The sequence below is a fragment of the Ovis aries genome, chromosome 4, assembly GCF_016772045.2.
Source record: "Ovis aries strain OAR_USU_Benz2616 breed Rambouillet chromosome 4, ARS-UI_Ramb_v3.0, whole genome shotgun sequence".
Taxonomy (NCBI): Eukaryota; Metazoa; Chordata; class Mammalia; order Artiodactyla; family Bovidae; genus Ovis; species Ovis aries.
Window position 1 is genome coordinate 72,986,058 of NC_056057.1, and position 144,179 is coordinate 73,130,236.

General features: G+C 41.9%; 1 long non-coding RNA gene across 1 annotated transcript; it reads right to left on the reverse strand.

Annotated features, from left to right (window-relative positions):
- Nucleotides 1-2,492: 2,492 nt before the first annotated feature.
- On the reverse strand, nt 2,493-46,449 carry LOC132659746 (uncharacterized). Its single transcript, XR_009600504.1, has 3 exons — nt 46,260-46,449; nt 25,436-25,570; nt 2,493-7,749 (listed from the first exon to the last, which is right to left on the reverse strand). It is a non-coding gene; the product is annotated as an uncharacterized LOC132659746 (long non-coding RNA).
- Nucleotides 46,450-144,179: the final 97,730 nt, after the last annotated feature.

The window sequence follows — 144,179 nt, forward strand, 5'->3', positions numbered from 1 at the left end:
GTCCCTTGGATAGCAAAGAAATCAAACCAATCAATCCTAAAGGAAATCAGTCCTGAATATTCATTGGAAGGACTGATGCTGAAGCTCCAATACTTTGGCCACCTGATGCGAAGATCTGACTCATTAGAAAAGGCCCTGATGCTGGGAAAGACTTGAGGGCAGAAACAGAAGAGGGTGTCAGAGAATGAGATGGTTGGATGGCATCACCGTGTCAATGGACATGACTTTGAGCAAACTCCGGGAGATAGTGAAGGACAGGGAAGCCTGGCGAGCTGCAGTCCGATGGGTCTCAATGAGTCAGACCTGACTTAATGACTGAACGATAGCATAAACTGAAAGCAAACTTTAACATTTACCCACTAGGGAATGTGTTATACAAACAGGCACTGGTGGACTATGCCCCTATCCAAAATTACACAAATTTATGCTTACTGACAATTATACTTATTAAAAGAAAACCAATGCAAGTTACTGACAAATGAGTATTATATGTTCTAATTTATGTAAATCTCTATACACATAGCCATCTGCTTGTACACGTAGACATAGACTAGAGAAATGTTTGGGAGAATGTTCACCCAAATGTTAATGGTGATTATCTCTGGAAGAGGAGATTCGGGGTAAGTTTTACTTTCTTCTTTGCATTTTAAGTATTGCTTAAATTTGTTACAATAATTATGTAATTAAAAAATTCTGCATGTGTGGGGACAGGAAGTATATAGGAAATCTCTGTAACTTCTGCTCAATTTCACTGTGAACCTAAAATTGCATTAAAAAGTAAAGTCTAATAAAAAAATTGTTAAAGCTGTTTTTACATGATAAAATGTTAATGAGGTTAAATACTGCAGAGAAATTGAGTAGTTAAGGACTGTGAAGTGGGAACAGAAGGTAGGTTAGAACAAGCTGAAGAGTGAATGGGGCTTGAAGATAATGAGTTTCCAAAGATCCTTCTAGAAACTTGAAAAAGATTCAAGAGAGACAGAATGATACATAGAGTTAACAATAATTCCCTTTTTTCTTCAACTTCCCCCTGCCCCTCATTTAATTCATTCTGAACACTGTTGCCAGGTAAAGTCCTCAAGTACCGCATTATCGTGTCGTTCCAATTCTGGACTCAATGGCTCCCACTCAATGAAGCTGAAGTGACCCAGTTGCCTTTCAGAGGCCTCCAGAACCTGAATTCAATCACCATTAGATTATATTAACTTATAACTTGCTTTTTCACTCAAACCAATTTTTAAAAATCCTAAATGTATACCTACTGAATATGTCTTATAGGCCAGGCACTCTTAATATCATTGAGTCTTCAAGGACAAATTCATTATGGTCCCTGCTATCATTGTAGTCATAAACCAAAGAGGATGTCAGACTTACACATCCTAATGGTATGTGTAATCCTAACGGTAGGACAGAGTCACAAGAGCTGTAGCTGATTTATGAAGCAAGTGTGTAGCCCTCATCCCCAGAAAGAGGCCATTAATGCCCATATTTGCATCTGTTCTTGCTTCTGTGTTTCATCTTACCACCTCTTTACTATGGATTTTTAAACACCAAATCCTCCTAAGCTTTCATATCATAGATCAAGTCCAATCTGGTCATCTTGCTCCTTGACTTGATTGGCATTTACTTTATAAAATTATTCCTTTATCTTTTTGATCAGACAGCACTTCCTATTCTTAGTCTACTGCTTGTATGCATGAACAACCTCTTCACAGTGACAATGATCTCTGAGAGCTATCACAGAATCTAGCACAGGGTTAAGCATGCAGCAAGTGTGCAAAAAAAGAAAATGCCTGCTGAATCTTATCACAGAACTTCCAACCCAAGCTATGTAATATTTAAAAATAAAAGAAAATTAACTTTGAATGTGGTATATTTGAAAGTATCCTAATTTGATCTGAAGGTAACACCACTTCTCAGGGTTGGAGGAGTAGGGGGGTGACAAGAGGGGGGTGGATGCTAAGACTTCAGAAGGATGGAATTTAAAATGATCAGAAAAAAATTAGAGAAAATATTGGATGATAGTCAAAACCCCATCAAGATAGCATATAAATAAATATACTCAAACTCAATTACTATGCAAGACATAAAATAAAAGCTCAATTATTATTCAAGGCTATAAAAGCACAAGTATGCTCTAAGTATGAGGTGGCATTATGAGTCTGTGGTTAAAGAGACAATTACAATCATGAATATGTAAACAGAGACCCGACCTTGCCAAGGCTGGGAAGTTATCTTTATACTGTGTGATACAAATGATGCCCTTACAAGGATATCACATCTAGCTTCATATTTAAAAAGGGATGTGCAAACATCACAGAGCCCTGTTTCCCAAATTTTATTCCCCTGAACATTAGGTCAGCAGGATGTTAATAGGTGTTCCATTTTTAACATGGTCTAATGAGACTGGGAACTATTGTTATGGAAGACCCTGAAATCTTTTGATTAAAATAATGTGAAGGTCCTATGAATAGAGTTTAAAAGAGATGGGATTTTTTTTTTTTTTAGAAGTAAAATAAAACTGAAGGGAGAAGCAGTAGCTGTAAGTAGTAAGAGAGTTATTATAAGCTGGGTACATTGCAGCTGCTTTATCTCCATAAAGTCAGAAATTGACATATTGCAGGGAGAGGGAGATGATTTGGAAATGGACTGCCTGGTGAGGGTGTGAGAGAAAATGTTCAGTTATTGTTGTGAGAGAGCTTATCATCTTCAACTTTGGACACATGATAGGAAAGACAGAAAACTTATGTGTCTTACTGACTATAACTACCAGGAAGGAAACCCTTTGAATTTCTTTCTCACTCTAGAATTTCATGGATCTAGGGTGATAGACCCTAGGATGAAAAGAATGACTGTCAAAAGATTTGGTTCCATATCCATTTCTGCAACCAACCTACTGAACCATTTATATAAAACGATGACCATGATTTCTCATACAATCCTACAGGAATTTCCCCAGCATTTACTACACAGTGCTCATCAGGCACTCTCAGCTGCACGAAGAAAGACACAAAATATTTATGGCAATAAGTGAAACTTGGTATTTGGCTTATAAAAATGGTAATTTCATCTGGTTTAACTGAATACAATTCATCATTCATCCAGCCTGTTGTGTGTCAGGCATGGGCTGGTTCTGGGAATTTGAAGATGATGAGGACATTATCCTTGCCCTCAGGTAGCTCTCAGCCCAGTGCAAGAAATGGACATTTGAATAAAACATTGCAATTCAGGTGGGCAAGTGTTAGAATGGAAGTATTACAAAGATGCTGTAGATAAAAAAGAAGAAGCCAGAGATTCGACTGTGTCAGGAGGGGGAGCCCAGAAAGAGGCAAGTGAAGAGTGGCTTTACAGAGGATGTGGCATGGATTTGGGCTGAATTTTAATGGTTGAGAAATTCACCCACTGGGAAGGACCACCCTACAAAGGTGGAAATAATTGTGCAAAAACACAATGGCATGAAAAAGCCTTTCTGGCGAAGAAAATGATGTAAATACTAAATAATATTAAGAGAAGGAGACATAAGTCAAACCCGAAGCCACATCCATAAGAATGTCCTCTTATTGACTGTTACTTAATATGTGTCCTATTTTGTTCAAGATCTTGAGGGTTTTTCAGAAACGCTGCAGCATAGGATGCCTTTCAGCAGGAAAAGAGATGACACTGGACAGGTTGCCTGGATCCCTGGGTACAGCATCCTGTGGGTTCTGGAGAGACACTAGAGAATTTGTAGTATGGTAGTGATATGATCAGCTTTGGGACAAGCTGTGGTGATTTCATGGAGGAGAGAGAAACAGCAGGTGTTAGCAGAAGTAGGGGCAGTGGTTGGGGACCAGGAAACAGGGGCAGATTCTAGCAAGCTTCTGGGAATCAGAAGAACCAATAAGAGTGAGCTAGTGAAGTCAGGGGAGGAAAGGGCTTCAAAGAAGTAAAATAAGTTCAGTGAGAAGAAAAAACCAAACACAATCCCTTAGATCTAGAAGTTGGTCATTGATGATTTCAGCAGGGCGGTTTCAGTGGACTGAAGTCATATGTCTGTGGGTCAAGGTTTGAATGGGAGGCAAGGATCTGGAAGCAAAGAACATATGATGGTTTTAAAGGCAATTGACTGGAAAGGGAAGAAGGGATATAGGGTAACTCAAGGGGCCTGCCAAATTGAAGAGAAGGTGGTGGTTGTTTGGAAAGAGTGGAGTCTTGAGTAGGTGTGAAGTTGAGAGCAAGAAGTCAAGGGAAATGGAGGAACAAATTCCTTCTCTCACACAGAGGGGAGGAGGTGGTGGTTCCAAAATCCAGGAAGGTTCCTTTTTTTTCTTCTAGACCAGGAGAGGTTGGTAAGGATGGGATCAGATGTATATGAACATGATGGTGAGACTGAGATGGTAAGATTTACCATCTTTTGACTTCTAGTTCTCTGTGGGCTGGGAGCAAGGTTGTCTGTGGATAATAGATGAGTTGGGTTGAGGATGAAATAGAGGAGCTTGACAAGAGTACTGGGGATGTGAGATGGTTGTTGAGAGGTGAGCAGGCAGGCAAACTTGCCAAGCCGCACTGAGAGTGCATCAGAAGTTGGAAACCATAACTGTGATGGTTGTGATTTACAGGTTTGTGTTATTTTTCCGCCGAGCAATGTTTGGCACCACAAATGCAGGAGATTAGAAAGATGAGCAGGGCTCATGAGGAAGGGTGGAAGGACAGTAAGAGGGGAGGGTCACTGAGAGGGAGAGGTCAACTGGGACAATGGGTGGATTCACAATACTATGCTGAAGTCCTGCTGCTGCTGCTGCTAAGTCGCTTCAGTTGTGTCCAACTCTGTGTGACCCCATAGACGGCAGCCCACCAGGATCCTCTGTCCCTGGGATTCTCCAGGCAAGAATACTGGAGTGGGTTGCCATTTCCTACTCCAATGCATGAAAGTGAAAAGTGAAAGTGAAGTCGCTCAGTCGTGTCTGACTTTTAGCGACCCCGTGGACTGCAGCCTACCAGGTTCCTCCATCCATGGGATTTTCCAGGCAAGAGTACTGGAATGGGGTGCCATTGCCTTCTCCAATGCTGAAGTCCTAGGAGGTGTCAAAAGGCAGTTCAGTAAGAGCAAAGAGAGAGAATGAATTACTTGCATAATGGGATGTGGCTGGGAAGTGATCAGAGTTCATGGTCTCATTGGTGGAATAGCTTAAAGTCATATCAAGATCCTGGTGTGGTTACAAGAGTGGGGGGCTCAGGAGGGACATAGATTAAGGTAGATGGAGTGAGTAGATTAAGAAACTTTCAGACAAGAATGAGAGATGGGTATTACTCAGCCATTTGAAGACTGAATTTAAGTCAGTCGTAGTGAGGTGGACGAATCTACAGCCTGTTATGCAGAGTAAAGTAAATCAGAAAGAGAAAAGCACATGTCGTATATTAATACACATAACAGCAGAGACATCACTTTGCCACCAAAGGTCTCTATAATCAAAACTATGGTTTTCCCAGTAGTCATGTACGGATGTGACTGTTGGACCATAAAGAAGGCTGAGCACTGAAGAACTGATGCTTTTGAACTGTGGTACTGGAGAAGACTCTTGAGAGAACCTTGGACACAAGGAGATTAAACCAGTCAACCTAAAGGAAATCAACCCTGAATATTCACTGGAAGGACTGATGCTGAAGCTGAAGCTCCAATACCCTGGCCACCTGATGTGACAAGCTGACTCATCGGAAAAGACCCTGATGCTGATTGAAAGCAGATTAAAGGCAGGAGGAAAAGGGGATGACAGAGGATGAGATGGTTGGATGGCATCACCAACTCAATAGACATGAGTCTGAGCAAATTTCAGGAGATGGTGAAGAACAGGAAAGCCTGGTATGGTGCAGTCCATGGGGTAGCAAAGAGTTGGACATGACTTAGAGGCTGAATAGCAACAACAACACTTACATACGGAATCTAGAGAAATGGTACTGATGAACCTATTTGCAGGGAAGGAATAGAAATGCAGACTTGGAGAACTGACTTGTAGACACAGTGAGGGAGAGGGTAGGACAAACTGCGAGAGTAGCATTGACATATATATTAATACACTACCATCTACAAAATAGCTAGCTAGTGGGAAGCTGCTGTATCACATAGGAAGCTCCGCTTGGTACTCTGTGATAGCTCAGGGAAGTAGGATGGGGTGTGGGCGGAAGAGAGGCTCAAGAGGGAGGGGATATATGTATATTCATAACTAATTCATATTGTTGTACAACAGAAACCAAAACAACATTGTAAAGCAATTATCCTCCAACTGAAAATAAATTAAAAAAAAAAAAGAGAGAGATGGACATTCCCCCACTCTTTTGTGCTCAGGAAAGCAGGAGAGTTAGAGAAGGTAGAAATTATGGATCAGGTTCCAAATGACCTTTGAAAAAAATACACTCAAGAAAGTTCCCTCTATCTTTGAGAATCCTCTTTAGCCAATTCATTTCATGTGCCATAGTCTCCTACAATAAAAATTATTTTGTTTTCTTTCCTTGTGATAGAATGATCCCTCTTCTTTGGTGAGACTATGGCTCACTCTTCTATATCCCAGCCTCCCTCTGGTTTCCCCATCATTTGCTGCTCTCTGAGGTTTGGTGAATGGTTCATCAACAATTACCTTTTGCTCTGGAGAATTATCATTTATCTGCCTGAGGAGCTGATGTCAACATTTTAGGGGCCATAGCTATTAGCTTTCACATAGGAGCAGATGCTTTCAGAGCCCAGATCTTGTTTCTCTTTGCCCAGCATCCTTCTTCACTCTAAGCTCTGAGGTTTCTAAATGGTTCTACCCCCACTCGTGAGGAAGCTGTCTGTCTGCCAACCCATTCTGCTCCTGCCAAAGCTGCCTGACAAGTTCAACACGAACAGTTTGAAATAGATTTTTCATCAATATAACATATTAAACTCTTAACCCACAGAGAAACAGTGCAGTTTCTCATACATTTCCTTTTCTTTTTTTAAGAAAGGGTAATATCCCAAACATCAAGCTTTAGGATTTTCTTGTGCACAAATATTGAATAACTCCACTTCAACTCTACTCCCTGTCACAGTCCTTCTTCCTGCAGCAGGAAACACAAAGCTGTATTAAATTAAAAGTTCTGGGGATTCTAGGCTAGGATCATGAAAACCCAGTTTAGCTTTTTGTGTTACTAAGGCAGAGCCTCTTTAGGAGTCTTTCTTGGTTTCACAATGACCTCTCTGATGTGAGTCAGCACTTCACTGTTTGTTTAACTTCTAAAGTTACTGAAGCACCAGGGGGATACAGTTTGTCCAAAGCCACGCTGCAGGATCATGACAGGCAAAAATCAGGCTGAGAGCTTATTTCCACTAGGCTGTACTCCTTGAACATTTGTCTGTCTACCAGACACAGCTATGTTGATACCAGCCCTGGACTTCTGTCTTTAAACAGATGCCCAGCAAACATGATTGTAAGTCCCTTTGTGATATTAGTTCAGGCCCTGTGTGAAGATCAGACGGGTTTGAAGGGATTCTGACAGTTTCAGCTAAATAGGATGCTTAGATCCAGGAGTGAGAAAAATGATGCCAGGTGGCAGGAATAGCAAGGCAGACAGAAAAAGGACAGTTCTGCTTTTCAATAGGCAGGCATACCACTTACTCTTTTCTTGCTCTGGGAAATTCTTCTACATCCAAATTCACTTGAAAAAATTAGATTGGATGTTCAGAATGCAAGCATATCCTTTGCACTATTCTTAATAATCTCCAGAAACTCTCGTACGGTGTGCAAGGGTGCAGGGCTGGGAAAGATGAGTGGTTTCAGATTAATAGCATTCTAAATTCATCACGCATTTTCTTAGAACATAATTTTGAAGAGACAGGAATCCAATATAGCGCATGTGGTTTCTTGTTGCTTATAGCTTGTTACTTTCCTTCACGTTAAAAAATGGTAGAGCTCTTTCACTAATAATTGATCATAAAATTATTGATAGCCATCATAAACATCAAACACACAGTGAAGGGCCTTAGTTAGCAAATTAGGATCTTAGAAGGGAAAGAGGCGTGGGAGGATCTGGACCTATCTTCAGCTCAGAGTGGGAATCTGCTCTCTATCATCCCTGATGAGAATCCAGCTCAATAGTTCTCAAACTTTGCTGCATATTATTAGAATCACCAGGGCAGGAAGTAGGGGAGGGACAGCTTTTAAAGACCACAATGTCAGGACTCTACTCTGAAATCAATTAAATTAAAATTTGGGGGGAATGGGGCCAAGGCATTAGTATTTTAAAAAACTTTCCTGGGGATTATCAACATACAACCAAGTTTTAACCAGTGATCTAGTTTCTGCTTAGCTGTGTCCTGTGATGAAGAGTCCCTATTTTGTGGGAGGTAGGGTGGGGGGAACATTCACTGATGGACAGCCTTTTCCATTAGAAATAACAAGAATTAACACCTCTGGAAACCACATGAAACCAGCCAACTCCCTCCTTCATTGGCTAGCTCTTCCAATACTTGAAGGCAGTAAACAATTTGCAACCTACAAAGGTATATTACCCATAACCTTTTCCTCTCTGTGTCCCAATACACCAATTTAAATCAAACTCTTAGAGGTACTATTTCATAATGGGGATTTTGATTTATCATTTGATTGTTATCCTGTCCCAGTTTCATTACTTTGACTTCTTGATGAAACAATTTGACAACTGTCGAGAACAAGGTCATACTTCTCTCAAAGTCAAAGTGAACAGATTTCTGAAGAGCCAGCGCAGGATGTGAAGTGTGTCTTCCTCCTGCCCATCAGCTGCCATGTGCCTGGCGGCCTGGTTCTCCTCTTGCGGGCCCTGGACTGCCTATCTCTCCTACCTGCCGACTCTTTGCAGGCCCCCTTGCTTTTGATCTCCCACAGTCAGTGTTTGAGCCCAGGTGATGGTCAAGCCTGCAGACGTGCAGAAGGAAGGAGGAGGAGAGAGAAGAGGCGGATGCCAGCGTCACATCACCATTTAGGAACTCGGCCTCATCTCCCTACGGTGTGTGAGTCGCCCAGCCATGTCCGACTCTTTGCGATCCCATGGACTGTAGCCCACCAGGCTTCTCTGTCCATGGGATTCTCCAGGCAAGAATCCTGGAGGGGGTTGCCATTCCCTTCTCCAGATCTTCCTGACCCAGGGATCAACCCTGGTCTCCTGCACTGCAGGCAGATTTTTTGCCATCTAAGCCACCAGGGAAGCCCTGGCTTCCCATGATGGGGCCAAATTCTGGAATCATATCTTTTGGAACTTGAGCCCTGGCTCCCCTGCTCACTGCAGGGGCAACCTTGGGGAAGATTCTTCATCTATGTGAGCCTCAGCTTCTTCAGATGTACACCAAGTGAAATAATAGTAACTAACTTCCCAGGTGGCTTCATTGTAAAAGAATCCATCTGACATTGCAGAAGACACAAGAGAAGTGGGTTTGGTTCCTGGGTTGGGAAGATCCCCTGCAGGAGGGCTTGGCAACACACTCCAGTATTCTTGCCTGGAGAATCCCATGGACAGAGGAGCCTGGCAGGCTATAGTGCATGAGGTCGCAATGAGTTGGAAATGACTAAGCGACTGAGCACACGGAGACACAACTTTCATCAAATAAAAGATAATCAGTGTAATGTTGGAGAAGGCAATGACACCCCACTCCAGTACTCTTGCATGGAGAATCCCAGGGAAAGAGGAGCCTGGTAGGAGGCTGTCTATGGGGTTGCACAGAGTTGGACACGACTGAAGCGACTTAGCAGCAGCAGCAGCAGCAGCAGCAGGGTAATGTACTTGGTACCAAGTGTATAGCTAGTACCCAGTAAGAATTAGCTCTTATTGTCTGATTACAGCCTCCATCCCCGTCATGCCTCCCATGCCTCCTCAAGCTAGTCTTGGTCCACAGGCTGGTCAATTTAAGTTTCAGTTTAGGCTCCCAAGGATATTGTCAACCTGAACTCCTACCAGCCTCCTCTCCAAGCACCCATCTAGTGCTTAGCTTGGACTTTCAAGCCCAGCCCCTTATCATTTGGCACCTTGCCTGGGCTCATAATGCCTCCCATAGGCACCAAAAAGTAGTCAACATTAGCTCTCGTTCCACTGGCTCATATAGGCTGCAGAGGAGAACCAGCAGCAATGGTCTTGCTCCTGATCTGAATTTTTCTTTTCTGCTTTCAGTTTTCTTTCTCAAGGGGCCATATGAAGCTGAACTTGGAACTAACTTTAAAGTTTGCTAGGAAAATCATGTTTTCAGCAGGCACTGTAGAGAGACTTTTATTTCCCTTTCCATTTAACAAACGTCATGTTTTGGATCAGGGTTTCTTGAGCCCCATATACTAGTAGTATGGCTTTAGTGGCTTCTTTGTTTGATCAGCTGTGTCGGTAAGACTCTGGGAATGCACTCTGTTAGGCCATGTCTTCATCAGTCAAAGTTTAAAGGGTGCAGTGGAATGACGGTGCTTCCAATAGGTGTTTTGTGAGCAATGAAATGCTACCTTGTGGGAGCCCCTGCTCTCTATGCTGGGTAAATAGATGACTTTCCAGGGATGCTGCATAAAAGAATGATTTTTTGAAAATGGCTGTAGGCAGCTGCAAGATGAAGTCTTCAGTCAGTGGACATTTCTTGCTGTTAAAAACAGGTCCTTTAACCATTCAACTACACCCCCTGAAGTCTGTATAAGTGCTCACTCATGGAGGGACAAGGAGGCAGTTTATTGGGTGGGTACACAGTTCTCAGGACCTCGTTCCCCAAAAATCAGACTAGTTTTACATGGATCATGTTTAAACCCTCCATTTGATTATTACTGTTGGTTTTTCCAGAGTAGTTTCAAAGCAAAATACAAAAAGAGAGCGAAAGACAGAAAAAAATATTCGACTCCAAGAACATGAAATCACTATAAATAACACAAACCCCAATACTCTTCTCACTTCAGTTTATTGTTCTCTTGACTTTTCCACTCTGATTTCTACTTGCTGGACTCAAAGTGGGTAAATCTTTCCTGATATCAAGGTGGGCTTGCACTTCTTTGTCCAATGACATGAATTTACTTTGCCTGGGCAGGCAGATAGATACATCTGCAAATACTCTTGCAGCTAATACTATATGAAGAGGTCCCCGAAGTTCACCCTGGCCTTAACTTATAAAGAGGATGTACACTCTATATGCACTCTCTAGAAGGTAGAGTACAACTTAAATTCACTCTCTAAGGTAGAGTATGTCTATTCTGAGTTGAGTTTTTACTGTTTCCTACCAGTCAGTCCTAAAGGAAATCACATCTGAATATTCACTGGAAGGACTGACACTGAAGCTGAAACTCCAATACTTTGGCCACCTGATGCAAAGAGCTGACTCATTGGAAAAGACCCCGATGCTGGGAAAGATTGAAGGCAGGAGGAGAAGGGGATGACAGAGCATGAGATGGTTGGATGGCATCACTGACTCAAGCAGAATGACTTTGAGCCAACTCTGGGAGACAGAGAAGGACAGGGAAGCCTAGAGTGCTGCATTCCATGGGGTGGCAAAGAGTTGGACATGACCGAGTGATTAAACAGCAACATAGTGGTTGCTCACTGCTGATCCATTGCTGGGTGGGCAATAGGTCAGTGTATGGTACTGAAGTAATAAGTAGTCTTCCAATAAGGACTTCATAACACCTTTATGAAATCAGCTATGTCAACCACCTTAAGATAAGTTAACACACACATACACTCACAAACATTTTAATGCTGGCCTGGGATAGAGATTATGTCATTTCTTTACACATGATCTGTTCATTTATTAATCAAAAAGTCTTCATTCATTCATTGTTGACGCAGACTTGAAAATATGAGCAGCATATTTACTGTTTATAAAATTCATATACTGAGTTCGCCTTTGTCCTTGAGTTGTATGGATACCAGGATAAAACAAAATCAATATTTATTCTATTCATCCTACATAAATATTTCCTAGACAAGTGGCTATTTACTGTATTGAGTCAACACACACTGCTGGAATATAAGAAGGTTTCCTGGAATGTTTTCTCCTCCCGTGGGTCTGGTAACATGACCGAGGAAGCTACCCAAAAGGAAGGGAAGGGAAGGGAAGAGACATTATGTGCCTATCATAGAGAGTCAACCTTCTAGGTATTTACATTTGTTATAGCATTTCATCCTCATAAATACCCTAGTCTTCTTCAACTCTTTTTACAGATGAAAAAAAAATGTACTCTGAAATGTTAAGTAATCTTCCTCTTAAAATATTCTGCCCTTACATTTCAATGACACAACATTTTTGTAATTTTCCCTTTCTTGCCTTTTTAAGCTTTTTGCTTTCTCTCCTCCGCTTCCTTCACAGGTCAATTTTGGATGTTCTCCATCTGTATTTCCTGGTGATCTCAGCCAGTACAATGGTTTTAAATACCATTCATGTACCCATGGCTCTTCAATGTATATATCTAGCCCCCAATCCTGCCATTACTACTAGAGCTGTATATTCAATTGTCTACTTGACATCTGCACTTGGCTGTCGTTTCTGTGTGAGCTCAGTCATGTCTGACTCTGCGACCCTATGGACTGTAGCCCGCCAGGCTCCTCTGTCCATCGAATTTTCCAAGTAAGAATACTGGAATGGGTTGCCATTTCCTACTCGAGGGGATCTTCCCTACTCAGGGATTGAACCCATGTCTCTTATGTCTCCTATATTGGCAAGTGGGTTCTTTACTGCTAGCGCCACCTGGGAAGCAGGATGATGGGCAAGCGTCTCCAAATGTGCTGTTCAAATTGGAGACCTTGAATTTTTTCTCTCCAGATCTCTTTCTCCCTGATTTTGAATCACTTCAGTAAATGGCTCCACCATTCACACAATTTCTCTTAAAAAATCATTCTGTTTTTCATCTCCCCAAACTATAACAAAATATATTGTTAGTCTTTTGCATTTTTCTGTCTCTAGCTTTGCCTAAACTTTGACCTAATAGCTGGTAACACCTCATCTGCCTTCTTTTTCTTCTTGCCTGGAATGTAGATTTGATGGCTGGAGCTGCTGCAACCACTTGTGAGTATAAGAGAAAAGGCACCAAAATCACAGAGGCATTAACTCTGATTCACTGGGTACAAAACCCACCCCTTCAGACATGATGTTTTGAGTGAAAAATAACTCATTTCTTTAGTCCAAAGCAGTTCAATTATTTTCTTACTTGAAGGTGAAAACATTCCTGACATACCTTCTCTCCCTACCCCATACCCCCATCAATCCTTATTCATGGAGAAGTCTCTTTTTTTAATACAACAAAATAATTTTAGTAACCAAGTGTTTACTAAGCACATATTATAATATATGACTGCTTCTAGGTACACACAGATGTAAGACACCAGTGAACAAAGCAAACAAATTTGGGACACATTAGTGAACAAAGACTTTCACCTTTGTGGAGGGAAGAAATATAATAAGCATAATAGTTAAGTAAATTAAAATTACATTGTATGTTAGAGGATGATGTACTTTATACGGAAGAAAAAGAAAGAAATAAAGCGGGTAAAATTGATTGGAAGTGAGGCTGCAGCTTTAAATTTTGTGGTGAGGCTTCAGTGAGAAAGTGACCTCTGAGGAAAGACACGAAGGACTTGGGTCAAAGTGGAGATAGAGCCTTCATCTTAGATGAAGAAGGCTGAATGCAGTGCAGATTTGTGATACAAGAGACATCATAGTTCAGGCATGCTAAATTTCAGATATCTATGAAATATTTGAGAGGAAATGATGTTGAAAAAGCAGTGGGGTATGTGAGTCAAGAATTCAGGTGGTAGCTCTGCACAGCAGGTACAAATCTGTGAGTCATGACCTGTAGATGGTATCTGAAGCCGTAAGATTATATGAGAAACTAAGAGGGTGAATACAGTTGGAGGGGAAAAAAAGGACCAAAGTCCTAGAACTGACATGTTACAGCTTTAATATGTCAGAGAGGAGAGGAACCAGGAGGGCACTGAGACGATGCAGGCAATGAGGCAGGAGGGAAACCAAGAGACTGGGGTGACCTAGGAGCCAATAGAAAATGTACTGAGAAGGAGAGAGTGATTGCTGTCATGTAAGGGGAGAATTCAGAACCAATCATTGAACTTGCAACAGTAAGACCTTCGCTTGGTGAATGGATAAGATGGTTTTCGTGAATAGCTGGGAAAGAGAGCCTGATCAACGTGGGGCTGAGAGTAGGAGGGGACTAATGGTGGCTCCTTTGAGGAGTTTTGTGTAGAGGTGTGACAGAATTACAGTGTATCTGAAGGGAATTATTTTCTTAAGGTGGGAAAATAACAATATGTTTCTGCAATAATGGTGATGATCAAATAGAGATGTAAACGTAGATGGTATAGGAGAAAGGGGGGCAGTTGCTGGAATGATGTCTTTGAGTGTAAATGGAGGGATTCACTTTATACAGTGTGACTTTTAAAACACACCCACAAATATTTTGACATATCTCCCTTCAAAAGCCGGAACTTAATTTTTCCTCCCTCTGAATACAGGCTGGATTTTGTGACTTGCTTTTAACAAAGAGAAAGACAGTTGTGTGACTTCCCAAACTGGGTCATAAAAGGCACCGTTGCTTCCTTCCCTCTTACTCTCTCTTGGATCATTCACTCTGGAAGTAACTAGCTGTCATGTGGTGAGGACTTTCAAGCAATGCACTGGAGAGGCCCATGTGATAAGGAACTGAGGTTGCCAACCAACAGCCATATGAATGAGCCCTCTTGGAAGAGGATCATCCAGAACCAGCCAAATCTCAAATGACTGCGGCTCAAGCTAACACATTAATTACAACTGCACAAAAGGCTCTGAATTAGAACTATCCAGCTAAGTGACTCAATTCCTCACGTACAGAAACGGTGAGATCATTCATGTTTATTGTTGTAAGCCACCAAATTTGGGGGGGGTTTAATTTGCTATGCATCAAGATATAATCACTATAGATGGACAGATCATTTAAGATGATAGGTAGGAAAACCGAGTACAAGAGTACAGAGGCTGTGGTAGGGGAGCAGATGCAGAGTAAGGAACTTGGGAAGCTTCTCCTCAAACGACTTCAATTTTCCCAGTGGCTGAATGACCACATGAGTGAGCAAGCTGTGCAGCTGAGAGTAAGATGGGAGCGTGGGTGTTGGAGGCTTGAGGGGAAAGGAAACGTTTTGAGATAGTTGTGTGTGGCATGTATTAATAGATGGCCTAGGGAAATGCAGTGGGATTCAAGCAGTAGTAAGGACACAGAGAAAGGAATACATGCAGTCATCAGGGAAAATAAGACCATTCAGCATGGTTGTATGTTTTCCTCTACACAGATTCCACTGCATTCATGCAGAAGCACAGGGTCAGCGGATAGTTGGATCAGATTGGCCACAAGTTTGCGATGAGAGGTGAGATGAACCAGTTTTGTCAAATTAGTGCTATGATGCAAAACAGGACAAGGTGTCTGCAAGGGAGAGATTACAAACATCAGGCTAGTTGCCTTAAAATCATTTGAGCTTTCGATGCTTCTGGGGAAGATGGAATAGACATACTTTACCACTCCCCTCCTGATGGGTTTTTTGGTGCCCTGAGTCTTAATGAATAAAGATGACCGAGTAGTCACTGCTGTTGAAAATAAACAGTTTCCTCAGAAACAAGAGGCCTGCTTTTGGTCAGAAGTAGGACTGAGAATAGATCACAGGCCAGCTACCTTTATTGGGGTTTCTGTGCAGAGGCAAGGCAGAGAAGAGCTAAAAGATTAGGACTGGCTAATCTGAATAACTTCAGAGGGCTTTTGGCCATGCGGCAGTCTCCAGTTGTCTGACCCCTGGCCCTGGAAAGATTAAGGTGGAGGAATGTTGCCTCTCACTGGCACAGGCCTCAGAGAGGAAAGAGGGTTCTGGATTGGTTAGTTTGCATTTCAAAGGCCTGCTCTTGGCTGATTACTTAGCTCTGTCTCTAAGAATGACCAGCTCAGGGAGGAGCAGGCTTTCCACAGGCAGTAAGTTATTTTAAGATGTGTAATTAGTCTCCAACTAAAATAAATTAATTAATTAAAAAAAATTCAACATTAAAAAAAAAAAGAATCTTGCATGGTCAGTTGTGTTTGACGCTTTGCGACCCCATGGACCAGGTTCCTCTGTCCATGGGATTTTCAAGGCAAGAATACTAGAGTGGGTTGCCATTTCCTCCTCCAGGGGACCTTCTCAATCCAGAGTCTGAATCCACGTCTACTGAGTCTCCTGCATTGCCAAGCAGATTCTTTACCACTGAGCTACTCGGGAATCCCCAAAACATCATATTTTAGAGAAAATAAACAACATGAGTAATCTAGAGCTTCCCAAATGGTGCTAGAACTGGCCTGCCAATGCAAGAGATGTAAAAGACACGGGCTTGATCCCAGTTGGGAATATCCCCTGGAGGAGGGCATGACAACCCACTCCAGTATTCTTGCCTGGAGAATCCCCATGGATAGAGGATCCTGGCGGCTACAGTCGGTAGGGGGGCAAAGAGCTGGACATGACTGAAGAAACTTAGCACATACACAAATACACATAAAATGCCTAGATACTACATATAAGACAAACACAGAAAGACTGAAAGATGGAAAGAAGAAAGCAGATTGGGAAAGGACTTTAGGACCCAAGAGATGACCTTGTGGTGAGTTTCCTGGGTTTTCCTATTGCCTCCTTTATCCCAGACTTGGAGTTGGCATCTGGGAATGCCAACAACAGGGTAGACAACAAAGTCCCAACAAAACTCTGATCTTTCTAGTAAAAGGAGTAGGAAAAGGGCAGTCTAGCAAGATAAAATCTTTCAGACAATAAGTACTTTATTCCAACCAGCCACCAGAGGAACTAAACGGTGACTCCACCCCAACCATGCTAGCCAAGGCCAAGTGGGAGCCTAGACTTCTACCCTTACTAAGCTGACTGCTCATCAGGGCTATCTGACTCCCCTACTGGTCTTTAGAGCATAAGCAGATAAGTTAGAGGAAGGAACCAGATATGGCTTTTTGACATAAGAGAAGCCATTTTAGGCCTAAGCCATTCTGTGATCTAAACCTGGCCACATTGCTTGCCCTTGAACACATCTCAGTAATGATGATCTTGTTATTAGACAAGAGAAACAATAATAGCAAAAATAATATGTCTGTTGTAAAGACCTCCAGTTCTACTTCAGTGGTAAAGATTAGCCTGAAGCATTTGACCACTTAAGAAGCTGGAACCTAAGGGATGATAACAATGACCTTTTCTGATCCTTGTGAGTTTAATCATCTAAAGCTTGGACTGTGTGAACATCTGCCCCAATTCTATGCTGAATTCTCTGTTCAAGCCCCTTCATGAATATGCATGTACCCTTGGCTTAAAACTTCCCCAATTTTACTCTTGGAAGAACGGAAAGAAATAGACAAATCAACTATTACTTCAATATGCCTCTCAACAACTGACAGAATAACTAGACAGAAAATCAGTAATGATATAGAACTCTAGTGACATGGCCAAGACATAGGATTGAAACATTTACAGAAGATCTTGCCCAACAATTGCAGTCTCCATGAAACATAAAAAAGAAAAACCATATCTTAGGCCATAAAGCAAATCTTAACAAATTTAAAGTAACTGAAATCATACTGAGTATGTTTTTGGTCACATTGGAATCAAAATAAAAATCAGTAAAAAAAAAAAAAAAAAAGATAAGGAAATCTCTAATTACTTGGAAACTAAGCAATACATTTCTAAATAATCCACGGGTCAAAGAAGAGGTCTCAAGGGAATTTTGAAAAATAAATTGAACTTAATGGAAGTGAAAATACAACATAAAAAAACTGGTGTGTATGTTAGTCACTCAGTCATGTCTGACTCTCTGCAACCCCATGGACCAGAGCCTGCAAGGTTCCTCTGTCCATGGAATTCTCCAGGCAAGAATACTGGAGTGCATTGACATTCCCTTCTCCAGGGGATCATCCTCAGCCAGGTGTCAAACCCAGGTCTCCTGCATTACAAGCAGATTCTTCTCTGTATAACCCACCAGGGAAGCCCAGTAAAAATTGGTGGGCCACAGCTAAAGCAGTACTGAGAAGGAAATTTATAAGACTAACTGTATGTATTTTAAAAAAATAAAAAAGGAAAATTCTCAAATCCATAATCTAAACTCCCAACTCAAGAACCTGGAAAAGCAACAAAACAAAACAAAACAGACAGACAAACAAAAAACCCCTCAAAGCAAGCAGGAGTAAAAAATAGTGAAAAAAAATCAGTGAAACATAACACTGACTCTTTGAAAGATCAGTAAAATTGACACACCTCTTACAAAAACTGACCAAAAATTTCACTGGATCAGGAAGGGAATGGGGAATATTGCTATAAACCATACACACACTGGAAGGATAATAAAGGAATACTATGAACAACTGCACACATAAATTTGACAACTTAGACAAAATAAATTCTTTGAAAACCGCAAACCAGCACAACTTTCTCAACAGAGGAAGATAATTTGAATAGACTTGTAAATATTAAGAAAACTGAATTGTAATTAAGTAATAACTCTACAGAGCAAAAATCTCTAGGCCCAGGGGGATTCACTGGAGAATTCTATCATAGCTTTAAAGAATAATTAACAGCCAATTCTACACAATCTTTTTCAGAAATAGAGTAAAAAACTTCTTGATTCTTTTTTTTTTTTTGAAGCTAGTATCAGCTTTGATATCACAACCAGACAAAGATAGTACACAAAAGGAAAATTATACAACAATATCCCTGGTGGTTCAGATGGTAAAGCGTCTGCCTGCAATGCGGGAGACCCAGGTTCGATCCCTGGGTTGGGAAGATCTCCTGGAGAAGGAAACAGCAACCCACTCCAGTACTCTTGCCTGGAGAATCCCACGGGCGGAGGAGCCTGGTAGGCTACAGTCCATGGGGTCGCAAAGAGTCGGACATGATTGAGCAACTTCACTATCCCTCATTAGTAAAGAAAAATCATGGTATCTGGTCCCATCACTTCATGGCAAATAGATGGGGTAACAGTGGAAACAGCGAAAGACTTTATTTTCTTGGGCTCCAAAGTCACTGCCAATGGTGACTGCAGCCATGAAATTAAAAGACGCTTGCTCTTTGGAAGAAAAGTTATATCAAACCTAGACAGCATTTTAAGAAGCAGAGACATTACTTTGCTGACAAAGGTCCATTTAGTCAAAGCTATGGTTTTTCCAGTGGTCATGTATGTGACAGTTGGACCATATGGGAGTCTGAGCACTGAAGAATTGATGCTTTTAAACTGTGGTGTTGGAGAAGACTCTTGAGAGTCTCTTGGACTGCAAGGAGATCCAACCAGTCAATTCTAAAGGAAATCAGTCCTGAATATGGAAGAACTGATGCTGAAGCTGAAGCTCCAATACTTTGACCACCTGATGCAAAGAGCTGACTCATTAGAAAAGACCCTGATGCTGGGAAAGATTGAGGGCAGGAGGAGAAGGGACGACAGGATGAGATGGTTGGATGGCATCACTGACTCGATGGACATGAGTTTGAGCGAGCTCTGGGAGATGGTGATGGACAAGGAGGCCTGGCGTGCTGCAGTCCATGGGGTCACAAAGAGTCAGACAAAACTAAGAAACTGAACAACAAATATAGAAAAAAAATCTTTAACATTAATGAATAGAATTTGCTGTGCTTAGTTGCTCACTCATATCTGACACTTTGGGACCCTATTGACTGTAGCCTGCCAGGCTGCTCTGCCCATGGAGATTCTCCAGGCAAGAATACTGGATTGAGTTGTCATGCCCTTCTCCAGGAGATCTTCCCAACCAGGGATCGAATCCAGTTCTCCCACACTGCAGGTGGATTTTTTAATGTCTGAGCCACCAGATTTTAGCAACTTATAAAAGAATTATAGACTATAATCAAGTGAGAGTTATTTGAGGGCACAAGACTAATTCAATATTTGAAAATAAATCAGCGTGATCCAACATATTAACAGGCCACAGAAGAAATATCAATGATTATATCATCCACTGTAGAAAAAGTATTCAACAAAATTCAACATCACTCATGATAAAATAAATCTTTCAGAAAAATTAGAATAGAGGTGAACTTTTATCAACATGATAAAGAGCACTTACAAAAAAAAATCCCCCAAACTACAGCTAACTTTACACTCAATAGTGAGGCTAATGGCTTTTTCCCTATTATCAGGATGTCCATACTCACCACTCCTATCAAACACAGTGATGGATGACACAGCTGGTGTAATAAGGCAAGAAAAGGAAATAAAAGTCATGCAGATGGGAAAAAAATTAAAAAGTCTATATTTGTAGCTAACATGACAATCTACTTAGGAAATCCCAGAGAATCTACAAAACTTCCTAGAACTAATAAATGAGTTTGGTAACATTGTGGAACATTGTGCAGGAGACAGGGATCAAGACCATCTCCAAGAAGAAGAAATGCCAAAAAGCAAAATGGCTGTCTGAGGAGGCCTTACAAATAGCTGTGAAAAGAGAAGAGAAGAGAAGAAAAGAAGAGAAGTAAAAAGCAAAGGAGAAAAGGAAAGATATAAGCATCTGAATGCAGAGTTCCAAAGATTAGCAAGGAGAGATAAGAGAGCCCTCCTCATCGATCAATGCAAAGAAATAGAGGAAAACAACAGAATGGGAAAGACTAGAGATCTCTTCAAGAAAATTAGAGATACCAAGGGAACATTTCATGCAAAGATGGGCTCGATAAAGGACAGAAATAGTATGGACCTAACAGAAGCAGAAAATATTAAGAAGAGTGGCAAGAATACACAGAAGAACTGTACAAAAAAGATCTTCACGACACAGATAATCATGATGGTGTGATCACTCACCTAGACTCCTGGAATGTGAAGTCAAGTGGGCCTTAGAAAGCATCACTACGAACATAGCTAGTGGAGGTGATTGAATTCTAGTTGAGCTATTTCAAATCCTGAAAGATGATGCTATGAAAGGGCTACACTCAACATGCCACCAAATTTGGAAAACTCAGCAGTGGCCACAGGACTGGAAAAGGTCAGTTTTCATTCCAATCCCAAAGAAAGGCAATGCCAAAGAATGCTCAAACTACCACACAATTGCACTCATCTCACATGCTAGTAAAGTAATGCTCAAAATTCTCCAAGCCAGGCTTCAGCAATACGTGAACCGTGAACTTCCTGATGTTCAAGCTGGTTTTAAAAAAGGCAGAGGAACCAGAGATCAAATTGCCAACATCCGCTGGATCATGGGAAAAGCAAGAGAATTCCAGAAAAAACATCTATTTCTGCTTTATTGACTATGCCAAAGCCTTTGACTCTGTCGATCACAAGAAACTGCAAAATTCTGAAAGAGATGGGAATACCAGACCACCTGACCTGCCTCTTGAGAAATTTGTATGCAGGTCAGGAAGCAACAGTTAGAACTGGACATAGAACAACAGATTGGTTCCAAATAGGAAAAGGAGTATGTCAAGGCTGTATATTGTCACCCTGCTTATTTAATTCTACGCAGAGTAAACAATGAGAAACACTGGGCTGGAAGAAGCACAAGCTGGAATCAAGATTGCCAGGAGAAATATCAATAACCTCAGATATGCAGATGACACCACCCTTATGGCAGAAAGTGAAGAGGAACTCAAAAGCCTCTTGATGGAAGTGAAAGAGGAGAGTGAAAAAGTTGGCTTAAAGCTCAACATTCAGAAAACAAAGATCATGGCATCTGGTCCCATCACTTCATGGGAAATAGATGGGGAAACAGTGGAAACAGTGTCAGTCTTTATTTTGGGGGCTCCAAAATCACTGCAGACGGTGACTGCAGCCATGAAATTAAAAGACGCTTACCTCCTTGGAAGGAAGGTTATGACCAACCTAGATAGGATATTGAAAAGCAGAAACATGACTTTGCCAACAAAGGTCCGTCTAGTCAAGGCTACGGTTTTTCCAGTGGTCATGTATGGATTTGAGAGTTGGATTGTGAAGAAAGCTTAGTGCGGAAGAATTGATGCTTTTGAACTGTGGTGTTGGAGAAGACTCTTGAGAGTCCCTTGGACTGCAAGCAGATCCAACCAGTCCATTCTAAAGGAGATCAGTCCTGGGTGTTCACTGGAAGGACTGATGCTGAAGCTGAAACTCCAGTACTTTGGCCACCTCATGCGAAGAGTTGACTCATTGGAAAAGACTCTGCTGCTGGGAGGGATTGGGGGCAGGAGGAGAAGGGGATGACAGAGGATGAGATGGCTGGATGGCATTACTGACTCAATGGATGTGAGTCTGAGTAAACTCCGGGAGATGGTGATGGCCAGGGAGGCCTGGTGTGCTGTGATTCATGGGGTCGCAAAGAGTTGGACACGACTGAGCGACTGAACTGAACTGAAGTGAACATCACGGAATACAAGATGAGCATTCAAAAATCCATTGTATTTTAATGCATTACCAATGAATATGTGGATATTGAAATTAAAATTCTACTACCATTTATAATTTTTCATAAGCAAAAATGAAATAATTATGTGTAAATCTAAGATACTATGTATAACATGTATAGGACTTGTATAATGCAAATCATAAGATACTGATGAGGAAAATAAAAGATAGATGGAGAGACATATGGTGCGTATGGACTGGGAGATTCAACATGATAAAGATGTCACTTCTCTCCAAATTAATATACAGGTTTAACCCATGTTTTTAAACTCAAAATTCCAACAAGATTTTTTAGATATAGCCATGATTGTTCAAGAGTTTATATGAGAAAGAAAAGGAAACAACCCTGAAAAAAATAATAAAGTTGGAGGAACCAATCTATCCAATTTTAAGACTTCTTAGATGATTCCATTAGTAAAGATGCGTGGTATTAGGAAAAACATAGACACATAAACCAGTGGAACAGAATAGGGAACCCAGGAATAGGAATGAAGTGAAGTGAAGTGAAAGTTGCTCAGTTGTGTGTGACTCTTTGCGACCCCATAGACTGTATAGTCCATGGAATTCTCCAGGCCAGAATACTGGAGTGGGTAGCCTTTCTCTTCTCCAGGGGATCTTCCCAACCCAGGGATTGAACCCAGGTCTCCCACTTTGCAGGTGGATCCTTTACCAACTGAACTGCCAGGAAAGCAGGAATAGGCTCAGACAAATATGCTCAGTTGATTTTTGACAAAAGTGCAGAAGCAGTTCAATGAAGGATAGCACTTTCTCTCAATAAATGGAGCAATTGGACATTCATAAGCAAAACAATAAGCCTCACCATAAACCTCACCCCTTACACAAACGTTAAGTCAAAATAGATAACAGACTTACTTAAACGCACAACTTAAAATTATCATGCTTTGAAAAAAAAGTGGGAGAAAATCTTTAGGAAGTTGGGCTGAATCAAGAGTCACAAGCCTGATACCAGGAAACACAATCCATTAAAGGGAAAGTTAATAAATTGGATTTTATAAAAATTAAAAAGTTTTGTTTTGTGAAAGACCCTGTTGAGATGAAAAGACAAGTTACAAGTGGGGAACACATTTGTGAAGCATATATGTGGCAAAGGATTGGAATCTAAAATCTATAAATACTCTAAAAACCTGAGTTAAAAACCTTGAGTACAACACTTAATATCCCTGTATCTGTTTCCTCCTCTCTAAAATGGTCACATTCTGTTGAGTCTTCCTTCACAAAGCTGTTAAAAGTATTAAATGGGTTAACGGAGGCAAATCATTTAAACTAGTACCTGGAATGCAAAATGCTCACCTAAGTGTTATTTGTTATTATTTAAAAAACCTCCCCAGTTGCTCTGTCTCACTGGTTCTCAAAAGTATCTCTGGACTTGCAACATCTCCATTACCTGAGACCACAATGAAGAGTTGGATGGGTCTTAGCAATCTGTGTTTTAACAGCTTTCCTGTGAGTGATTCTGAGGCATGCCACTGGTTTATCGCATCTTCCCATTTATTTACTTAATCACTGTCACAGTTAGACATCAGCTGTTTATTGACATTACTACCCACTTCTCTACCAGAACAAGTATTCTACCAGGGTGAACTTGTCAGTCTTGCTCACTGTTGCTAGCATAATATCTAGTACAAAGTGAGTACTGGGAATCTAGTAACAAATAAATGAATGAATAAACTTGGCCAAGGTTAAGTATTTAAATAACTGAGCTGGTTGATACTGACTCCAGGCTTGCTCTCTCTGACAAGTGGAGGATCTGTGATGCTCTAATTCCTCATTTTTGCTCAGCAGCCTTGTTTCTCACATGGAGCTGTGCAAGATGAAAGTCCCTGGCACAGGAAGCCTGACTTTCAAACAGCATTTTAAATACAATCACGGCCACAGCAGAGCCAAGGATGCTCCGAGCGTGGAAGTCCATGTGCCCTCTTCCCATTGGGCCATGTTGGTCACCTCATTATTTTTCTTGGGATTGTCACTGGCTGCTTTTCTGAACGGCCACAGGTCACCCTCTCTCTGTGTGACTTTCAGTGGCTCTGGCTGATGAAGGGTCCTTTTCTTGCAAGAAGGTGACCTGCCATCTCAGTTTGCAGGGAGCCGTTTTTCACCTTGGGTTTTAGTGAAAAGAAGATTCAGTGCATTTGTGCTCACACTCCTTCCCATGACGCTAGCCTCTCAGCTTCTGACCTGTGTCTGACAATTCCACCTCTGTCTCCTTTGCAGGCTTCTCGTCCTCAGCTTCTCACTGCCTGAGAGTTGGTGTTCTCAGGGACCTGTCATTTCCCTTTACAGGTGCACTCTTTGAAGGATCCGCTTCTACCCCACCAGCATGTGTAATTCAGACCTCTTCACTAGCATATCCACCTGGGTGTCCCGAAGGAACCTTGGCGCTGCATGTCTAAGATTAAATGACTTATCTTGCCTTTCTCTGTTCCTTGTCATCATCTTATCATGGTTAGAAGTATTACCATCCACTGTGTCACCCAAGGTAGAAATCTGGGAGCCATTCTTCATTCCAACCTGTATCTCACTTCCTGTATCTTATCAGTGTTCTAGTCCTTGAAAAGTTACCCCCTTTTCATGCCTACATCACCGTCTTACCTCTTCTCTGGTGCTACTCAAGGTTGCCATTTTGTGCCATTTGACAGCCTGCTGCAAAGTTTCAGGCATCTCACCTAGGCTATTTTAATCATCCAACTGATATCTTTGTTACTGACTTATAGTTGTATACATCCTCAACCACATTACAATTAAATAACTTTTTGAAATGCAAATTTGGTCCCTTTTGCTTAAAATTATTTCCAAGCTCTCATGTTACAGAATATGGTACAAACTGCTTAGCACGCTGTCACTGGGCTCTTCCTTACCAGCCCAGAAATCTCCATCTCTACTCCTTGCTTCAAAACCTGTATAGTCGTCATACCAATCCACTAGCATCCTTAGCTTTTCAAAGCCATTTTTTAAAAATTAAGCTTTCTTTTCAGATACTCAGGTAGAAATAAACACACTCTCCCCTTTAAGCCCATCTGTATCAGTCAGGCTTTGCTACAGTAACAACTCCAAATGAGAATGACGAACACTCACCTCTTGGTCACGTGCATGAGGGCAGACGGGTGAGCTGGAGTTCAGCTCCAGGCTATAGAGAGACTTCCAGTTGGCTTCACAGGACTCTTCACTCAGCACCCAAGCTGAAGCAACTGCTGTTTCCCGGGGCATGTTCTTGTGCAGATGTAAGAAGTGTAAGTTAGAGGCCTCACTGAAACCTGTGGCTACATTTTGAAGATTTTGCTCACATTTCAGGACATCTACTCAGTAAATGGAAACACATTCCATCATGTTCGCGGCACCTTTACAACTGTGGGATCTGATGGTAGATTCAGATTTGGGGATAAAGATGCCAGGACAAAATTAAAAGCTTTGGAACAGATCAACTGACATTAGCTTGTTGCTTCCATCACAATGGAAACATTTGCGTACGCTTCCAGCTACAACTAGTCAAAGAGCCATGAATTCTATAATCCCCAGGAGGAAAGTGACATTTTCCCACATGACACAGCTGAAGAGCTAAGACCCAGGCATAAGAAGTGGTGGCTGAAGACATCTGGGTTGTTGGGTGTTGTTTTCTCTCCACTCTACCTTGTCTCTGTACAAATTTGGGTCCCGCCTTTTGATGGGTTATCAGTCATGGATGTGGATTTCAACCCCTGAAGAAAAAAATGTTCTTGTTCACCAGTCAAGAGCCCACTGGCCATGGTGACTAGCCATCTACACTTTATCGCCTGTTAGAGATTTCTTCTGTAACTCTAAGGGGTTGAAATTATTATAGAAGCTGGAGTCGCATCAGTGATTGGTAGATATTAGCAGTGCTTTCTTCAGCAATGTATTTAATATGCACTTGACTTCACTTTCACTTTTTACTTTCATGCATTGGAGAAGGAAATGGCAACCCACTCCAGTGTTCTTGCCTGGAGAATCCCAGGGATGGGGGAGCCTGGTGGGCTGCCGTCTATGGGGTCGCCCAGAGTCGGACATGACTGAAGCGCCTTAGCAGCAGTAGCAGCAGGGAAAAACAGGAAACATTCTATGATCCCTGTATTGTAATTTGTAATAAAATATTTTGAAGATAGGAAAAGATTGGGGGGAAAAATCCGGTGGCAAGCTGCATGGCTAAGATCAACATCAGTAATGTAGGGAGATTTACCTCTTCTAGAGGAGATATCAAGGGGACCTTTCATGTAAGAATGGGATTGATAAAGGACAGAAATATTAAGAACTTAACAGAAGTAGAAAAGATTAAGAAGAGGTAGCAAGAATATGCAGAAGAACTATACAAAAAATGTCTTAATGACCTGGATAACCATGATGGTGTGGTCACTAACCTAGAGCCAGACATCCTGGAATGTGAAGTCAAGTGGGCCTTAGGAAGTATTACTATGAACAAAGCTAGTGGAGGTGATGGAATTCCAGCTGAACTATTTCAAATCCTAAAAGATGATGGTGTGAAAGTGCTGCACTCAATATGTCAGCAAATTTGGAAAACTCACCAGTGGCCATAGGACTGGAAAAGGTCAGTTTTCATTCCAATCTCAAAGAAGTGCAATGCCAAAGAATGTCCAAACTACCATACAATTGTGCTCATTTAACATGCCAGCAAGGTAAAGCTCAAAATTCTTCAAGCAAGGCTTTAGCAGTACATGAATGGAGAACCTCCAGCTGTGCAAGCTGTGTTAAGGAAAGGCAGAGGAACAAGAGATTAAATTGCCAACATCTATTAGATCACAGAGAAATCAAGGGAATTTCAGAAAAACATCTATTTCTGCTTCATTGACTACACTAAAGCCTTTCACTGTGTAGATCACAACAAACTGTGGAAAATTCCGAAACAGATGGAAATATCAGACCACCTTACTTGTCTCCTGAGAAACCTGTAGGCAGGTCAAGAAGCAACAGTTAGAATCGGACATGGAACAAACCACTGGTTCAAAACTGGGAAAGGCTGTATATCATTACCCTGTTTATTTAACTTAAATGCAGAGTACATTATGCAAATGTCAGGCTGAATGAATCACAAGCTGGAATCAAGCCAGGAGAAATATCAACAACAGATATGTAGATGATATCACCCTAATGGCAGAAAGTAAAGAGGAACTAAAAAGCCTCGTGATACACATGAAAGAGGAGAGCGAAAAAGCTGGGTTAAAACTCAGCATTCAAAAAATGAAGATCATGGTATCTGGTCCCATCACTTCAAGACAAATAGAAGGGGGAAAGTGGAAACAGTGACAGATTTTATTTTCTTGGGTTCCAAATTACTGTACACAATGACTGCAGCCATGAAATTAAAAGACACTTGCTCCTTGGAAGGGCTATGACAAACCTAGACACTATAACAAAAGGCAGCAATGTCATTTTGCTGACAAATCTCCATGTAATCAAAGCTATGGTTTTTTCCAATAGTCATGCACAGGTGTGAGAGTTGGAACATGAAAAAGGCTGAGTGCCAAAGAATTGATGCTTTTGAACTGTGGTGCTTGAGATGACTCGTGAGAGTCCCTTGAACTGCAAATCAAACCAGGCAATCCTAAAGTAAATCAACCCTGAATATTCATTAGAAGGACTGATGCTGAAGCTGAAGCTCCAATCTCTGGCCACCTGATGCAAAGAGCCAACTCACTGGAAAAGACCCTGATGTTAGGAAAGATTGAGGTCAGGAGGAGAAGGGGCTGACAGAGGATGGGATGGTTGGATGGCAATATCAAGTCAATGGACATGAATTTGAGCAAACTCAGGGGGATAGTGAAGGACAGGGAAGCCTCGTGTGCTGCAGTTCATGGGGTCACAAAGAGTCAGACACCGCTCTAAACAACAATAAGAGAAGGCCCGATTGAGTACCTGGGATAACTTATCCAATTTATCCCACAATCCAGTACCTGGTACATTATAGCCCCTCACCCCTTCATTGGAAGGACTGACGTTGAAGCTGAAACTCCAATACTTTGGACCTGATGTGAAGAGCTGACCCATTTGAAAAGAGCCTGATGCTGGGAAAGACTGAAGGCAGGAGGAAAAGGGGATGACAGAGGATGAGATGGCTGGATGGCATCACTGACTCAATGGACATGAGTTTAAGTGAACTCCGGGAGTTGGTGATGGACAGGGAGGCCTGGTGTGCTGCAGTCCATGGGGTCACAAAGAGTTGGACACGACTGAGCAACTGAATTGAACTGAACCCCTTTATTTGTTTAGCTATCTTTCTCTTTAAATATCTGAGAGTTGGGGCCTGATTTGTCCTCCTATTCTTTGCAAGGACTTAGTATAGGTGCTGAATGGGTAAATTAATTAATGACTGACCCAACAATTCAAGATGGAAAATGCAGGAAGAGGATTGAGTCTGTTGAAAGTAATGAATTCAGGAACAACCTCACAGGCTAAATATGTTCTGAGTCCTGCCCTGGTAGTGGAGCTGTCATATTTTGATACACTGAGAGTTGATGTGTTCTGAGTTCTATACTACCAACTCTTTTCGAAAGGGGCTAATAGGCCTTAAATAGTAAGTAAACTTAACACAGATACCTTCAGAGAAGATTTAGGTTCACAGCAAAATTGAATAGAAGGTACTGAGATTTCTCATACACTTCCCACATGGATCCTTTCCTAATCTCCCTTACTTATCCACATCCCCGTCCCCACCAGAATGGTACATTATCTCCCCACGTCCATAGACTGATAATGTCTACCATTAGAGTGGCATGTTATTGTTTAGTTGTTAAGTCGTGTCCAGTTCTTTTGCAACCCCATGGACTTTAGCCCACCAGGCTCCTCTGTCCATGGGGATTCTCCAGGCAAGAATATTGGAGTAGGTTGCCATGCTCTGCTACAGGGGATCTTCCCAACCCAGAGATCAAACCCAGGTCTTTCGCATTGCAGGCAGATTCTTTACCGTCTGAGCCACTAGGGAAGCCCAGGAATACTGGAGTGGGTAGCCTATCCCTTCTCCAGGGGGATCTTCCTAACCCAGGAATTGAACTGGGGTCTCCTGCATTGCAGGTGGATTCTTTACTAGCTGAGCTACCAGTGAAGCCCTCTCACTCCTAACCCCCGGCAACCACCAATCTCTTTAGTGTCTCCATAGTTTGACATATTCCAGAACATCATATAATTGGAAAAATACACTATATGTCCTGTTCGGATTGGTTTCTTTCACCTATTGATATGTATTTAAGGTTCCACCCAGGTGGCACTAGTGGTAAAGAACCTGCTTGCTAATACAGGCAGACATAAGAGATGCGGGTTTGATCCCTGGATCTGGAAGATACCCTGGAGGAAGGCATGGCAGCTCACTCCAGTTTTCTTGCCTGGAGAATCCCGGGGATAGAGGAGCCTGGCAAGCTACAGTCCATAGGGTCGAATTGAGTCTGACATGACTGGAGGGACTTAGCAGCACTGGAGCAAGGTTCCACCATGTCTTTTCATGGCTTGACAGCTCATTTCTTTTTAGCAATGAATAATATCCCATTGTCTGCTTGTACCACAGTTTATTTTTCCATTCACCTGCTGAGAGACATCTTTGTTGCCTCCAGAGTTCAGCAATTATGAATAAAGCTGCTGTAATCATCCCTGAGCAGGTGTATGTGTGGATATAGGTCTAGAGAACATTTGGGCAAGTAACAATAAATGTAATTGTTGGATGGTATGGTGAGAGTATGTTTGGTTCTGTAAGAAACCACCAAACTGTCTTCCAAAATGGTTGTGCCATTTTGCATTCCCATCAGCAGTAGTGAGAGCCCCTGTTGTTTCGTAACCTCACCAGCACTTGACATGGCAGTGTTCCAGATCTGGGCCATTCTAATAGGTGAATAGTGATATCTCATTGTTGTTTTAATTTGCATTTCCCTGATGACACATGATATGGAGCATTTTTCCATATGCTTATTTGCCATCTGTATATCTTCTTTCATGAGGTGTCTGTTGAGGTCTTTGGCCCATTTCTTAAACTGAGTTGTTGGTTTCCTTATCCTTGTATTCAGTCGTGTCCAACTCTGTGTGCCCCTATGCACTCTGGCCTGCTAGTCTCTTCTGCCCATGGGATTCTCTAGGCAAGAACATTGGAGTGGGTTGCCATGCCCTCCTCCAGGGGATCTTCCCGACCTTGAGCTGTACATAATTTTTGATTGCCTGACTACCTTGACTTCAAATTTTCTCAAATCTTAAATATAAAGATGCGTGGCTTTAGAGCTGGCTTTCTTACCTCTAGAAGTCGCTGTTAAAGAACACTAATCAGGCATTTGCAAAATATGGACAGCCACAGAACTTAAAAATAACAGAAAGGGAGAATGAAAAGATAGATGAGAGAAGAACTTTTTAGAGTCCAGAAAGGGCTTGAACCTCTAAAGTTGCAAAGTATCAATATTTAGTGGGTACTCATGCGCACTGATCTTGAAAAATAGACTATAGTTTTGTATCAGAGTCTTATGGGATTTTTCAAATCACAAGAGATTAAATAAACCCATTGTTGGCAAGAGAAATTAGAATAAATACCATTTTATTTCCAGATGATAGAATTAACAATAATTTACTGAACACATTTTGAGATTGGCACTGTTCTAAGCACTTTTGTGGGAATTGTCATTTAATTTCAAAGCAACAATCATTACTATCTTTAATTGACAAATTTGGAGGCTGCTAGTGGCTCTGGGTCATGTGCCTGGTCAGTGGCAGAGAGAGAGATATTCCCAAAGCTGCCTTTTTAACCACTATGCCATATTCCCCTCAGTCCTTAACTTAATTTTACTTTACCCCTCTCAGTCTTCCTTAATAATTTTGGTTAAAAAATAGTTTTTAAATTTAGCTCCCTGGCAGTCACACACTGGCCAGCTCTCAGATTTCTGGCAGGGTGACCCAGTTCGCACATCACAAATATAACTGAAGACATAACTAGATACTTAGATACATTTTCATCATTGTGCAATCTTACTAATGGGTTGGCCTCAGACTTCAAGTGGAAAAGTTGTGGTGCTTTTTCTAATGGGCAGGCATCTCCCAAGTTCTGTTCAACTACTGAATTCTGCTCATTAGGTTAATGAAAAGCAAATTTGCAGTCCCCTTGCTATTGTAAAGCATTCCAGCAATGATAAATTCATATAGAAATTTATCAGTTCTTATTTAAGTAGTTGGAAACCTCCAGAAATTGCCCTGTTGTAAGATGAGAATTCACTTGCTGAGGATAACCCTGAAAATCTGTCCCGTTTCCAGAGATCCTTTTTCAGAGAGATATTTCAATGAGGACTTTAAGTTGATTGTCCCGAATGTGATGAGTGATAGGCCATCTTGACTGAGCACTGGTGTGTGTGTTGGGTTTATGGCCTTCCCGAGCCTAATGATAAATCAGTGTCAGGCACTTGAGCTGGAGAGTTCAGTTCTCCACTCACCTTTCATCTCTGAGTGGTTACTGTGCATGCACGGCCCTTACATTTGCAAAGTGCCTTTGTCCTCCAAATATCACAGTTGATGCAGGCACATCTTATGATTGCTAGTTCACAGGTGGAGAGACTGACAGGGTGATGGAGTGGGGAGTGGCTAACCAGGGTGCCCGGCACCTGTGAAGCGGTCACAGGGGTCCTTCATCTGACATCTCTTCATAGGTCTTTTTATTTTTGTTCCTTTCCCCTTTCCTTCTTCTCTGATTTTTTGCCTTTCATGCTTCCTAGTAATAATTCACAAATATGACTTAAATTACAGAAAGCAGCACATAGCATAGTGCTTAAGAAAAGGGACTCAGGAGTCTGACTCTAGCCCAGCTGAAGTGACCTCGGGCAACAAACTCAACTGTAAAATGGGGCTAGTAGGACAGCTCTTACAGAGCCTGTATGAGGATTTTAATTTACTTAGAGCTGTTATTGTTGTTACTGTCATTAGAAACGAAACAATGTGAGGCAGAAACAGTTAATAGTTTATCTCTATGAGACAGACCATAGGCTTTGGGCTTTTTGTTAATGGAGAAATGACTGAGGTCTGGAGCAACCTGGGGTGTCTTCAGAGGCCTGGGGACATTTGACCTGGCTGCAAGGGATGGCTGAATTTGAATAAGCAGATATGAAAGGGGAGGAACTGTGAAACTGCAGGGATTTTAAACAGACACTTTAAATTCTCAAGCATGTCTTCCATAAAAGTAGAGTCTAATTCAGCTCCCCAAGAAGATGGACTGGCCTTGGTGTTTTTCTTATAATAAGTAGAATGCGAGACTACCTGACTTTTGATGCTAAAATAGAAAATGTGATACAGTTTGTCTGTTGCTCTGGTATCTATCTACCCACCTACCTATCACCTGTAGAGCCCTGAGCTACCTTGTAAGAAGTCAGGCTACCATGAAGCAAACATGGGGCCACATAGGGAGAGCAAAGAGCTAGAGATGCCTGCCCAAGGATCTCCAGGTGCTCCAGTCTTCCCAGCTCTGGCATTAGATACGTGAGTGAGCCTTCAGATAATTCAGTCCCAGCCACCATCTGATAGTAGCTGTGTGAGAGACCCTGAGCAAGAACTGCCTAGCTGACCCCAGTTAACTGCTAGATCTGAGAAATAAACTGTTATTTTAAGTCAATAAATTTGAGAATAATTTATTACTTAACCACAGTAACTGGAACTAGAACCAAAGACATTAGGACGTGTATAAGCCAAAGCAAACTTACAGTTAAATGGCAGAATGACAAAGCCAGCAATATTCAGTTTAAATAGGTTAATTTACTTTGATGGATGATGGTTTGCAAGCCAAACTGACGTTGATGTCATTAAAAGGTGAATGCCACAGTACAACCCTGTTGGCTCAGATAGTAAGGAGTCTGCCTGCAACACTGGAGACCTGGGTTAGATCCCTGGTTTGGGAAGATCCCCTGGAGAAGGGAATGGCTACCCACTCCAGTATTCTGGCCTGGAGAATTCCATGGACAGAGGAGCCTGGCAGGCTACAATTTACACACAATTTGAAACCTCTTTAGGGGATTATTCACCACATGAGATGTACAGGGAACTTGACTGGACTGGAAAGTGGGGAGATACACTCCAGATAGTTCTAAGCAAAAAGTTCAGCTGAAGCGGAATAGAGCGGCATTTTGGCCCCAGTGGTCAGCACCTAGAGTCTGAACTATTGACTTGTAGTCATTATTGGTTCCTGTGTAGGGCAGTGACATGATGAATGCCCTGTTTCAAGATTTATCTCACAATGGTATGTGTATGATGAATTAAACAGATGTGAGGCTAGAGTCAGGAAGACTGGCTTACAGTCTCTTCCACTATACTAATTCTAGCCCTTAGAAAAATAAGCCGTGTTCACCAAGTTCTCATTGAGTATGTGGTACCCTACTGGGGTCTTTGAAAAATGCAGTATAGGTTGTGAATTGGATTTAGTTTCAACACTCAAAAGATTTATGGTGTTCTTTCTTCCACTCCTGCCTGTCATTGATAGATGAACAACCTTGGTCAAACCATTCATGTCCTGGTGCCTCTGAGCCCTGATCTATCAAACAGGGATAATGATATATACATTCTACCCTTGTTATAAATATTAAACATAATATATATACATGAAATCTTCAAGAAGCTTCAAGCCTTCACAGCATAGGATGAGTTTATACTTTTTTAGAGTACACTTAAGTGTTACATCAGTTTAATAAGAACATTTAAACTGTTGTGAAACAAGTTGTAAAAAGGTGATAGCAATGTTACTTTTTTATTGGAGAAACTATATTGTAACAGCATTCATGGAAATTTTGAAATGAATAAAAACCCTCAGTATTTCACAGCTACCAAATATCAACATTTTGTTTTCCATATTTCATATTTCTTGTATATTTATTTCCAATATATGTACGTATGTATATTCATTTACTACATGTAGTATAGATGTATTGCTGTATTTTGCTTTTTTTCCACATAAATGTTAGCACTTTCATGTTGTTCTATGCAGATCATAAGCATAGTTTTGTAATAGCCAATCAAATTGATATCTTACAGTTTAGTTAATCTCTGTATTGTCTGAAGCCCATCTATACGTGTAACATATTTCCTTCCTTCCTTGTAGCATGGAAAAGGAAATACAGAGCATCAGGAATGGAATTATTGAAAAAAATTTGAAAAAATTATTGAAAAAAAGAAGAAATATTTTAATTTCCTCTAAAATAACTTACTAAGTGCTCTTTTTCAAAATTGGGAGATACTATGTGTTTCAGAAGAGGCAAACTTTGAAAACCCTGTACAGACAGATCCCTTCACGGAAACTCTCAGTGTCTGACATCTGGTTTTCTTTGCCTTAGCAGCAGGGAAGGGGGCAGGCATTGCTTTTTGAGGCCACCCCATGGAGTCTTTGGACAGTCTCACTTGGAAATCAGGGCTTGTTGACTGAGTTAAGCAAACAGGTGACGCCTTGGCTCTGGTTAAGGCCACTATAGAGTCCAGCCTTAGCCCCTTGGTGACCTCAAACAGATATCGGTTTGAGAAAATCTTCAGTTCTAGTCAAACAAGTTTAAGCCAGTATGTTAATGTGCAGGAGGTTCTGCTTTAGGAATGACCTGAAGTTTATCTGCCTACTTGTATTAATCATTTAGGGACAGCTGCTGGAATCACAGTGCCGGAACTGGGGGTGACAACCATCTGGAGCCAGTAAACAAGGTTTCCAGTGCCAGGGAACATGCAGGAGCAGAGTGATAGTATTCCACCCTCCCAAAGCAGTTTTTTTTCCCCTTTAAGTCACCTTCTTAAAGATCAGAAGCTATGATCTGGGAGAGTGTGAAGTTCAGATAGTCCAAAGTCCCTGAACTCTGCCACCAGAGCCCTGAACTGCCATCAGAGAATTCAAATGAGGTCATGATGCAGCAAATTCTCTCCTGTGCGCCGTGGTTTCAGTACTGTTCAGAACTGTTTTATAAACAGTGCAAATATTAACTTTGTCTGGTGTGCTGAGGAGGGTTAGGTAATACTGAAACAGTAATGACAGTCACTGAAAGCTAGATTTAGTCAGGTAAATGATAAAAAGATTTGTTTTGTTTTTGATGGGGGTATAGAAATGTCTGCCTTGAGGAAGAAGCAGACAGACACATAGCTAAACACAGTGATGCTCAATCCTGGCTGACTTCAGAATTCCCCCAAAACAGAAAAGGGTGCTTATCCACATCAACTGAATCTGAAATTTCTGTGTGTCTGTGAGGTGGGGTGAGGGCGAGTGAGCATGTGGAATTTTAAATCCTGAATCAAAAGTGAGGATCACTGTTCTTACACTGGAGCAAAAAGTGTCTGAGGTGTGAATTACAGTGAATGCTGAAGTCACCTATGTATGCATGTTGTTTTAGCGTCATCAACATCATTATTGCTATTCACAGAAATCCTGCCCCTTGCATTCTCAGCACTAGTTCCTCCTCTGCAGCTCCCAGTGTTTATTTCTCCTCAAGTTTCTCCCATACCACAATGCAGATTTGGCAGGCACAACCTATAATCTCATCCACAACACTAGATACAGAATCCGTGACTTTGAAAACTCTGACTCCTTCTTGGAGAAGGGGAAAAGCGCAATCCTTGCCAAAGGTGGAGGCCAAACATGGAGTTTCCAAAACTCAGAGAAGCTGGAGGGCGCTCTGGAAACAGCAGCTAGGAAGACTGAAAATCATAGCTATAGAAATGGAAGGAAACAGTGTTTCTTCATCTTACAGGCTAGGGAACTGAGAACAGAAGGGCTGGAACTTGTTCAAACTCACACATAGGCTGGGCCTGGAACTCTGGTCTCCTAGCTCCCTTTATCCTCATGGAGGGGCGGGGCGGGGACTTAAGGGACAGCAGAGCGGATGTACTCCTCCCTTTAACTGTGGAGCCAGCTTTGCTGAAATCTGTTTTACATAAGAGGCTTTTAGGAAGGATTGAAAACCACAGCATGCTAGAGCCCATTATGGTTCTGGTTTCAGTCACCATATTTTTTGCAGGTTCTGCCAATCCAACAAAGATTATTTACAGAATATTTAGCAGGGAAGTTTCCAGTTCTTCACACACACACACATACATATCTGCACACACACACACACACACACACACACACACACACACACACACACACCCCTCCGTCTCCTTCAGAGACTCCAAACCACAACTGTAGAGATCAGTTGCTGAGTCAACCCCTTTAACTTGCTAAAGGGCCAAAGATCGCTGGGTCCTTGGATGTTTTGAAATGTAAAAAGTCAACTTCTTTGTGTCTCTGTGCATGGACATTTTTCCAGGCTTATAACAAGCAGCCTGATTCTTCACTGTATGATCTCTACAAAATTCTCTTTTCAAATTATGGATAGATATGCAAATCTCTAGCCATAACCATTCTGAAAACAAAAACCATCACAACAGTTTTCTATGTGCTCATGCAGTCTGCGAGGATTGTACCATTAATTCTCACAAAGACTTTGTTACATTAGCTCCACTTTGCAGAAGTTAACTGAGAGGTTATTATCTACTGAGGAGATCTGTACCCAGATCACCCTGATTCCAAGGCTGTGCCCTTAACCACTCAGACCAAAACATGCTTCATCCCATAAACAATTGTTATAAATTCATTTTTTATTTGGCTGAAGCATATAAAAATCACTATATTTTGTTTTTAGATCATCTTCAAATATCAGCAACCTCAGATATGCAGACGATATCACTCTAGTGGCAGAAAATGAAGAGGAACTAAAGAACCTCTTGATGAAGGTGAAAGAGGAGAGTGAAAAAGCTGACTTAAGACTCAACATTAAAAAACAAAGGTCATGGTATCTGGTCCCATTGCTTCATGGCAAATAGATGGGAATAAAGTGGAAACAGTGACAGATTTTATTTTCTTGGGCTCCAAAATCACTGCAGACAGTAACTGCAGCCATGAAATTAAAAGATGCTTCGTCCTTGGAAGGAAAGCTATGGCAAACCTAGACAGTGTATTAAAAAGCAAAGACATCACTTTGCCAACCAAAGTTCATATAGTCAAAGCTACAGTTTTTCCAATAGTCAGTATGGATGTGAGAGTTGGACCATAAAGAAGACTGCATACTGAAGAATTGATGTTTTCAAACTGTAGTGCTGGAGAAGACTCTTGAGTGTCCCTTGGACTGCAAGAAGAGCAAACCAATCAATCCTAAAGGAAATAAACCCTGAATTTGGAAGGACTGATGCTGAAGCTCCAATACTTCAGCCACCTGATGTGAAGAGCTGACTTTGGAAAAGATCCTGATGCTGGGAAAGATTAAAAGCAAAAGGAGAAGAGCGTGGCAGAGGACAAGATGGTTGGATGGCATCATCGATTCAATGGACAGAATTTGAGCAAACTCTGGGACATAGTAAAGGACAGGGAAGCCTGGAGTGCTGCAGCCCATGGAGTTGTAAAGAAACGGACACGACTTAGTGACTGAACAACAGCAAACAGAAGCATCTTGTCCCACCTCTTATTATCTGAAGACCGGCATGGTGTATTATTTTGAGAACAGCCAGAACAGCCATGAGCCTACAATTGTTGGAATCTGCACCCAGAGCATAGGAAAGTGGTAAGGCCCCAGAGACGGATGCGGGTACCACCAGCATCTGCTATTTGATTTACTAATATACTGGACAGTGTTAAGTACCACAGCTACAAAGTAAGAATAAGCTTTCTGTCTTGGAGGAATTCAGTCTAGTGGGAAAGCCAGACTTAAACATGCAAAATTTCAATATAACACATACTCAGTTAGCACGATGCATAAGGCACGTTTCAAGCACAAAGATGAGTCAGTAAATCCAGCCTGTGACAAAGGGGTGGGCAGAGAAGCCTAACTCAAGGGCATGACCCATATGCTTAGCCTGGATAGAGAAGGGTGAGCTAGCCTGACAGAAGATGGTTGAGGAGCTGGTGGGGAAAGGTGCTGTAGGCAGAAGAAATAGCACAAAGGGTGGGCAAAGTCTGGAACAACACAGAGGGTGCAAGGAGCAGCGAGCAGGTCCACGTATTAGAATGAAGAACTGGAGGCTGGGGGAGGTTGGTGAGCACACATGGGCAGCCTAATGGGTTATGCAGAGTCTGGAATTCTTTGTAGACAGTGGGAAGTCATTTATGAATCTTAAGCTCACAAGTGACATGATCAGATTTGCCATTAGGCTGATCACCCTAACCAGCTATCAGCTATTTTCTGCTGTTACCACTCACTCTCATACATATGACATTCTCCCAAGAGTTTATCCAGTGGTTATGGTCATGTTTTCTTGCCTACTAAGAAAACATGTTAAAAAATGCAAATTGAGAAGATATTATTATGGGGATAGTGAAAATTGGAAAACTGGCCACAGTTCTTGACCCCTCCCCCTGGAAACCGCACTCTTTATAAAATGACTTTGCTGCTGCCTCCCTCGACACATGGAGTCCATTTCCCCCACACTCTGAATCTGGACTGAGTGTGCCTTGCTTTTGGAGGTAAACATGACCATCAGACCCTTTCCTAGACCTCTGGAGGCCACGCACACTTCTGCTCTCTCCCCTGGATCCCTAACTCCCCTGTGTGAGCTGTAGGGTGAGATACCATGTCACCAGCCCTGAGTCAACCATGTCGTCCACCCAGAACCTCAGATACAAGAAACCCAAGCCAAGCTTGGGTTTAGTCGACTCGCAGAAGATCACAGACACATTTATGTGCTTAGTGGAAGCAACTGTTGCTCAGCCATGAGCTAAATAAATGGTCATTGTTTCAGGCTGCTAAGTGTTGGGGTGGATGCTTATTCTACAAGAACTACTATGTGAAAGGTGGGGTAATCTTGTATTCAGTCTTTCAAAGAGTAAATCATTTGCAAGCCTTAACGCTTTATCCATGATAAATAACAAAGTACTCTGAACATGTTGGGATGTTGCAACACAATGACAAAGCTCGATAAAAAGAGTTTCTCCGTGTATGCCTCAGAAAGGCTTCTGCTTCAGGGAAGATGGAGCAGATAATCCTTTGCCCTACTCCTCTGGCAGGTACAACTAAGACTTCTGGATATTATATTCAAAACAAACAAAGCTCTGAAGGTGGAGAGAGCAGGCAGACCGGCTAGGGATCACGGGACCTGAGGGGAGATACAATGGTCAGTTTCCTGAATTTCTTTTTTGCCTTGTATAGACCAGATTCGGAGTTAAAGAAGCCAACAATCTAGAAATGTCAACAGACATGGACCAAAATAATCCTGACAAAACGTGCACTCTCTAGTCCCAGCTACAAGAAAGAAAGCCTGGCACGAGAAAGAACTTCTAGAGAGTACCCATTCTCCTCTAGACAACAGCACAGGAAAAACTGCAGCCCTGCCTCTCAACCCCAGCAACAAAGGCTGGGTGTGCAGCCTGGATTTCCACTCTTGAGAAGCTGTGATAAGCACCTGAAAGCCCCTTCTGGGGGGTGGTATCAGGGAAAAACCATCAAGGCTGAGACCTTCATCCTACTAGACAATGAGCTGTCTCCATCTCCTACCACGTCCAAGGAGACCACATGGGAGCCTGGATTTGCACCTCCCCCTGGCAGGAAGAAGCCACCCCCTTCCTCTCCCAGGGATGGTGTCAGAGGAAGCCTAATGGAGTGAAGCCAGGCTTTCACTATGATCGGCAATAATGAGTTGTCAACCCTCCCACTCCCGACCCCAGAATTGTCAATGGAACCACATGGGGAGATGAACTGCCATCTCTGCCCAGCAGTAATAAGGAGCTCTCCCCCCAGCACCCCATGGTTGTCAATGAAAGCTGAGTGGGAAACATGAAACTTCTCCTTTCATCTGGAAAATGAGGCAGTGCCCTCACTTTTCATGCTGGGGCAAGGCCAGAAAAAGTCAGTAACAGAAGGTTCAATACAACCCAGAGTCTCATCACATAATATGCAAATTTCCAGGTTGTACTTGAAAATCACTCATCATACCAAGAATCAATCAGAAAAGGTCAGAAGTGGAATGGGAAAAAGACAACATCAGTATCACAGATATGACAGAATTAACTGACAAAGTCTTTAACTCAGTCATGACAAAAATGCCTCAAAGAACAATTATAGCTATGGTTGAAACAAATGTAAAAATAGAAAGCCTCAGCAAAGAAATAGAAGATATAAAGAAAAGGGGGTGGGTGGAAGAGAAGTGAGCGAGGCTATAAAAGTTCAGCAGGATGGATCCTGTATCTTGTCTGCATCAACGTCCAGGTCCTGCTTGTGATATTGTCCTATAGTTTTGCTAGACGTTGTCACTGGGTTGAGGGCACATGGGATCGCTCTGGATTACTTCTTAAAACTACATATGAATCTGTAATTATTTCAAAATGAAATTTCATTTTAAAACAAGCCTGTCCTTGAAATTCCAGTACTGTGTAAGGCTCATGGCGCTGCCTGGAAAAAAGTTTTCTGTGATTAAATAAGCTTTGCAAATGCTGAGGGAACAAACTCTACCAGGTTGTTTTCACTATGGGACTCACCAAAGGCATGCACTTGCATTTCCTATCATAAATGATGAACCCTACCATCAGAAGATATAATAAGGCTGTTGTGAGGATTAAATAAGATGCACCATGCACGGGGAATGTAAATTGGCCTAACTGTGGAAAAGAATATGGAGGTGCCTCAAAAAACTAAAATTAGAGTTGTCACATGATCCAGCGATCCTACTCCTGGGCATATATCCAGAAGATATACATATCTATGTTCATAGAAGCACTGATTATCATAGCCAAGACATTGAAACAACCTAAATGTCCATTGACAACTGAATGGATAAAGAAGATGTGGTGTGTGTGTGTATGTATGTATATATATGTATATACACACACACACATATGCATATATACACATCTATATGCATATGCACATATATACACACACACATAAATATATACATACACACAATGGACTATTATTCAGCTATAAAAAGAATGAAATAGTCATGTGCAGTAATATAGATGGACCTAGAGATTATCAAACTAAGTGAGGTTAATCAAATAGAGAAAAATACCATATGATATCATACTAATATATGGAATCTAAAACACAACACAAATGAACCTATTTACAAAACAGAGACAGACTCACAGAGACACAGAGAGCAGACTCGTGGCTGCCAGGGGGAGGGGGAGGTCGGAGAGACTGGGAGCTTGGGATTAGCAGATGAAAACTAGTAAATATAGGGTGAATGAAAAACAAGGTCCTGCTGTATAGTACAGGAAACTGTATTCAATATCCTGTGATGAACCATAATAGAAAAGAATATGAAAAATAATATACAAGTATAACTGGGTCCCTTTGCTATATAGTAGAAATTAGCACAGCCATTTACAGAGCTCCAGTGGCACAACCGATTAGCATGCGGTACTTATAAAACACAGCATTTTAAATCAACTATACTTTAATAACATTTAGAGAGAAGATGTACCATGTAAAAGAGCATATAATATCTGGCACAAGTGTTAAGATTATTCATTATTACATTTACTCTTTACCATAAATTTATCGCATTGGTGGTATTAATTAATTAAAAAAATAGAGAGTTGATGGAGGTTTAAGGAATTTACATAACTTAAAAGGCACAGCTAGTAAGAGGCAGAGCCAGGATTTGATCTCAGATTGGACCCCCAAGTATCTGTTATTAATTCTGATGGAGAATTCCTTCCAAAAACATGATTTAAAAACAAACCCAAAACACAACAAAAAGGGAAGGAACAAACTAGGAAAAGTATTTAGAATTATATCAAAGGGTTTCATTTATTGTTATATAAAGGGACTTCATAAATCAATAACAAACTTTTCCTAATACAACAATGGGCAAATTATTGACATGCCAACTCATGATTGTGGTTATATAAAGGGACTTCATAAATCAATAACAAACTTTTCCTAATACAACAATGGGCAAATTATTGACATGCCAACTCATGATTGTGGTTATATAAAGGGACTTCATAAATCAATAACAAACTTTTCCTAATACAACAATGGGCAGATTATTGACATACCAATTCATGATTGTGGCTAAAGGACATCTGAGAGTGTTCAAGACTCAAAATGTAATTTTTGTAAAAACTTCTAAATTAAATAGACCAATGCCATTTTTCTTTATTTTTTTCTCCAAATGAGAAAGTCGTATATCTACTCATAAAATGGCTATGGTGAAATGGGCACTTTCAAACAGCTGTTGTCATCATTACTAGTATAACTTTAGCTGCAGGAAATTTGCCTTAAAAATTTTCTCTTTTGACTTATTTAATTTCTAAGAATCAATAAAATTAATTTAAAAATTTTTAAAGTAAATCAGATATATAAACAAAGATTTATGTTCAAGGATATTTATCACAGCATAGTTTATATGACCAAAAAAATGTTAGAAGAGCCTTTATAACTGTTAGAAAATGGTTAAAAAATTATGGGACAGGTATATGAGTGATATGGGAAAATGCATATGATAAATTGTTAAGGGAAAAAGGCAGGAAACCTCCAGTTTTATAAAAGCATAATAGGTGTGAGTATAAATATATATATACATACATATATGAAAAGAAAATATATGAAAAGGACAAGGGTATCACTCTCATGAATGATAACTTTCCTTACTATAATTTCCAAAATCTATACAATAGTAAGTCAGGAAAAAACCAGCAATAATTGACTTCCCATCAATCTTTAAACCCAAAATGTCTTTGGTGTGAACACTAGCAAATTCATGTTTTAATCAAAACCTTATACTCGGAGTCTGCATACTCTAAAGCAGGATGGAAAGAACTCCTGCCTCAGGGAGTCGTATTTCCAGGGCCGTCGGATGAGGAGTGGAAACAGAAAGCAGGGCATCAGCAGAAATGCCCTCCAGGGAGGGGAGGTTAGTCAGCGGCCAGGACGAAATGTGACAGGACCAGGGCTTGGCTCCCCGACCACTGAAGCCGCCCCAGCTCCTGCTCACGTCACCACTGACACCCTGCAGTCACACGGGCACCCGGTCACATGTGTGTGCTGCTGATGCTGCCAAGTCGCTTCAGTCATGTCTGACTCTGTGCGACCCCATAGACGGCAGCCCACCTGGCTCCCCCATTCCTGGGATTTTCCAAGCAAGAACACTGGAGTGGCTTGCCATTTCCTTCTCCAACACAGGAAAGTGGAAAGTGAAAGTGAAGTTGCTCAGTCGTGTCCGACCCTCAGCGACCCCATGGACTGCAGCCCACCAGGCTCCTCCATCCATGGGATTTTCCAGGCAAGAGTACTGGAGTGGGGTGCCATCGCCTTCTCCGACATGTGTGTGAGAAACATCAAACAACTATCAAAGTGGTTTTTGACAATTTGTTGAAAGAAGTAATAATAGAATAGTATTGATGCCATTACATGGCTTGATAGCCAGAGCACACCATTGTCCATACCAAACGTTACCTAGATTTTTTTTTAAAGAGTAGGGATGCTATGCTTTTCTATTTGCCATGAAACTGAGCAGTATGCGGAGTATGCATTAGCATATTTAGTACTTGGTGCCTAATAGGCAATTTACACTTCTCTTGTCTCTTGTCCACAGACCTCTTGGCTTCTTTTCTTTTTTAAAAACGATCCGCTTGTATTTATTTTTGGTCGTGCTGGGTCTTAACGGCTGGGAAGGCCTCTCTTTACCTGCAGCGAGAGTGGGCTATTCTCCAGCTGCGGTGCTCTGACTTCTCCCTGCAGTGGCCTCCCTGCTGCACGCGGCTACGGTAGCTGCAGCCCAGAGGCTCTAGACCGCAGGTTCACGAGTTGTGCCGCACAGGCTTACTCGCTCCACAGCACGCAGGATCTTCCCAGATCAGGGACCCAACCCATGTGAGCTACCAGGGAAGCCCATCTCTCGGTTTCTTTTCCCATGTCTGTTTTCCCTGTTTTCATCATCTCAGGGAAAGGCACTTTTACCTGCTGCTTTTGTTTTTAACTTTCAGGTCAGTTTTTTAAAATACTATACTTATTTGTCAAAATAAAGATTTTCACATTAAAAAAAAATCAACCATATATTTAACTTTCAATCTACTGGCTGTTCTCGTTTCATCACTTTCTTTCACCTCTGACCCTCTCCTGGTATCCACTCCATTCCCAAATGCAAGCTGAATTTGTCCACTTCTATCTGCACTATAACTAATCAAAGCCAAGCCAAGTGCATCTGGATCAACATATTTTTCCTTCTAAACCGGTCTCCCTGTTCCCACTGCTGCCTTTCACAGTGCATTCTCTGCCCGGCAGTCCATGTGATGTTTTACAAATGTAAATCAGGCCTGCACCTAAAGCCCATCATTAACTCTGGATGAAACTCAGAACACTATCCATACCGCTTGCATTGGTATTGATTTTTCACCTGACCTGACCCTGCCAATCTCTCTCATCTCACCTGGTACCACTCTCCCCTTCACAGCCACCTCCACAGCCTTCTTACTGTCCTCAATGAGGTCAAGTGTGTGGCCACCACAGGACCTTTGTCCTAGCTCATCCTTCTGTCTCAAACATTTCCCCCAAACCTTTCCGTCATTCACATGGCTCCAATACCACCTCTTCACTAATTACCTTCATTAACTACCTAATTTAAAGTCACTTCACCCCATTCTATTTGCTTCATAGCACTCACTATCCTTCAACAGTATGTATGTTTAATGTCTGTCTCCTCTATTAATGAAATGTAAGTCTCATGGAGTAGGAATCTGGCCTGTCTTATATCCTACACCCCTAGAATCATGCCTAGTAGATTATTCATTGAATGAATGAAAATGTATTTAATCATATAAAATATGGATTTTCTATTATTGATTTGTTGAGTGGTAAGCCCATAAATGACATAAATATTCTAAAACACATTTCTAAATATTCTAAAAATACCACAAGACTATTGGGGGGATGAAATGAATCAATACCTAAAAGGCAGTGACTGCACGCTTTTGGGAAGTGCTTCTGTGTGGTCATGAGAGGATTCAGCGCAGTGGGTGACGGATGGAGACAAACAGACAGTGTGGGACAGGGCTGGGAGCAGAGGCAAGTCCAGGGGTGGGGACAGGGAAGAATATGAGAAAAGGAGGCTAATGATCCAGCCCAGCAGCCAATGGCCACCAACAAGAGTGTGCGCTTGGTGTGCAAGGCACAGAAAGCGTGATGTAGGAATGGGCTATGGCTTTAGGAACAGCTATCTGTGCATTGTAGGCTTGAGGCAATTTGCTATCTGTTGCAGGTAGACTCCTGGCTCAGGGAGACAGATAAAGCCCAGAGCGGTAGGAACTGGAGTGTGAGGCAGGTTACTAACACAGGAACTCAAACTCAGAGAACAAGGTGGGTGCCTGTAACGAAAACTGTGTACCAGACAGAGCCTGGATCTGCAGGTAAAGGCTGAAGTCCAGCTTTCTTCCCCCGACCCCCTGCAGGTTCTCTGTGTGTTTCAACAATTTTAACATAGTCAAGAATGTTTCATGAAACAAAATAAAAAGTATCACCAGTCTATAGAAGCCTGAGGTCAGAAAGAAACAGAAACAAAACTGGCCCTTTTGCAGTAAAGCATGTGCTTGAGAGAAGGAAGATACAGAACTTCCTGGAGGCTTCACAGCAAGTGCCATGAGGCTAAAAACACCTCAGAACTTTGCTTTTAGATATTTATGACCATCTGTAATCCTGCTTCCCAGGTGGTGCTAGTGGGAAAGAACCTGCCTACCAACGCAGGAGACGTAAGAGAGGTGGTTCAATCCCTGGGTCAGGAAGATCCCCTGGAGGAGGGCATGGCAACCCACTCCAGTATTCTTGCCTGGAGAATCCCCATGGACAGAGGAGCCTATCTGGCTACGCCCACAGGGTCACAGGGTTGGACAGGACTGAAGCGACTTAGCGTGCACCCACCTTAGCCCACACATAATCACTGCATAAAGCCCACAGTGTTATAAAGATCCCATTAGAAAAAACTGTCTCCTTACCTGTGGACCCATCTGTAGATGTGGGCCAGGCACCCTGGCACAATGCTGTTAGGTGAGGGGGGATGGAGGTGAGCCCCCAGACGTGCTGCCCAGTCACTGGACCCCCAGAGCACAATGCCGGGCAAGGCTTCCTTCAGCCCTTCTTCCCAAGGTCTGCAGAGATCCTGGAGCAGAATTCTGAGCTGGGACTGCAGACTGGAATCACATGGACAGCTTTAAAAATTCCTGAAGCCTGAGTCCCATACCTAGAGATGCTGATAAAACTGGCCTGGTGTAGGCAGAATCCCTGAGATTTTAAAAATTCCCAGCTGGGTGTAAGGGGTAGCTTGGAGACTGGGCCTGGACTGACCACAGAGGGTCAAGAGGGAGGGTCATGGAGGCGGACCTGGACACCAGGTAATAGGGTCACTTCTCTAATTCCCAGTATCAGTGGGCATGAATCCACTGGATCTGCTTTCCTTGTTGTTTTCACACACCAATTCCCAGCACATATCGCTTTTGTGCATCTTGACATTATCGGTAAATAATTTTAAAAATTGCATGCAGACTTTATTTCATTATTTAAAAGATGAATTTCTACTTTCTTGTTCTTTCATGTGGTAGAATAAGACATTCAAGCTCAGGTACTGGCTTGGGATCGCGTGCTGCACTAATAATTTTGTTTGGAGCAATGGTGCTTAGTGATGAATAAAGTGAGGCCAGTCAATCCTAAAGGAAATCAGTCCTGAATATTCATTGGAAAGACTGATGCTGAAGCTGAAACTCCAATGCTTTGGCCATCTGATGCGAAGAGCTGACTCATTGGAAAAGACCCTGATGCTGGGAAAGATAGAGGGCAGGAGGAGAAGGGGATGACAGAGGATGAGATGGTTGGATGAAATCACCGACTGGATGGACATGAGTTTGAGCAAGCTCTGGGAGTTGCTAATGGACAGGGAAGCCTGGTGTGCTGCAGTCCATAGGGTCACAAAGTGTCGGGCACGACTGAGTGATTTAACTGAACTAAACTGAAAGTAGGGCCTGGAATCAGACAGGGACTTCCCAGATGGTTCAGTGATAAAGAACCTACCTGCCAATGCAGGAGACGTGGTTTCGATCCCTGGGTTGCGTAGATTCCCTGGAGAAGGAAATGTCAAGCCACTCCAGTATTCTTGCCTGGGAAATCCCACGGACAGAGGAGCCTGGTTGGGAAGCCTCCTCTCCTCCATGGGGTCGCAGAAGAGTTGGACACAACTGACGACTAAACAATAACAAGAATCAGACAGACCAGCGTTAAAATCCCAGCTCTCTTCTGAAATTCACAAGCGAGACTGAAGATCTCCCCTTCAGGATCCCTTTTTCTCTAACCCAAGTGTCTCTAGGACTCAGCCGTCTCTGAGGCCACAGTCATCTCTCTACCTACACTTTGCCGGCCTAGTGCCTCTATCTGCTTATGTGGCACCTCTGGTCCCTTGAGAAGACACCACTGCCCACTGCCACTGGGCATCCCCAGAAGGTGTCCGTCCTGTGCACTACAGCCTGGCGACCATGAGACTGCTGGAACCTCCTCCCCCTCTCCTTTCATCCCAAGGGAGTGGCCGTCCTCTTGGTCTGCGGCCTCTGCACTAAAGGCTCCTCTGTCCACTGTGCCCCCAGCTGACAGGCCACGGCTCTGGACTGCTCTGCTGGACACAGAAGTCCACTCTCGCAGTGGTCACGTGCTGAGGTCACACCATAATTTTACAGGAATGTAAGAGAAACTGAGACTCTCAGGACAGTGTCCCAAAGCAGAACAGCTGTGTTCTTCCTGGTTTCTCAAGAAACAACTCGATGTTTTCACTCAGCTCTTTTCTCCTAGGTTCGGACACAGATCTGAAGGGGAGGCAATAGATTCAAGCCACAGCTCTTGCATTAGGAGTCCATGTCTGTCCTTCAACTGTTGGGCTATTGTAACAAAAATACCATAAACTGGATGGCTTATAAAAAACAGAAATTTGCTTTTCAAAGTTCCAGGGATTCTGGGGTTCTGCAGAGGGCCCTCTTTCTGGTTCATAGAAGACTTTTTTCACAGTTCTCCTATGGCAAAAGGGGCTAGGGAGTTCTGTGTGGCCTCTTTTATAAAGTCACTAATCCCCATCATGAAGGGGACATATACATTCACACCTTAGTGCCAACCCTCTCCAACGGCTACTCAATGGCCTCTTTGAGTACTTAATCTTTCCTTATGATAAGTTCTCTCTAAAGAGCTCTTTAAACCTCCCCATACCCCAGATTCCATTATTCCCCTCACCTGGCCTTCAGAAGCCTCCAAAATTGCTTAATTATAGCAATGCACAGAACTAACACTGTTTCCCAGGAGGCTTCTTAAAAAGCTTGTCAAAGGCCCCAGCGAGGCCCACCTGCGCTGCTGGTTCAACAGACATGCCCAGGAGATCTGAACCCTATAGCTGTTGTTATTCAGTGGCTAAGTCGTGTATGACTCTTTGCAACCCCATGGACTGTAGCCCACCAGGCTCCTCTGTGCATGTAGTTTTCCAGGTGAGAACATTGGACTGGGATGTCATTTCCTTCTGCAGGGGAACTTCCTGACCCAGGGATCGAATCCTACAGTAAAAGGCTCCCAATCTTTGCTGTGTCTATATCAAGTGAAAGTTGCTCAGTCATGTCTGACTCTTTGGACTATACAGTTCATGGAATTCTCCAGGCCAGCATACTGGAGGGGGTAGCCTTTCTCTTCTCCAGGGGATCTTCCCAACCCAGGGATTGAACCCAGGTCTCCCACATTGCAGGTGGGTTCTTTACCAGCTGAGCCACAAGGGAAGCCTGTGTCTATATCAAAGTATCTTTTAACTCCTCTCCTTCTGTTCATTCGCTATCTTCTCTCTCTTTCTTCTTTCTTTTCACATGCTCGTATCAATATTTTAATGCAAAGGGTGCATCCTTCTGAGTTTTCTTTCCTTTTTTCTTTTTCATTCTTTGGTGTCAGGTTTGCTAATACACTAAATTTTTGTTGGTATTTTTTTCATTTTCTTTGCTGTTTCATTAGCATTCTTATTAATTTCTAAAATCAAGACAGGGAAAAGGAACCAGGCACCAAACTGAATTTTCTTTCCTTTTCACAACAGAAGAATTCCAGCATGTCATAAAAAAAAAATAAAGGCAGCAACACATAAGAATATCAATTGAGCAATTTATTTACTTCAGTAGAATTTATCATCTCAGCACTGATAAAAAAAAAATATGGTTGAACAGAAAACGAGTAAGAGAAATAAATTTTTCCTTCACATACTTTAGAATTTCCAGTGGCATAAGAGTTCCATCTGCCACTTCAAATGTATCACATGGGGTACATTCAAAGTCTGAAACTCCAAAAGCAATGTAATTTAGTACTTAGGAAAAAAAAAAGAAACAACTATGTGTCAGAATACTTTCGCCAGAGGAACATTCCATACAGATAAAAAGGCAGGCTAAAGATAAAACAGACATTTCAGCTGAACAAACATTTAAAGATTTTGGCCCAACAGATCTCTGTTGAGTGGCCAGCTCTGTGTTAGCTACTAGGTTCTTGAAGTCAATAGTCAGAGAATTATAAAAATAAGGTCAGTCTTGCTGTCTTTGCCAGGCTTCCAATTTTTTTTTTTTTTTTAGGTTTTTAGTCTTTTTTTTAAAAAACACTCAAAATTTTTTAAAATGAAGGAATTTTAATTCATTAGTGAAATATTTCATACCAATTGCAGCATAGTCAAACCACAGGGGACAACAATTTTTTATTGTTCCTTCTCCCCTTTCTTCTCCACTAAAAGGCTTCTGAACTGTTTATATGGAAGAAAGGTTCTCAACTGGCACTATTTTTAAACTAGAATTTTATTATGTGTACTATTATCAAACCAGATTAGCCACGTCTGTCACATTTGGTCTGTAAATCAAGTTGTTAGTAGAATCTCATTACTGTTCATTGAAGAACACCGTTTAGTGTCTTAAATCCCGTCTAAAATCTGTAAAGCTGAATTCTTTGGGCTGATGGGATTTGATAACTCCCAGGGAAAGCGCCTGCGTGATCCTGTGCTCAGGCGCAGTTCATGGCTCGAAGGAGCTGATTAAAGCAGGGACAAGAGGCGAAATAATGACTGATTTATCCAGACGGAGAATTAATTATCTCCATCCGACACGTTCAGTATCAAATCGAGCTGATTTCACTATCAGATACAGCAGAGCTGGGGAACAGATGATGGCTCCATGGCAAACGTCCTTTTGCTGAATATTCTAGCTGTGGTCAGTAGTACGATTGAAAGATGAGATAGTCTTGAGGCTTTTACGGCATCCAGCTGTTGTGGCTCCTCCGATTCTTTGTGGACTCAGTAGACACCTCTAGTTTCTAAAAAAACACCCTTTTAAACATTTTTCAACAGACAAACAGTCTGAAGTTCTTCTGAACCACCTTGCTGGCTGATGAAAAACGCCATCCAATACACAAAGATCCTTGAAAACAACCCCTCCCCTCAAATGTGACTCTTTAATGATTCAGCAACATGCTATTTAGTGGCAGATGAAAAACCAAAAGCATTGGAGGGAGAAATGTTTCAGGAGTATGAAGCTAAATTGGGGATGCAAATTCATTATGGTTGAAATATCACTGTTGGGATTACTTTTTCCTTTTCTTTAAATCAACCTCATCTTTTCTCTGTCAAATAGTTTCTCTCTTTATCCAAGTGTCTTACCTTCTCCAGTGGAACAAAACAGTAAGCATTATTTTACCAATGACTTATTTTCCCATTATTAATAACCAGGTACATTCCAGGTTGTCTGCAATGTCAGGGTGAAACCCAAAGATTCACAATCTGTGATCCATCTTTCTTGGCATGTTTGCAGAAAAATAAATGACAAAAACAATAAAAAAAATACTGTGACATCAAAATTTTATATCTGCAGTGAAGATGTTTATGGGAGTTGCCTCATTGTCCTAGCCACTTTTGAAGCCTTGGCACTGAAGGGGAGGCAAAGAGGTATCTTCTTTCAGGAACCTCCATTGGGTCTTCTAGGAGGGAAATGTCATAAGATACAGTGGTGCTGCCCTGTAGCCTTGGGACTGAGACTTGTGAAGGGGAAGCAGAGGGAAAAAGACTATCTCTTGCCTTTCTCACAGTATCCAGGATGGGCAAGGAATTTATACTTGAGAGCAGAGGTGGGAGATGTCAAAACTCAGTCCTGGAGAAGTGTAACATTGAGTGAGGCACTATATGTCCTTTCTGTGTTTCAGCTATTTAACCCCCATGCCTGGGCTTCCCTGGTGGCTCAGTGGTATGCAGGAGACATGAGTTCAATCCCTGAGTTAGGAAGATCCCCCTGGAGAAGGAAATGGCAACCCATTCCAGTATTGTTCCTCCTGAGAAATCCCATAGACAGAGGACCCTGGTGGGCTAAAATCCATAGGGTTGCAAAATATTCAGACATGACTTAGCAACTAAACAACAGCAACCTCTGTGCCTAGCCCAATACAGAGCAAATGGTAAGCATTCAATAAATATTTATTGAGTTGATTTATATTTTCTTTCTATCCCAATTCTAGGCAACTTGCCCAGGTTTAAAGGTGCAAAGTCTCTGTGAGAAGCAATGAGACAAATAAAGCCGCTATGGTAGGAGGACTTTGATAAACAACAACATAAAAAAAATAGGGCTATCAAAGTTGGGAGTTGTATTAGTCAGGATATGTTAGGCTACTCTATGGTAACAAACAACCTCTCCAATCTCAGAGACTAACATAATGAAGACTTATTTCTAACTCATGCAAAGACTAATGCAGATGTTCCTGGTCAGATCATTCTTTTAGGTGACTCTTTTCCAAGTGTTGACACAGAGATCCAGGCTCTTTCCATCTAGGACTTTCATCATCCCCTGTTCCACTGTTGTCTCTCAGTCCATCTTTTCCAACCAGCCAACTGTGGAATGAGACAGGCAGTATGGAAAAGGTGTACCCTTGTTTTATTCTGGTAGTTATACAGCAATTCTACAACAAATTTTTATTATTGGAAACTATTCCCTTGGCCCCAACCGATATTAGGAACTGGAAAATATAGTTCAGTTATGTACCCAGAGAGAAAAAGGGGTTTGGTGAGTAGGTAGCCAGTCTGCCTTGAGAACCTGATTAAAAATTACTGATAAAGAGAGTAATGTGATAGAGCTAATGGCCGGCGAAGTCAAACCACATTAATAACGTCAGTCTGTCACCGGTCATGAAGACCAGAGGAGGAGCAATCAAACAACGGCAACAAGCCAAGGAGGCAGGGCAGTTCAGGGCAGCGACACTGGATCATAGCAGAAGCCCAGCAGAAGTGCAGAGTGGGGTGAGACGGAAGGTCTGGGCTAGACAGGTTCCGGATCTCCACAGAGAACCACTTGGAGATATTCCTAGGAGAACAAAGTTACTTGGAGGGGCTTGGTTTAGACAGGCATCCTTGTGAGAACCAGACAGAGACCACTCTAATCATACATATATTGCTTCTAACCTGTGAGCTCCAGGAAGGTGACACTTCTCAGTCATAACTCACACAACGTCAAACATGCATATAAACATACTAGTAATTTTCATTTACCGAGCACCTGTTTTCCAGGCATTTTATGTATACCGTCTCTAATTCTTACAATAGCCTTGCAATGCACTAATTTCCCTTGGTAGTGGTACCTACATCTATGTTCATATTTTCCATGATATATGTGCACATCTACTAAAATGCCTTCTGTGAGGCAGTGTAGCTGCTGACACATACAAACCACCCTAATACAGAGCGTTTTAAGAAGAACTTGTTTACTGTATAATCCAGCAATTCCACTCCTAGGCATATACCCAGACAAAACTATAATTCACAAAGGTAACAGGCACCCCTGTGTTCATGGCAGCAGTATTTACAGTAGGCAAGGCATGGAAACAACCTAAGCACAAGGTATCTTGAGATCTGGGCTTAGAACTGGGACACCACCACTTCTGCCACGTTGGTCAAAGAGAGTCACAAGACGAGCCCCAGTTCAAGAGTGGGGAAATAAAATCTCCTCTTAAAGAGCAAAACCATCACTTTGCAAAGGGCCTGGATATGAGAAGAGGCAGCGAACTGGGGCCATTTTTGCAGTCAATTACCCACATCTAATATCTTAGACATTTTCCCCCTAATATAAAGTAGATAACATGTTTGCTTAAAATGTGGTTTTATTAATTGGTGGAATAGCACAGGAGTCTGTCAGAAAGTGTGTGTTTTCCAGTCCCTCTCATCTGAAAAGTGCTAGATAGACAATATATTCAATGGATAACTACCTTTTTTATTTAGGGAGTCAGGGCAAGAAAATACCCAGGTCCAGGCACCAGATCCATCTAAATAGAAACTGGCTTTGCAGCAGAAGATCTTAAAAAGGCAAGATAAAATTGAAAATTTGACTTCCTGTAGGCCTGGCAAAGAAGTGGGGAGGGCAGGGAAGGAAGCTGTGAATGTGTGATGAGCAGCTGGCTTTTATTTTTAAACACATATTACTGTTACCCAGATTTTTTTTTTCTAGAAAAATGAAGAGACTTATAAAGAATTCTGACACCCAGGAATATCATTTCCAGCAGATGCTAAGGAGATTGGCATGGTCTTCTCAAAACAAAGTCTTCTCTTTGTGATCTGTTTGTTTAGTCTACAGAGAGGGAAAAATGAATGCACGATAAGTGCTGAAAGGTGAAAAATTCCATTGATTGTTGGTAGGTCCTCAACAGATATTTGAAATGCCGGAATCAACCTTTATTCACTATTACAACAGACTCTCCTTTCAGGAAGTTCAGTTTTGATGTTCGTGAGTTTGAGACTGTACATCTCATACTCCTGTGACATTAAAGGTCTTTGTTCAGTGGGAATACTCCAGTACCATTGGTGGTAACCAGGCTGCTCCAATATTATTTTTAGGTCCAAACTTAGGAGTAAACTAAGAGCACAACATTAAGAAAGCTACAGGGAGAGCCAACCAAATTCACCCTTTTCTTCTGAGGCCACTTGATAGTAAATTTAGAAGTGATAAGCCAATTGATACATAACCAAATTGCTTTGTAGGTTTATGGACAACTTGTGGAACTGATTTCTATAAACTCTCACCAAAGATTGCAAAGCAAAAAGCCAAACCAATAAACAAACAGACAGACAAAAAAAACCATGCACAGGGACCAGTAAGGTAATATAAATGACTAAAGCAAGCAGGGCATAAGGAGTAGTGATGATTATGGTGAACATTTAAGGGAACTGATAAAAACTTAAACCAGACAAAAAACATTGTGTGAACCAAACAAAGCAAGTCTGTGGGTCAGATCTGATCTGCGCTCTACCGATTTGTGACTTCTATTCCAGACAAGGCAGGATCAAGAGAAAATGAGATACTTCTAACCATAATTTCTTGGGCCAAACTATCACAAGGATAAAGATAGTTTTTCAGCTCCTTTCTACTCTCTCCTTTGGAAAGTTAAGGTAATATGACAAAATTATGTGCCATTCTCAAGAAGCACAATTCATTGTGATTATCAACTCTGAGATTCACCTTGAATTTTCTCTGTATATTGAGAAATGCAGAAACAAGTGTGTGAGGATGACAAAGATTCTAAACACTGTATTTTCTTTGGAAACATATATGTTTCCAAAGAAAGTAGACAATTTAGACAAAAGCTATTTTTGCTTATTTCAATAGGACTTAGAGAACATATTGTGAAGTCTGAATATATCTGGGGCCTGACATGGCTTAGTGTGTGTGCAGTGTCAGTTGAAATTGACAGCAGAGAAGCACAAAAGACACTGACATTTATTTATATGTTCCCACATAAAACAACCTGAAATGTAAAGAAAACCCTTATTTTCCCCGATTTAAAAAAATCACAAAAGACTTAACTAGATCACAGTATCCCAGAGTGCATCATTGTTATTTCCATTTCAGTTATTGGAGAATTAGTGCTTTTTGATTCTGTGAATAGTGGCTGTCATTGGAAATGTTACGTCAAGGACCAAGTATCCATTTGTATAACATCAGCTCTTGTCATGTTGTTCGTGTTTATGTTTGATCTCCATAACATTAATGTGCACTACTTTGCTTTTTAAAGACCTATTTAAAGATTTATAAAAGACTTATACAGATGTGTAAAAGATGTTCTATAGACAATCAATATCACAGATTGCAATTGTAAGATAATATCCTGAAACAAACAACTAAATCTGTACTAAATAGTTTTGCTTTTTGTCTTAGACTCTACCAGAGGATTTCCAGATTTTTCAGAATCACTCAAAAACAGCATTGATGGAGATCTTTTAGGCCAATGTGCCTTCCCAAACAGCACCTAGCTGTTCAAAGAAAGTGAAAGAGCGTCCCAAATATGAGAAACTTTGCAGGGACTTGACTATGACTGCTGCTCTATAAAGGATACTTTTGAAAAATAAAACACCTTGATTTATAATAGGCACATATAAAAATCAAACGATTTCAATGCCATTTAGTCACTGAGAAGAGACCAAAGAGACGGAGGTGGGGAAACAGTTCTTAATATCCAACCACATCTCTTAACATTCCTCTCTTCTGCTCTCTGCCACTGTTTTCCACACAGGCAGCCACTCTATCAATCTAGCCCCATCCCCAGCTGCCCACTATAAAATTCTTTCCCCACATGCACGTGGTACAGCGTCTCCCACACACAGAGGTGGCACAGTGGCTGACAATCTGTTTCTTTTTCTCCCATCCACGCTTTTCCCTCCCCTCCACATGGCTCCTCTATTCTCTCTCCACCCCCAGTTCCATCCCAGTGCCTCCATTTATGCTCCCCACAAAGACACTCTGGGAAGTATGGTCTAGTGTCTCATGCTGATTATTTTTCTTGGGAAAATTAGTCCATTACCCAGATTCTGCACCAAAAAAGGAAAGTCCAGGTGCTGGCATACCCACAAAGCAAGACTCCCCCCCTTTCAAAAAGCAGAGAGAAGGGAGAAAGATCTTGTGTTCATTAATCCTTTTGATTCCAGTGATGCTTGAATAGACACGTCCTGTCCTGTGTGCAGCCCCGGGGAATTGCATAAGAGTGCCAAGGAAGTTACAAGCCCCTGCATGGAAGTAAAAATGTGATCCTTGTCAGACACGATGTTAACGTCCTCTCAAGTCCCAGACACTTATTGTTTCATCTGATCTAGTCATATTTCCTTCCAGAATTTTGGAACTGGAAAGAAAATTTAATCTTCTCCTGTTCTGGTATGTAAGATGAGAAATCAATTGCTTGAAGATTAACATTATATAAGAAAGCCTTCCTCAGTGATCAATGCAAAGAAAGAGAGAAAAACAATAGAATGGAAAAGACTAGAGATCTCTTCAAGAAAATTAGAGATACCAAGGGAAAATTGCATGCAAAGATGGGCACAATAAAGGACAGAAATGATATGGACCTAACAGAAGCAGAAGATATTAAGAAGAGGTGGCAAGAATACACAGAAGAACTATACAAAAAAGATCTTCATGACCCAGATAACCATGCTGGTGTGATCACTTACCTAGAGTCAGACATCCTGGAGTGGAAAGTCAAGTGGGCCTTAGGAAGCATCACAAGGAACAAAGCTAGTGGAGGTGATACCATTCTAGCTGAGCTATTTCAAATCTTAAACAGTGTTGCTGTTAAAAGTTCTGTACTCAATATGCCAGCAAACAGTGGCCAAAGGACAGGAAAACGTCAGTTTTTAATTCCAATCCCAAACAAAGGCAATGTCAAAGAATGTTGAAACTACTGCACAATTGTACTCATATCACACGTTAGCAAAGTATTGCTGAAAACTCTTCAAGCTAGGGTTCAACAGTACGTAAACTGAGAACTTGCAGATGTTCAAGCTGTATTTAGATGAGATTGGGTGTGTTCAGGGTGGTATGGCCATAGACTCAAGCTGCAGTTAGAAAAGGTAGAGGAACCAGAGATCAAATTACCAACATCCATTGGATCATAAAAAAAGGAAGAGAATTCCAGCAAAACATCTGCTTCATTGACTATGCTAAACCCTTTGACTGTGTGGATCATAACAAACTGTGAAAAATTCTTAAAGAGATAGGAATACCAGACCACCTTACCTGCCTCCTGAGAAACCTGTATGCAGGTCAAGAAGCAACAGTTAGAACTGGACATGGAACAATGGACTGGTTCCAAACTGGGAAAGGAATACATCAAGGCTGTATATTGTCAGGTGGCTTATTTAACTTATATGTGGAGTATATCATGTGAAATGCCAGACTTGATGAAGCACAAGCTGGAATCAGCATTGCCAGGAGAAACATCGATAACCTCAGATATGCAGATGATACCACCCTTATTGCAGAAAGCAAAGAAGAACTAAAGAGCCTCTTGATGAAAGTGAAAGAGGAGAGTGAAAAAGTTGGCTTAAAATTCAACATTCAGAAAACGAAGATTGTGGTATTTAGTCCCATCACTTCATGGCAAATAGATGGGGAAACAGTGGAAACAGTGTCAGACTTTATTTTCTTGGTTTCCAAAATCACTGCAGATGGTGACTGCAGCCATGAAATTAAAAGATGCTTGCTCCTTGGAAGAAAAGTTATGACCAACCTAGACAGCATATTAAAAAGCAGAGACATTACTTTGCCAACAAAGGTCCATCTAGTTAAAGCTTTGGTTTTTCCAGGAGCCATGTATGGATGTGAGAGTTGGACTATAAAGAAAGCTGAGTGCTGAAGAATTGATACATTTGAACTGTGGTGTTGGAGAAGACTCTTGAGAGTCCCTTGGATGCAAGGAGATCCAACCAGTCCATCCTAAAGGAGATCAGTCCTGGGTGTTCATTGGAAGGACTGATGCTGAAACTCCAATGCTTTGGCCAGCTGGTGAGAAGAACTGACTCATTAGAAAAGATCCTGAATCTTGGAAAGATTGAAGGTAGGAGGAGAAGGGGATGACAGAGGACGAGATGATTGGATGGCATCACTGACTTAATGGACATGAGTTTGAGCAAGCTCCAGGTCTGGCGTTCTGCAGTCCATGGGATCACAGAGTCAGACACGACTGAACAACAAAATTACCTTACATTTACCAAGAAGAGGAAACAATGAGATTTAGTGGCTCTGTTAGATTTTGAGTGGAATGAGAATAATATTTTTTAATTATAGGCTTTCCATCTATAATCTTTTCAGCAATTTACCTAATTTAGTGACTTCAGAGACCCACCATTCCTGTGTGTCATAAACTTTGTCAAGGCTTTGTGATTCTTCTACCCGCTATGAGTTGTGTGCAGGGAAATCAGAATTCAACGAGGCTTCCTACAGGATCCATGACAATTTTGCTCACATGCCTGGTGTCTTGGTGGGGACCACTGGAAGGCTGAACTCCATTGCACCCTCTCACCTCTATGTAAACTCCGATCCTCTCCATATAGTTTTTCCAGGGTCATTGAATCTTTTACATGACAATTCAAGGTTTCAAAAGTGAGTGTTCCAAGAGACTGAAAGAGATCTGCCAATCTCTGAAGGACTGATCCAGCAAAGGGCACATTGCCATTTCCACCATATTCTGGTGGTCAAAGCCATTACAGGTTTTTAAAATGAAGATTCATAGAGCCACAATTTGATGGCTACAGGGTAAAAAAAAAAACAAACCCCACAAATGTGACTATCTCTAATTCACCAGACTTTTCTTTATCAGTAGTTATGCCTGGAAGACTCAGCATAACTGATTTCTTCCACAGCAGGAGCTGGCAAACATAGCCCAGACACCAAATCCAGCCCACCTCCAGCTTTTGCAAACAAAGCTTTACTGGAGCACAATCACACTCATTCATTTCTATATTGTCTATGGCTGTTTTCACACCACACATGCAGAGTTGAGTAGTTGTGACAGAGACCATATGGCCCACAAAGCCTAAAATATTTACTATCTGGCCCTTTACAGAAAGTTTGCCAACTCCTGTTCTATAGCATAGAGAGAACCCAGTTATGACAGAGATAGTAAAAAGCATACTCTTTCCAGCCCTGCCTAGTCATTTGTGAGGCAGAGATACAGCGGTGGTGGTGGTGGGGAGCTTGGAGGTGGCCATGTCCCTGGGAGCAGCTTGGAGAATTTATGACCAAGAAGAAAAAAACAAAACAAAAGAGATCTGGAACCAGACACACTCTTAGTGGCTACCAGTCTAGAGACTGGACCAGAGGCCTCACTCTCCAGCAGAACAATGCAGAGTCTGAGGCTCGCCCTGTGGATATAGGCCCTCAGGTCATGCCAAAGGCACACTCCCGCCCTCTCCCTAAGAAAAGCCAGAGGAGGGGAAAGTTGAGTCATCTAAGGGAATGAGAGATGGCTTACACTCAGTGAGTTGTGCTGCCATCCACTGTAGCAAGTTCAGACCTTGTATTTGAATCCCAGCCCCCCACTTATCTCTGAACTAATTAATAAGACCTGAAGAAGGTCATTATTTATGAGCATTAAATAAACTACATTTTTCTGCATACCTGAATGTACAGTATAAATTTTAGACCCTGTAGCAATGAAAGTCTATGAATTTCTTATATTCTCTCAAGTGAAACGCATATTGTAAAAGTCTTAACACTGCCAGGACTTAACATCAAACTTCTAATAGGACTGGAAGGAACCTCCTTCTTAAAGGACGGAGGACATTCCTGTGGTAGGTCATAAAGTGCAGCTTATGAGCAGTTTGGCCTACTTCCACTGTGGTTTGGATTGACAGTGACTTTGGCTAATGTAGTATAATCTAATGTTGAAAGGAAGCCACTAAGACCAGGTTCCTCCCAAGAAAATAACAGTGAAGTTAATTCAGATGGCTCCCTTGCAAAGTTTCTGCCTCCAACCCAGCAACACTACCACTCTGTTCTAGATCTTAAAGGGAGTAGGGTCATTTTTCCTACCTGCTAATAAATAAGTCATTGGCTGTTAGAAAGCGAAGCTGAAGGAGTAGTTTTTAGCTGCTGAGTTCAAGTGCAAAGGTGTGGTTGTATGACTTTCTCCGGCTGGGACCCTGGCATGGTTGGTTATAGCTGCCTGAAGACCTAGGGAAGGGGGATCCTGAGTTTGAAAATAAGGACAACCTTTCTCTTGGAGCCCCTCTCTCTTTTTATGAGGTACAGACAATGTCATCCAGAAAAACAGCGATTAGTAGACGAAGTGTCTATTTTAGGCCAAATTTTAAGATAGGCTGCCTATTGCTGTATAACAAACCAGGCCTGTTGCAGTTTGTTGTGCCCTGAAACAATATTAATTTTTTAAAAAATCTCTCATGATGCCCCTGGGTCAACTGAGCTCAATGTGGGGGTTCTCTAGCCCCACATGATGTCATCTGGAGTTATGGTCATCTGAAGCCTCATCTGATTTTGGAAATTCCAAGATGGCGCTGAATCTTCTGTGGGGGCTGTCAGCCTGAGCACCCAGGTTTTCTTGCACCTCATCTCTCTGTGTGGCTGGAGTTTTTCAAAGCATATTCCAAGTGGGAATATTCTAAGTGTAAGCATCCAAGAGGAAGGGAGTGGAAGTTCCAATCTCTTAAGGTCTGGATTTAGAAGCCCCCAAATTTCACATCTGTCACATTTCACTACTCAGAACCATCACAGGACCAGCTCAGATTCAAGAGGAGGAATAGCTCTTCTTTGGATGTCAGGAGTGGCATGGGTATATAGGGAGGGGGGTATTGCTGGGGGCTGTGTTAAGGTTTTCCAGAGAAACAGAGTCAATGCTATGGGATGGGGGGGGGGGCAGGAAAGGGGAGAGAGAGAGGGGGAGAGAATGAGAGAAAGAGAGGAGGTGTTTATTTTTAAAGAATTGGTTCACACAATTGTGGAGGCTAACAAGTCTAAAGTCTATGGGGTAGGCCAGTAAACTGGAAACCTAGAGTAGAATTGCAGTTTGAGTCTGAAAGCAGTCTACGGTAGAATTTTTCCTTGCTTGGGTTTCCTAAGCAAAATGTCAGTCTTTTGCTATTAAGACTGTCAACTGATTAACTGGGGCCCCCCCACACTATGAAGAGCAATCTGCTTTTGTCAGAGTCCACTGATCTACATGTTGTTTGCTAACTCACTTCAGTCATATCTGACTCTTTGCCACCCAATGGACCATAGCCCGCCAGGCTCCTCTATCCAAAGGATTCTCCAGGCAAGAATACAGGAGTGGGTTGCCATGCCCTGCTCCAGGGAATCTTCCCAACCCAAGGATTGAACCTGCTTCTCTTACAGCTTCTGCATTGGCAGGAGGGTTCTTTACCACTCGTGTCACCTGGGAAGCCCAATTTACATACTGCTGCTGCTACTGCTGCTGCAAAGTCACTTCAGTCATGTCCGACTCTGTGCGACCCCATAGACGGCAGCCCACCAGGCTCCCCCGTCCCTGGGATTCTCCAGGCAAGAACACTGGAGTGGGTTGCCATTTCCTTCTTGTTAACCTCATCCAAAAATTAGCAACATCTAGAACAATGTTTGACCAAGTATCTAGATATCATGGCCCAGCCAAGAGGCATATAAAATTAACCATCACAGGGACAAATCTTTTAACCTGGTTACCAAAACAGACCAAGATTCTTTCTGTCCATACCCTTTTGGATCATCCCCTCCTCCTGTCCTTCCAACCTCACCACTTCTCTGTATTTTCCTTTCTTTTCTTTTATTCCTTTTGGACTCCATCCAGGGTCCTCTTCTCTGCCTCAGCCTCCTGTTCTGTGATCCCATCTCTCTTCTGCTTTATTTTCTGTAGACATCAAAGTTAATGAAATATTTTTCAGTCTCAGCTCTTAAGCAGGGATGCCTCATTTGTTCTATGCTCAAGGAATAAAGTATTCAAGGAGGTCAGTGAGGTGGAAGGAGCAGCAGGTGAGGGAACAGACCCTGATACTGCAGGATGTGACTGGTGACTTCACAGACCCTGAGCTTCCCTCCCTCTTTTAGATTGAGCATTCTGTGCTCCTCATCTGCCTATCTGCTGGAAGAGACCGGGGGGCCCAAGGTTCCCCCTCTTCTCCCAGGCACCATATGTTCTCTGCAACAATGGCCATCTGGAGATAAGGATGTTTTTTGTTTTGCTTTGTTTTAAAAAAAGCAGAAATTTCTAAGTTGATAGGAGGAGAGAATGGCACCTTGTTTTTATAGTGTGAAAAAGTATATTTCTAACAGGTGGAACTCGGAGGGTGCCAGTCAGATCTTTGTGGGTAAACAACTTCCACAGTGTATATGTAGGAGTGTGGGTTACCCTCTGAGCTAAGTGGAAACCATCTCACAAAACTTGCATTCCACATTTTACCCAATGCCTGGCTGTGGGAGAAAGGCAAAGCAAGTATATCCATTTTTCTTTCAATCTCTAAAAGCTTTTCCAATGTTTATACTTTGACTTGGGGAGATTCTTTCAAGTTTTTTCCTCTTTCTGAGAATGGGTATTAACACACACACAAGTTCAACAAGCTGTTGAAGAGAAAGACCACTTCTAACAACCAGTAGAAGAGCAAACATATTTTTAGGTGTCTGAGAGAGAGATAACAGGGAGCGGAAACTCAGAGTCAGAAAAACTGGGTTTAAAAATACCTATGAAAAGTGAAATGTTAGTCACTTAGTCATGTCCGACTCTTTGCGGCCCCGTGGACTATAGTTCACCAGGCTTCTCTGTTCATGGAATTCCCCAGGCAAGAATACTGGAGTGGATTGCCATTTCCTTAACCAGGGAATCTTTCTGACCCAGGGATCAAACCTGGATCTTTTTCATTGCAGGCAGAACCTTTACTGTCTGAGTCACTAGGGAAGCCCCCAAGGTACCTATAGGAGTCTCTATGCATAGGACCTCCCTGGTGGCTCAGGTGGTAAAGCGTCTGTTTACAATGTAGGAGACCCAGGTTCGATCCCTGGGTCAGGAAGATCTCCTGGAGAGGGAAATGGCAATCTACTCCAGTACTATTGCCTGGAAAATCCCATGGACAGAGAAGCCTGGTAGGCTACAGTCCATGGAGTGGCAAAGAGTCGGACATGACTGAGCAACTTCACTTCACATGGATATGTATGTAAACGCATAGAAAGAGTTCCATGAGGATAATTATCTAATATAAACATGTTACATTGGTGGAGGGTGGGGGTATTGGTATGGTGAGTGGGGATTTCATATTTTATTTCACATATTTCTGTGTTGTTTTAATATCTCATACCAAATAAAGGTTCATGTTTTCCTTTAATTTTTAAAAGTTGTGAAATAGAGCATATATTAGTTTACTAAGATTTGCTGTAATAAACTTCCTCAAACTGGGTGGCTTAAACAAGAGAAATTTATTGCCTCACAGTTCTGGGGCTAGAAATCCAAGGTCAAGTTATTGGCAGGGTTCATTCCTGCTGAGGGTTTCAAGAGAAGATCTGTTCTGTGCCTGTGCCTAATTTCTGCTAGTTTGCTGGCAATTTTGTCATTCCTTAGCTTATAGAAACATCACTCTCATCTCTGTCCTCATCTTTACATGGCATGTCTGTGTCCAAGTTTCCCCATCTTATGAGGACACTAGTTATTCTGGATCAGGAACTCATGCTACCCTGGTACGACCTCATCTTAAATAATTACATCTGTAACAACCTTATTTCAAAATGAGGTCACATTCTGAGGTACGGGGAAGAAGGTGGGAGGGACTGCAACATATGAATTTTGGATGGAAGACAATTAAGTCCAAATCAGAGCATTAAAAACTGCCTTGTAATAGCTTTTTAATTAAAGGCAATTTTTGGAAGAATTGTGGTTGGCATCTTGTTTGGCATAAACTCCAGTAGGACTGTATCCAGTCATTATCCTAAGCTTCATTTTGCATCTATAAAGTAGGGTCAAGAATATCTGCCTTTATTACCACCATAGAGTTGTGTTAAGGGTCAAATGACAAAATGAACACCCAAGAGGTTTATGCTCTGCAAAGGTCTATGTTAAGGGGGGCTGATGGAGGTTCAGTCAGGGGAGCACAGCTGCTCACATACTGTGACTGAAGCTGAGATGTCTAGCCTCAGGAAGCATGTACCCCGAACAGTGAAGAGAAGCAGATATGCGTCTAGCCCTTGAGACCAAGAGATGACAGATGTCACATCTAGCTTTCCCTCCAAACTGTAAAATGCCATTATAAATGAACCTGTGGGGAGGGATATCAGACATAAAGTTTGGGTTTTGAAGGCTTTAATTCAGTGCACAGAATAATCCTTTTCATTTGAGTAGGTCTTTATTTTGTGAACTTCAAAATTCAATAAAAGGGATTCATGAAAGTCAAGGGGAAATAGATTTGTGATTGTGGTTTATAGCAACAGTTCTTAAGCTTATCTAGGTCACAAATTCTTTGGAGAATCTGTTTTTCAGAAAATCCCATGGATGCTTACATCAGAAAAAAAGGCATCTAGAAAATTCTGCATGTAATTTCAAGGAGTTCATGAACCTCAGTTTCAGAATCTCTGATTTGAATAAAAGTTCATAAGATAGAAGACACTTGATTACTCAAAGAATGCTCAAAAAGGGGATTACTTTAGAAGAAGTCAAATTCTTTCTGCTTCAATTAAAAAAGAAATTCCTCCTCATTTTCGGTAATAGGCGGAATTTCAAATACTTTCTATACATCCCATCACTATCTGAGCCTGTGGTGTCCTGAGAGCACAACTTTTGTGACCTTGAACTGAGGTGTTCCAAGAGGCAACCTGCCAGGTGACTCAATTAACTCCCAGTGATGGGTACTGATGGTTGGAACAGTGACACTGTCGCTTGAGTTTTGCCTTAGGGAAGAAATGCTCAGCAGTACAAAAGCAGCCTATTTGAATTTCAGAAGTTTAGACCCTGCAGGTCTGAGAGAGTATCTGATAATGTAAGGGTGTGGATTCCCAAGAGGAAGCATAGAATTTCACCACTGGAGGAGAAGAGGGGAGTGCTTAGAATGTGGGGTTTCCTAAGCTAGGAGACTTGGGGATTTGTTTCTCTCCCCATTAGGATGAAGAAATAAACCTTCCAGATGGATTTAGGGAGCTGATAACAGGGCAGGTCTGTGGCCTCATTCCCAGGTGTATCTACTCTAAGAGATGGGTCTGAAGAATCTCATCCTCAGTGTGATACAGAAATGGGTTGGTTTGCATGAACCAAAGAGTGACCCAGAGGTGGTGAAGGATCTTAAGCAATCCACAGGATATCCTGCTGCAGAAGTAGAAAAGGTTTCCTGAGCTTGTGAGGACACTGGAGGGCTTGGAGTGATCTGGACCTGGAGGGGTTTGTAGGGGCAACTGCAGAACAACTCTCCTCAACACACGTGACTGATGACCAAAGGTCAGACGGAAACTGGGTGTCTCTCCAAGGGCAGAAGGTAGAATGGCCCAAGTGGGACCTTGGCACCTTGTTCTTCTCATCCTCCACCCCCAGCTCAGGTGCAACCCTGGATATACTGAATGACTGAGATGAACAGAACTCCAAACAAACAGAAAGTAAGTTTAGCTATATGTATCCATAAAAGTTTCATCTCTTACTTTTGTTAGAATTCAGGACTTGCAGTCCTAAAATATGGTACCTTAGCATATTAAATATTTTAAATTGAAGGAATTTTTAACAAATAGCATAAACAAGAAGACCACTCTTGACTTCTCTCCCGTTGCCCTTCTTCCCTGAAACAGGTCATACAACTCCCAAGTGAAAGGCACCCCTCTGGCCATCAGGCCCTATAGTACCACTGACACAAGGCTGTGTTTGCAGCAGATTTTACAGATGGCTTTGGGAGGGAACACAAAGAGGAACTACAGTACAGACAACAACTCACAATTGGCTGTTAGCCATTCATCAGCCGTCCCAACTCCCAGGATGCCTTGCTGACCTTGGCTTTCTCTGCCCTCCTCTCCCTCTCACCCCCTACCATGATATCCCTGGGATGATCTTTCTTCTTTTTCTCTTTTCTTTCCAAAGCAATGTAGCACTTTGTTCTGATTTCTTCTTTTATATTTTGCTTGGGAGCCTCATTTTTCATAACTAAATGGGCAATCAAGAACAACAAAAGGTCCTCCTTAAGAGCTTTTCCATCATCAGTATTTGAAACAACAATTGTTTTTTGCTGTTGTCCACCATACTTCAGTCCTTCTCCAGTGAGAATACAAGGGCGCAAAACCCACCCTGATATGGGGGAGAGTAGTTGATAACTGTCCCACTGTCCTCTGGCCCAGCCATCATCGACACTTTCTAGCCACTCGTGAATGGTGTGAGTGAGCAGCTGTCCCACAGCCAGTGTGTTCATTTTGGCTGTTTCCTGTATTCATCCAGAGGCTGCAGACAGATTGGTTTTGCAACCATCCACAATCATCATTCAAACACCCGAAACAAACTGGCAGCCAACCAAGTTTGGTCTTTTCACACATACAAACAGAGCCCACACACATCCTTCCACACAAAGAACTGCATACCTGAGCTCCTGAAATGTGAGAATGAAAAAAAAAAAAGTGCTAAGAGAGGAGAAACCCTAGATAAAAGATAGCTGAAAATAGCAATCACACGAAGCAGGGGAACTGCCAAGAATACTAATACCAAAACCAAGTCAACAGTAATCACCAACATAAACATGTTGGCCTATTCCCTTCTCACAGATTTCATATCTTATAGGCTGCAGCCCATCACTTGGGCTGGAAGGAATGCAGGGAAAAATCGAACATGCTATTCCCTTTAAAATCATCTGGTCAATTTTAAGAATGATTTTAGTTAAGGGAGAAAGCCAGGTTTACTTGGGAATATTGGTACAGTTCTTCTGACAATCTGAAACAACTGGGGTAGAATGGAACAGAAAGCACCCACTCTCAACCCTCACAGCAGCCAGGGTCACACCTGTGGGCAGAAAGGGTGTGCACGGGTCTGCCTCAAATGATCTCTCAGCAGCAGCCTGCGAAACCAGCAGTACGGGTCGTGGGAATCAATTCTTCTTGGCCAGCAAGCTGAGCCCCTGCTGTGTCTTCAGCACAAGGCGAGATCCTTTTAAGAAGATGACAACCTGCAGACGTGACAGTCCTTGCGCCAAGAGGCTCCACTACTTATTTCCTTGGGTGGTTAATGTCTTTGAAATAGGGCTTTCCAGGTGGTACTAGTGGTAAAGAACCTGCCAGTGCAGGAGACATAAGAGACACAGGTTCAATCCCTGGGTCAGGAAGATCCTCTGGAGGAGGACATGGTAACCCACTCCAGTATTCTTGCATGAAGTATCTCATGGACAGAGCAGCCTGGCAGGCTATGGTCATAGGGTTGCAAAGAGTCAGACACACAACTTAGCATGCACACGTACCTGTCTTTGAAATAGGACATTTGCTCTCAAAGCCTGTTTTGCAAAATATACATATAAACAAATTTCCATCTTTTGAATGCACTGATGTAATTGGCTTATTCAATTAGGCAGACAAATTGGCTTACGAAATTAAAGGAGATCAGTGTTCAGAGAGGAAGAGCAAATTTTGACACACAGATGGGAGAGGAAGAGGGGAGGAGAAGCAGTACTTCTCACAAGTGGATGCTTAACTGACCTTTCCAATAAGGTGCATCTGTACCATGGAGTCTTGCCTGGAGAATCCCAGGGACGGGGGAGCCTGGTGGGCTGCCATCTACGGGGTCGCACAGAGTCGGACACGACTGAAGAGACTTAGCAGCAGCAGCAGCATACCATGGAGTACAGTGTAGCTGTAGGAAGAACGAGATCTTTCTCAATGTACTGTCAGGAGAGATCTCCAGGATATATTGTTGAGTTAAAAATAAAAAAGAGCAGAACAGTTTTTGAGTATACCAGCATTTGTGAGGAAAGGGGAGAAAATAAGATAATATATTTGTTTATAGTTTTATTTGCACAAGATATGCTGCAATAATATACAAATCTCAATAAAAATGCTAACTCACAGTGGGCAGGAGAGGGGTATGATGGGATAGGGAAAGGAATAAACGGAGATGAGGATGAAAGTGAGCCTTCTGTCTGTCTTATAGTGTCTGTCTTCTGTCTGTCTGTCGTCTTCTGTCTTATAGTGCTTCGGTTTTTGAACTATGTGACTATATTAGCTATTAAAATCTATGAGTTCAGTTGAGTCACTCAGTCGTGTCCAACTCTTTGCGACCCCATGAATGGCAGCACGCCAGGCCTCCCTGTCCATCACCATCTCCCGGAGTTCACTCAGACTCGCGTCCATCAAGTCAGTGATGCCAGCCAGCCATCTCATCCTCTGTCGTCCCCTTCTTCTCTTGCCCCCAATCCCTCACAGCCTCAAAGTCTTTTCCAATGTCAACACTTCACATGAGGTGGCCAAAATACTGGAGCTTGAGCTTTAGCATCATTCACTCCAAAGAAATCCCAGAGCTGATCTCCTTCAGAATGGACTGGTTGGATCTCCTTGCAGTCCAAGGGACTCTCAAGAGTCTTCTCCAACACCACAGTTCAAACGAATCAATTCTTTGGCACTCAGCCTTCTTCACAGTCCAACTCTCACATCCATACATGACTACTGGAAAAACCATAGCCCTGACTATACGGACCTTAGTCAGCAAAGTAATGTCTCCGCTTTTGAATATGCTATCTAGGTTGCTCATAACTTTTCTTCCAAGGAGTAAGCGTCTTTTAATTTCATGGCTGCAATCACCATCTGCAATGATTTTGGAGCCCCCCAAAATAAAGTCTGACACTGTTTCCACTGTTTCCCTATCTATTACCCATGAAGTGATGGGACCAGATGCCATGATCTTCGTTTTCTGAATGTTGAGCTTTAAGCCAACTTTTTCACTCTCTTTCACTTTCATCAAGAGGCTTTTTAGTTCCTCTTCACTCTCTGCCGTAAGGGTGGTGTCATCTGCATATCTGAGGTTACTGATATTCCTCCCGGCAATCTTGATTCCAGCTTGTGTTTCTTCCAGTCCAGCATTTCTCATGATGTACTCTGCATATAAGTTAAATCAGCAGGGTCACAATATACAGCCTTGACGTACTCCTTTTCCTATTTGGAATCAGTCTGTTGTTCCATCTCCAGTTCTAACTGTTGCTTCCTGACTTGCATACAGATTTCTCAAGAGGCAGGTCAGGTGGTCTGGTATTCCCATCTCTTGAAGAATTTTCCAGTTTCTTGTGATCCACACAGTCAAAGGCTTTCGCATAGTCAATAATGCAGAAATAGATGTTTTTCTGGAACTCTCTTGCTTTTTCCATGATCCAGTGGATGTTGGCAATTTGATCTCTGGTTCCTCTGCCTTTTCTAAAACCACCTTGAACATCTGGAAGTTCATGGTTCACATACTGCTGAAGCCTGGCTTGGAGAATTTTGAGCATTACTTTACTAGCGTGTAAGATGAGTGCAATTGTGTGGTAGTTTGAGCATTCTTTGGCATTGCCTTTCTTTGGGACTGGAATGAAAACTGACCTTTTCCAGTCCTGTGGCCACTGCCGAGTTTTCCAAATTTGCTGGCATATTGAGTGCAGCACTTTCACAGCATCATCTTTCAGGATTTGAAAGAGCTCAACTGGAATTCCATCACCTCCACTAGCTTTGTTCGTAGTGATGCTTCCTAAGGCCCATTTGACTTCACATTCCAGGATGTCTGGCTCTAGATGAGTGATCACACCATTGTGATTATCCAGGTCATGAAGATCTTTATGGTATAGTTCTTCTGTATATTCTTGCCACCTCTTCTTAATATCTTCTGCTTCTGTTAGGTCCATACCATTTCTGTCCTTTATCGAGCCCATCTTTGCATGAAATGTTCCCTTGGTATCTCTAATTTTCTTGAAGAGATCTCTAGTCTTTCCCATTCTGTTCTTTTCCTCTATTTCCTTGCACTGATCACTGAAGAAGGCTTTCTTATCTCTTCTTGCTATTCTTTGGAACTCTGCATTGAGATGCTTATATCTTTCCTTTTCTCCTTTGCTTTCCGCTTCTCTTCTTTTCACAGCTTTTGTAAGGCTTCCCCAGACAGCCATTTTCCTTTTTTGTATTTCTTTTCCATGGGGATGGTCTTGATCCCTGCTCCTGTACAATGTCATGAACCTCATTCCACAGTTCATCAGGCACTCTATCTATCAGATCTAGGCCCTTAAGTCTATTTCTCACTTCTACTGTATAATCATAAGGGATTTGATTTAGGTCATACCTGAATGGTCTAGTGGTTTTCCCTGCTTTCTTCAGTTTCAGTCTGAATTTGGCAATAAGGTGTTCATGATCTGAGCCATGGTCAGCTCCTGGTCTTGTTTTTGTTGGCTGTATACAGCTTCTCCATCTTCGGCTGCAAAGAATATAATCAATCTGATTTTGGTGTTGACCATCTGGTGATGTCCATGTGTAGAGTCTTCTCTTGTGTTGTTGGAAGAGGGTGTTTGCTATGACCAGTGCATTTTCTTGGCAAAACTCTATTAGTCTTTGCCCTGCTTCATTCCTCATTCCAAGACCAAATTTGCCTGTTATTCCAGGTGTTTCTTGACTTCCTACTTTTGCATTCCAGTCCCCTATAATGAAAAGGACATCTTTTTTGGGTGTTAGTTCTAGAAGGTCTTGTAGGTCTTCATAGAACCGTTCAACTTCAGCTTCTTCAGCATTACTGGTTGGGGCATAGACTTGGATTACTGTGATATTGAATGGTTTCCTTGGAAATGAACAGAATCATTCTGTCGTTTTTGAGATTGCATCCAATACTGCATTTCAGACTCTTTCATTGACCATGATGGCTACTCCATTTCTTCTGAGGGATTCCTGCCTGCAGTAGTAGATATAATGGTCATCTGAGTTAAATTCACCCATTCCAGTCCATTTTAGTTTGCTGATTCCTAGAATGTTGACATTCACTCTTGCCATCTCCTGTTTGACCACTTCCAATTTGCCTTGATTCACGGACTTGACATTCCAGGTTCCTATGCAATATTGCTCTTTACAGCATCGGACCTTGCTTCTATCACCAGTCACATCCACAGCTGGGTATTGTTTTTGCTTTGGCTCCATCCCTTCATTCTTTCTGGAGTTATTTCTCCACTGACCTCCAGTAGCATATTGGGCACCTACTGACCTGGGGAGTACCTCTTTCAGTATCCTATCATTTTGCCTTTACATACTGTTCATGGGGTTCTCAAGGCAAGAATACTAAAGTGGTTTGCCATTCTCTTCTCCAGAGACCACATTCTGTCAGACCTCTACACCATGACCCACCCATCTTGGGTTGCCCCGTGGGCATGGCTTAGTTTCATCGAGTTAGACAAGGCTGTGGTCCTAGTGTGATTAGATTGACTATATTTCTGTGAGTATGGTTTCAGTGTGTCTGCCCTCTGATGCCCTCTTGCAACGCCTACCATCTTACTTGGGTTTCTCTTACCTTGGGTGTGGGGTATCTCTTCAGGGCTACTCCAGCAAAGCTTAAATAAAGCAAAGTAATTAATAAATATGCCATCCCCTTTGCCACCTACTTAACTGCTTTTTTTTGTCTGTTAAGGCTCAACTCAAAGGCCACCATGTTGATTTATTCACTAACACACATAAAAACCCACTGCATACTAGCTGCTGGGCCAGGTGCCTGCCAGGCCCTGGGGGTGTTCTGGTGAGCAGAGCACACACACCTCTGCCTTCAGGATGCTAGAAGTTTGTCTGGGAGCTATCTCACTAAAAACGAATTACCTGCTATGGGAGAAGACTCTGGAAAAGACTCTGGAGTTTCCTTGAACACTGGTATCCTTGGCCTGGCATTCCCCTGCACTGTGTTCTGGAATCCCAAACAAGGTCGTTCCCTCCCTTGATTGGGTTTCCTACCTGTTGGTCTGGTCAGTCTCTCCTGCATTGTGAGTCCCTGTAAGGTGGGAGCCCATACATATACCTCTCCAGGTCCTTAAAGCCCACTTCATTATGTGTGGTGGGCACCTGATAAACACTGTTTGAATGGACAGAGGGTTGAGATGCTTCCCAGAGTGGGACTACTAGAGGCAGCAAGAGGAGAATAGGCACCTAGGAGGGAAGAAGAAGGGCTCCTAGCAGTAGACAGTGACTGCTAAAGGCTCTGGGGGAGCCGGAGGAAATAAAGACGTCCAGTCTCTTGTCGTCTTAATCGGGTGGTCTAAACAGGAATGGGTTGCCCTGTCAACCTCTATCCAGGAGGTGGGTCCCTCCCTAAAACCCAGAATTGATCACTTTGAACCTAGAATACCAGGCAAGTAAAGTCCAGGCAAAACTACCCGTGTATGTCCCAGCTCAGCAGGTTTTCCAGGGTCATCACGGCTCACTCTCTGCGGACATTAAGATTAAATACAGTAATACACATGAGGTCAAGTTCATGACCCAGCGTACGAAACACCAAGAAATGGAGATTACTAGTCAGAGGTTTACCTACTGCACTCTGCCTGAATAGATTCTTAACCTGACCAAGTCCAGACACAACCTCTGATTTCAAATGTGGCAACATAAAACATTTACTAGGAAGAAAAACATGTCTTCAAGCTTTGAGTCCTCCTTAGTTATAAATCACTGTCTGGGGTCAATTTTAAAAGTACCTTGTGATGATTTGCCTCTGGTCTGCAATGCAGGAGACCTGGGTTTGATCCCTGGGTTGGGAAGATCCCCTGGAGAAGGGAAAGGCTACCCACTCCAGTATTCTGGCCTGGAGAATTCCATGGACTGTAGAGTCCATGGGGTTGTAAAGAGCTGGACATGACTGAGCAACTTTCACTTTCACCTTTTGCTATTCACAGCAGCACCTGGCGGTGGACAATTCTCCCAGCTCAGTCATCACAGCAAACCCTACACTCAGAGATGGTTCCGGCCCTATAAGCATTTATATATTTGACTTTGCTTGTCATGTCGATTCACAGAGAGAGGCCAGCCAATGGGGATGATCTCCTCTCTGTTTTAATTACTATAGGCCCAGAGATGAATGAAAGTCCTTGGCGAGCGGACACCGAGGGCCAGGGTCACCAAAGAAAGGTTGCCTGAACTGTCATCTTTGTCTCTGGACTTGATAAGCCTCAGGCTGAGTGGAAAAAAAAAAGTCACCAAGCTTGGTCAGCAGCCCGGAGTGGAGGTGGGGGCCGCTGGAATCAGCATTAAGCTAATGAGACAGAGACAAATTAAAACTGTTTTCAGGATCAACAGCTGTCCTTGGGCCTCCTGCTCAGAACTGGCTTTCTGATGTCCAGGGGCTGCTGCAGGTATAGATCTTGGAGGAGAGAGAAAATGAGGTTTGACTGCAGAGGGAGCATGGCAGGGTGGGGCTCTCAGAAGCTCTCTGTTCCTGAATTCTACATGAGAGCAGAGGAACAGTGACAGATGAGACAATAGGAGGGAGACCTGATCCCAAACAGAAGAGAGTAAATCAGGAAACTGGAAAACATAGCTGCACGATAGACAGAAAACTCAGACAAGGTGACAAATGAGTGATCTGATAGAAAGAAAATGAATCCAGTAAGAAGTGGAAAAGGCTTAGAAAAGGAAGCACATAGGTGGTTTCATATGGATGAGGGGATGCAGAATTGACAGAGGAGGAAACATACGAAAGATACTGAACACAGAAAATGAGATGGGGAGCGTATATACATAGTTTTTCTTCATAAAAAGAACATATATAACAGAGCATAAAAATCCTGTATAATTTCCACCTACATAGCTTCCTTCAAAATAACCACTGCTAATAGTCTGGTGAATGTTCTGCCAGGTTTTCCTCATTTCTGGCACAGTTGGAAGTGTAGGGAGGAATGGATGAAGGGAAGAGAGAGTGGGGAGAGCACAGTGGGGAGGAGTTTTGATGGGCTGTTGTGGCCAAAGCTGCCAGGGCCTCGCCAGGTCCTCAAAGCACCCTGATGGCCATCCTGGGCAGGCCGACAGCTCTGGCCCCGGGGGGCAGAGCAGAGGGCACTCTCTCCAGAGAGCCTGTTGGAGGCTCCTGGGGCAAGATGGAAGCACAGGAGAGCTAATGCCCCAGGAGCAAGCTTCACCAACTCAGGATGGGCCATGGAGCATAGTTATTTGGCCTCTTCTTCCCTCAGGGGGAATATTCTGAGGTGTGTTCCGAATAGTTTGTCAAAGTGTCCTCTGTGGGATTCAACTCTGATACCCCTAGTGGTAACCTGTTCATTAATACCTCCTTTTACTATTTTCTTTCTCCCTTGTCTCACTTTCCCACTACCAAAACAAAACAAAGCCCAAACTGAACAAAGAAAAACCATCAAACTATGTGTATACAAATCTTTGCTTCAGAGTCTGCTTTGGAGAAAACCAAAGCTGATATGGAACAGAAGGCACCAGCAGTGGGCTGGGGCAGGTGGACAGATTGTGATCCATTTGGGAGGCAGCCTGGACACGATTCACCCAGCAAAGGGCAAGGAGAGGGCTGAGGAAGAGGGGATACCACAGTCAGCTGAGAAATAAGTCTCAACCTTAACTCTTTTTTTAAAAGTATAATTTATGACATCACTTTATGGCTTTACTACAGATGGTGTGAATAAAAAGCTGAGAGAATGGATAGTAGAACGCAGAGATGGGTGGAGAAGGAATTTAGGCTCAAGATTGCAGGGAAAGAAAGTGTAACATGAGCAAACAGCAAAAAGGTACATGAGAATTAATTGCAGGAAGAAGCAAATGAGAGAAAAGTGACATGCATGAGTAAAGTAATGGGAAAATGAGACCAAAAAATGGATGAGGAGTGAGGAAATGTAACAAACGAGATGGGGAACAAAGTAGTGAAGGAGAGAAAAGATTACACAGTAAATTAGAAATGTTCATTTTATGGGCAAGGAAATGAAGAAATGGAAGGGAATATTAAGAAAATTAATCCTGGTAACCAAAGCTGTGGGAAAATGTATAATGAATGAATAAATGAGCAGAAAGAATGGATGAAGGAATGTGAAACTGAAAAAAAAAGACCCCAAATGACTGGGTGATTGAGACCGTGAAAATGACCATAGAGAGGAAACAAGCACCCTAAAAAATGGACATAAAATTAAGGAATGAAGGAGTATCCAATGAGAAATTAGTAGAAGGATAAAAAAAAAATAGAGGTCTTCTGTGAAGGAATGAATACTTCCTTCCAAATTTTAATCAAAACCTCTTGTAAGGTTCTAAAGTTTTCCCCTGGATCTGCCTGCTCTTTTTCCCTCCAGCTGGATCCACATGGCTGGAGAGCCCTGGCGGGGAGAAGAGCCAGCAACTGTGGAGCCAGAGAGAAACAGCAGACAGGGAAGAACAAGAGAAATCCCCGAATTGCAGAGAAGCAGCCAAAGATACTCTCCACCCTTGAAGGTCCTCCAGTGAAAATGAAAACCCTAAACCTTATATTCAGCTACATCACTTTTACTTGTCTTAAAATCAACATGTTTTCTTCTCGAATATTAATCATAAGAAGAATTAACTAGATAAGTAGATCTTGCTGTGATTATTAGAAGACCATTAAATAAAGTAATAATTGTGGTAGATTCTGAAATATCTCCCAAGATCTTTTTAGTTTGGCTTTTAGCCACCCATCCTGCTAAAACTCTATTTCTCAGCCTCCCTTCTCCCAGGTACGATCATGTGACATGCGGACCAATAGAGTCTGAGCAGAATTAAAGTCCATCACTACTGGGTTTTGCCTTTAAGAGAACTGGCTATGAATTCCACTTTCTTTCTTCATTTCTGCTGTCTGAGAGATGGTGAACCCAGCAATGAAAGCCATATGTTAAGAGGGTGGCAGACGCAGCACAGCCGAGCCAAGCGAAGCATTCCTACCGGATCTGCACCATGTATATCTGGACTTTATGGGAGAGGGAAACCCTCTCTTAGGTGACTATATTTTAAGGTTTCATTGTTATATCAGTTTAGCCAGTATTCCAACTAATACATTAGCTGATCTTGAATTTAAAGTTACCACTCTCTGCTTATTACCATAGCCTGAGCACATGATACACACACACACACACACACACACACACACACACGCACACACACACACTCACACACACACGCACACACAGCATTACTGGTCTAGAAGTAGGAATGGACTTATTCACCTTCATGTGGGATCTTCCTCATGGCCATTAAAGCATGTTTAAACTTAACTACCTTTCTCACTTTCTCTATTTCTGGAAGATTCTCCAGATTAAGACTGAGACCCATGTCTCCAAAACAGTACACCTTGGCAATGTGCTCTGAACCTTGAGAGAATTAACTTTATACTACATATTGACTTGTGGGACAGACTGCTGCTTAAGACTTAGCAGTAGAGATTTCAGAATCAAAAAATCCAGGGTTCTCATTTCAGTTCCACCACTTGCTAGTTCTGTGACCTTGGGAAAGTTACTTATTTCTCTGTACCTCAGTTGCATCATTTGTAAAGTGGGGTAATAGTGCCAACCTCATAGCTGTGGTGAGAGCAAAACAGGCATAAAAGAATTATTTGCTATGATTACTTTTGTTATTAGCACTTTGCCAGCTCCAGAGTTGTCTGCAGAGCAGCCTGAGCATGTAACATCCCCGTTTGACATCAAAATATCTTAAAACCCACACTGGCTCCTCAGAAGAGGATCCAAGGTCTGCTATTTCCACAGATGCATAATTTCATTTATTAAAGATGAATTTTCCCTCAGGTTTTATCTTAAAATGTGTCTTCAAAGCACCAAGATGGAGAACTTCACTGTAACCCCTAAAATGCTAACTATAATCCTCATTATTAATAAGCACTTATGAGGAGCCTGAAGCAGAAATACAATTAAGTTAGGTCAAATAAATTAAGAAAGAGTTGATGTAGCTTCTGCAGGTCACCCAGTTAGTGTGTGAAGCTGAAGTAAGCTAAACTGTCTTGGCAGTTTGGTTCTGGAATCCTGCTCTTAACTTTCTGACAACCTCAGATTCACTGCACGTTTTACTCATGGTCTAAGCTTGCCCCAGACTCAGTCTTTGCCTTGTTAGAGCACCGATCCAGGAAAGGAGCTTGATTCGCTCATATTGGGTCTGATGGTCTGCCTTTGGTGCTATCAGCTGTGACCACAGGGCTGGGTCACTTCATACAGCTTGAGTTTCCTTTTTTTTTTTTTAATATATAAAGCAGGTGAGAAAACACATTTTTAATGGGGAAATTTAAAATATAATAACTGAGCACAATTTTGGTAATAAGTTTATTAATGAGAACAGGAGTTTTGGAGGGCAATGACATTTCACTTAATTGGGGTTCAAAGTTAGGTTCCTGTCATCAAATCAATTGCACATATTCATCTATCAGGAGGCGTTATGAGTGGGAGTAGTTTTAAGAAGAGAGAGCTTTAAGCACACAGCCACCCCCAAACCTATCTTCTAGAGCCAAAATGTGCAAATGAAACTTAGATTGGTGATCAGGTAAGACAGTAAGTTGACCAGTTCATAGGACGAGGTCATGGTGAGAGGTACAGAATTGGCCACCATGTTATATATGTCAGGCCATGTAGCCCATAAAAGCCAATTACAGTGTTTGGAGGAGAGAACACGAGATGACAGGACCTACAAAACAGAACAGACGTGAACAGGAGAGGGTCCCATTAAGGAGACTGGGAGCTGTGGTACCAAGTGCTCCAGAGAGCTCAAGAAGGCAAAGGACCCTGAGCTGTCCTCTGGATCTGGCAACTAGAAGGTCTGGCAACTTTCACGGGAGTAAATTTAGGGGAACATCAGCACGGACAGCAAAGGGTTGACCAGAGCCCTGTGGAAGGCAAGGAAGGAGACACAGTGACGTAACTATTCAAGCTCGGCTTGGGAGGAGAAGAGAGTCACAGATAGAGGCATGGGTGAAGGGAAAGGGGTGTGGGGAGAGAGTTGTTAAAATTTTGGTTTCACGAGTTGAAAAAACAAGTCAGGAGGAAAGAACATGGTTGAAGATGAGAGAGAGGTTAATTGATATGGAAATGTTACCAGAGCAGAGGGCTGTAGGGTTGATTTTGGACAGGCAGAGAGCTACATCTTTTTAAAATTACTTGAAACACTTCATAGAATTGATTTATCAAAGTCAAACTAATATGAAAAGTGACTTGAAGAGTCCCAAATATTGTGGCTATATTTGTTGCTACATTTTGTTTTAAATCAGAATAATTACCTGCACAAAGACAAAAAAAATATGGATGGACTTATAATGATATCAATAGCGTCTTGGTCCACCATTCAATATTCCCACCCTCCATCTAAAAACAGCTATTTTTAACACATACATTTTCTTATTTTTGGTGCTTTTTGTCTACATCTCTGTTAATAATATGCCTAGATCACTGTTTCCTAAGTTATCAAATACAGATACAGTTTATTGACTTTTTGTTAAGGATTTAGATGACTTTCAATAGCACACCAGCCCCTCCCAATAAAATTATATCACTGCTTTTATTTCCGGTGTCAGTTACCTTTGTAAATTTAAATAAACTATTGTCAAGTAAACTTCACTCCCTCCCCATCATTTTCTCCCTTCCTTCTTTCTCTCTTTCTCTCCTTCTGTCTGTCTTTCCTCCATCTATTATTCCAGAAATAGCTACTAGATGTCTGATATGCGCCTTGTACTCTTGTTGGGGCTGGGAGCACAGCAACGAACAAGCTAGATGAAGTCTCCCCTGACATTACACTTTCAGGAGAGATGGGAAACTAATGCAGTTACAGATGGTAGCTCTCAATCCCCTATTCTGTATGATGAGGAAAGAGCACCCCACCTTTTCCCTCGTCTCTTCTGACCTACTTTTCCATTTCCTGACTGCCGCTTATACTTTCATTTTACATTGTTACCTGGTGACATGTTTAGGGTTATCTTGCAGTTGATACTAAAAGACAAAAATCAATAAACAGTGCTTTCATTGTCTTATTTAGGTAAATGTTGTTCACAGCACAGCTGGGTCAGACATGATGGTTGTGCTTCTGATCTCAGGCAGTTATTTCAAGTGCTCAGGGGCTGGAGCCAGTCTGCCACAGTTTGATGCTGGCTTTGTCATTAAATAACTATGGGCTTTGGCCAAGTTCTTTTTAATCTTTGCCTCAGTTCTATCATCTCTAAAATGGGAATAATAATAGTGCCCGTGTCTGAACTGTTAAGAAAATTAGAAAGCTAATAAAAGTGAAGTGTTTAGAATAGTGTCTGGTCTTGATGCTAGCGGTGAAGAATCCGCCTGCCAATACAGGAGACCCAGGAAACAAGGGTTTGATTCTTGTGTCAGGAAGATCCCCTGGAGAAGGAAATGGCAACCCACTGCAGTATTTTTGACTGGAGAATGCCATGGACAGAGGAGCCTGGCAGGCTACAGTCCATGCGGTTGCAAAGAGTCAGACACAACTGAGCACAGACACACACAAATGTTACCTATAATTAATGTACTATTTGTAATTTTCCTCACTCACTTTTGTTTTCCAGGGAGTGTTCTTTATTATCCTGTAAGCGATTCTATACTCTCAGAGATCACATTAAATTCCATGGATCCTCTTTTTCCCAAGGTCCCTCTCTCCTGGAGTTCTTCATCTGCTCTTAAAAACTGGGCTCCCTGTTCTTAGGCCTGCTACACAGCTGTCTTACTGGCATTTCCCTTCATTTCTTCCTTGGGTTGGACTAACTGTTGACCGGGCCTCATGTAGGGTAGGACAGACCACAAAGAACAGACCAGGTTCAAGGCCTGGAAAGATGACAACTTGGAACAGACAAAATCACTTTGCATCAGTTTAGTATCCTATCAAAGGAGACCCTTAGGATATAGGATTAAAGACAAAGATGCAAATGAACCCCTCCCCACTCCCACCTCAGAGTTACTTGTTTCTTACGCAAGTTTAAAGTTCACTGGTCACAGGACCTTTGGAATAAGGAATCTGTTTGCTCAGGGGACCTTAAAACTTTGAGTCTTCTCCCTCTGTATACAAGGGGAGCAGGGAGTGCCTATCCATTTTATCTAGGCTTAATACTGGTCTAGATAAAATACTGGAGTGAAAAAGTTGGCTTAAAACTCAACATTCAGAAGCTAAGATCATGGCATCCAGTCCTATCACTTCATGGCAAATAGATGGGGAAACAGTGGAAACAGGGACAGATTTTATCTTTTTGGGCTTCAAAATCACTGCAGATGGTGACTGCCCGCCATGAAATTAAAAGACACTTGCTCCTTGGAAGAAAATCTATGACCACCCTAGGCAGCATATTAAAAAGCAGAGACAATACTTTGCCAACAAAGGTCTGTCTGGTCAAGGCTATGGTTTTTCCAGTGGTCATGTATGGATGTGAGAGTTGGACTGTGAAGAAAACTGAGCATCAAAGAACTGATGCTTTTGAACTGTGGTGTTGGGGAAGACTCTTGAGAGTCCCTTGGACAGCAAGGAGATCAAACCAGTCCATCCTAAGGGAAATCGTCCTGAATATTTATTGGAAGGACTGATGCTGAAGCTGAAACTCCAATACTTTAGTCACCTGATATGAACAGCTGGCTCATGGGAAAAGACCCTGATGCTGGGAAAGATTGAAGGCAGGAGGAGAAGGGGAGGACAGAGGATGAGATGGTTGGATGGCATCACCGACTCAATGGACATGAGTTTGAGCAGGCTCCGAGGGTTGGTGATGGACAGGGAAGCCTAGTGTGCTGCAGTCCATGGGGTTGCAAAGGGTTGGACATGCCTGAGCAACTGAACTAACTAACTGAATACTTGTTCTAGGATCAACCTTCCTTGCTATTCCAGTTATAATCCTTACTCCTGTGTTTATTTAGGCATCATTGGGTCCGTTTGAGGTCTCAGTGCATCCTTCTCCTTCTTGGCTCCCCTTTCATTTATTTTTGTTCTGGAGCACAAGTACCATGGGATAGAAATTCCCAAGGCTTTGTATGTTTAAAATTTTATTCTAGCTTTCCATTTGATTGATAGTTTGCCTAGATCTTCAGTGATCAGTGAAAATTATTTTCTGTCAAAATTTTTGAGATCTTTTTCCATTATCTTCTAACTTAATGAGGAATTTTGAGGCCAGTGTGATTTTTTCTTTGTACATGCCCTCTAGAAGCTTCTCTCTGGGAAATTTTCAGATCTTCTCTTTAAACTCAACTTTCTGAGATTTCACAGTTTGTTGTGAATGTTTTTTATTTTATTGTGCTAGGCACTCGGTAGATCCTTGAAATATGAATACCTCTTTCCTTCAGGTCTGAGAAGTTCTCTTACATTTTTAATTTGATCATTTCTTCCCCTCTATTTTCTCTCTTTTCTTTTTGGTATCTGTTTGTCTGATGTCATGTCTCCTAGGCCGATATCCTAGAGATGTTATCGATTTTCTTATATTTTCTGTGTGTTTTTTGGTATTTCTTTTTGGGAGGTAACTCTAATTTTATTTTTGAACCTTTTACTTAACTCTTTATTTAGCAGTCTTATCTAAGAACTTTTTCATTTTTCTCCATTCTTCTTTCATAGTATTCTGTTGAGTTTTAATGATGTAAAATCTTCTCAAATGTCTCTAAGGGTAGTAATTATTTTTTCCTCTAAGTTCTCTCGTTTCTCAAATTATATATCCCTTACACTGTTACACATTTTCCCCTGTTTTTCTTGGTCCCTTTCTTTCATGTTGAAGGCATTCCTTAGATGACTCATAATTCTTGGTTATCCACTCATTTTCAAGGAAATTAAGAACTTGATATGGGTCAAGTTACTGATATGAGTCAGGATTCATCTGGAGTGTTTAGGCACAGAGCTGTCACTTCTTATGGGGGCTCCACAAATATCAGAATTCAGAAGGCTTTGCCTAGTTCTGTAGGGAACAATGCTCCAATTAGCCTGAGGTGGAGAAGATTATGTAAAAGCTCTATAGTCTTGAATTTGAATTGGAAATATGAGTATGAACTCTTCTGTCTTATAGCTGCAATTTCTTTTTAAAATACAGAGAAAGCTGGTTTCCAAGAACATAGGGGATATTAAAACCTGGTTCCACTTTCATGCCCTAGAGTATAATTTGCATACAGCAGCCAGCATGCTCTTTTTAGAAAAGAAAGCAAAACTTTTCACTATAGAACAGTTTTAGATTTACAGAGAAATTGTGAAGGTGGTACAGAAAACTCCCATGTACTAGCCCACACTCAATTTCTCCTATTATATCTTAGATTAGTACGGTACATTTGTTACAGTTTATGAATCATTATTTATACAGCATTTTAAACTAAAGTGTATACTTTATTCAGACTTTCTGAGTGTTTCCCTAATGACCTCTCTCCATGTCAGGATCGCATCCAGAGATAGGTCTCCTGAAGCGCCCCTTGGCTGCATTTGTTTCTCAGACTTTCCTTACTTTTGATGACTTTAAGGAGTCCTGGTCAGGTATTTCATAGAATGTCCCTCACTTGGGATTTATCTGATGTTTTTCTCATGAATCAGTTGAGTTATAGATTTGGAGGATAGAGACTGCAAAGGTAAGTGCCACTCTCTTTACATTTATCAAGGGAACATGCTCTCAACATGACTAATCACTGCTGGTGCTGGCCTTTTTTTATTTTAAAATTAATCTCATTATTTTATAGTCATATTTAAAATATAATTTTATCTATTTACTGTCCTCTGGAGGTAGGTAGACGTGAAGGATATAAAAATTAAAGACAGTTTACCCTCTTGAATCAGAAGCTTACTTAACTGAGCAGCTGAAAAAGGGTTAAAGCTGACAATTAACTGAGAAATCACTAAAGAAAGGCAACACAGAGTGCACTTTGGAAGAGGAAATTCATCATATGGCATTCTCCCAGTAAAGCAGAGAGCTCCCCCCTGCTGGCTTTTCAGTTTACTTTAGGTTAACTGAACCATAACTAAATTGGGAGCTTCATAATATTTGCATGGCTAAAAGCACTGTCACCTCCAACAGTGTGTTTTAAATAAAAAGAAGGCTTCCCAGACTTGGAACCAAACTCATCTCCCCTTCCTTCTCAGCAACACACAACAGAAGGACTTTGAGTAGCAAGAACTCAACTCTCCAGCCTTGAGTTGCCCTTTGTACCACAGAGGTCCACTGGCCAGTACCAACGGGCTCTGTCTTCTCTTTCAGTAATGTAACCAGATGGACTAATGAAAGAAAGAGGAATCTCTGTTATGAGTAGCTAGTTATGGTCAGCAGAAATGGGAGAGTAAAGGACACTTTGCAACTTATTTCTTAAATAGAGAACATAGATTTAGTATAACCCAAGTTTAATTTTCACATAGCAGCTGTATATTCAGAAGGGCCTGTATTTGTCTTCTGTGCACAGTGAAAGGCTGCTTATTTAACTAATATGCAGAGTACATCATGCGAAATGCTGGGCTGGATGAAACATAAGCTAGAATCAAGAATGCCAGGAAAAATATCAACAACCTCAGATATGCAGATGACATCACCCTAATGGCAGAAAATGGAGAGGAACTGAAGAGCCTCTTGATGAAGGTCAAAGAGGAGAGTGAAAAAGCTGGTTTAAAACTCAACATTCAAAAAACGAAGATCATGGCATCTGGTCCTGTCACTTCATGGCAAATGGATGAGGGAAAAGTGGAAACAGAGTCAGATTTCATATTCTTGGGATCCCAAATCAATGTGGACAATGACTGCAGCCATGAAATTAAAAGACGCTTGCTCCTTGGAAGAAAAGTTATGACAAACCTAGACAGCACACTAAAAAGCAGAGACATTACTTTGCGACAGAGGTCTGTATAATCAAAGCTATGGTTTTCCAGTAGTCACATACAGATGTGAGAATTGGACCATAAAGAAGGCTCAGCACCGAAGAATTGATGGTTTTGAACTGTAGTGCTTGAGAAGACTCTTGAGAGTCCCTTGGACAGCAAAGTGATCAAACCAGACAATCCTAAAGGAAATTAACCTTGAATATTCTTTGGAAGGACTGGTGCTGAAGCTCCAATACTTTGGCCACCTGATAGGAGGAGCCGACTCATTGGAAAAGACCCTGATGCTGGGAAAGACTAAGGGCAAGAGGAAAAGGGGATGACAGAGGATGAGATGGCTGGAGAGCATCACCGACTTAATGGACATGAGTTTGAGCAAACTCAGGGAGTGGTGATGGACAGGGAAGCCTGGCGTGCTGCAGTCCAGGGGGTCGCAGAGTCTGACACACAGTGACTGGACAGCAACAACAGCACAGTGCCAAGCACTGCACTCTAATCCTTGCCTTCCTATCTCATGGAATACACTGGATCCAGTCTCTATCAACAATTGCACAACTGGCTTCTAGTTCAGCCTAAGCAGTGACCAACACTATATCAAAGGTCACGCATGCTATCTGTAGAGTATGGAGAGTCTCTGGGTCCAAAAGTTCCATCATCTTGAGCTCTCATTATTTGCTGTCACCATTTGATGAGATGGGAATCCTTTTATTGTTGTTTATGGTTATTTCCTTTTACTTGTTCATGTTGTATTGTTGCTATTTTATTGCTTATTGTTATTTACCATTTATTTTACTGTTGCTGCATGATTCAGTCCTGCTCAGTTCTTTTTACACCTGTGTTACTTATATGTGGTCCCTAGGCACATTTTGGCATCAACGTGGGGGGGGCTTGTTAGAAACACAGACTCTCCCCTAGACTTACTGAATCATAACCTGCACTTTACCATGATCCCTGGGTGATTACTGTGCTCATTTAAGTGTGAGAAGTGCCTCTTTAATCCATCAAGCCTGCCCCACATCGTGCAGATGGCACCGTAGAATAACAGGCTTCCGAAGTACCGCCATGGCTCCCACGCTTGGTTCTAAAGCCTCCCACATCTCGTTTCATGGCTTGTCTTCAGTTAGGAGGCCTCACTGTTTACATGTGTGATCAGACACTGCTTCTGTGGCTCTGGTGTTTTCTTTGCTTCTGAAACAGGACGGGGATCCTTCCTCTGATTCTACCACCCAAGGGCATAGGGAGAGATGTGAGAAAGCAAGGGAGCCGAGAGAACACCTGAAAGGTGAGGGACAGAAACTATTTTACAGTACCTGAGTTAAGTGTTTACTAGAAACCCACAACTTTCTTGGAAATGGAAAGGAAACTGTGGGCATCCCTGGTGACTCAGTGGTAAAGAATCCACTTGCTGATGCAGAAGACATGGGTTTGATCCCTAGTCTGGGAAGATCCCACATATGAAGCAACCAAACCCATGTACCTTGACTACTGAGCCTGTGCTCTGAGCCTGGAAGCTGCAACTACTGAGTCCACATGCCAAAACGACTGAAGCCTGGGTGCCCTGCAGCCCACACGGTTCCAACAAGAGAAGGAACCGCACCGAGAAGTGTGTGCTCTGCAGCTAGAGTAGACCCCGCTGGCTGCAACTAGAGAGCAACCTGTGCAGCAACAAAGACCCAACCCAGCCAAAGCAAACATATAAATAAATACTTATTTTAAAAAGAAAGAAAATTATGTCCTCAGAACTTGGGCACCAGGGTTGCCCTGGACCTTCGGCAGTAGCAATGTGTGGACAGTGATATCCGTGCTCCATTGTCAATATGTTTCAGCTACCCTCCAACTTGGCTGCTGTGTTGCTTAGATCAAAAGGAGTGAGAGAGGGAGGGTTTGGTGGCTCAGTCTGGCCCTAGAGCACCTCTGTGCCTTGGGGGTATGCTTTGGACTGGTCCAACCAGCTGTGCTTCAGGGTGAGTTTGCAAGGGACAATTCTGGCAGCTAGGGTTGGGAGTGAGTCAGGTTTTCTTCATGGGAAAGTGGCTGGGGGAGATTAGCATCTCTAATAAAATACCTTAAACCACAATAAGGAAGCCAGATGCTGAGCTGGGGCTGTGTGTGTATGTGCTCAGTCATGTCCAACTCTTTTGCAGTCGCATGGACTGTAGCCCACTAGGCTCCTCTATCTGTGGAATTTTCCAGGCAAGAGAACTGGAATGGGTTATCATTTCCTTCTCCAGGGGATCTTCCCAACCCAGGGATCGAATCCTTGTTTCCTGTATCTCTTGCATTGGCAGGCGGATTCTTTCGCACTAGTGCCGAGAGTTGGGCGCTAACCATTATAAATCTCTAGATCAGTTGACCTATAATATATTCTTAGACTTCTAGGATTACTAGACCATGATGGTTAGTTTAACATGGATTTGAATGTATTAGTTTTCTTACATATTTAAAAAAATATTTATTTATTTTTGGCTGTGTTGGGTCTTCATTGCTACATGGGCTCTTGTCTAGTGGCGGCAAGTGAGGGTAGTCTCTAGTTGCAGTGTGTGGCTTCTCATTGAGTTGGATTCTCCTGTTATAGAGCACATGCTCAGTAGTTGTGGTATAGGGGCTTAGTTGCCCTGCAGCATGTGGGATCTTCCCAGACCAGGGATGGAACCCGCATCTCCTGCATTGGCAGGTAGGTTCCTCACCACTGAGTCACCAGGGAGGCCCTATCCTGTGTATTTATAAAACAAATTTTATCTTTAGCCATGCTAGATATACCATTTAAGACAGTGTCCAGATCATGTAAAGACATCATACATAATATAAAGAATCTGTAAATAATATACGGGAGAGTTTCACATACATTTAAATATTAGCTCAGTTTAGGTTGAACTCAGAAGATGTTGATATCTGAATCAAAAGTTTTAAATGAGTACTATTGTGGGTCAGTCTGCTTCAGTAAATGTCTTATTTAAAACTTCTGCTTTAGCAAAGAAAAAAATTACATTTGGGTTTGGTTCAGTGTTCTGCAAATAAGGATGGTTCATTCCTGTTTTTGTAAACAGGATATTTCATGCAAGTTCTAGATGTGTATATAGTAACACAAACAGGCCTTAATTATAGTTCTCTGAAAAGAAGGAGAGAAAACTAAAAGTCTGTCTTATTCCCCTTGTTGCCAGTCTGGTTTCTAACTAACCATCTTGATTAATGGGTTTTTGTGATATTTTAAAACTCTTCCTAGTCATGGAGATGCCAAACTGTCGCTGGGCAGAGGGTTCCAGTGTATTTTTCCCATGGGACATTTTCTACATAATTACCTGCAGTTCCTCACATGACAATTTACATTCCTAGCCTTGTCTCCAACAGTTGTGAGAATAGTTGGTTACTGTCTTCTGTCCATTGAGCAAATGAAGACATTCAGCTTCCTTAAGCTCAAAATAACCACACTTTCGCGTACAGACACCTGAGAATAGAAGGTATAATTAACTTGTCCTCAGTTTGATACCTAAGTGTCTTTAGAAGTTGCAGGTATAAGTCTTAAGTAGATCTGACAGCTACACCTTCATATAAGGTGCATAATGCTAGGCAAGTTCAAGGAAGCTGCCTAAACACACACTTAGCAAGCTGAAGACAGGCGAAGATTTGTCTGTTTTTTTTTAATAATTGAAATATAGTTAGTTTAGTTGTTGTTTTAGTTTCTGGTATACAGCAAAGTGATTCAGTCTGTATATGTATATGTATGTATACTCTTGTGTGTACCTACATATATATTTTTCATATTCTTTTCCATTGTTTATTATAAGATATTAAATATAGTTCCCTGTGCTATACTGTAGGGCCTTTTTGTTTATCTTTTTTATAGAATAGTTTGTATCTGCTAATCCCAAACTCCAAATTTATCCCTCCCCATGCCCTTTCCCCTTTGGTAACCATAAATTTGTTTTCTATGTCTGTGAGTCTATTTCTGTTTTGTAAATAACTTCATTTGTATCATATTTTAGAGTCCTCATATAAGTGATATCATATGACATTTGCCTTTGACTGACTTAGCATAATAATCAGTAGGGCCATCCATGTCGCTGCAAATGATATTTCATTCTTTTTTTATGGCTGAGTAATACTCCATTGTATACATGTACCAAATCTTCCTTATCTATTATTTGTCTGTTGATGGACATTTAAGTTGCCTCCACCTCTTGGCTATTGTAAGTAGTGCAGCTATGAACGTAGGGGAATGCACGTATCTTTCTGAATTGGAGTTTTCTCTAGATATATGCCCAGGAGTGGGACTGATGGATCAAGCGGCAACCCTATTTTTAGGTTTTTAAGTAAACCCTGTACTGTTTTCCCTAGTGATTGCCCCAGTTTGTATTCCAGTCAACAGTACAGGAGGGTTCCCTTTCCTCCACATCCTCTCCAACATTTACCATTCTGACCAGTGTGAGGTGTTAACTCATTGTAGTTTTGATTTGCATTTCTCTAATAATTAGTGATGTTGAGCATCTTTTCATGTGTCTTTCAGCCATCTGTATGTCTTCTCCGGAGCAATGTCCATTCAGATCTTCCACTTTTTTTTTTTTTTTTTGATTGGACTGTTGTTTTGATGTTGCGCTGCATGAACTGTTTATATATTTTGGAAATTAACCCTGTGTTGGTGGCACTGTTTGCAGATATTTTCTGCCAGTCTGTAGGTGTCTTTTCATTCTGTTGATAGCTTCCTTTGTTGTGCAAAAGCTTATGTTTGATTAGGTCCCATTGGTTTATTTTTGCTTTTATTTCTATGGCCTTGGGAGACTGATCTAAGGAAACATTTCTACAATTTATGTCAGAGAATATCTTGCTTATGTTCTCTCTTAGGAGTTTATGGTATCACATTTACTCTAAGTAAGACTTTAAGCCATTTTGAGTTTATTTTGAAAGGATATGACTCTACTTGAATGAGTTCTCCAGTAAATGCAGATAACTGAGAATGAAAAACTCAAGAGGATGTAAACCTTCATTAGTAACAGAATACATTTTCCCTATCTATTAAGTGGATTTGGAGAGGTGGGGATGGGGGTGGGAAGGTATAGGCACATTTATAAAATGGAAAGGAAAAGACTTACAGTGAAATAGGATTATATCGACTTAGAATTTATAAAAATTCAGACAGAGAGGATTACATTTACCTCTGGTTACTTATGAAGAGTGACATCTCAAAGCGCATTAATAGGACCCAGAGAATTTCAGGGGACATGTTTAGCTTGCTTAAGAAAATAAGCAGCCCTGGTTCTTCACACATGAAATGTAGATTTAAATGTCTATTCTTTATATTTTAAAACAACTTTGCCAGGAATTTTATATGGGGAAACATTTTGTATGGGGAAACATTATTATTGATGTACTTATTTCTATGTTCAAAAGGAACAGAATATTTTAAATCTGATTTTGCTATAATGTAGTCTTTTCCAAATGCTTAATTTATTTAGACTTTACTGTATTGATGTTCTACAAAGAAATGCTTTGGGGCCGTGGCATAAATATAAATTACAAAATATAATGTCACTAATAGGGAAGATCTTCCCAGCCTAAGCCTCAAGTAGAATGGAATAAGTGAATGGATGCAGCAAGCTGGGGATTTTTTACATAGAGCCAGTTTGGATTTGGGCTTCCCAGGTTGGTGCTAGTGGTAAAGAACCTTCCACCAATGCAGGAGATATAAGAGATGCAGGTTCGATCCCTGGGTTGAGAAGATCCCCTGAAGGAGGGCATGGCAACCCACTCCAATATTTTTGCCTGGAGAATCCGATGGACAGAAGTCTGGCAGGTGACAGTCCATAGGGCCGCAAAGAGTCGGACACAACTGAAGTGACTTAGCACGCAGGCACATGTGTAACACTCAGTGACCCAGTTTGGGCTTAGGTGAGCTAATGCCATCTTCCTTGAGTATTTACCATACTTGCGAGTACTATACTTTGGAAAAGGGACAATGTAAGACTGGCTGGATTTCTTGAAAAGAGAGGGCAAAAGGTTATACAATGAGACAAGTTTATTCAGTGCTGTGAAGCTGACAGGAGTGGCAACTGAGGTCGAAGCCTTCAAGTTCTCCTCTGAGCTCACTCTCACCCAGCCCTCTCTCCCCTGGGGATTCAGTTGTCTTGGCCTGGGCAGTGGCTCAGTGCAGTCAAGGCTGACTCAGGCTGTAGCACTGACTCTCTTCTGAAATGAGGGGATGCCCTTGTGATGGTTCCCTCATCAATTGCTCTCCTGTGTTTTGTCTTTTGGTGAAAAGATGTCACAACATGAAATCATGAGCAGAATCCTGGCTCTCCAAAACCACACTGGGCTGCTAATCTCTGACCCCAGGGCTTCATCTGTTTAGCAGTTCAGTGATCCTTACTTTAAAAGCCTGACTAGCAAAATTTTAGCCCTTTCTGTCTTGAAGGAGTCTCTTTAAAATGCTATTTATAGTGCATAATCAACATAATCCTATTTGCAAGTATAGTATCATAAGTAATGAACCATTTGATTTGCAAATTTTCTAATGCCATTATACTGACAACTTTTATGCCAGGTCAAACTGCCTTCACTAATAATATCTACAGGCTGATGCCTTAGTGGTTTATTTCAAGTGTGTTGTGGATTATAGGAAAGGGATATTCTGGAAAAGGGGATGTTTTCTGCAATCTTTTCAGACCTTTTTTTCCAACTTGTCAAAGTCAATATTGGTAGAGAATTAGGTGTCAGATGGGCTTCCCTGATATTCAGCTGGTAAGTAATCTGCGTGTAATGCAGGAAACCATGGTTCAGTTCCTTGGTTGAGAAGATCCCCTGGAGAAGGGATAGGCTACCCACTCCAGTATTGTTGGGTTTCCCTTGTGGCTCAGCTGATAAAGAATCCACCTGCAATGTGGGAGACCTGGGTTCGATCCCTGGGTTGGGAAGATCACCTGGAGTAAGGAAAGGCTATCCACTCCAGTATTCTGGGCTGGAGAATTCCATGGACTGTATAGTCCATTGGGTGGCAAAGAGTCAGATAGGACTGAGCGACTTTTACTTTCTTATTCTTCTCGGTGTCATATAACAAGGTTTGACTTCAGATTTGGCCCCTACAAGGCTGTATGATCTTGGACCAGGCATTTAACTTCTGAGGAGACTGAGCTAACTGGACACTGCATGACACTGTCCTCCAGGAAGATTTCCCCCAAATCCCAGAATGAATGCACAGGCCATACTCCCACAGTTCTCCATGTGCGTGCTTCTTTCATATAACCAATGACATTATATTAAATATATATATACAGAATTGTAAATGAAGACCTCAAATTGAAGACATCAAATGTTGACCTCAAATTGACTGCCAGTTATTTTTTCAGCAAAATAGGTTTATTTGAGATTAGTAAAGAATTGCAATTCAGGGTGTGTAACCAGGGCAAGCTAAATGTAAAGCCCATGCAAGTCCCCCACTACAAGGAGAGGAGAACTCTTTTATAGAGAGAAAAAGGAGGTTGGGGGGCTTCCCTGGTGGTTCAGACGGTAAAGGATCCAGGATGATGCCCTGGAGAAGGGAAACGCTATCCACTCCAGTATTCTAGCCTGGAGAATTCCACTGGACTGTATAGTCCATGGGGTCTGCAAAGAGTCTGACAGAAATGAGCAACTTTAATTTTCAAACGAAGTTAGAGGGAGCTATAGCAAACAGTTCATTGGAGTTTGAAGTATAATGCCTTTTCATTGGTTGAGTTGTGAGAGTCTCTCATTGGCCAAGAACTTGCCAGGCAAAAAGAAGTCTTTCTTCTTCCTTTTGGGCTCTGCGTGAGAGCTCCCACTTCTGGCTTCCTGCCTCTATTTTAATTGAGGTTTCTGTTTATTAATTTTTACCATCATTTTCTACTCACGCCGGTGCAAGCTCTGTGAGGGCAGGGACTTCGTTATTTAACTGGTCGCTGTTCCCACACTTTTGCGCAAGGAGGAGTCACCACCTCCAGATTCTCCCCACTAGGCATTTCTGTGTGCAGCTCGGTTCAATAAATCTTATTCATTGGTCTAAACCTCATTCAAAGTGAACATCAAGCTATTACTATCTATTGGTGTTTTTAAACTTCATACATAAAATATCAAACAAGTAATATGTGCTCATTGTTTTAAAAAATTTTAAAATACAAATAAGTTGGAAAATAAAAGTACCTATAATTTTATTATTCAGAAATAATTACATTTTTACATTTTGATGCAGCTTCTCTTCTGTAACTTTCTTTTTTCACTTCGCAGGACATTGTGAACACCTTCTATGTCAATAAAAACTTTTCTTCACCACTACTGATCAATTTTTCATGGACAGACAACTGAGTTGTGCTTTTTTCCAACCTCTTTCTTTGTAGACCTGGATAAGACACAATCTTGGATGCCTTTAGAATTTAGATTTGTTCTGAAAATACTGTTTCCCTTAACATCTCAAACAACCATTTCCCACAGAAGATATCTAGTAGAAAATATTTTCTACTGTTTGGGTATCTATTTCACTGTATTAGCATTTTGAACACAACAGGAGATCTAAGGATAAATGATCACACCAGATTAGATTCCTATAGTTGTGTTAACGCTAACCAGCTTGCACTTAGATATAAAATTTTCTTGGGAGATTTTCCATAAATAGTCTGAATTCTGTGCGTAGCATATATAAAACAATGGTAATCAGCTATCAAAGGGTAGAAAACTGTATGTAAAAATTATACAAATAAACTCAGCATTTAACCTAAATTGTAGTCTAGAAATTTAGACTAGACCGACCCTATTGCTTCAGTCATGTCTCACTCTGTGCTGACCCCATGTACTGTAGCCTGACAGGCTCCTCTGTCCATGGGATTCTCCAGGCAAGAATACTGGAGTGGGTTGCCATTTCCTCCTCCAGGGGATCTTCCCAACCCAGGGGGTCAAAGCCGAGTCTGTTACACCTCCTGCATTGGCAGGCGGGTTCTTTACCAGCAGTGCCATCTGGGAACCAATGCACCAACAAATCTGCTGCCTGCTCCTTGTAAAGCATAAAAAGAGATATAAAATCATTTTTAAAAATCACCAGATATATCTATGGGGATTGTTAGATTATCCATGAACCTTCTGAATTACCAAGGGATTATGGATGGAGACATTTTCCTTTTCCCATGTAACTCTCCTCTTCCCCAAACAAAATTTCCAGAAACTCTGGAAACCACCTGCCATATTGAGCTACTAAAACTAATACTAATACTGAATACTAACACAGCGCAGTTTCAGTCTGGTCTCTTGCAGGTCTCACTTGCTACCCTGTGGAATGTGGGAAATTTAATAGTTACAGACCTAGCCGGTGCTTGTTTTGTGCTTCAGTACACGTCTATCCTTGCTTAACATCTTTAATGCATTCCTGGAAACCATGCCACTAAGTACAAAGCTGTTGAGTAAACAAGTGCTTTACTTCATCTTAATGGAAAAAATTATGATTAATTTCACACCAGTCCAAGATACCTGACCATATTTCACTAACCAACATGAAAACATTTCATGATAAATACAAAGTTATCTAAGTAATATACAACAATGTGAAAATAAATTAATACAGTTTGTAGACAGAAAGTAACAAAAGTCTATCAAGGGAGGGAGAAAAGTGTGCTAGTCGGTGTGATGGGTGGGGGAGAGGTACAAAGCAGGGAAGAGGGGATGTCAGGTGATTGACTCATGCAACATTTCTGGGGCTCAAGAGTGCACTCAATTAATTTAACAATAAAATTAAAGCACAGAAAAATACCTGTGCAGCAATATAAAAGTGAGAGGCTTTGGAGGTGTGTGAAAATGGCCCATGCTCATCACAGACTGAGGAGCCTTTGAAGTGGCTACTTTCTTGTCCTAGTCACTCAGTGGACACACAAAGGCAAAATGTTTCAGGTCCATCCAACCAAGGGGCACAATTCAGATTTGTTTCACATGATATTTGTTAACTAGAAACTTTTGTACTGAATAAATGGTTGAGTGTTTTTGACTTAAACTGAAATGTCAAAACAGTACTACCCATGGTGTGTTTATTTAGTGTGTTTTTGAATGAAAAAAGCATTATTCTAGAGAAAAAAAAAAAACACCCAAAAATTCAAAAAAGGAGTCACTGCCTGAAAACTTGTTTCACTTTTCAAAAGCCATTATGGTGAAATGTCATTAGCCAGAAGTCTGGCAGTTAAGTCTGGACAAATATACTGTAGTCTGAGGCATGTTTGGTCCTTTAGAAGTAAGTAATGTAGTTCTGGATGTTTCCTTTGTATGGGTCATTTCACCCATCTGGATAGAAGCCAGGATTTCTCATAATGAGCTTGCTTTTTAAATTTTTCTAATTTTAATGTCCATTAGAGAGACAGTTTACTCATAGCTCAAAGACTGATATGAGTACTAGATGGACGTAAGATAATGGTGGAATGCATAATGAATCCACAGAAAGGTTATAGAAAAGCACATGGCGGTTATCACATTTTTCAGGAACAGTTGAGTCTCACCAAATGGCACCAGTCATTTACTGTTTCAGCCAGCCCTTTGTTGCTATGTTAATAGCTCAGTCTATCTGCAGTCATTTTCACATTTTCAGCCATTTAGGCATTCCATTTTGTAAAAGCATGGAGGCTTTTGGCATGAGGAAATAAAAATTCCTTAAATATGATTCGCTAATTGTTTGACATTAGCTGCTAAATAATCGGAGTGGCACCTTTAGTAAGGGAGTGAAGGATGAAGCTGAATGCTAAAACAGATGCTTTCCCTGACTTTCAGAAGACTAGATTGCATTTTCTAAGCAAAGACTAAACCTCTGATCTTTTCATTTTAAAAATATGATTACTACGTGTTGACCAAGTCAGAAACAGAATAAAGCAGCAAGGAGTAATTTTAATTTTGCCATTCAACATGTGAGAAGTAGGAAATAATATGTCCCCTTTTAAAAATGAAAACACTGGTAAGACTCTAAAATAAAGCGTTCTTTCCACAGTAATACAAGCAACCTACTAACCTCCTACAAATTCAAACTAGCTACAAGGGGGCAAGAGACCTCCAGTGATATTATTTTAGAGAGGAAAAGGGGAAGGAGCTTGGAAGGCAGACTACAATGAAGGTCTTGTCTTGCTACTCTGCGTTTTTACCTGGAATTTATTAGCTGTATGCTTTTTCTTTCCGTAATACATTATGCACTCCCTCTAGTGTCAGAATTTGTATATGATCCGAAAGCTAGTTTGACAAAGTGCTGCTATAAACATTAGAGTAAGGTTCAGGCTCCTAATTATGCCATATTTCAAAAATATTAAAGGCCACCTAATAACATGAGGAACAGCCCTGCATGAGGTTGCTCTGGCTCAGAAAAGAATGCATATTTTAACCTGTGTTATGAAGAGACCTCTTCCAAACCTCCTTCTTCCCCAAAGTGACCTATAAATAAGCTGAGAGCTTTATTAAAGCTTTAAATTCCTTTAATAATCTGAAGTATTTATTAAATTCTAAATTCTGTAACAAAAAAATAATTTCACATAAAAACAAAAAAATGACCAAAGATGAAAGAAAACCTCAGCTAGGAAGTAAAGCCTATGGGAACATCATAAAATGTGCGGTTGTCAAGATTTGCAGGTTTATTAGCTATTCTTTGTACAGTTCTGTGTATTCTTGCTACCCCTTCTTAATATCTTCTGCTTCTGTTAGGTCTATACCATTTCTATCCTTTATTGAGCCCATCTTTGCATGAAATATTCCCTTGGTACCCCTAATTTTCTTGAAGAGCTTTCTAGTCTTTGCCATTCTATTGTTTTCCTCTCTTTCTTTGCAGTGATCACTGAGGAAGGCTTTCTTATATCTCCTCACTGTTCTTTTGAACTCTGCATCCAAATGGGTATATCTTTCCTTTTCTCCTTTGCCTTTCACTTCTCTTCTTTTCACAGCTATTTGTAAGGCCTCCTCAGACAACCATTTTGCCTTTTTGCATTTCTTTTTCTTGGGGATGGTCTCGATCACTGCCTTCTGTACGATGTCATGAACCTCCATCCATAGTTCATTAGGTACTCTGTCTATCAGATCTAATCCCTTGAATCTATTTGTCACTTCCACTGTACAATTGTAAGGGATTTGATTTAGGTCATACCTGAGGGTTTAATGGTTTTCCCTACTTTCTTCAATTTAAGTCTGAATTTGGCAATAAGGAGTTCATGATCTGAGCCACAGTCAGCTCCCAGTCTTGTTTTTGCTGACTGTATAGAGCTTCTCCATCTCTGGCTGCAAAGAATATAATCAATCTGATTTCAGTATTGACCATCTGGTGATGTCCATGTGTAGAGACTTCTCTTGTGTTAATGGAAGAGGGTGTTTGCTATCTTGGCAAAACTCTGTTAGCCTTTGCCCTTCTTCATTTTGAATTCCAAGGCCAAATTTGCCTGTTACTCCAGGTGTTTCTTGACTTCCTATTTTTGCATTCCAGTCCCCTGTAATGAAAAGGATATCTTTTGGGGTGTTAGTTCTAGAAGGTCTTGTAGGTCTTCATAGAACTGTTCAACTTCAGCTTCTTCAGCATTACTGGTTGGGGCATAGACTTGGATTACTGTGATATTGAATGGTTTGCCTTGGAAATGAACAGAAATCATTCTGTCATTTATGAGATTGTATCCAAGTATGGCCTTTTGGACTCTTTTGTTGACTATAAGGGCTACTCCATTTCTTCTAAGGGATTCTTGCCCATGGTTTTAGATATATTGGTCATCTGAGTTAAATTCACCCATTCCAGTCCATTTTAGTTTGCTGATTCCTAAAATGTCGATGTTCACTCTTGCCATCTCCTGTTTGACCACTTCCAATTTGCCTTGATTCACAGAACTAACATTCCAGATTCCTATTCAATATTGCCCTTCACAGCTTCAGACTTTGCTTCTATCACCAGTCACATCCACAACTGAGTGTTGTTTTTGCTTTGGCTCCATCTCTTCATTCTTTCTGGAGTTATTTCTCCACTGATATCTAGTAGCATGTTGGACACCTACCGACCTGGGGAGTTCATCTTTCAGTGTCCTATCTTTTGCCTTTTCATACTATTCATGGGGTTCTCAAGGCAAGAATTCTGAAGTGGTTTGCCATTCCCTTCTCCAGTGGACCACATTTTGTCAGAACTCTCCACCATGACCTGTTCATCTTGGGTGGCCCCACACTGCATGGTTTCGTTTCATTGAGTTAGACAAGGCTGTGGTCCATCTGATTAGATTGGTTAGTTTTCTGTGATTGTGGTTTCAGTCTGTCTGCCCTCTGATGCCCTCTCTCGTTGGACTATAAAGAAAGCTGAGCACTGAAGAATTGATGCTTTTGAAGTGTGGTGTTGGAGGACTCTTGAGAGTCCCTTGGACTGCAAGGAGATCCAACCAGTCCATCCTAAAGGAGATCAGTCCTGAGCGTTCATTGGACGGACTGATGTTGAAGCTGAAACCCCAATCCTTTGGCCACCTGATGTGAAGAGCTGACTCATTTGAAAAGACCCTGATGCTGGGAAAGATTGAGGGCAGGAGAAGAAGGGGATGACAGAGGATGAGACGGTTGGATGGCATCACCAACTCAATGAACATGAGTTTGGGTAAATTCCTGGAGTTGGTGATGGACAGGGAGGCCTGGCATGCTACAGTCCATAGGGTCGCAGAGAGTCAGACACGACTGAGCTACTCAACTGAACTGATTAGCTATTTTCTTCCCATGTCTCTTAAAGGAACCGGAAGCTCTAAAGGCTCTTGTTTGTTTCGGTCACTTCACATAACCTCTGCTGTTGGCGGCCTCTCCAACACAGATCCCCCATTTCATGTCTCTAATACTACTCTACACAGTTTAGCTGCCCAACTCTTTCCCACCCATTCCAGAGGCCCTGGGGAAAGCTGACACCCTTGCCTGCAGGGGTGGCCCTGAGTGACCTGCAGGTAATTCCAGCTTTTTTCCCAGTGAAGACTTAGGAAATGCCATGTGACTCAATTTTGGCCAATGAAATGCACCAAGGAATATTCATCTTCACTCTTCTGGGCTAGCTTCCAGAAGTGACACTTTTTTTAGATGCCAGCATGCACTGATGTGAGGTTTGGAAATACTGCAGCCATCCTATTATTCAGTGTGAGGAAGAGGCTGACAGCAGGGGAGGTTTGGGGCAAGAGAGGCACAGGGTGATACAGCAATGCCCCTGGATAAGTCAGCACAGGAGCCCACACTACTGAAGGACTTCTAGTATTGGGGCTGATAGGTGTATGAGTGTATAAGCCAGTTTAATGTGGGGCTTTTAGTACTCGCAGCCAAAATAATCTCCAAAATTACAACTATTGGCATATTTAATTAAATAATTTTCTTATATTGAAAACCCAATTACATAAAAACTCAGTTTTCATGTAATTGGGTTTTCAATATAAGAAACATCCACTTTCATGCCAATTCCTGTAGGAAAAAAAAAAACACACACACACACAATACAATGGTCAGTTAATGAGGATTGTGTTCAGTGAGGTTGCCATTTCCTACTCCAGAGGATCTTCCAGACCCAGGGATCAAACCTGCCTCTCTTACATTGGCAGGTGGATTCTTTACTACTGTGCCACTTAAAATATTTGACTGGCCAAAAAGTTTGTCCGGATTTTTCATAGGATGGTATGGGAAAACCTGAATGAATCTTTTGGCCAACCCAATAGTAATAAGCATTTATGTCCCATCAAAGTTTCTGCGGGTCAGGAATTTGAGAGCAGCCTAGCTGGGTGACTGTAGTCAAACTCTCAGCTGGGGCTGCACTCATCTGAAGGCTTGCCTGGGGCTGGATGATCTGTTTCCAAGATGGCTTACTGACAACACAACTGGCAAACTGGTGCTGGTTGTTGGTGAGCAGTCTCAGTTCCCTCCCATATGGCCCCTCGACAGTCTACGTGACTGTGCTGGGATATGACCTCTAGGTTCCCCCGAGACTGCGCGATCCAAGAAAGTGAGAGTCAGGTGGCTCTTACTTTATGACCTAGCTTCAGAAATCACATATGATCATTTCTACCACATTCACATGACTGGAAGCAAATCTCTGAGTTCATCCCACATTCAGTAAGAGGAAAATAGGCTCCACCTTTTAAAGGGAAGAAACCACCATGAAGATACTCATCTACACAGAATATACCAGGAAGTGTTATTGAGCTGTGTCTTCCCCAGGTCTCTAGAAATACAACCACTGTAGCAATACAAACAATAGATCCTCTTTAATGGCTTTGAATGCATTGTGTGTGTGTATTCAGTTGTGTCTGACTCTTTGCAACCCCGTGGACTGTAGCCTGCCAGGCTCCTCTGTCCATGAGATTTCCCAGGCAAGGTTTGCCATTTCCTCCTCCAGGGCATCTTCCTAATGCAGGGATTGAACCCACATTTCCTGGGTCTCCTGTATTGCAGGCAGATTCTTTATCCATTTAATTTTCACATCAATCCTATGAATTAGGTACTTTTTTTTTTTTTAATTTTACACTTACGGAGACTGAGTCACAGAACATTATGCGATTTGTCCAAGGTCAGACAACTAGGCAGTTTCAGGCATTACAACCCCAGAGTTTGGGTTCTTAAGCACTTTGTATTTCCTCCTTGCTGGTCTACACCTGTAGGTATTGTCCAAGAGTATTATCGGCAATTACCTATATTTCTGACTCTCTGCTTTGTCATGCTTAGACACTCCTAACTATCCCTGGTAGTTGCCAAGGGCTCTACTTATGTGCTTATGAAGAAAAGCTATGGCCAACATAGACAGCATATTAAAAAGCAGAGATGTTACTTTGCCAAAAAAAGGTCCATCTAGTCAAAGCTATGGTTTTTCCAGTAGTCATGTATGGATGTGAGAGTTGGGCTATAAAGAAAGCTGAGAGCCAAAGAATTGATGCTTTTGAACTGTGGTGTTGGAGAAGACTGTTGAAAGTCCCTTGGACTGCAAGGAGATCCAACCAGTCCATCCTAAAGGAAATCAGTCCTGAATATTCATTGGAAGGACTGATGCTGAAGCTGAAACTCCAATACTTTGGCTACCTGATACGAAGAACTGACTCATTGGAAAAGACCCTTAGACTGGGCAAGATGGAAGGCAGGAGGAGAAGGGGATGACAGAGGATGAGATGGTTGGATAGCATCACTGACTTAATGGACATGAGTTTGAGCAAGCTCTGGGAGTTGGTGAAGGTCAGGGAAGCCTGGCATGATGCAGTCCATGGGGCTGCAGAATCAGGCATGACTGAGCGACTGAACTGGACTGAACTGAACTGAATAGTGTGGCATCAGCCATGGCTTTCTTCTCTCCTCATCTGGCTTCCTTCTTCAGGTCCTCACTAGGTATCAGCATCACCCTCTCAAGGTCACCGTATGTATAGGAGGGTATCAAACCAAGCTGTTAGTGCTCAGTATCTAAGAATGTTTTTTTAATGAAATAGCCATTTTCATTTTCACTTTAATGGTCTGCTGTACTTTTCCACCCCACATGTACACATCACCTTTTTTGTACATAAAGCCCATTTTCCTCCTGCCTCTTTCCCCACAGAACCTGTCCCCCTCTCTTCTCAGGAAGAGTCCTTACCTTTGAGGCGCAGCCATCATTGTGCTGGCCAGCTTCTGGCAGACCTTCCCAGTAGGCTCACTGCACATTGTCCAGGGGTCTGACCTCCAGTGGTGGACAGAGCTTGGACCCAATTTGGGATTCCTACCACACTGGAAAAAAAAAAAGAAACAAAATGCTATATGATAAACTCAAATTCCAAGAAATGGAGGTACTCCTAAACAATTCTCACCTGTAAATAACTTGTTTCCTTACATATAAATAAAATTCTCCCTGGATAGTAGACATTTCACATGTAAGCCAATTAGTTGCAAATCTTCCCACATGTAACACATGATGCTGAGACTTCGTCAGTCATTCTTCCAGAAATCTCACTGAGCAACAACTGTCTCTCAGGTAAAAGCCACACAAAGGGAAGCAGCACCAAGCAGACAGATACGTCCCTTGGTTTCATGGAGGGTTAGCCAAGTAGGGTGTAATGGGAGGGGGACCGTCACCTACAGACTCTATTGCCAGGGAGGGTCTTGTTGCTGTGAACATGTGGGTGAAGCCTTTTAACTTCTATGTGACACATTTCACTGAAAGGAAACCAGAAACTTTTGGAACAAGGCCCACTGAATTCTTGCCATTGTGATTCTGGCATGAAGGCCTTATTTGCCTCACAAGGGCATCAACACAAGAAATTACATGTAGATTTTAAAAATCTGGAAGGAGGTATAGATTTGTCTTCAGCTGAGCAGGAAACAGGCTCTTGCCCACATCATCTCTCCCTGGCTAATCTACAGTGTTAATAATCTATACCACACTCTTCAGAGCTTCATTACTGCTCTTGCGCCATCTGGTACAATTTTACATGGCTTCTAGTCCATCCATGAGTTAGCTGCCCCACGAGCTAGTTAGCTCCTTGAAGGCACAGAGTTACCTCTCTCCTTGAGACTGAGCTCAGGCTGGCTCTGCAGTACAACTTAGTGACCGCACCTCCCCACCCCCCCCCAGAAAGCCCCACTGTATTCAGGCCTTCCTGGGTTATCCCCACCCCTTTTTTTCTTCAAACCTGTCACTGCGGACTTGGCCTTTTGCCCCAGCATCTTCATTTGCCTTCATTCCTCAGGGCTTTATCTCTGTTATCTTTTTTTCTCTATCCTCTCCCCAGCTTGAAGGGGTTCTGCTTTCTATTCATTCACATAATGTACCTTTACTGAGCATTACTGTATACCAGGCACTGTGCTGGATTCTAAAGACACAGAGACAGCTAGGACATGGCTCCTTGCCTTAGTGGGGCTCATCTTCCCATGAGGGGAGAGACCTAAGCGAACCACGGATTACGGAACCATGCGAACAATAACACATACAGGTAGGTGCAGGGTACTGTGAGAAGCCCAGGAATATAAGTCAGTGGGAGCATTAAATCAGACCCTGTCCCCCAAGCATAAAAGGTTTTTTTTTTTTAACACTTTCAAGGGTCAGTGTGTGAAAAACAGATGACCCTAAAATATTCAAGCTACAAAATACCTAAATACCCTAATTCACTATCGGTTCAGAGAGGAAGAAAGAGACCCAGTGAGGGGAAAGTCATTGCCAAAGGTCACACCCCTGATGCTGGTGAAGCCAAGACTACAACCAGAGCTGGAGTGTAGCCAGATTTGGTGGTAAGGGAGGGTGGTAGAAGGGTGATGGTGCAACAATTCAGGTGTAGAGGGAAAACAGAAACAGTTAAGCAGTTTGTACAATACACGACAGACGAAGAAATGAGGGTGGTATGGGCCAGGTGGAGGAGCTAAAAAGAGTGCAGACGGTACCTACATTTAAAAAGGAAAGCTGACAGAACTTACTCATCCTCTGGATATGGTGTGCAGAAGAAAGAAGAATCCAGGATGGCTCCAAAGTTAGAATCTGAGCAGTTGGAAACTTAGGAGTTCAACAGTGAAGATGCAGAAGATGATAGAGGGAATAGAGGAAAATAAGGATTTGTTTTGGGACAAGCTAAATGTGTGATGCCTATTGAAAGTCCAAGCAGAGAGGTCTACTCGGCGGTTGGATAGACAAGTCTGGAGTTGGTCTAGAGATGAGACTTTTTAGATGTGTCAGCATGCAGATGGACTTTTAAGCCATGAGAGTTTGAGATCACCCACAGAAAGAGTGAAGACAGAGAAGTCTGAGGACTCAGCTTTGGACACTCTAGTATTTAGAGTGGGAAAGATTAAGATAGGAAGAGAATCAAGACAGGATGGTTTCCAGGAGGCTAGAGAGTATCTCTAGGGGCATGAAATGATGCACTGTTTCATGTTGATGTTTGGCAAAAACCAACATTGTAAAGGAATGATCCTTCATTAAAAATAAACAAATTTATAAAAAATAACACTGATACATTCAATTAAATGGTTACTGGGAAATTACCATTGGCTTTGGCAAGATGGAGGTCATTAGAGACCTCAATAAAAGCAGTTTTGGCAGCGTGAAGAGAAGCAACAGCCTGAGTAGGAAGAATGGAAGCAGAGAAAGTAGAAACTCTTTAGAAAAATTTACTGTAAAGGGGAACAGAGAAACTGGGCAGTATCTGAAGGAAGATGTAGCGTCAAGAGAGTTCTTTCCTTTCTCAGGAGGGAGGTTACAATCTCTATGTCTGATGGGATGATTCAGAAGAGAAGGTGCCATTGTTGCTGCGCTAGAGAGAGGCTACATGGGAAAGAGGTTCCTTCTGAGCAGGAGAGAGCTAGAGCCGGAGCAGAGGGGTCACCCTGGAGGCTCATCGTTTTAATAGGAGAGAAGGCGGATGAAGTGGGTACAGGTGATTCTCATGGTGGGAATGTGTGGAAATTTATTTCTGATTATTTCTATTTTCTCAGTGAAAGAAGAAGCAAAGAAAGGAAAATGGGAAAGAAGTTGTTGGATGCTTGAGAAGAGCACAAGAACTTTTAAACAGCCAGGAGACTGGGACAGTGAACCGACAAAGTCAATAGAGGTGGGCAACTCTGGAGTTTTATGCTGCTCACACATTTACAAGGAGGCCAGTCAGCACCGTTGTGAGTCTTGCTTCAATCACACCCAGCTGCCTGGGTGCAGGTGAAAAGTCAGCAGAGGGCTGCATTAACCATGTTTCTGATGATTTGACTTCTGGGACTTTGCTGACCCTTGAGAGATTTTGATTCCTGGGGCTGCCAGTTCCTAGAGCTAGTGAAGGACTGTCTGTGAACACACCTTTCATATGCAAACCAAGCAATCCAGAGCCCACACTCTCAACCATCTCCCTCTGCTGGCTTTCACCCTTGGGTACTTTTCCTCTGTCTAATCACCCCAGGGCCAGGGAGCGACAACCTTGCCCCAGGCCCTCTGAAATTATTCAAACTAGCTGATTTTAAACCTGCTTGCTCTGCCTCCCTAGTTCCTTCCTGCGGAAACCACAATAAAGACTCTTACTTCAGCTTCCCCCTTGCTCCTTCTGTCTCCTGACCCTGGTGCTTTTCTGTGTCATTCCCCCACAACCCCTAGCACGGTGCATCTCACCCTCCATTCCCACCTCCTCCTTCCCCGACTCCCTCCCATCCTGGAATCTGTGAGTGTAAAATACTAGCTTTTCAGTGGCAGTCGTCTCCTGATCTGATGGCCTCAGCCTACCAAACAATAGCAAAATCTACATTTTGAAAGACCAGAATTGCATTTTGTCAGGAGTGAGGAAATAAATAGACAAATGAACCAAGGATCCTAAGCTACAGAAGGAACTCAGGACAAAAGAGGAAAAGTGACCGTAAAAAGTAGTAAGATCAATGGACTGGGGGATTGTAAGGTTGAAGAACCACTGGAATCCGTGTAACTGGGAGGGAGATAGTAAGACAGGAGATGGTGGTCAGACAGCAAAATTACTGAGATTATTGAGGGAGCACACTTATAAACAAGGACTCAATCCAGGGCATGGCCAAGGGAGCAAATGGCTGGCTGTGGGATATGGAATATCACTGGAGCAACAGAAATCAAGAATGAGAAGTCACACTTTTAGGAGAATCATCTACTTGGATCCTGAAGTCACTAAGAATTATATCAGGGATAAAACTGATGGGGAGAGAGTGAATCAGGTGCTTAAAATCCTCAGGGGATAAGGAGGAGCACCTAGAGGTGAGTAGATGACTACGACAATTTTATTACAGTCGTTAAAGCAATAGTACATCAAACATGAATCTGAGCATAGAGCCGAAGCTCACTTAACTCCTTCCTAGAAATCAAATAGAGAGGCCATTTGTCTCTGCTAGCAGATGAGTACAGCACGGCGTTTATAGATATCAGTTAGAGCAGCTGCATTCAAACAGCTGCTCCACATTGCCCCCAAATTTCCCAGAGGTGCCTAAGGGACCATCAGTTGGTGTGGGGATGGCAGGCAAGGAGGGAGGCAAGAGAGGGTGTGGAAAGGAATTAACTGTCTAGTTGAGAGGAAAATGAAGAGATGGGGCTCTGTGTTCTCTGCTTCACCTCCATCCAACCTGAGAAGCTCTATTTTTCATTGCTTATATTTGAGGTTTTCATTTGTGTTGTGAAATGTATGTAGGACACAGCAACTCTTTCAAACTTTTCCATACTAAGGAATTCAGGATTCAAAAGGGATCCCAAACGTATTCCTTATAAATACCATCAGTTTACTGTGTGAGTTTTCATCGTGTGGAACAATTATGATGAAAACTACACCCTACGAGGGTGTAGGGCCCAAACAAACCTATGAAATAGGGGACTGGGTTATAAAGATATTCTGGTCTACTTGAAATAAACTTTTCAGGAATTCCTCTTTTATTGGGAACAATTTATTTCTCTTAATTTATTTGCAAAGTTTTCATCCTAGTAAGTAGAACTGAAGTTTAGGCGGAGGTGTGTAACACATACAGACAAATATAACAATTTATTTATTTTTGCTCTGATATAATTTTATTGTGGCATATGTTTTGTCAAGATGTTGTGACATTACCTCAGGGAAGGCTGACACATTCTCCTGACTTTACAATGTAAATGTTTTGACTCAGCGAAATGTTTCCTTCAGGACAAACATTGAAAGTTGGCAAATCCATTCTGCTGAAAAGCCTCCTGGATGATATATTATTCATCCTCAAAGATGAAGCCTGACCACTTGTTTTTTTTTTCTGCTTGTTTGAAATCATAGAGAAAATCAGAGTCTATGGTTACTCCTCTATGTGAAATCGAGAAATTGATCTTGTCCTTATTTATTTTTCCTGAGAAGACTGCAAGAAGGCAATCCTGTCTCTTCTTTTGAAAGCAAACTCCAAAAAGTGTCCCACCAGGTGAAATGAGCCAGCGATAGTTCTCTTGCTCCAGTGCACAGTGTGCTGAATCAAAAAAGGCTTGCTTATCTGGCATTTGGGTAAATTTGCTGGGGAATAATGAAATAGGCTCAGCCAAGCTTCCTCTGAAGTTCAAACATGCCTGGAGCAGCACTTACTCCAGGGACGTCAGACAGATTAGATTTGAGCTCTCCAGGGCTGGCTGTGCAGAGCTGTACCTACAGAGGCCTCAGACAATTTATCTGTGCTCTTGTGGAAGCATGGACTGGTGTTCCTTAATTACGACTCCCTGAGAGGGTTCAAAACATTCTTTGTAAACCTACTTGGGGTTTTTCTCCTCTGCTAAGAAACTGAGCAGTGGACCTTCCTCTCAGCTGGTAATAATGGGCTTACATGCCAGCTGCTATCACTGTCACAGACAGTTTGGGTCTCCAGGTCCAGGGGTCACTCTCTGAGTCTCAGTTGGAGTGCCATGATTAGAAAAAGGCTGTTGGATGGAGGGATATAAATTTAGACCTGAATCCAAGCATTTAAACCCTTGAACAGTCTTTTCTCTTATACTTGGTAGGGGTGCTTTTGATTTAAATGGGATGCATTTGGTTTCAAACATTTACTCCTTTCTACCACAATCTGATAGATTCAAGCATGACAGGCAATGCATCAAGGCACTTAAGGACACTACTTGAAGTCGAAGGACCTCAAGGCCTGGCTCTGATACTAACAGTGCAATTGTAGGACAGATAGCTGGCATTTCTGAGTTTCCCTTTCATCTGCCTCACAGAGCTGTTGGGAGGGTCAAATGAAACTTCATAATGGTTCATTCAGATGCGAGATGTAGTCACTACAAAGGTTATTCTATATACTTGAAATGCAAAGATCCGTGTTGCTTAGCCTCTCCTTATGTAGACGAATACATGTTAAGTTGTTCCTACGGGGGTGGCTGGATACACATCCAGTGCACAGCACAATTTCTGCCGCATAGTAACTACCATATTTGCTAGTTGTTGAATGAATGAAAAAGGAACAACATTTTCAGAGACCTGAATGTGTGAGGTTAGAATTCAATGACAACCCACTCCAGTACTCTTGCCTGGAAAATCCCATGGACGGAGGAGCCTGGTAGGCTGCAGTCCATGGGGTGGCTAAGAGTCGGACACAACTGAGCGACTTCACTTTCACTTTTCACTTTCATGCTTTAGAGAAGGAAATGGCAACCCACTCCAGTGTTCTTGCCTGGAGAATCCCAGGGACGGGGGAGCCTGGTGGGCTGCCGTGTATGGGGTTGCACAGAGTCGGACATGACTGAAGCGACTTAGCAGCAGCAGCAGCAGGGGAAGGATGGCAGGGCTCTCGCTGCTGCCACCATCAAATACTAGCCTGTGCTCACATTTCTCATTGGTTCAGGAGGGGCTGAGTTGTCCACAGCTGCTGTTAAGGGAGTACATAAACCCAGTTGGTGGGACCCATGGCAGACCTAAGACATGGGCTACCTGGAGGGCGCCTTGGGCAAGTGAGGCATGAGTGAGGGATGCTGCTAGATGGAGAGGCTCTGGAAACATGTGCTTGGACTTGGCCCTGATCATTCATTCTTGGAATGACTCCAGTTATTCCCAGGACAGCCATGGGTCTTGATGTACAAGGGAATACCTGTCAACGGTTGCCCTCGTTGAGAGTCACATAATCATGAATGCTCTCTGAGGTCATAGCAAGTATGAAGCCTTTAGATCTCACTTTCTATGGGGAGGAGACAGGACTGCTTTTCATATTTATTACATCAAGTTCTGCTTCCACCCTGGATATAGAAAACTGAAGAGACCATCACCCTTTTCAGCAGGTAAAATTTTGATAAACAACAAAGTTATAATTCTTCCTGAAATCATTAGAGATCTGAGGTTGTGGGTAACTAAAGAGCCTGAAATCTAAAAGAAGACAGGGTGTTCCAAGAAGAGATGGGAGGGAAGCCCTGGCTCAGCTGTGCAGAGTGTGACTGGAAGAGATGCCAGGGTCACACAAGGGAATAAGAAGAATTCAGATAAAACTAGACAGTTGCCATGCCAAGTATGGACTAGGATCCATACGAGCTGCAATCACAGTGGGAGTATATAGTTCCTGCAGAGTTTTCTCCATGAACCTTACCAGATCCTCCTGAGAAAGACAGGGCACCAGGAAGAGAAAGGGATGGGCAGTCAAATAATAGGTGTCTATACATCCCACTCTAGGAGGTGGACTTTAATTCCCTCCCTTCAGTATGAGCCGAATTAGTGACTTGTTTCCAATGAAGAGAGGATGGAAAGTGGAAAAGTAAGTAAGTTTATAGTGGAGAAAATTGGTCATGATCAAGGTCACATAAACCAAGAAATCATGAGGACATCATGTTCCCAGATATGATGAATGAGAAGGGCACGTCACTTCTGTATTTATCCCTCAAATTCTTAACCCCTGTTTAGCCATGATAAAACAGAAGACAAACTCCATTTGAGGAACATACTACAAAATACCTGACTGGTACTCTTAAAAAAGTGTCAGGGTCACAAAAAACAAAGAAAGATGGAGAAACTGTCACAGATGAGACTAAGGTGACAGGTTGACCAAGGGCTAGGTGGGCTGCTGGGTGGGATCCAGAACAGAAAAATGCCAATGGAAGAGCTAGTGATTTCTGAATAAAGTCTATAGTTAACGGTAATTTACCAGGGTCAATGTCTTAGTTTTGATAAATGTATAATACCATGATCTGTGAAATGCCAACATTAGGGGAAGCTGCTAGAGAATATGTGAGAAGTCTGTACTATCTTGGTAAGCTCTCTGTAAGTGTAAACTTGCTCCCAGATGAGGGCTGTGGGAAGATCTGACTATAAGAGGGAAAGAGAGAACTTCTTGAGGTGATGGAAATGCTCTATGTGTGTTTGTCAAAACTTATTGAACTGTCCCCTTAAGAAGGGAAATGTTACTATCTTACTATATATAAGTTATACCTCATAAATCTGACAAAAATAGGCTCATCACTGCTGGGGGACTTATGAGGATGTGAGGCTTGTAGAGAATGAAAGTGAAAGCTTTACACTGGTAAACTCCTCAGCCCTTTGCATTTTTCCTATGAAGAACTTATTCAGTTTTATTGTGGAGGAAAAATTTTATTTACCTCAAATTGATTTTTCTAAAGTGCAAACTATGGGAAATGGGCCAAACTTTCATTCTCTGTAGCCCAGTAGAAATATTTATAGATATCTCCATAGCTCTAGTATAGTAAAAAGAACCAGGGAGTTCACATTGCAACAGAAACTCCGTGGGTGAGGGGAGGTCACTGTCTCCTCTGCAAACACGTCTTCCTGTTGGTGAAACAGCTGTACCAGAAGAGCGGTGCTTGCAGCAACTGGGTGACTCTTTACAGCAAAGGGGAGGACTTCTAAAAATATTTTAAAAATATGTATGTGGCATAAAATTAAAATAAAAAATAACTTAGAGCTATTAATAAGATTCCATTTACATCTGTCCTCCTAGCATCTTCAGGTAACCAAAGTGGCTATCCTTGCAGAGATATTCGAATGAGCACAGGCATGCATTTTTTTTTAAAATGCAAATGGTAGCATAATATACACTCCTTTCTTCATTTTGCTTTCTTTTTATTCCAGTTTAAAAATATGCCTACCTCCTTACAAAATGAATTTGAAGCAGTTTATTATAATACATGTAAAAAAATGGTTTGGGAATGTAAGACAAGAAATAAATAGCCAGGGGTTAGTTTAGTAAAAGTATTCATCCCAGAAGATTCTGTGTGTCCAGAGATATGAGCTACTGATGTGATTCTGAACTTTCTAACAGCGTATACTGGGGAAAACACAAGCAGTTTCCTGACTATTGTGTCCATAACCTAAAAACTAACGTTTGTTCTTTTATCATTTCCACATATTCCTTCTATGATAATTCAATTCATTGAATTAAAAATAAAACAGGGTGACATCAATACCAAAAAATAAGGAAAAAAATCACTAGCTGGTTCTGAGAACTAAGAAAAACTTCTCCCATGAATCCTCATTTTTCTTTTAAATTAAAAAAGTAATGGAGTGTGATGGAAAATTCTCAGCATCTTCACTGCACCTTGCTTTTTCACTTCAAGTTTCTGGAAGAGCCATCCAGTCATCACACCAAGCTGCCTCACTCTTGGGAACATGGAGCCCAGGGCTGCCTAAGAGTCGACTGTGTGACTGTGTCATGCTTTATTTCTCTAGTCCTTGCTTCGTGCTGTTTCTAGGATTTTGCTTTTCTAAACCATACTGCATTGAATTTCCTCATACATGTATCATTTCACACATCTGCAAGCATATCCATAAGGTAAATTCCTACAAGTGACTTTACCTGGTCAATGCTTATGGCTACATTTTGACAGCTATTGCAAAACTGCTGTTCGTGGACAGTGTACTGATGTACACCCTCCATTCCCACATACCACTCAGCCTGCTTCCCTGAGCCTGCCCTATTCAAATGTGTGAGCCTGCATTGCAACCTGGAAAGCAACGTTTGCGAAGGAGATTGAATATCACTGCCTATTGTTTCAGCGCTTAATTTTTCCTTTTCTTTACTGTCACCTATCTGTTCCGATCCCTTGCCTGTTTCTTTCTATTGCATTATCGGTCTTTTGCTTATGGGTTGTAGGAACACCTGATATAGTAAGAAAATTACCCCTTCGTGCTATCTGTTGCAATTTTTCCCTGTGTGCTATTTATTTTTTGAATACATTCATGGCATTTTTTTTTTTTTTTGCCATGCAGAAAAACATTTATTTTTGTAGTAAAATTTATCAAGTTTCTTTAATGGCTTTACGGATTTGAGGCTTTATTTGGCAAGGCACTCACCACTTTAATACAATCTCCACTGTTTTCTTCTGTTTTAATTTGAAATTTATTTAGTGTAAAAAAAAGTGGGTTAAGTCTCCAATATATCCTCTTCCTGACAGTAGTCTGGTTATCCCATTAGTGAATAATCCGTCTTTGTTCCCTCATTTGAAATGGGAACAGGCAGCTTCTTGAACTGGAAGAACTTCATGATGATCTATAAAACCTTCCTTTACAGCAGCTGTAACTTCCTAATGCTGCTTTTGTACACCTTTGGCACAAGGGGAATGAAGGCCTCCATACGAGACCTGTAAGAAAGGTTGATTCAGCCTGCACGCCCTCCTCACCAAGCTGAACCTGGCAGCCACTTCAGTCAGCCAGCGCCCCGGACAGCCTGCCATGACTGTGAAGATGCTGTAGACTGATGCTCTCATTTCTCATGATGCTCTGGTGAGATAAGAGTTCAGAATATCCTGTTTGGTTTCTTTTTCTTCTTGAGGGTGAATTCCTCTGGAAAATGCGATCTCTAGGTGTTCCACTAGAGGGTGCTTCAACTTTGCATATTTACATATGCATAAATACACAAGCTATGTTTGTGTGGGCTGCACACACACACACACACACATGCCAAATAGCTGCTTTCTCACTAATGCTTTATGACATGGGAGTACACCTATATTTTGAATTCTCTCCCACCCCTTCCACACATGATCAGAAGGCCTTCCCAAAGATTCTCCCTCATCCCAGTGAGCTGCTGGAACACAGGGGTGTGGGAAATGGAAGTCTGCCATAAATGAAACTGTTAACAATGACAGAAAAACGGGCTCCTGGGTTCAGCTTCTCTCCTGGCTTTCTTTCCCTGGAAGAGATTTAGGGGGAAGACTTGAAATTTCAGCAATTCTTATGAAATGTAAGGAAAGAAGGAGTTAGAGACTGATGAAAGGTCACAGGTTAAGTGTCCAAAGCCCTTGAGTTACATTGTCAGTGGGAAGGGGCCAGGAGTGGGCTGGTGCTCCCAGGTGAATAGTCCTCAGGGGCTCTAGGAATGGGGTGAAGAGAGAAGCATTGCTGATAAACCAGCAGTTTGGGGCCCAGAAATTGATTTTGAAGCTAAGGATAAAAGAAGCATCTATGAGAAACAATGAATTTTTATACTTTGCTGTATGTTAGAATCATCAGGAAGTTTTCAAAAAAATCATGATTGCTGAGACTGGGACCCATGCATAAGCATTTTTTGTTTGTTTCCCAAGTGATTTCCCACATCAGATGGTGGGTAAGAGGACACGGCACTCATCTCCCTCCACAAACACATCAAAGACAAATTCACAAGTGAAAGAATTCTCCTGGAGAACTAACTGGAAACTGGCATAAGAGCTCCAATACAACCCATTGCTTGCGTGCATTCATGCTCCGTTGTGTTTGACTCTGCAGCCCCATGGACTGTAGCCCACAAGGCTCTGCTGTCCTTGGGATTTTCCAGGCAAGGGTATTGGAGGGGGCTCCTATTTCCTACTCCAGGGGATCGTCCTGACCTAGGGATCAAACCTGCATCTCCCCCATTTTCTGCATAGGCAGGTGGCTTCTTTACCACCATGCCACCTGGGGAGTCCCATATAATCTATTAGACTATGACAAGGAGGCAAGAATATACAATGGAGAAAGGACAGTCTCTTCAACAGGTAGTGTTGGGAAAGCTGGACAGCTACATGTAAATTAATGAAATTAGAACACTCCCTCATACTATATATAGAAGTAAATTCAAAATGGTTTAAAGATCTAGATATGAGACATGATACCATAAAACTCCTAGAAGAGAATATGGGTAAAATATTCTCAGACATAAATCATAGCAATATTTTCTTAGATGATTCTCCCAAGGCAAAGGAAATATAAGCAAAAATAAATGAATGAGACCTAATTAAACTTAGAAGCTTTTGCACAGCAAAGGAAACCATCAACAAAACAAAAAGACAACCTATGGAAGGGGAGAAACTATTTGCAATGATGTGACTGACAAGGGCTTAATATCCAAAATATAAAAGCAGTTCTTACATTCAATGTAAAAAAACCCAATCAAAAAATGAGCAGAAGAATTTAGCAGACATTTTCCCAAAGAAGACATACAGATGGCTAACAGGCACGAGAAGATGCTTAAAATCACTACTTTTAGATTAATGGAGAAATGCAAATGAAAAACACGAGTTATCACCTCACATGTCAGAATGGCTATCATAAAAAAATCTATCAGTAAGAACTGTTGGGCAGGATGTGGAAAAAACAGAAACCTCGTACACTGTTGGGTGGTGAAGTCTCTATGGAAAACAGCATGGAGGCTCCTTTAAACACTAAAAATAGAACTACCACATGATCCAGTAATTCAACTCCTAGGTATATGTCCAGAAAAAATGAAAATACTAATTCAAAAGGAAACATGCATTCCAATACAAGCACTATTTATAATAGCCAATACATGGAAGTAATCGAAGAGCCCATCAACAAATACTGGATTAAGAAGATATGGCATATATAGTAGAATCTGTAATATAGTAACAGAATATTGCTCAGCCATTACAAAGAATGAAACACTGCCATTTGCAGCAACATGAAAGGACCTAGAGAATATTATGCTGAGTGAAATAAATCAGACAGGGAAAGACAAGTACCACTCTATATCACTTATATGTGGAATCTTAAAAACGATACAAATGAATGTACATGCAAAATAGAAACAGCCTCACAAATACAGAAAACAAACTAGTGGTTACCAAAGGGGAGAGGGAAGGTTAACAGAGTATGAGATTGACAGATATAAACTACTTATATAAATTAGATAAGCAGCCAGGATTTACTGTGGAGCACAGGGAATTATACCCATTATCTTGTAATAATCTATAATTGAATATAATCTAAAAAAATACTGAACCATTATGAATCTAACACAATATTGTAAGTTAATTTTTTAAAAAAGAATGATCCGAAATGCTTATAAAAAGACAGATTTCCTAGTTTTGATCTACAGATTCAGAATTTCTGGGGTGGGTCAAGGAATCTGCATATTAAACAGCTCCTTGGATGACCCAGATGCACACTAAATATGGGGAATTGCTGGTTTAGGTTAACAAAGAACAGGATGGAGAAAAAAAGAAATTTTTCCTTTAGGGATTGGTATTATACAATCATGACATGGTCCAAATAAGGACTCAAGAAAGAGAACATTGGGGTACTCCATCTTCATAAACAAAGCCCAAGTAAGGGTGTAATCTATCTTGGTTGGTTGAATTAGAGAAGCAGGAATTTGGAATCTGTCTCCTGGCTACACAAAATGTGGACATTGAACTAATGGCATCAGCATCACTTGGGAGTTTCTCAGAAATGCAAGCCTCACTCCTAACCTACTGACTCAGATTCTGCAGTTTAACAAAATCCCAAAATGATTCAATAGCACATTAAAACATCTACCACTTAATCTAGGCATATTTTACATAACATTTAATTCACCCATTTCAAGTGTGCAACTCAATTTTTAGTGAAATTAGCAAGTTGTGTATCCATTATCATAAATCAGTTTTTAATCATCTCATTTTAAAACCCCAATAATGTTCCTATGAATATTTACTCTTAATACCTGTTCCCCACTTGTTTAAGTCAACCACTGATCTTCTGTCTGTACAGATTTGCTTTTTCTGGATCTTTCCCCACTTGTTTAAGTCAACCACTGATCTTCTGTCTGTACAGATTTGCTTTTTCTGGATCTTTCACCTAAATGGAATCATATAATATGTGGTCTTCTGTGTCTTGCGTCTTTCATTTAGCATAACGCTTCTGAAGTTCATCCATGTTTTACATGCATCAGCACTTCATTTCTTTTTATCGCCAAATAGCATTCCATTGTATAGATATACCCAAGTTTGTTTATCTGTTCTTTAGTTGATAGACATTTTCTCCATCTTTTTGAATATTATAAATAAAGCTGATAAAACATTTGCCTGCATGGATATATGTTTTTGTATGGATATATGTTTTTAATTCTCTTAGGTAAATGCTGAGGAGTGGAATGTTGGGTACATGGCAATGTAGATTAAAATGGGGGGCACTTTTTTGGGGTACCTTCTCTGTATTCAATGATGTGGTCAGCCCCTGGGTCATGGAATGTGTGTAGATTTGGAAGTCACTTGGATCTCGGTGAGGTTTGACTGTCTTACTAGCAATCATGTGATACGGAATATGTAATTTTATTTGGTCCATGAAATACAGTATGGTCCCTGATTTTTAGGGTAACATGACGATTAATGAAATACAGGGGCCATACACAGACATTAGAGCCTGAGGTGGAAGCCTGATTTTGTTACTTATTATGATCATGGGTGAGTTACCAAACCTCTCAACGACTCAGTTTCTTTTTCTGTAAATGGCAGATAACAATGGACTCCTTTGAAACCATTGTGAGGCTTAAATAAAGTAATGCATATAATGGTTTTAACTCATACTGATGTTAGTTTCTACTATATAAAGCACCTAGCTCAGAGTGGGTGCTCTGGAAATGTTGGGTCAGTTAAAGATGGCTTCTACATCTTGTATCTTTCCACAGAAACAAATGAATTACAAGAACACACACACACACACACACACACACACACATTATTTTGCTTTGTGTGGTAACATCACAAGTTTCTTATAAGCGAAGTTAAACATTCTTGGTGAGCTCACACACAATTAATAGACATTCAACTCCAAGACCAGGAGACATGCCTCTGATGCCAAGGTTTCGGTTCTGGGGTCTGCAGATGCGTGTTGCTTGGCTTTAGGCTTGGATTATTACCTCAGGAGCTCCCTGAGCTTCAGAGCTTAAAGACAGACCCACCAGGCATCCCTGGACTGGATCCACTTTGTTTAGCAGAGCAGAGAAACAACCTGCAGCAGCCAGAGAGGTCACAGATAAGTGAGCCTGACCTACCAGTTTCTAGATAATTCTAGACCAGCTTTCGGGCTTCCCAGGTAGCTCAGATGGTAAAGAATCTGCCTGCAATGCTAAAGACCTGGGTTTGATCCCTGTGTTGGGAAGATTCCCTGAAGGGACTGGCAACCCACTCCAGTATTCTTATCTGGAGAATCCCATGGACAGAGGAGCCTGGCAGGCTGCAGTCCATGGGTTCTCAAAGAGCTGGACACGACTGAGTGACTGACACATACACCTTCAGGACCAGCTTTCAGGAGAAAGTTAATCCTGTAAATGCCTGGGTTAACCCCCATTTCATAAATAAACACTTGTAATGACATACCCTCTCCCTCATTGTGACTTGAAGAATACTTGCAAAAACTCAGACCATTTCACACAGATGGAGCAATACTTCATAACAAGAACTTCCACACAGGACCCTTTCCCTAGATGAGGCCCCATGGTCCTACCCATCCTTACCTATCCCCTCTGTCCGAGTGGCTAGAGGTCAGTGTGACGGCCTCCCTCTTACAAGCAGAAAACCTCTCTAGTGAAATTGTCCTGTGTCTCTACCAGCCAAACTGGGCCCACAGTCCATTCTGGCCTGGAGGTTCTGCTCAGTGGTGAAGCCAGGAATCTTTTCCTCTCCCTCAGAAGCCACTGGGTTACTCAGCTTGGTTGGCTATAACAAAATACCTCAGACTGTGTGACTTCAACCACAGAAGTTAATTTTGCAGTCTAGAAGCGAGGAAGACCAAAATCACGGCCTAACAGGGTTTGAATTCTGGCGAGGGCTCTCATAATGCTGGGAAGGATTGAAGGCAGGTGGAGAAAGGGACAATAGAGGATGAGATGGTTGGATGGCATCACTGACTTGATGGACATGAGTCTGAGCAAGCTCCGGGAGTTTGTGATGTACAGGGAAACCTGGCGTGCTACAGTCCATGGGGTTGCAAAGAGTCAGATACGACTGAGTGACTGAACTGAGCAGAGAGCTCTCCTCTTAGCTGGCAGACCAGGCCTTAGAGACCCCATCTCCAAACATAGTCACACTGAGGGGGTTCGCGCTTCAACATGTGCATTTTAGGGGGATGTGAAACAGTCCATAGCAGCCACTTACCAGAAGGAAGGTCTAGGAAAGTCTAGAAAGGCCCTGCAGTTCGGCGAACACCGCTGCTCTCCCATGTTGGCGGGGGAGGGATGGTGTGAGATGAGAGCAGGAATGAGAAACACCTGTAGTAAAGGCAACTCAGGTAAGCAGTGGGAACTCGGCCCCTAGTCAACTGAGTTCACGTGGATACAAGATGACCGCTGCAGAAACGGAGTCTAAAAAAGTTGAAAAGTGCCTATTATTTCATCTTATCCATAAAAAAAGGAGAGAAAAAAAGAAAAAGTCTCCTGACTTGGGCCCCAATTGCTTAGTTTTCATTGTCTCTGACCTCAAACGTGCCGTTGTCTCTCTCGGCATTTAGCAAAAGCATTAAAGTGTGTTGGATCTCTGCTGGGGCTTAATGACAACAGGAATCATCCCAGTTGAGAAAGCAATTTATTTATCTGGTGACCTTTTATAAAGTGGCAAGTTTTCCTTCAGGATTTTTTGCAGTGAGATATTTCTAATCAACTTGGGGCTCTCCCCTCACTCAATCAATTGGTGGTATTTGAATGTCATAAAACTAAAAGCTGTGAAATTAAGCCTGCTGTGTGAGCTATGAAAATGGGACACTGAGATGAGACTGTGGGTCCCTCTCATATCATATCAGTACACCATTATGATGCAAATTATGGGAAACATTACTAAACTCAGGGCATAATGGACTGCTTTGATAATGGAAATATGTACTATTGAGCACAGGGTGTGTGTCTGGAAGGGTTAAGGTCAGTTTCTTTGATGCAACACTACCAAGACTGCTGAGTCACGCTGAAGGACTGTTTTGTATTTGCTCCTCCAATTTCCATACCAATCATCTGTATTTCCATGGACAAGTTGCTTAGCAATCTACAGATCTGAGGACGAGGGAATGGCTGCCTGGACCAGCCCATCCTAACATGCAGACTTCGAAGGTACTTTTCTGTATTGGTCTGAAATGTTGCTATAATTTCTAAGCACACATGCTTTGATGGACTGCATTTGGGATCAATGGCTGTTCTCAGAAAACTGAGAGAAAGGTTGCCATTCTCATCTGTGACTTACAAACAGTCAGAATGTTTGAAAGTGTAGCTTTTGTTGTTATTCAGATATGGTGAGGTCAACAGATCAGGAGGAGACTGCCATTGCAGTCAGCTTGTTACCCTCACAGCTCCCAAGCACAGGGGGCATACGGGAAGAACCAGGGCAGTCAAGAGGCGGAGGAAGTGAGGGCCAAACGTGGGCAGGAGCCTTTATTGTGATTTCTGATCTGAGAGGAAGGAGCAAGGCAGGGTAAGCAGGCTGAGGGTTGGCTAGTTTGCATAATTTCAGGAGGCTCTGGTGCATAGAGGCTGCACTTACTGGTCTGGTACCTGGCCCTGGGATGACCATGGCAAGTGGACAGTGGTCCAGCCTGTGAGAGTTATGAGACCTGATGGAGGAGGTATTTGGGTTATGGCTCTGGATTGCTTTGTTTGCTGGGTGGTGACCCTTTTTTTGGCAATGCCAAAGAATGCTCAAACTACTGCACAATTGCACTCATCTCACACGCTAGTAAAGTAATGCTCAAAATTCTCCAAGTCAGGCTTCAGCAATACATGAACCGTGAACTTCCAGATGTTCAAGCTGGTTTTAGAAAAGGTAGAGGAACCAGAGATCAAATTGCCAACATCCGCAAGATCATCGAAAAAGCAAGAGAGTTCCAGTAAAACATCTATTTCTGCTTTATTGACTATGCCAAAGCCTTTGACTGTGTGGATCACAAGAAACTGTGGAAAATTCTGAAAGAGATGGGAATACCAGACCACCTAACCTGCCTCTTGAGAAACCTATATGCAGGTCAGGAAGCAACAGTTAGAACTGGACATGGAACAAAAGACTGGTTCCAAATAGGAAAAGGAGAACATCAAGGCTGTTTATTGTCACCTTGCTTATTTAACTTCTATGCAGAGTACATCATGAGAAACGCTGGGCTGGAAGAAGCACAAGCTGGAATCAAGATTGCCGGCAGAAATATCAATAACCTCAGATAAGCAGATGATACCACCCTTATGGCAGAAAGTGAAGAGGAACTAAAAAGCCTCTTGATGAAAGTGAAAGTGGAGAGTGAAAAAGTTGGCTTAAAGCTCAACATTCAGAAAACGAAGATCATGACATCTGGTCCCATCACGTCACGGGAAATAGATGGGGAAACAGTGGAAACAGTGTCAGACTTTATTTTTGGGGGCTCCAAAATCACTGTGGAATGTGACTGCAGCCATGAAACTAAAAGACGCTTACTCCTTGGAAGAAAAGTTATGACCAACCTAGATAGCATATTCAAAAGTAGAGACATTACTTTGCCAACAAAGGTCCGTCTAGTCAAGGCTATGGTTTTCCCAGTGGTCATGTATGGATGTGAGAGTTGGACTGTGAAGAAAGTGGACCACCGAAGAATTGATGCTTTTGAACTGTGGTGTTGGACAAGACTCTTGAGAGTCCCTTGGACTGCAAGGAGATCCAACCAGTCCATCCTAAAGGAGATCAGTCCTGGGTGTTCATTGGAAGGACTGATGTTGAAGCTGAAACTCCAGTACTTTGGCCACTTGATGTGAAGAGCTGACTCATTTGAAAAGACCCTGATGCTGGGAAAGATTGAGGGCAGGAGGAGAAGGGGATGACAGAGGATGAGATGGTTGGATGGCATCACCGACTCAAAGGATATGAGTTTGGGGGACTCCGGGAGTTGGTGATAGACAGGGAAGCCTGGTGTGCTGTGATTCATGGGATCGCAAAGAGTCAGACACAACTGAGCTACTGAACTGAACTGAACTGAACTAACCTTAAATGCTTATTCAGGAGATCAGCCCTGGGATTTCTTTGGAAGGAATGATGCTAAAGCTGAAACTCCAGTACTTTGGCCATCTCATGTGAAGAGTTGACTCATTGGAAAAGACTCTGAAGCTGGGAGGGATTGGGGGCAGGAGAAGAAAGGGATGACAGAAGATGAGATGGCTGAATGACATCACTGACTCGATGGACATGAGTCTGAGTGAACTCCGGGAGATGGTGATGGACAGTGAGGCCTGGCATGCTGTGATTCATGGGGTCACAAAGATTTGGACATGACTGAGCGACTGAACTGAACTGACCCCTTTTTCACCCCCAGGGATTAGAGCCCTGGGAGGTGCAGTCTCCCCAAGGGCTTCAAAGCATCAGAAAACATTGTTATAAATTAGGAGTATGGGATTAACAGATACACCCTACTATACATAAAATAGATAAACAACCAGGATTTACTGTATAGCCCTGGTGGCTCAGACGGTAAAGAATCCACCTGCAATGTGGGAGACCTGAGTTTGGTCCCTAGGCTGGAAAGATACCCTCTAGGAGGGCATGGCAACCTACTCCAGTATTCTTGCCTGGAGAATCCCATGGACAGAGGAGCCTGGTGGGCATGGGGTTGCAAAGAGTTGGACACGACTGAGAGACTAAGCACACATAGGCAACTATATTCGATGTCATGTTATAATGGAAAACAATCTGAAAGTTCATATATAAATGAGTTATTTTGCTGTACATCTGAAACTAATATTGTAAATCAAACTATATTTCAATTAAAAAAAAACACGTCATTAATACACAGAGGAATGAACTGCCATGTACTAGGACTCACAGCTTGTCTGGGGCAGAATGATAATTACAAAACAGAATAGAGGTTTCTGGTACCTTATGAGAAAATCATAGTCTCAGGCTGGGGAGGGGACCTCAAGATCACCCTGCCTTCTTATATGATTGAGAGAATTGGGGCCCAGAGAAGGCAGGTGGCCTGCTCAGGGTTAGCAAGCATTCCTAAATTCATTCTCCTCTGCCCAGTCCCCTTCTATGCCACCCTGCCCAACCAGTGCCTTTTGGTGTTACTCTTCTGGACCTGCATACAGGTGCCCACTCACCACCATATTCACACAACGTAAGGGGAGGTTTTCTTATTCTTTTTTTCAGTTTCTAGACATGCACTACAGCTATGAAACGGATGGATTCTGGTTTGGGCCAATGTCAGAGCAAAAGAAAATAGTTTGTTGGAATAGATGCTTTAATCAAACCATGCTGGGGAAGCTGTGGTTTAGAGAAAGAAGTTCTCGATTGAAAATAAACAAGCCTCACGATAAGAAAACCTCAGCATTCTCTTTTTTCCTAAATTCACCCTCAGGAATGCATGTATTTTTCATAATATGGCCTCGGGGCTGTAAGTTTTCCTTTGGTTCCTTTACAGTAAGCAGAGTCTACTGTCTAGAAACGTCTTTTTCTGCTAAGGTGAAAGAGTACTACAAATTTTGCAATGTATAATTCTAGTTCTCAACTAAGTTTCAGATTTACAGCATGAGCCTCTGTCCCCTAACTCAGCCCATGTGGTCAGTGAACAGCTCATGCTTCTCAACCTTGGCTGCACATTAAAATCACCAGGGGACCCTTTCAAAATACCCGTGTCAGGGTCCCACTTCTCCAGATACTCTGATTTAATTGCTTTGGGGTGGGGCCTGGAAAATGGGATTTTTTAATGCTCTTGAGGAGATCTAAATGTACGGCCAAGAATAAGAATCACTGAGCGAGAGGGAGAGGCATGGGACTGACAAAATTAATTGACGGTAACCCTAAAGGTGACAACCCAGACTCACCTGAGAAAGATCCATAGGTCTGAGACACAGAAGCCACTAACTAGTGGGGCTTTGCTTTTCAAATAAGACCCCCAGGGGCTGTGTATGCTTGTGTGTGCTGAGTCCCTTCAGTTGTGTTGACTCTTGTGACCCTATGGACTGTAGCCCACCAGGCTGCTCTGTCCATGGGATTCTCCAGGCAAGAATACTGGAGGGGGTTGCCATGCCCTCCTCCAGAGAATCTTCCTGACCCAGGGGTCAAACCTGCATCTCTTGCGTCTCCTGCAATGGCAGGTGGGTTCCTTACCACCAGAGCCACCTGGGAAGACCCTCCCTGGTGGCCATTCAGCACCAAACCTGGTGATATCACCTTCCCCTGACATCCTTCAGTGGTTCTCTGAGAATAAAAAGTCTGCAGTGCTGTTGTTCTGGTTACTGTTGCTCCCTAATAACCCCATCTCCCCCACCATTTCAACCATCATATTACACTAGTGGATTCCATGAGCCAAAATTCGGATGGTCCATAATGGGGACAGTTTGCCTGGGCTTCACAGTGTCTGAAGTCTCCACCGGGAAGATGAAAGAGTGGGGAGCAGCTCGACAGCTCGGGGCTAGAGTCATCTGGAGGTGTTTTCATTCACAAGTCTGGAGGCCAGTGCTGGCTGTTGGCTGGGGTCTCAGCGAGGGCTGTTGACCTGAGCAACTACATGTGGCCTCTCCATGTAGCCTGGTGGCCTGAGCACCAATGGGGTGGCCTCAGGCTTGTCAGACTTTGTGGCTGGTGGTTGAGCACTCTGAAAGCAAGGGGCCCTGTGGATGAGATGGAAGTAGCGTTGCCTTTTCTGTCCCAGTCTCAGAAGTCAGGGAGGGGACCTGACCTGGCTTCTTTCCCCTGTACCCTCAGATTCAAGGGGAGAGGACATGATCCACCTCTCGAGGGAAGAGTGGCAAGGTCACACTACAGGGGAATGAGGGTGAGGGGAGCTATTACAGAAACTGCTGCAGAGGCATACAAGGGCATCACAATTATTCCTCTGGCATCACATTATTTTCCTCTCAGACAGGCAGTCTTCACTCCAGTCAGACTGAAGTATTTTGCAGTTTCCAGAGTACACAGTGCTTCTCCAGCCCACCTTTCCCCAGGTTTTCCCCTTTCTCTACAATGGCTGTCTCCCCTGCTCAAATCCCCTGCTTGATTCTCCTCATCCAGGAGAGAAGATGTTCACGGTGTGCTGGGTGCCCTTCTCTGGGGCGCTGCGCCTCTCTGTTTATCTCAGGAATGGCCTGCATATAGTTTGGTTCATCACCGCTCCCTCTCCCTCCCTAATCTGCCAGCTTCTTCAGCACAGAGGCTCTTTTCTGACTCCCAACATTTAGCAGCGTTGAGCTCACTGTAGGTGTTCAAAATACAGTAGGCGTTATCAGGCAGTTCTTATTGTTATGGGGAGCACACATTTTATAAAACTAAGTTTTATAAATGCATTTGACTTGCTTCCTGTGTTTGCAATATGTCTCCAAAATTTAAGGAGGCAGAAAATCCAGTGGGGATCAGAACTCTCATGAGATTGTCCTCTTTTTGCACCAGGGCTCCAACTTATTCCTTAGCCCTGGTTAGCCATGTATATCTCCCTTGGCCTCTCCTTCCCATTACAGAAATGCCTCCCTTGAGTGTTAGTGAATAAATTTGTTAATGCTGGCAAAGTGCTCAGAAGATGGAAGGAGCTGTAGGTAAGCTAAATATTATTAATAATAATGGTAGTAAGATTGATTATTCATTTCCATGGCCCTTCTCCTAGTCAGCCTGTGCAAAATTGGAAATTGGTTGTGTTAAATTGGCCTACCTGCTCCATTTGGCCCTGTCAGGAAAATCAATGAGACACACATGAATATTCTCCTATGTACACAGCCATTTGCAAAGTTAGATAATCATCAATATTTATCGTAAGCAGTTATGGAGAAAATGGATGAATATTTAACACAAGAGAGCATTTAGGTATTATTAAATGTACTTGGCAAAGCAAATTTTGAAGCTGCATTTTGACTTTAACTCACAACAGAAAATCCATATTTTTAATTAGATACATGGACTTGCTTGAGCGGCTGTCACTGAAAAGGCCTTTGGGATCTAAAGGCAGGGAATGACTTCTGAATGGCAAAAATTCCTTGATGCCCTTATGCATACCCAGAAGTTTCAGGCAATTGGGAGGCATTGCTTCTGGAGACTTCCTGGCTTTATTGGTGGAAAGCATCCTCATATCAAAGGGTTACATGTGCTTCAGTGGGTTCAGGATGCCCCCTAATTAGGGAGGCCATGGAAAGAGCATTGAAGTGGGGAGTGAAACCTAATAGGCTCTAGTCCAGTCTCAGCTACTAACCAGCTATGTAGCCTTAGGACATAACTTCATCTCTGGGGGCCTCAGTGTTCCTCTTCTGTACAATAAATTAGATGTTAAAATTCTTGCCCAGGGCTCACTTTCAATCATTTTATAGATGTTTTACTGAACTCAATGTATGCAGTGTCCACATTTGCTTGTCCCCAGTTGGTACCCTTCCTAACCTGCTCTGTGAAGAGCCCTGGACACTAAGCTCTTTTTATATTTTTAATGCCGTCTGACTGTCGCTTATCAGGTCTGACCAAATGGGCCTGGCGTCTGACTCATGCAATTATGGAAGTTGAGAAATCCCAAGACTTGCAGTCACCAGGCTACACACCCAGGAGAGCTGATGGTATAAGTTCTAGCTGGAAGGCAGAAGAAGCCCAATGTCCCAGCTCAGCAGTCAGGATGGCAGGCTTTGCTCTTACTCAGGCTTTGTGCTCTATTCGGTCTTCAGTTGGCCACATGAGGCCCACCCACACTGGGGAGGGAAATCTGCCTTACTCACTCTACCAATTCAAATGTTAATCTCATTCAGAAACACCCTCACAGACACACCCAGAATCATGTTTAACCAAATATCTGGGTACCCCGTGGTTCAGCCAAGCTGACACATTACATTAACCATCGCTCCCTCCTGAGAGCACTGGGTTCCCCATATGCATCTGTGTGACTTGTTATGCTTAATGTGAATTTGATCACAGTGGGCTGCCTGGCAACCAGACCACAATCTCTTAGGGCAGTCAGTCCGTCTCTTCTAAATGACTATTGCACAATATTTTCCTCTCTCCTCAAACCTCCAGCACTTCCTCCCCACTCCTGTCTATCAGTTGATGGCATTGCCTCCTATTCCACTAGACATTGCTTCAAGAGTGGTGAGAAGAACTTGCAAAAGTTCGCAGCACAAACCACCTGCCAGCTCCGTGACGCTACATACCTGCCTTCATTTCTGTTTCTGCGGAGGAAACTTCCATGCTCCTATTCATGGTCAAAGACTCCCCTTGACCCTGGTTTCCTGACCCCCTCATCTACTGAAGTATTGACGCATCACTCCAGCAATTCTTCCTTCTTTTACTTGCATCAGGAAAATTTCCCTCTTCTGGATTATTTCCATCAACATATAAATGAAAGGTTACTTCTCCCATATTAAAGTAAAGCACACACACACACACACATGCAACAGATTCTCTGTCAACACACTTGTATTTCGGGTATGGCTCAATTTCTTTGCTTCCTTTTATAGGAAACAATTGTCTCTAATTCTTTGCCTCTAGATCTATCTAATCTATCCACTTAGATAGAGAGTAGGCTGTCCACTAAAATCACTGTCACCCAAATTACTAAGACCAGTGGTCAATTCCTACTCACCTTCTCATCACCAGCAATGTTTGACACAGCCTTTCTCTGAATCATCCTTAAAACCCTTTCTTCCTTCAACTTCTGGGACACTCCATCATCCTCGTCTCCCACTTACTGTACAAGCAGCTCCTTCTCACTCTCCCCTGCTAGCTCTTCCTTATTTCTCCAACCTCAGTTTGACTCCTCCTTGAATCTCTTTTTTATCTGTTTACTCTCATTCTCTGGATCTCTAGATCTCACTCATCTCACAGCTTTAAATGCTGTGAGCACGCTAATGATCAGTAAAATAAATCTCTATCTAGATGTCTCTGTTGAACCTCTGGCTTTAATACTGAGCTGCCTCCTTGATCTACTCTAGATGCGCAACAGGCATCTTGTATTTAAAGGGGCTCAAACTGAATCCTTGACTTGCCCTTCTCTCCAAACTCCTTTTCATTAAGTCCTTAGGGCTGCTGGGACAAAGTATCCCACACTAGGTGGCCAACATGACAGATATGTATTGGTTCACAGATCTGGAGGCTAGAAGTCTGAAATCAAGGCATCAGCAGAGTTGACTCCTTCTATGAACTGTGAGAAGGAATCTGTCTGTGTAGACCTCTGCCTTCATCTTCACACAACATTCTCTCTGGGCATGGCTGTGTCCAAACTTCTCCTTTTAAAAAGGACACTAATCATATTGGATTAGGGACCCATACTACCCCAGAATGACCTCTTCTCAACAGTATGTGAACCAAGAACTTCCAGATGTTCAAGATGGATTTAGAAAAGGGAGAGGAACCAGAGATCAAATTGCCAACATCCACTGGATCATACAAAAAAGCAAGAAAATTCCAGAAAACATCTACTTCTGCTTTATTGACTACCCCAAAGCCTTTGACTCTGTGTATCACAACAAACTGTGGAAAATTCTGAAAGAGATGGGAATACCAGACCACCTTACCTGTCTCCTGAGAAATCTGTATGCAGATCAGGAAGCAACAGTTAGAACAGGACATGGAATAACAGATTGGTTCAAAATTGGGAAAGGAGTACTGTCACCCTGCTTATTTAACTTATATGCAGAGTACATCATGTGAAATGCTGGGCTGGATGAAGCACAAGCTGGAATCAAGATTGCCAGGAGAAACATCAATAACCTCAGATACACAGATGATACCACCCTTATGGCAGAAAACAGAGAGGAGCTAAAGAGCCTCTTGAGGAAAGTGAAAGAAGAGAGTGAAAAAGTTGGCTTAAAACTCAACATTCAAAAACTAAGATCATGGCATCTGGTCCCATCACTTCATGGCAAATAGACAGGGTAACAATGGAAACAGTGAAAGACTTTATTTTCTTGGGCTCCAAAGTCACTGCCAATGGTGACTGCAGCCATGAAATTAAAAGATGCTTGCTCTTTGGAAGAAAAGTTATATCAAACCTAGATAGCATATTAAGAAGCAGAGACATTACTTTGCTCACAAAGGTCCATCTAGTCAAAGCTATGGCTTTTCTAGTAGTCATGTATGGATGTGAGAGTTGGACCAAGAAAGTTGAGCACTGAAGAATTGATGCTTTTGAACTGTGGTGTTGGAGAACACTCCTGAGAGTCCCATGGACAGCAAGGAGATCCAACTAGACAATCCTGAAAATCAGCCCTGAATATTCATTGGAAGGATTGATGCTGAAGCTCCAATACTTTGTCTACCTGAAGTGAAGAACTGACTCCTTAGAAAAGACCCTGATGCTGGGAAAGATTGAAGGCAGGAGGAGAAGGGGACAGCAGAGGATGGATGGTTGGATGATATCACCAACTCAATCTACATGAGTTTGAGTAGACTCCAGGACTTGGTGAAGGATAGGGAAGCCTGGTGTGCTGCAGTCCATGGGGACCCGACTGAGCGACTGAACTAAACTGAACTAACTCATTACTATTGTGGTTTAGTTGCTCAGTCGTGTCCAACTCTTGTTACCCTAAGAACTGTAGGACCCCAGGCTCCTTTGTCCATGGGATTTTCCAGGAAGGAATACTGGAGTGGGCTGCCATTTCCTTCTCTGGGGGATCGTCATGATCCAGAAATTGAACCTGGGTCTCCTGCATTGCAGGCAGACTCCTGCATTTGCAGGTAGATTTTTTTTACCGACTGAGCTACAGGGAAACACCCTATTTCCAATAAGGTCCCATTCTGAAGGACTAGAAGCTAGGACTTCAGCATGTGAAGGAGGTTGAGGGGCCACGTAGACACAATTCAACCCATAACCCTCACAAGCCACAGTCTTTCCCATCTCTGTTGATGGCAACTTTATCCTTCCATTTGTTTAGGCAAAAGCATTGGAGCAATCCTTGAATCCTCTCTTAATTATCACACTTGATAAATCAACAGATCCTATTGACTCTGCCTTTAAAATATATCCAGAGCCTGACCATTTCACAACCATTGTCTCTGCTGCCTCCTGATGTGGGCAGTTTCATCACCCTTTTTCAGAGTTGTGGAAGTTTTCTCATTGGTTTCCTTCCTTCCACACTTGCCACCCACAGTCTAGTTAGTAATTCTCATTAACAGAGGAAGCAAGAATAATCCATTTCAAACATTATTCAGATTATGTCATTCCTCTGCTCTAAACCCTCCAAGAGGGGTCGCTCTACTTAACGTAAGAGCCTAAGTCCTCAAAGACCCTACAAGGCCCTGCCCTGACTGCAGCCCCATGGCCTCTCTTTCCATCTCTGCCCCCAGCACTGACCACCTTGGTGCTCCCTGAGGCACCAGGAATTCTCATGTCTGGAATTATTTTTCCTGAGGATTCACTTCACCTCCTACACATAAACATGTAGGAGGGGCACTTTCCCAAACACTCTCTGAAATCGCAGCCCTGATTTTCTATGTAACTTAATGGCAAAAATGAGGCAGGGAACATTTGTGACCAATATATCTATTTTCTGGTGTAATTAACCTCCTCTATGCAAATTATTTAAAATAACTTGTTCTCAAGCTTACCTGGTTTGTCCACAAACAAGCAGATGCAAGCAGGTGCTCAGATGAGGTAAAGTTTTGAATATCATAATTTTTCTTCCTTCTGGAGTGAGCCAGCTCAAAATTGCTAGAACATATAGCCATGAACCGGCAGCAGCCAGCGTTGTGTGAGATAATGAATCTTACTCAAGGGCATCGTAGATGTTCTGCAAGCTCATGCAACATTCATGGAATTGGGGCCATTTTCGGCTGGAAGAGTCTAATAACAAGGAAACCTGAGACGTCGTCTCAAAGAAAATTAAGTTAATGTTTTTATACTCTGATCTCATGAACACTCAAATCTTTGTTATGTGTTTAACTGAGAAATTTGGAAGGCTTCCTGCAGCATGCATCTTGTACAGACTTTAGCACTATTGCTGCTGACCCTAAATTCTAAATGTTCTTCCAACCATGGAGAAAAATAGGGGGTTCACTGTTCAAACCCATTTAGAATTTCTTCCCACAGACCCCTTCCCTCCCTGCCACACTCCCACCCAGGGATTTCAAAACTGGCAAAATCCCTCCCAGCGGCAATGGCTCTTCTCCAGTGGCTCACTGTGCTTTCCAGGGAGTGCTCTTGCTTCTGTTGCTTTTTTCTACCCTTTCTTCCTGCCCCCCCCCCTTTTGCCAGGCCGCACAGCTTGCAGGATCTTAGTTCCCTGACCAGGGATTGAACCTGGGCCACAGCAGGAAAGCACTGAGTTTTAACCACTAGACTGCCAAAGAATTCCAGCTTTCCTTATTTATAAATCTGTATATAGGAGACTCGATGCTTCCATCTTTCCTCCCTCCTCCCACAAGCCTCTGCAACCCCTGATATCCTGCAGACTATGTGAATGATGGAGGCTTATCTTCACCTACTAGTGTTTTGGGGTTTGTGGGAGAACCATTACATTGGTTTCATTGTATAAATAACATATTGTGCCTTAGATAAACATCTTCTATTTTGAACCTCCTTCTTTCACATAGTTTTTTAAATAATTTTTTAAAAACTAAAGTACAGTTAATTTACAGTGTTGTGTTAATTTCAGCTGTACAGCAAAGTGATGATATATACTATATATGTATGTTCATTTTCAGATTCTTTACCATTATACGTTATTAAATAATATTGAATCTAGTCCCCTGTGCTATACAGTAAGTCCCTGTTTTCTTCTCTCATATCTTGTGGAAGGATTAATTATCCAAATTTAATTCAAACTTGGAGAGGGCGAAGAACTTACTTGCCCAGGTCTCATAGGTTGTAAGCAGTGGATGTGGTATTTGGACATTTTTTTCCTGAAATTACTCAGAACTGCATCTCTTATTTAGTTACTAATATTGCTATTATTAACCTTGGCATTGGATGTGTCATTTACTCTCTCTGGGAAAATGATCATTCTTTTTATGTATCCCCTTGCTCTTTACCTCTATTTGATGCCTTCTGTTGCTCTCTATGTGCTCTTTGGAGAAACATACTCATTTTGATAATTTCATCAGTCACTTCTGTGAAAATATTTCTAACCGTTCTCCCAACCCCAAAGTCCTTTCCTTTAACCCTGGACCTCGGATCTTATGCTACCTTTGAAACTTGTGCATAGGGACTTCCACATGACCTATTTTAGGCTCAAATCTTAAAAACAAATGAAAACAAAATGAAGTGGCATTGACCAGCACCCCCTTCCTGGGCTCTGTCACTACACTTCCACTTGCCTGCTTGATTTCACACCATCTGCCCCATTAAGAAGGGGTTCTCAGTAGAGTTGTCACAAGTATTACAAAGCGTTAGCAACAGCTGGTTAAGCATATTTATGCTACAGCAGAAACATGAGGGTTGGATACAATAGCACAATATGTTTTTTTTTTTTTTCTTTTTGGCAAAGAAGACTAATGGGTAACAGATGTGGTACATGATGTTTCAGCGCTAGAGACTAGCGTAACCTGGGCACGTCTCAAAGGTGGTGTCAACCCAGCTCCGGTCACAGGGCAATAAAAATCAGAGGCTGAACAATACCAACTCTGTATAAAACCTGGTAGGATGATAAACAGTGGGGTGTGGGAGAGAGGAGATGTGAGATACTCAGAAAAGCGCTGACCTTCTCTTTGCCTCTGTGTCCTCATCTACAATACCAATGATGATAGCAGATACTTCAGAGGCTTGTAATAGGGATTAAATGAGATAATGAATGTAAAGTTCAGTGTCCAAGAATTATCATTACAACCTTCCCCCTAATCATCTATATATTATGTAAGATTGAATGTCCACTGAAATTGGTGGTAATTTGGGAGAAAGTATGAAGCAATGAAAAAGAAAAATGGGTTTTATCCGTTTACCTAGGAAATATTTATCAAGAGCTTCCCACAGGCAGCATTGAAGATACAGCAGGAAAGAAGACAGGAAAGGTTCCTGCCCTCGTGGATACTTTGTTCTAATGAAGGGAGACAGAAATAAGCCGAGAGTTAGATGAATGAAAAATACCAGAACGTGATATGATCCTGCAGATAATTAAAACAGATTACTCTGACAATGACTGAGTGGATACTTTGATTTGGGTGAGCTTGAATGATAAACAAGAGACCATCCCATGAAGATCGGAGGCTAGAGAGACCTGGACAGGAGTCAGCAGGGTGAAGGCCCTGCTGGAGGGAGGCACTGCAGATGCAGAAGAGGTCAGTATGGCGTCCACAGGTGGGGAGAGAGGGAACTGGTGTTTGATGAAGTCAGAGAAGTGGGCAGGGGCCAGGTCCTACAGGGCTTTATTAACCAGGGCTAGGAGCTTGGATTTACCCCAAATAAGATGGGGGGACCAGAGGAGTTGGTATTGGATTAGTTTTCTCCAAGTCAACAACTATATAACTGGAAAAGTATATGAAACAATGACTTTCAGACATTGGATAAAAAGCAGAGCAAGACTTGGCATTCTGAGGGAAAACATGAAGTGAGTCTCCTGATCACCTTGGCTGTCTGTGTGGTGAACTCTTTGGGACATAGTGGAGGGAATTAGAGCATGAACAGAGCACAGCGGCACTGAGCTGTGTGGACAGAGATCAGAGTTTGAGGTTGCTTGGGCAGCTGGAACTTTATAGGGCAGAGCACCAGAAAGGAAAGAGCTGTGCCAAGGAGGAATTCCATGTGCATAGGTGTCCTCTGAAGTCTTTGGTCAAATGTTAAGACACACACAAAAAGGGGAAGACTGTATATGCTCTGTCTGAGCACAGCTCTTGGGAACCTGTACACTGAAAAGAGATTTCAAAGGGTAAATAGCACCCTAAAGAATAGATAAGACTCTGTATCAGGGAAAAAAACCAAGAGGCTAGTTAAACTGAAACTTAGAGAGAAAAAAAAAAAAAAAAAGAAAAAGAAAAAGCGCCTTAGTGCCTTGTTTTGTTCAGTCCCTAAATCATATCCAACTCTTTGAGACCTCATGGACTGCAGCATGCTAGTCTTCCCTGTCCCTCATTATCTCCGTGAGCTTGCTCAAACTCATGTTCCTTGAATCGATGATGCCATCCAGCCAGCCACCCCATCCTCTGTCAGCCTCTTCTCCTCCTGCCCTCAATCTTTCCCAGCATCAGGATCTTTTCTAATGAGTCGGCTCTTCACATCAGTTGGTGAAAGTATTGAAGCTTTAGCTTCAGCATCAGTCCTTCCAATGAATATTCAGGGTTGATTTCCTTTAGGATGGACTGGTTTGATCTCCTTGCTGTCCAAGGGACTCTCAAGAGTCTTCTCCAACACCACAGTTCAAAAGCATCAATTCTTTGGCGCTCAGCTTTCTTTATGGTCCAACTCTCACATCTCTCAATGACTGCTGGAAAAACCATAGCTTTGACTATATGGATCTTTGTTGGCAAAGTGATATCTCTGCTTTTAAATATGCTGTCTAGATTTGTCTTAACTTTTCTTCCAAGGAGCTGCCTTGTGGGATATTATAAAGCCATTTTACATGTGTGTAATTGGAATAGCAGGAGGAGAAGAGAGATATTTGAGGAAATGATGCTAAAACGTTTCCAAATTTGATTAAAAAAAAATTATCCCACAGATCCAAGCAGCTCAAAAAATGACAAGCAGGAAGAAAATCTGATCTAAGCACATAACAGTCAAACTATTGAAAACCCAAGAGAGAGGAAATATCAAAAGCAGCTGAGACAGAAGGAGAGAGTCCACTGCAATTAAACATTTTTATTGAACATTTTATGTGAGTTGAGTCCTTGTGTGTACTTGGTTACAGTGATAGAATGGTAAAAAGCCAGAACATTCCTATGTTCTCACGAATTCTACTGTTGAGGAGAGGAAATAGACATTAAACAGATAAGCAAGTAAGTGATGACATTCGTGCTAAAGGAGAGGTGTTGGACAACATACTTGTGTAATTAAGGTTTAAGTGATTCTGAGAAAGTGAAAGTGTTACTCAGTCATGTCCAACTCTGTTCAACCTCATGGACTATAGCCTGCCAGGCTCCTCTATCCATGGACTTCTCCAGGCAAGAATACTGGAGTGGGTTGCCATGCCCTTCTCCAGGGCATCTTCCCAACCCAGGGATGGAACCTGGGTCTCCTGCACTGCAGACAGATTCTTTACCATCTCAGCCATGTGGGAAGCCCAGTGCTGAGGAAATGACCTTTAGTCACAAGCCTGAATGTTGAAGAGAACACGAATGAAGATTAGGGAAAAGACCATTTCAGAAGAGAAAATGCGAAGACTTACAGAAGGAAAGAGCAGGGTGTTTGAAAGGTTGCAAATAAGCCAGTGAAGCTGGAGTGGGGAAACAGAGATAGGATGCAAGACAGAAGGAGAGATTAAAAGAGAATGAAGGACTGGGTAGGAGTCAGAATATGAAGGGACTGTATTTCCTGTTGGCAGTGAAACAGCGGGAATCCAATATAAAACTTTAAGCTCTTTAGTGCAGCGTATTAATACGTTAATGCACTTTATTAACTCACTGCATTAAAAATATTTTATTAATACCCGATATCTAAGTGTGTATTAGAATACCATATGTTTAATACAATGTAAAAAAAAAAAAATCTGGAAGAACGGATTCCTGGCAGCTTAATTGATTGTTGCAGGCCAAAGTTTGTAATTAACTCATCCTGAGCTTTTTAAGATTCATGGAGTACCACCATGGAGTACTGAAGTACCGAGGCAGAAGTCCAGCTGGAGACTGCGGTTGAATCTTCAAGCTAGGAATGGTTTGGGGGAATCTCAGACCCCATATCTCAGGAGCTGAAGGAACCACCTGGGAAGATTGCCCTGCCCATTAACACAATATCCTCTATCTTTGATCCAATTACTGAATTAGAAAGGGGAGTGTTTAAGACGGATGGAAGTTTTTAGCATTAATCAGTATCTAATGATGGCAAAGCCTGGGAGATGTCAGGTTTTATTTGATAGATTTATCCTGAAAGTGATATGCGCACTGACAGTCAGGGAATTAATGGTTTGACTTTATGGAGGACTGACAGGCTAAACTAACTCTGACAGGCTAAATTAAGGAGAGTCTGTTACAGAATGTAAAATGCCAACTTCATATTTTGAGTGTAATGCTATAGAGGTTTTTGGTACTGATTTCTAAGCCATGCACATGTGTTTAAATAAATGAAAATTCAGGAGAGGACACTGCCTTGAAGAGATGATATTATAGCAGAGCAATGAATGAATAATTTACAAGTGGCATCTTCAACCATGTGAATTTTTTAAAAACACACAGATTTATAAACAGAATCAAAAAAAGTAAAGCAAAATGAACCACCTTTGGGCTTATATTTTCAGTTTGTAAATATAAGTTCTTTGAGTCAGAAATTTGTCTCGTGTATCTTTGTATTCTTAATGTTTAGCACACAAAGAAGTATACAGCTGGCACTCAATAAATGGTAGCTGCAAAAATGTATGACATCTTCAATAAGAATTAGGGAACGACATTAGATAATGAATAAACATTTGCTGTTTTCCGATTCACAAAATACCAGGTTATAAATATTTTACGTATAGGGTAAGTCGTAGGATTCCATGGAAAAAGCACACTTCAATAAACTACTGATGTTTAGGATAATTTGGATAAAATCTTTTAATCAGAATGATACAGTGTTTTTCAGAATTTCAGAGTCAACTGGATGGGACTAAATTATCAGCTTTTTTTGTACAAAAGAAATACCAGTTCCATCTTTCCTTCTTTTTAATTTTTATGATATTATTTTCAATGTGTTTCTAAAGAAAAATTTTGTAGCAAAGATGTGATTCATTGACTGAGTTTGAGTTCCTGTCACATTTTACTCTGTGGTTTTTGCCATGAGGCAAAACTATAGTTTGCTTCTGAGGCCATTACTTGTACTGACTCCAATTCATCCAGCCTAAACTTTATTTGAATTTTGACAAAAATAGAGTTTTCCATTAATTTTTAATAAAAACAAATTTTTAGCATATGCAGTTGGAACTACTGCTGACTTTATTTTGTGCTGAAATTTTTCTTCCAATAATACTCATCATGAATTGGAGAAAAATTTAAAAATTGCAAACAATACTGTAAAATGTTGAGATATAGAAAGATCAGCGTAGGGATGAGATGGGAGTGGTTACAGTAAATGTGAGAAGAGACAGGAGATCGGAGAGAGAGAGGCAGAGGTCGGGAAAATAATGATGGCTTCATCAGACTAAAAAGCTTATTTTTTGAGTTCTGCGGGGCAACCCAAGATGGGCGGGTCATGGTGGAGAGGTCTGACAGAATGTGGTCCACTGGAGAAGGGCATGGCAAGCCACTTCAGTATTCTTGCCTTGAGAACCCCATGAACAGTATGAAAAGGCAAAATGATAGGAAACCAAAAGAGGAACTCCCCAGGTCATTAGGTACCCAATACGCTATTGGAGATCAGTGGAGAAATAACTCCAGAAAGAATGAAGGGATGGAGCCAAAGCAAAAACAATACCCAGTTCCATTCTGAAGGAGATCAACCCTGGGATTTCTTTGGAAGGAATAATGCTAAAGCTGAAGCTCCAGTACTTTGGCTACCTCATGCGAAGAGTTGACTCATTGGAAAAGACTCTGATGCTGGGAGGGAATGGGGGCAGGAGGAGAAGGGGATGACTGAGGATGAGATGGCTGGATGGCATCACGGATTCGATGGACGTGAGTCTGAGTGAACTCCTGGAGATGGTGATGGACAGGGAGGCCTGGCATGCTGCGATTCATGGGGTCGCAAAGAGTCGGACAGGACCGAGCAACTGAACTGAACTGAACTGATGGTCAGCACCCTCAGATTTCATTGAGGATTAAGTTAATCACATATTTTCATAAGTAAAAATCAGATTAATCTACTAGGAAATTTCATAAATGCTGGATCATAATCTTCTTGAAAAATTTTATAATAGCTTCTTATCTTGAATAAGGTCCCTCTTCTGAAGCCCCTTTTCCAAACATTAATACCCCAAGCACAATTCAGAGGTGAGGACCAGAACGTTAAACGCCGGAGCCACTTTACCTGAGGCTGGAGACAGAAACTGAGGGTCCTGGTGCACCACCTTCTATCCTGATCTAGGAAAATAGTCATTTTCTGGCAGATTACTGTGAAAGCATTACTTTTCTTTCTTTCTCTCTCTCTCTCTCTCTCTCTCTCTCTCTCTCTCTCTCTCTCTCTATATATATATATATATATATATATATATATATATATATTTACTACAGACTTTTTTGTGAAATGTCTATTCAAATCACTTGCCTATTTTTACAGTGGGTTTTCTGTCTTTTAAATGAATTTTTAGGTGTTCTTTATAGTTTTGGACATTAGTCTTTGGCTTATTACAAGTGTGTAAATATCTTCCAAGCTGTGGCTTATCCTTCTACTTTCTTTATATGATACCTTTTGAGGAACAGAATATAATTAACATACTCAAATTTAGCCATTTTAGCCATTTTCTTTGATAGATTCTTCTGTAAAAACACACACACACACATTTTCCTACTCCAAAGTCATGAAGTTCTGTTTCTTTAGTACATTCTAAAAGTTTTATTGTTCTGCCTTTCACATTTAGGATTTTAATCTGTTTAGAATCAATTTTGCATGTATATTATCTGGGAGAAAGCCAGTTTCACTTTTTTTTTTTTTTTTGGTGGCACAATTTTCCCAAGGCTATTTATTGAAAAGACCATCTTTCTTTGCCAGTTTTCACTGATTTGTGATGCTGCCTCTGTCCTTTATCATTTCCATATCTAGGTCTCATTTTTATCCTCTTTGTTGCTCTTCATCGCTTTTGCATCACAGAACTATCTCTGTACCCATCTTCCTTCCCAAAGTAAATTCTTTAGAATTCTTTAGTTATTTTGTTTGGGATTCATGGGGATTATTCATCACAAAGTATATTTTATCAGAAAGATGTAAAATATTTTCATCTTCTCTTCTCCTCTTTTTAGAATGGGGAGACTTTAGCACATATGTAGGAGAAAGCATCAGCAAAAAAGAAGCTGAAAATACAGAAGAAGGTTCATAACTAATGGGCTGAGGTCCCTAAGGAAGGGGCAAAGTGTGGACCTATTTCACAGGCAAGCAATGGTGCCTTAGCTGGAGGAAGAAGGATGGGTGTGGATATTGCTGAGGAGTGAGCAGAAAGTTAATGGTTTTTTATTTGACAGATTGAACTTCATCAGTGAAGGAAATGGATCATTCAGCGACTGCTGTGTTAGGTGTCAGTAACAAAGTACTGAGAAGAATACACATACTTCTTGCCTTTGTGGAGCTTATATCCCAAAGTGGGGAGACAGACAATATTTAAGTAACAAAAACCAAAATAATCACCAGTTGTGAAAGTGCTGTGACGGAAACGTACAGTATACTGTAATAAAGAATGGGGTGGTTAAATTTGGCATGTGGGCATTTTTGTGTGGTAATTTTTAAGCTGAGATCTAGAAGACAAGAAGTCAGGTGCCCCAGAAGAACCTTCCAGGAAAAGGGAAAGACAAACAAGTATTTAATACAAAACCTGCAGTGGGAAAGAGCCTTGCATGTTCTAGGAATTTTCAGAAGGTTGAGATGATTAGAGACAGTTAGAAGAAAGAAAGGGGGAAGGTGAAGCTGAAGAAGTGCCAGGGATAAAATCATCTGGGACTTGTATTTTTATCCAAGTAAAATGAGTAATCATTAACGGTTTTTTTAAGCCAAAACCTGACTTGATATGACTGGCCTTCCCAAACTGGATCATTTCTTTACTGCTCCCATTCCACTATGTCCCAAGGAAGTCCAATTATCAAGCTAGCAATAGGCCTCTCTATACATATATCATATACATGTATATTTATAAAGGTATATATATACGTATATACAAATTATGTACACATATATTTATATATAGGACATATTTGTATATATTATGTACACATATTTACACATACATGTATGAGGTATTTCTTAGGTTGTTTCCAAAATACAGTATCATGATATTCATCTAATCTTTTATGTATAAGTTATATGTTTTGCTGCATCTTGATTCTCTTATTCAATATACCGTATGAAAACTTCATCAAATCTCTCCTCTGTCAATTTATATAGCTATTATTCTTTCTCTTAACAGCTCCAATATATCAAGCATTCCCCTATGAGGTGGTGATTTTGTTTCCTTTTGGGGCTGCTACAAAAATGCTGAAATAAGAACTCTTACACATAGAAGATTGAAGGCAGGAAGAGAAGGGGATGACAGAAGATGAAATGTTTGGATGGCATGACTGACTCAATAGACATGAGTTTGAGCAAACTCTGGAAGGTAGTGAAGGACAGGGAAGTCTGACATGCTACAGTCCATGGAGTTGCAGAGTCTGACATGACTTAGCAAACTGAACAACAAAAATACGTATATTTTTATATATTCAGACTGATACGTCTACAGGGTATGTTCTCAGGAGTAGAACTGGTTGACCAAATATATATGTAGTTTTTACATGAAGATGTTTTCAGGTTCTTTTTGGAAGTTCTTATTAGTTAAAATTTCTACCAGTAATAAGTGAGAGTACCCTTTCCCAATATCCCCACTATGTCTCTCTCTTTTTCCTGTCTGATGAGTATATGTGTGTGTGTGTATATACACACTCACATGCATACATATGTGTATGCATGTATAAACTTTGGTGTTTTATAGTGAACTGGGCACCTGCTTAGGAATTAGACTTTCTTGTCTTTAAATTGTTTGTTCCTTTGCCCATTTTACTAATATTTATTTGTGCCCTGCTTGTCATTTTGAGAGATCTGTTTATAATAATGACATTAACTGTTTGATATGTACATTGCAGTGTTTTCCCAGACTTTTTGTTGTTTTTAGTGACTTTATAGTTTCTTTATGGCTTCCCAGAAAGCTCAGTTGGTAAAGAATCTGCCTGCAAAGCAGGAGGCCCCAATTTGATTCCTGGTTTGGAAAATTCCCCTGGAGAAGGCATAGGCTACCCACTCCAGTATTCTTGGGCTTCCCTGGTGGCTCAGACAATAAACAATTCACTTGCAATGTGGGAGACCTGGGTTCAATCCCTGAGTTGGGAAGATTCTCTGGAGGAGGGCATGGCAACCCACTCCAGTATTCTTGCCTGGAGAATCCCTATGGACAGAGAAGCCTGACGGGCTACAGACCATGGGGTCACAAAGAATTGGACATGACTGAGCAACTGAGCACAAACTTTCTTCTAGATCAATAATCAGCTGGCCAATGCAATTCCCTTAGTACAATTCCCAATTTTTGTCATATATTAATTTTTCAAATATGCTGACCTCTATTTTTGGAATCTATTGTGTTCCATTGATTTTTTTCCCTTACTATGTTCCATTGATCCATTTATACATTGATTTGATCACAGTGGCTTTCATTCTAATATATCTTGTTCTATCCCTTCTTGATCTTTTGTCTGAGATCAAGTTTCTAATATATCCTGTTCTATTTTAAAGCATGTTCTAATATCTAGTGAGACAAATTTCCCTCAGGACTCTTGTTATTTATATTTTCCATAACTGTATTATTCTTGGGCATTATCTGTTTATTAAATTCCCAGCCCATTTCCTTCATAAAATATGGTATTCTAACTGGAATATTAAATTTATAAATTAATTTGAAAAATTATAGTTTAGAAATATTTTCGTATCTAAAAACATGGTATGGTTTCTGTTTTACTCAGATCTTATTCTTCAACAATATTTTACAGTTTTAATCAGGTAATTCTTGGGCCTTTTCTGTAGAATTCATAATCAAATACTTATAATTTTAGTTACATTTATGAACTTATTCTCTCATTTCAATTTCTAGGCATTTATTGCTATAATTGGGGGAGTTTTCAAATATTTCTCTTATTTCAGGCAACTTAACTAATGATGCCATTAACTCTACTATACTTGAAGTTTCTTAGGAATGTGTTTGGACCAAGCTGTTGACTCAAGGAGATGAGAGAATGATGGGTAAGGAGTCTGTGAGCCTGAGTACTGTGTTCCAGCAATCATTCTGAGAAGGATAAACCCTTAGATGAAGAAAGCGTCCCAGTTGAGGTCTGTTGGTTTCCACTCTTAAGTGCAGGGGCAGCTCCAGGCTGGTCAGCCCCAGGCTTGTGCATAAAAGACTGAGCTTGGAAGGGGACGATGACACCTCCAAAAAGGTTCAGAGGTCCTTACCCACTCTGATGCTATCATCTTAGGCAGCATACCTATTGGAGAGGGTTGTGAGGATCAGGAAGTTTCCAGCAACTTCAGAGGGTGTTGCTGCTGTGTCTGCTTCATATCCCAGCTGTGCTGGCTTTCTTTCATTCCACAGAATCTTGACTGAATTACCCAAGTGTTGCTGGTCTCTGTTAATGCATGCCTGTTCTAATTTGTCAATTGATTTTTGTACAAGATCACATAAAGTTATCTTAAATACTGAGTTTTTCATTACTTACATCCTTCTTATCTCATCTAAGACTTTCAACCTTAAATTCCTTGAGGTCTGACTTTAACACTGCTGCTCCTGCTTTCTTTCTCTTTGTATTGGCCTAGTATTTCTATACCTAGTATCTCTACTCTCAACATTCCTTATGAATTGGCTTAATATCTGTTATTTGTGACTTCATCCAATTTATAACCAAACCTGGTCATTTTTCTATCCTAATTTAATTTTGAATCAATTCACTGCTGCCTGCCCATCACTGTCACTCACCTGGACGCCTGCAGTGCAGTAGCCTCTTAACCAGTCCACTCAGTCCCCTTTGCACTACCTGTCCATAAAATATCTTCTCCTCACAGCAGGCAAAATGACCCTTCAAAATGCAAATCTGATCCTGTCTCGCCTCCTACCTCCTTGTTCCACTTTTCACATTTTCTAGGACTTCCCTCTGGCTTTGGAACACAGCCCTGCACGTTTCAGGCCCCATGGCCCTCTGCAGCCTCACCACGCATGCTCTGCCCTGTCTCTCACTCTGTGCGCCACACGTGAAACTCCCTTGTCTGTTCCATGTTCACTCCTGCCCAGAGTATTTGCACAGGGAATTCATTCTGCCTGGGAGCCCTTGCCTCCTTCCCTTCCCACTTCTGCTAATTAAGACTCCAGATCATCCTGCAAATCTCTGCCCCAGAATTGTGCCTTCAGGGAAGTCTCTCCTGACCTTCCTGACCTCCTCAGATCCCTACTCAGCCCCCTCATGGCCTGGGCCTCCTCCCTGCAGCCCTGGACACAGTGGCTGTGCTCCAGTTCCTTGTGTGGTTGTTGAATAAGCTCTGTTCCTACTCTGGACTCTGAGTCCCCTGAGGACAGGGAACATACCTGCTTGGACTCCCCCTGTATTCCTGCTTGGAGCATATTGCCGGCTGAGAGTTGGCATTCCAAGACTGCTTGTCGGATGGCTGCATGAACAATGAGCAGCTGCGTGAACTGTTCAAATCACATTGGAATGAAGGAGGCTCCTGGGACCATGGTGCCAGCACACATCCAGCTGGTGGCCCTCCCAGCACTAACCTGCCTCCTTCCCAGAGCCAAGCAGCTGTAGGGATGTCTGAGCCTGCAGACTCTAGGGGTCCTGAGGAGGCAAAGCAGTGCAGGACACTCCTTTGTGGGCTGGTTGAGAGCCTGGCTGAGAGACAGCACTGGAGGAGGCTGGGAAGATGTGATTCTAGGATGGGCTTGACACAGAAAACTCTGTGTGAGTGTGCCTGAGCTCCCTGGCCACAGTGTGTCAAGGAGGAACTGGCATGGTTGGCAGAATTTATCCCATGCTGAAGCGTTGGAGAGAGAGGAGTCCTTCAGTCAGAATGACTTCCATCCACTCCTTGTCAGGGGCCTGGTAGCCTGTCTGCTGGAGGCACCGTCAACCCCCATGGAAGAAATACTTTTTGCTCCAGCACTTGTGAAGTGCCACAACTTAGAGAATTTGAGCAACAATTTAAGAGCCCCTGTGAGCTGACAAAGGAAAAGAATCCCTCTGGGGGCCCTGCAGCCTAAAAGGGAATCTTGACCTCAGCAAAAACAACCATGCTCAGCAAACAGAACTGAGGGAAGAAAGAGACCAATGTGAAGGCAAGTAAGGGTGAGAGCACCAAGGAATGTGAGGACACAGCAGGCCTTCTGGAGCTAAAAGATGATGATTCCCCAAATAAACAGCTGAGTAGATTTGTTAAATGAGAGGGGTTTAGTCTTGGGATGGAAATTAGTATGTAAGGACTCTTGAAAGTAATAATTCTCAGCATGGAGCAAACAATACAAACAGGTAAAAACCCACTGGGTAAACTGACCCAGAAAATCTAGTGTAGTAACAAAAGGAGAGAAAGAAATAGATGGAAAGGATAACAAAGACAGTTAAACTTTGCAGATGGGTAACTGGAGTCCAAAAGGTCAGTTGTTTAAAATGTGAGGTGAGCATTGTTATGTTAACTATGAGACTTCTGACCTTTTCCAGTCCTGTGGCCGCTGCTGAGTTTTCCAAATGTGCTGGCATATTGAGTGCAGCACTTTCACAGCATCATCTTTCAGGATTTGAAACAGCTCAACTGGAATTCCATCACCTCCACTAGCTTTGTTCTTTATGATGCTTTCTAAGGCCCCCTTTACTTCACATTCCAGGATGTCTGGCTCTAGGTGAGTGATCACACCATCGTGATTATCTTGGTCTTGAAGATCTTTTTTGTACAGTTCTTCTGTGTATTCTTGCCACCTCTTCTTAATATCTTCTGCTTCTGTTAGGTCCATACCATTTCTGTCCTTTATCGAGCCCATCTTTGCATGAAATGTTCCCTTTGTATCTCTAATTTTCTTAAAGAGATCTCAAGTCTTTCCCGTTCTATTGTTTTCCTTTATTTCTTTGCATTGATCGCTGATCGCTTTCTTATCTCTGCATTGCTATTCTTTGGAACTCTGCATTCATTCATTATATCTTTCCTTTTCTCCTTGGCTTTTCACCTCTCTTCTTTTCACAGCTATTTGTAAGGCCTCCCCAGACAGCCATTTTGCTTTTTTGCATTTCTTTACCATGGGGATGGTCTTGATCCCTGTCTCCTGTACAATGTCACAAATCTCCATCCATAGTTCATCAGGCACTCTATCTATCAGATCTAGTCCCTTAAATGTATTTCTCCCTTCCACTTTATAATCATAAGGGATTTGATTTAGGTCATACCTGAATGGTCTAGTGGTTTTCCCTACTTTCCTCAATTTCAGTCTGAATTTGGCAATAAGGTGTTCATGATCTGAGCCACAGTCAGCTCCTGGTCTTGTTTTTGTTGACTGTATAGAGCTTTTCCATCTTTGGCTGCAAAGAATATAATCAATCTGATTTCAGTGTTGACCATCTCATGCTAGTAAAGTAATGCTCAAAATTCTCCAAGCCAGGCTTCAGCAATATGTGAACCATGGACTTCCTGATGTTCAAGCTGGTTTTAGAAAAGGCAGAGATCAAATTGCCAACATCCGCTGGATCATGGAAAAAGCAAGAGAATTCCAGAAAAACACCTATTTCTGCATTATTGACTATGCCAAAGCCTTTGACTGTGTGGATCACAATAAACTGTAGAAAATTCTGAAAGAGATGGGAATACCAGACCACCTGACCTGCCTCTTGAGAAATCTGTATGCAGGTCAGGAAGCAACAGTTAGAACTGGACATGGAACAACAGACTGGTTCCAAATAGGAAAAGGAGTACGTCAAGGCTGTATATTGTCACCCTGCTTATTTAACTTATATGCAGGGTACATTGTGAGAAACGCTGGACTGGAAGAAGCACAAGCTGGAATCAAGATTGCCAGGAGAAATATCAATAACCTCAGATATGCAGATGACACCACCCTTATGGCAGAAAGTGAAGAGGAACTAAAAAGCCTCTTGATGAAAGTGAATTGGCTTAAAGCTCAACATTCAGAAAACGAAGATCATGGCATCTGGTCCCACCACTTTATGGGAAATAAATGGGGAAATGGTGGAAACAGTGTCAGACTTTATTTTTGGGGGCTCCAAAATCACTGCAGATGGTGATTGCAGCCATGAAATTAAAAGACACTTACTCCTGGGAAGAAAAGTTATGACCAACCTAGATAGCATATTCAAAAGCAGAGACGTTACTTTGCCGACTAAGGTCCGTCTAGTCAAGGCTATGGTTTTTCCTGTGGTCATGTATGGATGTGAGATTTGGACTGTGAAGAAGGCTGAGCGCCGAAAAATTGATGCTTTTGAACTGTGGTATTGGAGAAGACTCTTGAGAGTCCCTTGGACTCCAAGGAGATCCAACCAGTCCATTCTGGAGGATATCAGCCCTGGGATTTCTTTGGAAGGAATGATGTTAAAGCTGAAACTCCAGTACTTTGGCCACCTCATGCAAAAAGCTGACTCATTGGAAAAGACTCTGATGCTGGGAGGGATTGGGTGCAGGAGATGAAGGGGATGACAGAGGACGAGATGGCTGGATGGCATCACTGACTCGAATTGGTTATGGACAGGGAGGCCTGGCGTTCTGGGATTCATGGGGTTGCAAAGAGTGGGACACGACTGAGTGACTGAACTGAACTGATGAGACTTCTAAGAGATGGCAGGGAGGTCGCTAAATAGACAAGTCTGGAGTTCAAGGGAGATTTTCAGGCTTTTAGACATTAATATGTGAGTTATTGCATAGTTGATGTGTGAGCAATAATGAGATCATAGGGAATAGGGTAGGGAAGAAAAGTGGAGAGGGTTAGGATAGAGCCTTATGTAGTGCTAGTATTTAATGGACAGGGAAAGAGATGATTCTGACAAGCAGAGAGTCAAGAAGTGGGCCAAACAGTTATAAGTAAAACAGGAGATGGTTATGTCTTGGAAATCAAGGTGATGGCTATAGTGATGGAGAGGGGAGGTTGGGTATGAGGGAGATGCATTTTGAGATAGAATAGTCAAGACCTGCAGTGGACGGGAATCAGGGATGGTTTCTA